Source organism: Argentina silus, assembly GCF_951799395.1.
Source record: "Argentina silus genome assembly, chromosome: 3".
Classification (NCBI taxonomy): Eukaryota; Metazoa; Chordata; class Actinopteri; order Argentiniformes; family Argentinidae; genus Argentina; species Argentina silus.
Genome location: NC_139657.1, coordinates 22,992,673 through 23,136,851, shown reverse-complemented (window position 1 = coordinate 23,136,851; position 144,179 = coordinate 22,992,673). Strand labels below are relative to the sequence as shown.

The following is a 144,179-nucleotide window of genomic DNA, read 5'->3' as shown; positions in this document are numbered from 1 at the left end:
AGATCCAACATTCTAATCATCACTTCAAAGGGTATTTTCACCTCAATTGTGAACAGAAGATCACTACCATTCACTTAGATGCTTTCCAGTCAATTGCTCTAAGAGGGCTAAATTGGATCTGCTGATGCCATATCATAAAAGAAAGCTATTAAAAGAGTCCCTTTTCATACTGAGAGGTTCAATGTTTAGCACTAGGGAATGAGTGAGAGAGGGGGGGACATCCTGAGGGTATTGGGTCAATGTCTAGCGAGCACTAGGGAGTGAGTGAGTGAGGCGGGACATCCTGAGGGTATTGGGTCAATGTCTAGCTAGCACTAGGGAGTGAGTGAGTGAGGGGGGGACATCCTGAGGGTATTGGGTCAATTGGACAGACTGAATGGAATGGGCTTGATAAGGAATAAGGGTATATAGTGATTTGGGGGAAATTAAGAAGTCTTTTAATATATATTTCTACCTGCAATCAACCTTGTACGTCAGATGCCTGCAAGCAAGTCATGGTCCTCTATTTCTCTGATTGTTTCTTCCCTAAGGCCACAGAATACAGTGCTGTACATTTCTGATGTACTGTAGCAATTCATATATAAGAGAAACCATGTGGAACTCATGAAGACTGATAACTGAAGTGAGGCATGACGATAGCAAAGGGATAACGAGAATTCTGACCAAGACATTCTTATATGAGGGAAGCAGAGAGAACCATGCATGACAAGTAAGTGAAGTTTGTGAATAAGTGAAGATAGCCAATCTTTACTAAAGTCTAAAAGCAGAGACATCTAACTAACAAGGGAAGAGAACATGAGTGTGTGTCACTCTGAAAATGAGGATGTGTAAGAACAGCAGTGTCACTAACACTGAGGAAAAAGTCCTCTCTAAAGAGTATGAGCATCACTCACAGTGTTCACTCACTTAAACAATAGTGGTTTCTCTGCCAATAGTGGTTTCTCAAGATCATTGTCTTTTTCAACAGCAAGGAACAGACACTATCTGAAATGTCACAAAACTAAACAAGCACACTCTCTCAGCAGCCTATTTTTGTGTTACGGATGTTTCTCTCAAATTTTCTGATACATTTTTCTGAACTGAATAACATTTTTTTCACAACACGTGTTCTATGCAAATGAAGCATACTTATTTGACACAGAAATAGCACAACATGAGTGTTCCATAAACCACTGAACCACATAGCCTATGTCAGAAGACTGAAGTGTGTGCGCAGCTCAGTCTTCTAAGACATGGCTCTTGAGGCAAATCAGTGGTCAGTTAGTCTACTTTGCCATGATTTATTAGAACAATGTATCGTATATTCAGTTTATTTATTATTATATAATGAAAATGATCTACCTTATATTAGTTTTGTATGTAGATTATGCATATACGAAGACATCAATGAACTCGATAAGTCAGGGTTCATAAAGGTGTTCAATACCAAATCGAAAGATAATGTAAAAGTTGGCTAGCCTAATGTAAAACTTTATAATGGACAATGTCGCGTGACGCAGTTTATCTCAATAAACTTGTGTACAGGTGATAGAATTTTAATAGGCTAATCCTGTAATATCAAAAACTGTTAGCTCACCACCATGGACACCTAAGGTGCCATCAAGAAAGAATATTGGCCCTACAGCGTTAATTCAATTATAAGTATAACTTTGACAAATAAACTACCGAGTAAGTAGGTGAGCTACTCGCATGAAACACCTGAGCAGCGGTTCGGTTCAAATATGTCTGGTTATACCGATAAAGGTTTTAGCTATTTTACCCAAGGAGTATCTCTTGTTATAACGCATGCATAATAACTCATAGAAGCCTAATATTGCAAATATAACGTACCGTGGAGTAAGCAGGCGATGGTGAATAAATACAGGGTAAAACTCCGAGCCTCCATCGCATAAGAGACTCAATATGCCTCGTATAATGCTGTATGTGACAGTCCCGAGACCACAGTTCACCGGTCATTCGAAAACGCAAAAAAGTCACCCGGCACACACACACCCCCCCCCCATCGGAAAAAAACTGACTTGTATTGGTGGGGGGGTTGTCGGGTGCTCCTCCCTGAAGCCCTCAAAATGAAAATGGGATTCGCGGCACTAAACTCACATAGCTGTGACAACTAGTCAAACTGTGCTTGCGGAGAGGTTGGTCATCGAATCCTCCTTATCAGTGGCACACAACGAGGTTTAAGAAGGGGGCAGGAATTTATGATCCCAGGTCATTGTCAATGGTTGAAGAATATAATCTGCCAGTATAGTTTAACCAAAATTGATATAATGCCATGAAAACACATTGCACAGAATAATTATATTTACCCCTTCTAATTAAAAAGTTTAAGAGAGAGAGAGAGAGAGAGAGAGAATTGATTCACCCATTTAATTTAAATCTATTTATCCTTCAGGACTTTGCTGCTGGGTTGTTAATTCAAATGGTCTCATGTTAAAGACAATGTGTTTCCATTAAGGAAAACATCTACTTTATAGTGTGAGACATCTGGGGTTTAGAGAACTAAGGCATTCTGCCATTCTAAGAGCTCTACCTAGATACAGTAGTAGTGAGTTGATAATCATCAACATACTATAACTGTGAGGCACTTTTAATAAGATGCAGATGCAGAACACAGAGTCTGGACACAGGTATAAAATAATAGTTATTTTAACATTTAATGAAGGAATTGGGGGGAAGGGGAAGGCAGGGTAGACCGAGCACGCAGGTAGGCAGGGCGGGGAGGATAACGGGTAGTCCAGGCAGGGGTCGATACACGGGTAGACAGTTCTAAGAAAGCCAGATAATCCGACAGGGAAATCCAGGCAGGGGTTAGGCAGAAGCACAGTCCAGAAAACACTTGTAGATCCGAAACCAGGAATCAACAGACTAGAAATGCTGGGACGTATAGGTAGGAAGTACTATGATGAACTGGCGGGGAATTAATGAAAAACCAGAGTATAAATCACAGAAGGGTGATGAGGAGATGAGCCGCAGGTGTGTAGATGATGACATTACTATTGGCAGCCACGCCCACACCAAACACCCAGACTGGGGAGAGGGAGAGAGACTGACACTGGCTAGGTTACGCAGGTTAGACCTCTCTACACGTAAAGTTGGATTGGTGTGAATAGCTTAAATGTAGGCACTATTGAGTAGTGCTGGGAAAACATTTAATAATAATAATTATCATTGCTGAAGCAAGCCTATTAATAATAATAAGTACAGTACCAGTCAAAAGTTTGGACACACCTTGCCTAGAGTGTGCAAAGCTGTCATCAAAGCAAAAGAACACAGCTGGTAAGATTATTGGTGCCCCACTCCCTTCCCTGCAAGACACTTACTCCACCCGCCTCACCCGAAAAGCTACCTCGATTGTGAGCAATGCAAGCCACCCCGCACACAGTCTGTTCAGCCTCCTGCCTTCTGGAAGAAGGTATAGGAGCCTCCATGCCCACACCACCAGACTCATGAAAAGCTTCATACCCCAAGCTGTCAGGAAGCTAAATTCTCTCCCCTCACTCCCCCCAGCCACATCCTCCAGGCTGTCAGGAAGCTGAAACCCCCGCCCCCCAACCCTTCAGCCCCCCCCCTAAAAACACTACGGACTCTGGACAATCTACTGATCTATTGCACTATTATTACTACCAGTATTTGGCTGCTATTTACTGTCTTTACTGACTGTTCTTTTTGCACTGTTTAAATTATTTTTATTGTCTATCATCCTAGCATTAGTAAATGTCTTATCTGTTGTGCAATTGAATGTTTTACTTTTAGTATGTCTTGTCTTATCTGTTTTGCCTGTGCACTTTATCTGTCTCACCGTGGGAGAGTGAGAAACGTCCTCTCGACTCCTTTGTATGTCTTGACGTGAAGAATTGACATTAAAGCCACTTTGACTTTGACTTGACTTTGAAAAGGTGGCTACTTTGAAGAATCTAAAATATAAAACATATTCTGGTTTGTTTAACACTTTTTTGTTTACTACATAATTCCATATGTGTTCCTTCATAGTTTTGATGTCTTCAATATTAATCTACAATGTATAAAATAATAAAAATGAAGAAAAACCATTGAATGAGAAGGTGTGTCCAAACTTTTGACTGGTACTGTATGTCAAAGAAAAATTGTAATAATAAGTATGTCAAAGATCAATAGTTGGAGCCTATTAATGACTCATTACCTCAACATCGTTAATGCTCAGTCAGTGTGCAAAAAAAAACCCAGAACAAAATGGCCCTTTTATCTCGTATCTAATCGCACTCTGACAGGCTGACTTCGCCTTTGATTCGTGCCAGCCAGTAATTGTCATGGGGATTTCAACCAAAAACATTCTGCCAACTCATTGCCCCACTGCAGCACACTGATTCACACAATAGTCCCTAATGCAAGATTAATGAGAAAAACCTCACTCTGGAACTGAAGTTTATTGAGCCACTTAACTCAGAGTGCAAGAAGTTCATAATTAAATATGTAACAAATATGAGTTATGTTAAAATATATTTCACATTTCAAAGTGCATTTCAATACACTTCACCAAGACTGATCAGATTAAGGCATTCTGGAGGCATTTGTAGTCAGTGTTGGCCATATATTTCAATCTCAATGGTAATACTGTAGTAACACAAGTGACATCTCGTGGCAGTGGGTAGTAGTGCAACAACATCTCATGTGAAAGCTGCAATTATTAATCAAACTGGACAAGGTCATTTCCCAACGTAACAGGATTTGTCATAGCGGCATATTGATTCAAGCAGTTAATCAAACCCTTGTTGTAGCCAAGAGTATCTGCAGAAGACACTATGTTTATTCATGAGGGTATTTGCATCAGGAATGGACCCCAAAGGCTGAAACTGTGGGGGAATGAATTTAACCCCAAATCACTGGTAGATTATACAAGGCTTTGTGGATGTGGCCGAACAGGTTGATGTCTAAACCTCCCACAGGCCCTGTTCTCACCTGGTGTGTACCCAGTTATGGCATACTGTATTCTAATGTTTTGTAAGGGCATGCAACAGTGTCAGACAGAATAATGTGCATAAACCACAACAACCCAGCTGATTGGCTAACAGCACAACAACATTAATCAGAGCACAGTCTGTGGGTAATCTCTCAGGATTATAACAAATTGCGATGACAGGAGATTGTAGTTTCAATCAATATACAACATTTATTCTGTTAGTGAATTTTTGTGGAGAAAATAAACATTATTTCAGGAAACTTTTAATCTCTATAGTATAATATACAAGATATTTTTTTAATTGTTTTTACGAATACTGTAGACATTTCAAGTGAAATTGGGGGCATTTGAGGGACACAGTGACTTTTGAATCAGCTACCTAGTCTGTCATTTAGGTAACTACTCGTTTTGGAGTCCTGCAGTAGCATATTAGCCACGTCGAAAAACTTGTGCTTGTATGCTAGCTTGTAGTAGGTGTAGACATCTTCACAGTGCTGCAGCAGTCTCTTCAGGTTCTGACCGGCGCTGCTTGGAGGCTTGTTGTGTGTCAATCTGAAGATGAGACGAGACAAATAAATAACTTCAAACAAGGAGAAGAAGAAAAAGTGGTCGGGTAACAACATACAATCGAAGTCAGAAGTTTACATACACCTTAGCCAAATACATTTAAACTCAGTTTCTCACAATTCCTGACATTTAATCCTAGTAACCATTCCCTGTCTTAGGTCAGTTAGGATCCCTATTATATTTTAAGAATGTGAAATGTCAGAATAATAGTATTGAGAATTATTTCTTTCAGCTTTTATTTCTTTCATCACATTCCCAGTGGGTCAGAAGTTTACATACACTTAGTTAGTATTTGGTAACATTGCCTTTAAATTGTTTAACTTGGGTCAAATGTTTTGGGTAGCCTTCCACAAGCTTCCCACAATAAGTTGGTGGAATTTTGGCCCATTCCTCCTGACAGAACTTGTGTAACTGAGTCAGATTTGTAGGCCTACTTGCTCGCACACGCTTTTTCAGTTCTGCCCACAAATTTGTGCCAAAACTATAGTTTATTAACATGAAATTTGTGGAGTGGTTAAAAAATGAGTTTTAATGACTTCAACCCAAGTGTATGTAAACTTCCAACTTCAACTGTATATCATAGAACATATTCAAAATATGAGCTAAAGTCCAGCTTTTAAGAAATATATCTGCTCTAGTTGGACATTATGTACTTTTTGGTTGATAGCAGCAATATAAATCAAAGAGTTGTGACTAACTTTTTTGATATGTCCTCAAACAGGCTGGCTGGGAGTGGTCTGTGAAGTCTGAACTCCTCCAGGTAGGCAAAGTCTCCATTGAGGATGACCTTCTGGTACAGCACCTCTGCCCAGTCTGGACTGTAGTCATAGGCCTCGGACAACACAAACGACTACAGAGGGAGGAAACAACAGACAATCAGACAGCGCTGTGGGGTACAAAATGATGCTGAATATCCAGGTATTACTCGCACAATTCTTTGATTTTGTTAACCTCTGTTAGTGCTGGTACCTGGTAACAGCGGGGCAGAGCCACTATAGCGTTAAGGATCTCTGATGTGCGCAGGTTGATGACACGCTGGTCTTGTCCATGGTTCAGAAAGTGGAGCTGAAGCGTGACTAGCTTGGCCATTTTCACACAGCGTGCAGCCTGGCGTACACACGAGTCCTGAGGAGACATCAGAGACAGACAGACAGACACAGACAGACAGACGCACACACAGACACACACACATTATATTTCCATTGCAAGGCTATTACTCGAGTTCAATTAAGTAACATTAAACAGAGGTAGGGGGGTAACAGTACCTTAGAATAGCTCTCTGAAGCATCCTTCAGGAGAGTAAGGACCTTTATCAAGGCACTCTTGAGTTCAGGGGTCACTGCTGTTTTGGGAAAACATGAACCAAGTAAAACCAAGGGATCACCTTCAACTTCTGTCAAAGTTAAAGCCACACAAAAAACTTCACAAAGAGCTATTTTAAGCATCAGTCTTCTATACAACACGAGGGATACTAAAATATTGAAGAGCATGTACTTTGACTCTGCAACCTGTTCTCCACTAAAGTCCTTAATTTGCAAACATCAACATCACATGAGTCTGCCTCATAGCTCACCCCATGGCTGGGACTCGATAAGTTTGAGCTGGATGCGAGCTGCTCCCTCGTGGTTCTCTCCTATCTCTCTGCACATGCTGAAGCACAGGGCCACCATGTTGTATTTCTCACTGTCACCGGGCAGACAGCGCTTGATGTAGTCCAGAAGGGCTGTCTTCAGCCGGGAGTTCTGACACACACACACACACAGACACAGACACTCAAAAATATGTATACACACAAGCACATAAACAAACACTTACTGTCCTCAGTCTGGTGGTCTGTGACACTTTCTGAACACACATCTACAGCTGCAGCATGCTCTTAAAAGACAAGGAGGTACACAAACCTCCTGTGATAGCTACCCCCCATCTGCACTGAAATACATCAATAGAAACACTTCTCTCCCTCTCTGGCAGGAATATTGTATCTCTGTTCTAGCCGTGTGTGTGTCCTATCTGAGCCTGTTTCAAGTGAGGATGCTCTGTGAATGCTTGTTGTCCGGTGAGATATCTTTGTGTGTCTCTTACCGACTCCACTTTTTTCCTGAGCAGCATCTCAAAGCGGTGGTTCTGGTTGAGCAGGTCAAAGATGTAGGTCATGTCATTGTATCTGCCAATGCCCGTTAGGAGTCGCACCTGAGGAGGACACAGGACACACACACACAAAATTGCATTGTTCTTGGTATACATGGCAGTGTCTTGTGGATTATGCAATGTACGGCAGATAAGTGAGACTACAGATATATTTGAACTAGTGTAACTGTAGCAAGTAAAGTGCCCTCCAAAGCCAGAAAAAAATAGTTATAAACAGTTATTGTATTAACACTTAAATCGTATTTAAAATGTTCTATTTAATTAGAGAATTAGTACCACAGTCCCAGACTCACCAGGAGGCCATAACGCTCACTGTGGGCCAGGTGTGTGTGGCTGAGGTGGCGGGCAGCCTGGAGCACCCTGACTATGCCCTCCATGTTACAGGTCAGACTGAAGCAGTCATGGGCCAGAATCAGCAGTTCCACCGCTACACAACAAGGGGGAAAGGAAAAAGAGCAAGTCAGTTGGCACAGGTACAGTAATAAACTGTAACACCTTGTTTGGCAGTAACATGACAGTGAGAGTTTAATTCTAGTATTGAGTGTGCATCTTACTGCAGCCCAGTTCTCCCAGTGGTACAGTGGGGATGTGGTCCAGTAGTTTGATGCCCACTAGATTGGGGTCACCACATAGCTTGGCCAGCTGCAGGAAGGCCTCCTTTCCATCTGCTACACTGAACATCTGCTTCTCTGCTGTGGATAATAACTTTTTATAACACTATAGAACTCATTTGTACACCTGTTTTTAAAATGTCTTTGACTGAAATATTGTTCTAAAATTGAACACTACATAAAAAATGTGTCATTTTATTGTGTTTAAAAAGATACTGTGACATGAATAGGTCTCAGTTGTGGTGTAATTTACCAATAATGTGAAGGGGGCAAATAGAAGATTCGTGGCAAGAGCAGCCATTTCAATCAATCATTCACTCAATCAAACAATCATCTTACCAGACTCTCGCTCCGGGGCTGAGGCCAGCAGGCCCTGGACCACTGCAGAGGAGACTAGCTGGGCTATGGTGTCTGGCTGCAGGCCCTGCACACTAATGAAAGCCTGGGCCTTCTTATAGCGCTCTGGCTGCTGAGATAGCAGCACCTTACACAGCACCGCCTGGGGTTCCTCAGCAGAGATCTCACTGTAGGAGCAATTCAGCTCCTATTGACCAGGGTCAAAAGGTCACCATTACCACCTCAGCATAATATAATAGTATGTGCAATGCAGTACAAATACAAAAAAGACATATATACATACAGAGCATTACATTACAGCAGCTCTGCTGTGCTACTGTTGTGTATCATTAAAACCCCACACAACAATGGCATACACATCCACACACATGAATAAGTTCACTTACATAAGAATATGCTCACTTTCTGTACAGTTTTGAGACCAGTTTTGTTATGGGGCAGTACCTTGGAGAGCTCGTGCAGGCTCAGGACCTGCTTGCAGTAGCTCTTCCCGTGGCGACACTCGTCAACCAGCATCTGGAGCTGTGTCACCACCTGGTCCTGCGGGGACGGTACCATCGACAGGCTCCTGAAACTGGACGCTGAAAAAGACAGATGGAGAGTTCAGAGAAAGGCAACGTCAATAATGCAGACAAACTGAAAGTGTTGAAGGAATTTAAGTTTAAGATTATTAGGGTTTATAGTGCATTTCACCAGGGTAACAAGACACTTTACATAATATAAAAACATACACATAAAATAAGGGTAAGTATGACAAAATAGAAATAGCTATGGAGAGATAATAACATTAAAAAAAATATATATAATAATAACAACATGGAAAAATAATAGTCTTTAATTGTGTTTTAAAAATGGACACAGAGGAGTGTCATTATGGGTGCAGTGGCCACTATGGATGTAATGAGGGCACTGTTTCTCCTTTTGCAACTGCTGTACATTACGTACATTAATTTTCCGAAGAGGCGCCCCTTTCAGGAACGCAAAACTAACCAATATAGACCTAATTGTAAAAGTGTGTAATAGCATGTAAAAGTGTGTAATATGGTATCAATGGATACATATGGATGCTGAATTTGAATAGGCCATAGGCTAAGTTACTGAGGTTAAGTTATTAACTACAGGTGTAGTTTGAGTGCAGCTAGGTGCTCTGAGGGTCAAAGGGGCCTTACAGCTGGGGAAGCTCCACTTGGGCAGACTTTCTGAGTTGAGCATGTCCTGTAGCCCATCCTGTACCTCCCCTGAGGCCAGGCCTCGGCAGTGCAGTACCACCCATACGTCCCGGTGGCAGAAGGAGAAGTAACGGCACACACGGCTGGCCACATGGATACATCCCTCGTCCAACAGCTGCCCCACTAGTGTGTCCAGGGCGTTCTTTTCCTCCACACCCAGGCCTGTCCCGGTCTTCTCCCCCTCCTCCTCGGGGGAGCTTGGCAGACCCTCCAGACTCAGGTACCTGGCCTCGTTGAGCACCATCATCTTGGAGAAGGAGAACTCCTTAACCAGAGCCTCGTAGGAGTTCTCCTCTGGGGCTGGGGTGGGCACCGGGAGGGCAAACATGCTCTCCTTCTCCATGGTGGTTAGCAGGACCTGCTGGTGTATACGGCTCATCCACAGCTGCTTCTCCAGGTCCTCCAGCCGGGCCAGGGGAGCCGGGGTGAGCTGGGACAGCCAGTGACCAGCCAGGCTGAGGAGGAGGCACCTCTCCTGGACACACAGCAGCTCGGTCTCAGCCACAGAGCCCTGGGGAGGCTCAGAGGCCACCGCCTGGGAGAGGAATAATTCTGAGGCAGCCTCAGCACCTGTGCTGTTAGTCCTGAATTGCTCATGGCATTTCCTCCAGAAGGCTACCCGAGTATCCCTTCTTCCCCACTGCCGCTTGGCCTTTAGGGCACTGAGGTCCTGAAGTAACTTTACCAAAAATAGAAAAGGAGGAAGTCAAGACACAATGTTCCCATCTTAAACACTCACCAGGAATGCAAACCAATCTACTTGACACAAATACAGCAGAACTACATATACAGACAAGGTGACAGTCCTGAGTTAGTGATAACAATGACCTATATGCTCACCTCATTGATGACCAGGCTGTCAATGGGCAGCCCTGCCAGCTCAGCCACTTGGCGAGCCTGGCTAAACAGACCACCGGACTGCAGCTGCTCCAGCATGTTCTGGCACTCCCCCTGCAGGACATCAGTCGAATAGCTCTCCAGCAGCTTAGGAGAGAGAGACACTGAGGTGTCCTGGAGAACCTCACTGAGAAGGCTGAGCTTCTTGAAGTCGGGGCCTACACACGCACAAACAAACACACATGCAAACACAAACACAAACACCACATGCCCACACACACACGCACCAAAAATACTGTTAATTGTATGTTTGACGCCTAAGACATGCAGAAGATAGTGATTTTAATGCATGGTGAAATAAACATTTGGCCTCCACACGTAAACATTACATGGCGGGTTCAGTGGTTATCATACTGTGAAATGTGTTTTTACAGCCGTCCTAACCGTTTCAGTCATATTACGCAACATTTTGTTCATAGTATCACAGACAGGAGAATAAATACAGCTTTGCTATGACAATCTAACCCTGTAAATGAAGCACTGTCAACAGGTGCTTCTGCCCAATATCTATCAGGTGGTTTTTACTGTGTCTCACCATTAGACTTGAGCAGACGCTCCATGTCTGCGAGCAGCAGCAGCAGTCTGCTCAGCTCGTACTGTGTGGAGCACTGCTGCATCATAGTCAACAGGAGGACTGAGGCGTGGCACTCCACCCACTGGAAAGGGATGCTTGCTGCTGCTGGGACACTGCTGTTTCTCAGCTGGGAGAGAAAGTGGAAGCAGCATAAAGAAAGTGGAGAGGAATGAATTATACTGTACATGTATAATGTCATAATTCATACACTTCTGGGAACTACACCTGTTTAACTTCTATGAAGTCCACAGAATACATCAAACTTTTATGTTTGAGGATTGTGCATGAAATATACCACCCTACTCAGTTAATTTCTTGAAAATAAATCATTACTCTAGTTAGGGTGGGTAGGGTGCTTCCCTTTTTTCCTGACAGAAAGAAGATCAAAGTGAACACTGTAAAAGAAACACATGTAGTTCAAAGTAAACTAGTAATTGAGAGGGTGGAAAGTGTGAGACTGTAATGGTCATCAAACAGTAAGAAAGGAAGACAGTCTGTATAACCATGTGAAACGGGCTGGAGACAATCTCAAAGCATACAAACCATTCAAGGCAACCTCAAGGCAAGAAGACAGACCCCCCAAAACACGGTTAAAGCGATGTCACTGCTCTGAAGTATGAGTGCTGGGCTCAGCAGAATGACACACTGGATAAATTGGCCTGGCCTTGTGCGAGTGACACCAGATTCATCCCTCATGACACCTCCAACCGGAGCAGCAAGGTCACACACACGGTGTCATAACTCCTCTCCACTGACAAGAATATATTTCCTTCCCATAACAAACCTGTCAGGCTTGACACACCCTACATATTTAATGGAAAGTCATCCACACAGACATAGATCATAAAAATCTCTTTAACAGCACAGAGCGTTACAGTACATGCACACGGGCCATTTCACTTTCATTAAATCCCTTGAATGGCTTTGAAGTCAAATTCCAAGTAGTCTAATCTCCAATGATTTGAATGTTTTCTAGGATGGGTATTGACTTTCAAAGCCCTTCAGACTCAGGCGATGCCTTTTTTCAGGCAGGTTAGACAAAGAGGAGAGCAATGGACCGGAGAGACTTAGGGACAAAAAGCTTACATTGATCAGGCATTTCTGGAACTCAAGGAGTTTCTTTTTGGCCTCCGGGTAGTTTTTGTAGTCGTAGCACAGCTCATACATGAGCAGCACATGGATCAGAGGAGAGTCCTGTCAAGGAGAGCGAGAGAGAGGAGAGAGAGAGAGTGAGTGAGAGTGAGTGAGTGAGAGAGAGAGAGAGAGAGAAAAGACTACCCAAAACTCATCCAGAGCTTGACATGATACATAATAAATGAGTCAGGCTGCTCTCCTATGATTTCTGTTGCACTCTGCAAAGCAGTTGAATTACGCCTTTTGAAGATGACTCATAGCATAAAATGGCCGGGAACATATCATTCAGGTTGCCTGTGGGGGAGATCTGATGCAGGTCAAACAATCATTCTAAAAGGCACATTGCAATAATGAGATGGCCTGGGGGAAGAAACGATACACCGAAATAATGAGTGTTGGAGAACTGAATAGGCCATGGTTTCCATGGATGAAATTAAATAATTCTCTGGGGAGCAAAGTTTCTACTGGTTTCATCAGTAAGTTCCATTATTTACAAGTTCCATTATTTACACTAGCATACTTCATAGGATTAATGTATGGGCCATGCATTCTATGTAGTATGCTAGTGTGGATATTGAAGCACATATGGATGTTCCATCTGTTGAGAGTCCCCTCTCACCCTATTGGCTTGAAGCCCTATTCACTGTACATTACCTTATTGAAATCATCACATACGGCTTTTATAATATTTTCCGGACACCTTTATCTCTTTCTGTTGTAATATTGGGCAATCAAGATGTATTGAATTACCCTCTGGAAGAGTTGGAAGCCTCGTATGAGAGGCCTAATCTTGCATTTCCTAAGCAGCGTCTTCCAAATGATTGACAGGTCGTGGAGGTTCCACTCGTGATGCCTGGGGCTCTCGTCCAGGTGGGTGGTGGCCTCCGTGGCGATGACCTTATCCACGGAGGTCAAGACCCAGACACAGAGGCACTGGAGCAAGTCCGCTTCCTGTCAATACAATTATGCACCACACCACACACCACACACACACGACAAAGCTGGCATCAAAATACTTTCAAAATATAGAAGCTAACCTATGAGTTCTAACAGGCCTTGTGCAAGTCTTCACAGACATAGCCCCATGTACACCTGTGCACCCACCTGGTGACAGGCAGCCAGGACAGTTAGAGTGGGGCAGTGCTGTCCCACGGCCTCCCCCAGCAAATGACTCCAGGGGCTTGGCTGCTCCTGGCTCTGCAGCAGCACCTGGAACAGCTCCCTGGGGGGCTCGGGGGCCTCCTCGCTGGGAGGACTCCCCATCCTACCCTGGGCCCCCGCCAGGTCCTCCTGGCCCCCCTCCTTCGTCCTCCACTGAGAGTACAGCTGTAGGCCCTGGAAGGCCAGGGTGAGGTGGGCCTGCAGAGCTGGGCCAAACTGGGCCGCCAGCACCCTCACCTGTCAATCACAAGGACAGAAAGACACAGGCAGATGAATATTTTAAAAATGCATTGGCTTTTGACAATTAATAGGCACTTTCATTGAATTCTATAAGTGGCTGTAGGCCTATATCTCTTGCAGAAATCACATTAACAAACCAAACCTATACTACTGCTCGCAGAACCAAGAGAGTAATTGAGAATCACTTAGTTTTGTCTCAGGAAATTCAATACTTACAGGGCGTTGATAAAGACAAAAGTGTGTCCAACTAACAATTGTGACTGAGTGGACAGAGCAGGGCAGAATGGAATCCTTCAGATACAGTATCTGGGGTGTGTGGGGTATAAATGTTTGTGATTTAGCGTCATTTGTGCTGGTGATGTACCTGCTGGGGTGGGTAGCTGTGCAGTTGGACAAAGAGCAGGAAGTGTAGCCACTGGCCGTCAGCAGCACAGACCCGTGGGTACACACTGCTCAGGGGAAGGGCGTGCAACTGGCAGAACTGCACTGGCAGTGCCCACTCCTGACCTGCCTCGTAAGATGACCTGTAGAGGGCATATCGATTTGAACACACTTTCTTCATACATAGACATTCACACAGAACATCTCAATGCATACACATAAACATTTGCATACAGTAGGAGTGTTTCCACTCGTTGTGGCTGACCTGCTGATGCCTTTCCTCTCTACGCTGTCCTTCACTGCAGCCTCTAAGTGAACCTGCAGATCATCCGCAGTCTCCCTCTCTGCCTCCACCAGCCTACTGCCTTTAGACGCTGAAAAAGAAAAATGATGTATATTGTACCAAATATAACATATACAATTTGTCTCTTTTCATTGGAGAATGTGAGTGCAAGTGTGTGTGATTGTACTGAAATGTATTTGTGTGTGTGTGTGTGTGTGTTCACGTTTGCATTTGCATGTGTGTGTACTGTATTGCTGTGTGTGTGTGTGTGTGTGTGTGTGTGTGTGTGTGTGTGTGTACACTGCATGCATGTGGCCAAGAGTGTCTGAAAGTTTTACCCAGTGAGTCTCTGTGGGAGGCTGTGACACTCTCTTCAGGGCTCTGACTCCAGTGTCTAAGGATCAGGCAGAGGGCTTTGAGGTCCACCCGCAGTTTGAGGCTACTCACACCCAGGAGCTCACAGAAACACACACACGCCGTTGCCACGGAGGGCACGCTGAAATGCCCCATAGCCAAGCTGTAGGCCTGCTCTGCTACATGGCTGAGCCTGAGACAGGGAGAAGTAATATCATAACCTATGTTATATTAGGACAATATGTACTATCTAGTACTATATATAATCATATTATACCCTAACCCTAACGCAAAATACATCCAACACACAAATAAGGCAAATATTCATCACTTTTAGCGCCATGAATTCAGAGTTACAGAGCAGTACAAAACTGCATAAAATTGTCAAATTAATTTGAACATTGATGCTCAGAACCTGCTCTATCCTGGTAAGTATGTTAAATTTCATTACTTCAACAAGTTTCTTGTATTTCCAATTCTTTGCAATGTCTCTCTTGCTATTTTCATGACCTCTGTTCCTTTGGTGTCAAAGCTTTCATTTCATGACAGAGCCTCATACTCACTGTGACTTCACTTCATTGGAGCTTGCCAACTGTTGGACAAGAAAGGTTCCGTAGGCGAACGAGGGTCGTCCGTGACGCAGGTAGTACAGGAAGTCCAGATTCTCGATGAGGGCGTACTTGTTGACAAGGTGAGGGCTGGAGAAATGTGGCAGCTCCGCTGAAGTTTCTATCGAGGACAAAACATGACGTATCGCATCACATTGCGACACACGGCAATAATGCCATCACAATCCAAAGACCTCACTTACACACACGTCTTTATTACTTCAACATTGTAATTGATGTCAGAGGGGGTCATTCATCAGACATCTTTTTTTTAAAGCGAGGACTTGTATTTTGTGATCAACAGAAAATGGGGACCTTGCCATGTTCTTTCAGTGATAGACCTACCGGTGGAGCTGAGGGTATTGGCAGACTGCCACCCAAACAGTCTAGATGGATCCAATGGATGCAAGGACTGAAACAGACCAAGAAAAGGTATCATCTCTCATATACCATATTCCATAACAAGCGGTGTTGCAATATTCAAACAAACAACAATTTTATGAAGAAGCGCATTGCTCAGCAACTTAGGTTAAAGTAGAGATTCTCAGCTTTTATTTGATGGTATTTGTGTACATATTGGTTTCACCATTTAAAAATATACCATTTTATACATAGTCCCCCTATTTCAGGCCACCATAAGTAATGGAATAGATTCATATAATGTCCAAATCAAGCAGATGAGATTAGTATTTGGTCGACAATCCTTTGCATGCAATAACTGCCTGAAGTCTGAGACCCACTGACCCCACCAGACTTTGGGTATATTCTCTGGTGATGCTCTGTCAGGTCTGTACTGCAGTCATCTTCAGTTGTTGTTTGTTTTGAGGTCTTTTTGCCTACAATCGTATCATCAGGAAATGTAATGCATGTTCGATTGCTGCAGCTTCATATTACTTGTCAGACAAAGAGAACTGATACTTCATACTGGCCGATAAAATATTCTAAAAGGAGGGGTTTGGAGAGTTCATGGGTGACATTTGAACATTGTTTTGGATTCCTCATGTCTTAATCATTGTCAGGTAGGACTTTGGTCCAAATCAGATTTGGGGGTTTGAATTCTATTAAATATTATAGGAATCTCACAAAATGAAAATGACCAATTTGGGTACAAATTTCTTAGGGATGAAACTATATTTCTACAAAATAATGATGCAGAAATACTATCTTATCAGTCTCTAACTACAGAACCCATTTCATAACAATTTGAGATGGTGGGTGTCATGGCTTGTTGGTTTGACATGGAATGACCCCATAGTAAGTTTTGACTCATTATTGAGTTGTAACAGTGGGAGTGGGAAGGAACTAAAAAGTTATAATTGGAAGTCTGGCTGCGGTCAACAGCTTGTATAGCCATGTTATCTGATATTTCTTCCAGGAAAGTAGAACATTCTGTTTTTCCACCTTGAAGATGACACTCTAACCAGGTAAGTCCATTACTCATTAGAGTGATTGCTCCCTGCTATCAGTAGCCTGAAGGGCAGCTTTCTAAGCACTAGCTGTTTAGCCTATAAGCAGTGGATAGCTAGCCCTCCTCTCTGTATGCTAATTTCCCTCTGCTGACTTTAGCATGCAGCTAGCATCCTCCCAAGTCCTTCCCTGAGGTTGATACACAGTCAGTGTGATTTACTTGTTCAACTCAACGATGAGATTGATCTTCCAAGTTCTTTAATTGGACTGGCCTAAGCAACATAATGGCAGTGACGGACAGCATAAAATAGTGTGTCGACATACTGTAGGCTAATCTGGAGCAGACACTGATGAGTTTCAAGGAGCTGCTAATACAAAAGTTGAACACCAAACTACTTGAGTGAGCCTATTCAGTGCGATGCTGTGAATGTTAAAAGACTATATGTGTGACTAAAGTATGTGTGTGATTCATTTGTAGCATCTATTTGTCTATCTATTCTTCTAGAAGCGCTACAACTAAAACCATGCGTTTACTGTTTTTAGATAGACAAGAATGATGCCAAGCATAGCACATCCCCACACAGAGCTTGTATACAGCTATTAAAAAAAGAGCCTTTTAATCAGATCCCTACCCAGTATCGGCCAATACTCAGTGTTCAGTACTCAGAATCGGTATCTGCATTGAAGAAGTGGTATCGGTGCGTCCTTAATCATTAGTGTGCTGTTGAGAGTCTGTGTGTTTCTCAGTATTCCGATCGTGAGAGCTTGTGGGCTTTGCATGCTCAGTGATGTGCCTCAAGAGTAGAATGATAATGTTTGTTCAGTACTGCTCTGTGAGTATCCTATATCGAGTCCCTGTTTGTTCAGTACAAATCCTGTATGTACATGTATGATGTTTATGACTGTAGCCTATATGCTGGTTTTACACATCAATTGAAGACACTCAACAAACATGGCTGAATGAGTACCATGGTATTCATGTAAACTCAGCGGTGTACCTGCATGAGGTGGTAGATGGATATGTCTGAGGTGGTGAGGGTGGTTCCACGGAGTCCGCTCAGAGGGAAGAGTGCGGCCCTGAGTTTGGGGTAGGGGCTCAGGGCCATCTTCAACAGCTGGGGATCCACCCTCCACACTGAGCTCCCAGCTCTCTCTCCCTGCCTCACCACCTACAAAACACCTCAAAAGGGTTAGGTATCTGCTAACATTTTAGCTGCATACAGTAGGTCAGTGTTTAATACAGCAGAGCATGGGTACCGCGACAGCAGTAGTGAGTCCATTTGCCTTTTTCTTGGGGGTATTACACCTTGGCAAAACAACCACCACGGGTCATCGGGACACACGCATTGAAGTTGTTAATACTGTGTTAGACGGAAGATCTCAGCATACTGATAACTATATTATTATATAACAAAATGATATGTACATAATGTGATTATAGATCTAATCCAAGTGAGTAATTTATCCTCACAGTAAACAGAGGTGTTTATTCTCACAGCAATCGTATTGCATTTGTCTCCTTTACCAATGTAGCCTAATTTGCAAGATTGGCTACTACATATCTCTAAATTAATTATGTATTGAAGAGGGGAGGGAGAGTGTCTGCAATTATAATCTTTGGTTTTTGGGAACCTTGCTGTTTTCGGGGTTGTATTGAGAAACGGTACCCTGCCATACTCAAGCGCCTGCCCATCTCGGCCAGAAAGCTAGATCCAACCCCTTGAGTCCTGCCGGATTCGGGTTAATCAAAGCTCTACTGCAAAATAAGACACCGCGCCCGTGGAGACAGTCAGGTGGCGAAATACACATGGAACAAAGTAATGTAAAATGCAGCCTATCGCATGAAATGTGTTTCTAATAGGCCACATTGTGTCCTGTTTAATTCATGGATTATAATAATAAACAATATAATTGTGCCACAAAGCCCAATGATTACGACCACATTTAATTTAATCTTGATTTTTAGAAACAGCAAAGAAAAGGCTACAAATCATTACCAAGACACTCATGAGTTCTAGACCAAGGAGAAAGGGACCGAGGGAAGGGGGTTCCATGCTACAGTAATGGAGAACAGCTAGGCTATATCACTAGTAAATCTAGACTTTTTGTGAAAACATGGAACCAATCAAAACACTTTGTGAGCTATAACGAAAACTGCCAAAGAATGTAAATCTCTTAATATTCTATGTAATTTCAAACCCCCCAAATTCCCTCTATGGAATGAGTCTGTAATATGCAGTGATCTCTCCTACAACGTGGGGCGGAAGGTGTGATTCAGTTTCTGAGCGAATATATCATCTTCTTTAGGCATCTCTTCTGAGATATTCAGAAGAGATGATGACAAGAGATTCAAGTTAGATTCAGTTTAAAAGTGCATTATCCACAACAGTGTGGTTGGCTAACAAATCCACATCCTGGGTTTCCTCTTGCTTCACCCCACCCAAATGGGCTAAGTAGTGAAAACCTGAAGCGAGTGGTTAGACTGTTCACACGCCATTGCTAACAAATGTGTGGGGTTAAGGTTAAGGTTAAGGTGAAGGGGGAATTCAAAGTTGCAAAACACATTTTGCGCACTTCATTGGCATCTCTGTCACAGCCATGAAGTAAAGGCAAGGGAGAGAAAAAAATATATATCTGTCCAGCCTGTTTACTATCTACTCTCAATCCCACTGAAACCCCAAATCTCGCATGACAATTCTTAACTTTATTCTGCAATACCATAGGTTGCATTATCAAAGCCAACTTGCGCTTATTCATGTCAAAGTTTCCTCTGCTTCTCCGCACTGTCGCATGTTGCGCATATGAGAGAATGCGTGATGACCACAACAAACAGTCTGAGAGGAGATAAGAAACTATTAAGAAACTATTGACTATTAAGGATTCCAACCTATTAAAAGGACAGAACCATAACCATTGAGAGAGACAAGAGAGAGGATGTGCAGACCTGGTCAATGCCACCAGGGGCAAACATGATGGTGGCGAGGGCCAAGAGGCTGTGCCCCTCCAGGAGCATGCTGCTGACTGAGGCCTGGCTGCCAGGGATCAGCACCTGGGCACTGGTCAGACTGGCCTGGAACACACGCTCTGGGTCTGTGGAACATGGAGGGACACTCAACATACGCAGAGGGTCAAGGAGAGGGATGGAGCATTTAGAGCACAGGAGAGCTATGTTTTGGCTACTGCATGTCTTCGTTAGGCTTGATCAACAATGGTTGAAATTTAGCTATAATTTAACTAAAAATAACAGTTTGCGAATATTCTGCTTTCTTTTAATGCTGCATGTTGTTTTACACACCGTGCACCTGGGAGTCCTATTAGATTTGCGTATTAAACGACATAAAAGCACACAGATAAACATTAATTATGATCATATCTACTGTGTGAATGGATAGAAAAACTGCCATACCTGTAAGGTCTCTGGTAATCTCCTGCATTTTCACCAGCATTTCAAACCACAGATAATTTTCATATAAACTCTTATCAGCCAGAGCAAGGCAATTCCTTGGGGTTAGCCTGATAAGGAGAGAGAAAACATCACAAATATAAACAATATGAGTTATTGATGTGAATTAACATCTTAGCTACACATTCAACCATTTAAATTCCAGTTGAGAAAGAGTTGTTTTGAAAAAATAAGTCAAACTCCTATTAGTCAAACTGGATTAGTCAAACTCCTAAAAGGCGAGAACCAGTCTTCACCTAAGTAGCCATGAAATGTTGATTTTCTAATTCCCCACCCTTAGTGTCTCTTCCTCACCTGTAGTGCTCAAGGTAGCTGTAGAGTAGGTAGCGCAGGCCGTTGTCCAGGCAGTGGTGGATGAAGCGGGTGTGGAAGTCATGGCCCTGGGGGGAGCGGTACTGGGGCACGGTGGGGCTTGCCTGCATCACCCCTCCGGCCTGGCCCAGCCTCCACAGCAGCTGCTCAAAGTCAGACATCTCTGCCTGGATGAACACCCCTCTCCTGGGGGGGGAGAAGTTGGGGGTAATGTTAGAGACTAGCTAGCTAGCACCATAGTGACTCAGCAAAATGTGAAGCCTGATGTGGAAAGTGGCAACTCTCCTCCAAGAACTTTAGGTGTGAGTTGCCCCTTAATAGCTAATCCAGGGTCACTTTGGCTTCTATTGTTAAATGTAGGGTTTGTATAGAAATAGCTGATTCCAGATCAACATTTAGAGATAGCAACTTTCTTCTTTGAGCCTTAGTGTACCTGGCGAGCATGTGCAAGATGTGGTCCCTCATGTAGGCGCTGCACTGGGTGTTGTCGTTAACGGCGTCTGCGGTGAGTGCCGGCCACTGGGGTGCGCTGGAGGGGTCTCCGTTTTGGGCGGCCAGGCTCTCGATCCACTGGGAGACTCTCCGCTTGTCGTGGAGGGAGGTGAGGTACGTCCACAGCACCGTAGAGTCACAGGAACTCACAGCTGACATTCAAACGCAAACAAGATCAAAATCTCTATCAACAAAAACACATTGCTCTGAAGGAGGAACAGAAACCCTTCAGCGATTTTGACCACTGAAGACTAGTTCATACACTTTATTTATGAACAATTACTATTCACTTACTTTTTCATTGAAACCTGTTGAAATGTCCGACAATAACACTACAATTGATGCAGTAGAGGAAAAAAATAAACACCGCTCATAGTGGTGCATCATCTCCTTTTTACCCATCAACATTTTGAGAACTGCTTGTGTGATCTTAGAGTGAGTCCTACCTGAGTCCTGCAGACGGGACAGTAGAATGGCTCTCTGGGTGTTGTGGTCCCAGTGCCTGACCCAGTCCAGACGCAGAGAGCTCCACAGAGTGTGTTCAGGCTGGGAACCTCTTTCACACACCAGCTCCTCCAACAGACTCTTAGATGCTGAGTCCGTCTGAGCCATCTGAACAACCCTGAGAGGAAGTAGACAGTATGTGTGGATGAGAAACAAACACAAAACAGGAAGTGCACTGAAATAGAGGGTGATAAAAGATAAATTATAGAACATAATTTTTTTTTACTACTACAACATGGTAAAATGAGCTGTTATGTGTATCATTGTGAAGCTACTGTATGAAGGAGAGAAAAAACAACTATACATGGGAGTTTCCCAAAAGATTCATAGCACTAACAGGAATGATGATCTTTGTGCTACAAAGCGAAATTGTGAGGAGTACTTAAATTAAAGAGCAACTGGTCAGTATAATCTCTCACCTTTGTCTGACCACAGGCTCAGTGCACTGTGTAGCAGGTACAGAAAACAAACGTTCAATCTGTTTGATGAACGCTACTCTCTGCACCTCTTCATCTGACAAATAGCTCTGCTTCGACAGCTCCTCTACCTGCACGGTAATTGGAAAAATCCAAAATCTTAATTAAACTGCGTAATTAAATTTTGCACTTTTATGTCAAAAAAAGTAATGAGTTCAGCGACAGAAGCACTGATAAAGGACAGGTTTCTTGGTAACAAAAACAAAGCCGATACTAGGTAGGGAGTGCGCAAACATAATTACATTTCGGTCCATACCAAATGTCAGTCTTACCACAAAGTCCCTGAGGTCCTGGTCGTCTGTGTAGAGACATATGCTGTGCAGTTGCTTCTTCACATTGAAACCCTGCAAACAAATACACTGGCATTTCAGTCTTTGAACACAGTAGGGGCCTTTATCATCTCTGTCCTTGGTCATGCAGTTTCTGTTTATTAACATAGCGAACAAAACTAACAAGAAGACTCCTGTCTATTTTGAGTACATACGGAATGCCTACTTAGCCATGGAGCAAACTGTAACATTCCTGGTTAGTCATGGGGTGTGAAGAGCTTCCAACACCCCTGTATTCCATTCCATGCATTACAATGAGCCCACCCTCCGACTTCTACCTCCACCAGCCTCTCCTGGCATACATTTATATGTTGTAGGTGGATTTGATGGAGACAGTCATTTAGTCATGTGCTTGTGTGTGTGGAAACCTAACCCTAACTTTTGACCACTATCTTACTATTTACATGTGTTTACTGTACATGTGGCTGATACAATGACAATGCTGTTTGATCTTCCAATGTGAATGGTGATCAATGCCTGCCTCTCTCAGCCCAGAGCACTTAATTACAGTTGGATGGGCATGCTTGGTTGACATCCTGAGGATATTGCGCGTCATCTGTTGATAATACTGTTTGTAAATTTCATACCATTGTAATGTATACAGTTGGCCAAAAGGCCTCCCCGGTTTGATGCTGGTCTCTGATGTTGATTATTGGGAAATGTATATAAGGAGAAAACAGAGATGCATTTGTGGACTTTTGGTTTAGGCCTGAGTGCACCAACTCCTGTGTGTCCCTATGAGTCGTATAGCCTAAGATTTATGTAAGTCTGTGAATAAGAGAATATTGCTAAACAAAAAATGCAACATAGGCCCAAGTTGTTGAACTGGGAAACTGAAGTCATTTTCATAGCTTATTTTTTAAATGTATACATTTTTTAAATTATTTTTAATACCCAGACACTAAGCCCACCAAGCGGCCCCGAGTGACAGGAGACATTCTCTGTTTTATTTACTGCATGTGCACAAGCTGATACTAGGGGTCTATTCAATTAAAATAAAATAAAATCAAGGTAGTATTCTGTCATATGCTTTGCAGACACTGTTGAATTACAGTGCCCTCTGTAAGTAGTGGAAAGAGGAAGCATTTTAAACACAATGATTCCCCTTTCCAATACTTATGGAGGGCACTGTATGATTTAAAAAGCTGTTTTTAGCTACATAAGACAAGTCTCTGCATTGCTAATGTTGCTAACAGTTGGTGCACAACGCACACACATACATTACACACACACACACACACACACACACACACACACACAGACACAGACACAGACACAGACACACATTTCTGAAAATGTATTGTGTTGCAGGGTAGAACAGCATCACAAATGTGTACTCTTCATAACATATAATTACATTTTTTCTATGCTTTTTCCATATTGCCTTAATAATTAATTACATTTTTATCATTTCAATGCAATTTCCATATTGCCTTATTCCGTTTTTATGTCTGAATTCCGTGATTCCCTCCGCATTGCAGAAATTATAGGGCCCTATGAATAGAATACTTGAGGCAGACAATTCTAATCAAGGACTTTTTGTAATCAAGTTATTCGAGGAATCGTTTCAACCCTAATGTAAGGAGAAATACTGTTGAATGTTGTCAAACCATGTCCTAAGGAAGTCTATCCCCATATTGTCTAACAGCAATAATGTAACGTCTCCCTGTGCCGCTGTGTTACTCTCACCATGTTCCTGAGTAGTGCTGTGGCTTGCCCCAGGTCTCTGTGTGTGAGGCAGGTGAAGGCCAGGCGGAGACCGGTGCTCCTTAGCTTCTCCAGCTGCTGCTCTGGCTTGCTCTGGCTCCGCAGGTAAGCCTGGGCCCGGGGAATCTGATTGGTCAGGACTGCCTGCTGCACCACCTCCTGAGACATACACATACAGAATGAGCATTCATTGATCAGAAAACAAATACATCTGGTTTGATCACAAAGTGGGTACTATAGAAGGGAATGGAATATATACTTCTGAAAATGTACAGTTTCAATACATACCATACTAGTCTCAGAACTGTAGTGCACTGTTCTTGTTACTGTAGGTAAATTATGTAGCTCAATGTTCAAGGCAATAATGGCTAATTTAATTTGATAAATCTGATAAATAAATTCCTTATTTGTCACCTTGCAATTTTTAGATGGTCAGAGATTTTCTAAACATTTCCACACAGGAAACCCAAAGTGTTACCAAAACAATGAGTGGGGGAGTAATAGGGCACTTTATAGAGAAGCACTAAGCATCGGTATCGGGCCGATATTGGCCTAAAATGCTGGATCAGGAATCTGAGATAAGGAATGTTATTTACCAATCCGATGCCATGACTTGACAAACACGCTTTCTAGCATCAGGGGCAAAATACATTAAGAGGCTGTATCTTCATACAAAAATATTGTCTATTTATTTGCTAGCCATATGCTAGCTTTAACTTCTTGTCCTTGTTCTGATACATATGAGTCAGATATTTGTTCCCTAAAATGTTTTGTCAACTAAAGCATTAGTATATTAATCTTATTGCTTAATTGATGGATCTGTACAACACTAATTATCATAATTATTGAGTTATCTGTATGATATTGCTGATGATGGTATGTCAACTAAGAAACCCTACGGTTGAGTTACCTCAGTCGTGAGGAAGCCCCAGTCCTCGTCCTTTTTCTCCACCTCAGATACAGGTGTGGGGGATGTGCCTGGGATGGAGGTGTCGCCCCCTGCTAGCCAGGGGAACCTCTTCATGAAGGTACGCAGGTCTGTGATGTACCTATCTAGGATCTCCACACACTGCTGCAGATTCTCATCAAGCACTGTGAAGAAATATTATATTAAAATTAGACAAAACCATTGAGTTATTGAAGCACCTGCTATCATAATCCAATGGACCATACAAACTAAGGTCTGGTCTACCTCTCCTCCTGACAGTGTCAGGCTTCACAATTTAATCATTCTAATACCAACTGGAAGGGATTTATAAGTTGGTACCAATAAAACCTTTGAAGGTTTATACATACTGTAACCAAAATATGCCACTAATCATACTACAGGCAAACTGTACCGAGTCAAGATGAGCTGTATAGTGCTGGAATTAAACGTGAAAAGAAAATATCAGAACCTCCATAGTACGGTTTGGGTCAGCCCTGTAGTGTGTAAAACCCCTATACAATACATTTCAACTGGGCCAGCCATATGATTGCTGGACTGGGGAGAGAGGTGTCTCACCCTCTGTGGAGGAGAGGATGACTCTGACTTGTGTGTTGAGGAAGGCCATGGTGATGCTGAGCAGCTGTTCTGAGAACTGTCTGCTCTGCGCCTCGGTGTGTGTGTCTCTGATGGCACAAAACAGCAGGTCCATAGCTGGGCTCAAGTCCTGGATATCTGAGAACAGAGATACACACTGACATTGGCATCAGTGGAGTAGGGTAATGAACGCGCGCACGCACGCGCGCACGCACGCACACACACACACACACACGGCCCTGATGGGACAAAGACATCATTCGAGGTAAGGTAATTTCCTTGGGGAGCTGTATCTATCTGACAACTCCTGAGAGGCACTGTACACTCTTTTCTTCCTGTTTGTCAGGCTCTCCCCAGAGGGCCAGATTAATGATGCCTAACGCCTACACTATCTACTGATCTCCCAAGCACGCTCCACGACTTTACCGAAACACCCAATACGGAGGCAAGATTAATATCACTTACACGTCAGTGCACTGCATGGTTATGGTATAGAATTTCTGATTAATTAGATCAGCATTAACTACTTTGAGCATACCCATACCATATTTATCATTACATTGTAAATACCTATTTAACTGCATCACTGCATGCTGTATCACTGTACTTTGCATTCAGTGGAAGTGCTGTAATTCGCTAATTTAATTCAAGCGAACTGAACTGGAACATGATACCACATGACGTTATTAGACATAGCTTAAAAATCTATATATATATATATATATATTTTAAAAGGTCCCTTTTGTGTGCCATGACATACAATTAAGGATGAATTGAATATGGAAATAAACTTTAATTGCACATTAAAAATTAAGCATGCAATGACGTGCATTTTTATTTCTGGACCCCTAAATCCTAGATAAGACTATAACAGAATACATGAAAAGAATGTTGCTCACTCTTCAGCTGGCTCTTGGTTGAGATAGCAGGTGACTGCTCAGCTAAACTGTACCCTGTCGGTGGACACAGAATATTCTCTTTGCTCTTCAGGAAGAAATCCACAGTGTCCAATTGATGGTTCTTCAATCCAGCCTAAAACACAAAGTCAAAAGGTATTAGAGGCCAACCAACTCCACCTAGTAACTCTGACATGCTTTACCCAGAGATGTCACACCAAAGCCTTGCAGAGGCTGCAGCAGGTAGTCCCAGACATACAAACATCTAAGGTAATATTGTCATGATGTCCTTTCATGGGTTGCGTAGTTATGGTTACGGTTGAGATAAGGGATTAGGATAGTGGAACACTATGGGCCATGTCTGAAGGCTCATGCTGCACACTACATACTATTCAAAGCCTACTGTTTAGTAAAAAGTATTCAGTAAGTGGTACATTTCAACATACTACTGTTATGGAAGATACATTGAAAGAACTGTTTGAAGAACATACACTTTCATATGACTGATACAACTTGTGTAAATACTGTGATTACATTTACTCCTTTATTACCACACCTCTAAAGTTCTATAGCCATTGTTCTGAGAAACACCGTATGATTACCATATGGATAGCTGTGGTTCCGGGGTGAGGGGTAGGAGAGAGAGAACAAAAGGACAGACACATCTTGCCGACAGGAAGGTGGATAAGTGTGAAATGTTGAACGCCGATTGATCAATAGGATATGGTAGGAAGTCTCCCCATTGTTCTTTCTCTCCCGCTACATCTCGTTCTTGAGAATCGCCTCTTTAGACTTGCACTAAACAGTCCCTCGGATTTACACTGGGCTGCTGTTAGGCTCTTGTCTCTTGTTTGCAAGCAATAATAAATACCGGACTCAGATATTGTGGCTACTCAGGACTTTATTTCTTGAATCTCATCTCTGAAGAGCTAAAGTACAGAGTGGTAAATCCTAGACTTCCACCACACTACACCTCATTCATACTGACAAACCATCATCTGGAGCTCAACCATGTTGTTCATGGTATTTGGTTAAATTTCGCTACTGCCTGCCTCCCTTACCTGCTCCATTGAATTCTGGGACTAAAATCAAAAGGACTTCCTGAATAGTGTGCAGTGAATTCATACTACATGGAAAGGAAAATCTAGTATGACATCCTGGTATTTTATACATACTCAATTTCGGTACATTTTGCATACTGCAAAACTTTCTAATCTTGCATACTGAAAATACCTACTAAATAGATTGCAGTGTGACCGTTCGGACATGGCCATGGACATCACTGTACATGGGACATGAGAGTACCTGCTACAGCCTGGGGTACTGTAGTTACAGGAGTGCTGCCCCCTACCTGCAGGGCGTGGATGGGGATGGAGCAGCGCCCCCATGCGTTGAGATGACACAGTGAGTCTACGGTGCCAGCACTGCCAAACACCATCAGTCTGTTGAGCAGCTCTTCCTGTGACAGAGCAAACAGCACCAGGGACAGGCCTGATGCTGAAACACAGATATGAGCTCTCAATGGCCATACAAAGCTATAACTGTTTGTATAACAAAAGCTTGAACACAAGGCAAACTCACAAAATCATATGCACATCCTATACAGCGCCAATCTCACTGTTGTTACTCACTGTTGAGACATTACTCAGTGACTAAACATGCAATTGCTATCAATGGCTGGCTGTCACACAGCCTCCGTAGGTATCTGTGTAGAACATGTCTTGTCACATCTCTCAGGCAAGTGTTCTACACACAGTCGTCAAGAATCTGTGCAAAGAAGAGCCTACAGCTACATGTTTTTGCAAAATCTGTTGCTGAGAAATCTATATTTAGTTTTTTAAGTATGTAGTACCAGTTATAGCTTTTACTTGTTGCTGTTAATTTAGTACACTTACCTCATAATTAGAAAAGTACATACCTAGACAAAAACCCTAGGCATGATCCCTAAGATTGAACACTAGGCATGAACCTTAGGCTTGGAGCCTAGCCATGCTTCTCAGGCAAGCACCCTCGGCAAGTATCCCAGGTATTAACATAGGAGCTAGCATATCCATTAGCTTAGGTTGGGTATTGAGGTTAGGCTTTGTGCTTAGATGCTAATTGGAATTTTGACCTTATCCACCCTCCATTGCTGCTAACACTGACATTTTGATTGGCTCTGAGTAGAAGTGATGTCTCCCCCTTTTTTGTTACTCGAGAAGAGGAAATTAGTTTTTCAACGACATTACTGAAGTGTTTTTATTTATTTTTTTAACTAGAATTCAGTTGTTCCACGTGGGGACCAGTAAAGATTGAGTTTTGAGCTGCTTATTAACTGGCTAGGAGTGTGGCAGTCACGTTACAGGTCTCTACCCCTCTTTGTCACACATTCTGCCTCGATCTTCTCAATACTTTCTGAACAAGGTGAAAAACTGAGTCAAGGCTATCATGCCCCCTATGGTGAATCCAATGTGTGCAACACTTCCATTAACAGAGAGTAAGACCATTCAAAGTAAAATGATTGACTCAAACTAAAATACAGGAGTGTTTTAACCACTCCAGAATAAGAGTTTCTTTCAGCGAGATTAATGAAAAAAAAGGTATGCCCTCCGGTGAATGTAATTAAAACAGGCTTATCTCCCATCTGTGTATGTGTTCAGTGGCTGACTCACTCTTCAGCAGCAGACTGAGCTGCTCCTCTGCTGAGCGCTGGACAGGCACAGTGGGTGAGGTGGGCTGGTGGTAGGACACACTCTGAGACTCCAAGTCCCAGAAGGCCACAGCCGTCTCACTGTTGCTGGGGGAGACAAAGGTCACCACAGCGGAGAACTCTGAGACAGAGAGCAGCACTGGGGTTGCTGTGTCCGGCACTGAGAACTGCATGACAGCCCCTCCTGAAGGCACTCTGCTCTGGGACAGCTTGGCAGCGGGTGTAGACCACTGGCACTCCATACAGGGGAAATCCTTGAACCAGAGGACCCCCACATGCTGATAGGGTGAGGGAGGGGGAGCCTTGGCCTTGTTGTACATGGCAGTCAACCGAGCTTCCCATGATCTGAAAATAAAGATGAAACATCAAGACAGGCTCACTGCTGTACTTATTGATAGTTGAATGAAGTTGTTATGGACAGCAATTTCACCCTGCCCTACTGTTGCAAATTCTTCATAAATCTAGCCCATGAATGAGAGATGTTGTACACTTGCTATCATAGCCTATTTTCTACTAAAGATAAAAGCCTGACTATCCAAGCAGCTGTTAGCGGTCAGTTCCACCTACCGGTCAGTGCTTAAGGAGGTGGCCAGCACCGTGTGGCTGTAGGCTGAGCTTGAGAGACTGTCCTGGTCACTAGGCTCCTGGGGCTTGAGAGGAGGAGGACTGGGGACCACACGACACAGCAAGCGCTCTGGGTGCTTCCTATTAGGGGGTATAGGAAAGAGGTACGCTTATCAGTCAGGGGGAATGGGGCTTACACTCATCATTGTGATTCGACCAGTTGCAGCAGGTATGTTGTCCAGACCTGGGCAAAATACACATTTGAAATATTTATAAATATTTAAGAGGAGTGCTCTTGAGGAGTGAGGAGTGCTCTTGCCTTATATCTGCACTTCTGAGATTATGCCGTTGCTTACCTTGTGCCTGACAAGTTAAATCTTGTTTCTAAAATATTTGAAACCATTTCAGATATTTACTTTGCCCAGTTCTGTTTTAGTCACTGTAACACTCTCAGGTAAAGTGATGGCTAGTTGTCACATGTCCCTCACTCCTTTGTTTTGAAGGTGGAAGTTTCAAGCTGTTTTAGGGATCAACCCTAACCTCTAAAGGTCTCACAGCTCAGGGAATCCCTGAATCACTGACTATAGACCCTATGACTTGGACATGCCTAAGATATGAATGTACCGGCTGCAGTGGAATATCATTAGAAATCACAAGATTTTGAGTAAAATTACTAAATGACAAGAACTCTCTCAGTAAGTTAGCAGACGTTCCTCCCTGAATTACCTGAAGTAGTGGTTGAGGTTAACCGCTAAGGCAGTGCTGGATTGAGTGACAGCCACGACAGTGCTGAAGTCAGGGGACACCTGGAAGAGACAGAAGGAGGACAGGCAGGGGGCCAGCTCGTCTTCCCCCAGTCCAGCAGTGTGATACACGGGAAGGTCTATGCTGGCCAGCTGCCTCCCCTCAGCACTGTCAAATACATCTGGAGCACTGAGTTAAAGACAGTCAACTATGCTGCTGAATGACAATCATGAATTGATAACATTATCATGAAGATACTGTGTTAGCATAATCATACAGTCACACTATTCATAAAAGATTTGAGAGCACTGGAGAAATATCAAATAGCTGGTGAAAATGATTTGTAGTACAGTACATGATTAAATGGCTAAGAGCACTCCTTAAAATTAGTCACTGTCTACCACCATAACAATGAATGTCCCCTGTGGAGCCAAACACTCGATCTATGTATAGTATTCCGTTTTTAATTCAGTATTAATGGATACATATGACTCCATTAGTGGTTAGTACAAATAGTGTGCCTCTGCACAGCTGGTAGTCAGCACATGTGGCCAGGGCCTCTGGGGGTAGAGTGATGCTGCAGCAGGACAGGGTCTCCAGTTCAGCCACCCCCTGATCCAACAACAGCTGAACCAGAGTGCTTGAGTTTAGCAGGAGGAAGCATCTGCCATCCACAAAGGATAGCAGCTTCAAGGACACGAGCTCGGACACACCTGCAGAATACAATCAGTGAACTTTGGTACATAGGTGTCTTGTCAGGTGGATACCATAACACAGGAATTGTTGTCAAAAGACAGCTTGATCAGCCACAAGGGTGACTTGAAATTATTCTGAATCAAACATTCTTGGCTGTACTTACTCAGATCCTTCTCTTTGGCCAGCTGCACTAGGGTGTTTGCTGTGCACTCAGAGGCACAGGTAAAAGAGCCAGAGGCAATGTCCTCTGCTTCCACCTCATAGAGCTTCAACCCACACTCTGAGCCCACAGCCAACAGTCTAGGACTGCTACAGGGGGCACCGTGAGCTGTCACCTCCTCCCAGACAAAGCTGCAGACAACAGAACCAGTTAAAAACTGCATTAGGAGTTAGGACATTGTTGTATTAGAATCATTCACACATGCCACAGACGTGTATGCAAAATGCAGTTTGTTATAGATTCCTTTTCGTTTAGTTTACTCACTCGGAATAGGTGCCCTCAAGAGTTATCCTTAGTGCCTCACTCTCTGAGATATCGCCGACTGCCAGCCCACCGGTGTCACTCAAGCAACAGAGCAAGGAGCAGCCTTGAGCCATTTTGGCCTTTTCTGTACCCACAACATTTCTACTGATGTTGCTCTCGAGGGTGAGAGCAACCTCCAATGCACAGTTTTCCCGAGGTTCAGATCTGTTCAACATGTTTAACATGTCAAATGTGATACTAATTCCAAAGTTAAAATACGGATTTCATCTCATTTTTCTAAGTGCAATATAGTAGAGAGTGAGGGCAATACAAAGAACATTAGACAGCTTCCTAATTTGTGTAAACACTCCTCCAAAGATGACAGTCACATGTCATGTTTTCTCTGTATCAGCTGGTTAAGTTTGTCCAATAGGAGAACGAGCAAAAAGACTAAAATAATCGCTCAACGATATTATTATTGTTAAAATGCGATATTTTAGCAATTCTAAACAAATGTGGGTACATTAAGCAGCATCTATCAATATTATTAAAATTATATTTTTACTCAATGACCACGCGCACAACAGATAAGGATGTAAAACGTGACAGGATCACACTTCGATTGCTTTTGTCTGAGTATAAAGCAGGAAGTGACCGTTTATTTGTTGCGGTGTTTCCAGTCTCGTCCTCAGAGCTGACATTGGTAAAAAGAGTCGGTTTTGTGGTCGTACATGTGTTAATCCTACCAAGTGACTTTCCAGTTGACATGCTTGTGACTCAAATGCCTGTGAAGGTCACACCGCTGCATGAGATTGGCGCTATTTGAAAGATGGAAATAGTGTCCAGTCGCTTACTGTCACGAAGGTTTTCCAGATTTCTCGACCATAAGAAAAGAAGAATGCACACAGGATCAAAATAATGGAGGAGAAAGCATTAGAAGTTTACGGTAAATTAGCTAGTGTATCTTCATAGCCAGGCCAGCCTATGCTGGCATCATTATGTTGCTGCAACAACTGAAAGTTAGTTCCTTTAAGTTCTACTATAAATAGGAAGTATTTTATTTTGTTCGCAAAACAGCTACACGTTCTCGGCATTCAGAGGGACACCTCATGATTCTAACCCTTGTTTATTTCCAGATGTCATTCGCACTATCCGAGACCCAGAGAAACCAAACACCTTGGAAGAGCTGGATGTGGTGACGGAGAAATGTGTTGAAGTTAAAGAACTTGGAGAGGACGAATACCTCATCATTATCAAGTTCACTCCGACAGTTCCCCACTGCTCCCTTGCTACACTAATCGGTGTGTCTCATGGACTGATAAGAAACAAGCCAACTGACATGAACAGCACAAATTAAACTTTTGTACAGAATTTGATGTCGAAATAGTTAGAAAAAGCTTGCAACATTTGCAGAGACTAGACTACTGGAGCGCACAGTTTTTTTTGTTGCAGAATTAGAATTTTGCAGAATTCATTGAAATGTTATGAGCTACTATGTATTCCTCATTACATGGCTTTAAATGGGAAGTTGTATTTGAAACCAGAGGCCTTTGAGCAATGAGCTGAGGAGCAGGCACCTCTCCAACCCAGCACATTGGTGCACTGAATGGAATGCCAATGTTTAATGCAACATACTTAAGGCAATGTTTCTGGAGTATGCTTTTGCCATGTGTGTGAGAGCCTATTCTGGAATTCCTACTATAGACCACTTTATTACATGTTCTTGTAGTTAGCACATAACTGTGAAGTTGCAAAGTCTGACCTAGAGTAGAATGGATGTATTTTAAGCTATGTCTACCCACATGCCCCTTACAATACTCTTAATGGTGATTATGTTAACTGACAGTTTAGTTAAAACATTTTTTTGTCTGCTCTTTCACAGATGGTATATAATCCCAGAGGACTATTTTTTCTCTGGGTGCTTTGATGCTGTATGAATACATTACAAATGGCTTATTTAAGCTTATTTATTGTCAATCCCTGACAATAAAATTTGTGTTTCAGGCCTCTGCTTACAAGTTAAACTGCAAAGATGCTTGCCGTTTAAACACAAGGTAAGCAGACAGGATTAAACACATCAGTATAAAGCGTTGTCAACCCCGAAGCTATGTTTACAGTATGCAGACAATGTTGTCTTGCATCTAATTATTTGTTGTACCCAATTTACCTGCTATACTTTTTGTTGGCATAGCATAGCAAGTTCTCTCCAAAGTCAACAATAAAAAACAAAATAGTTTTGTAATTCTCTCCCCTTTGTACTGCCTTGATTGTATAATGAGTTGCCCCAAGGAGAAATGCAGCTCTTTAGAAATGAATTGTGCGTTTATTTACTGGCTGGTCATATCTTCCTGGTTAGGCCTGTGAAGATACACACATTTACAGTACACAAACACCCCTGTTCTCCTGATGCAAGTTCATCACCTTTTCTACCTTTCTACTTTATCTGTTATTTTTTCACAGTTGGAAATTTACATCAGTGAGGGAACCCATTCTACCGAAGAAGATAGTAAGTATACCTTCCTTAGTAGAACAACTTCTCCAGAGAATATACTTTTAAGTGGGTTTTTGGAGAAATGTCAACAATTTGAACTACTAGAATTCGTTTTTATGGAGTTTGGCAATAGAGGGAAACTTTTTTGCTCTGTTTTTCTCTCAAGTTAACAAGCAGATAAATGACAAGGAGAGAGTGGCAGCTGCAATGGAGAACCCCAACCTGCGGGAGATTGTGGAACAGTGTGTTACTGAACCCGATGATTGAGCTAGGGGACAACCATCTCAGGGACTCAGGCTTCAAACCTGCCATCAATTTTATATCATAGCCATTGTGGATTGTGTGTAGTTATATAAGTATCTGAGGATATGTCTTGAGAATATGAATATGAATACTTTCACCTTATAATATGAATTGTTCACCTTATAATACTCTGTGAATAGTAGCAGTCATGGTTAAAAGAATAGACCAAATCAGTGACAGAATGATGAGCTGAAGTTGTGTATTTCACAATAACAAAGAAGGATGAGGGGGAGGAAATCTGGGTGGCTACAATGTAATACAACTGTGAGAAGTTGTCGACTTCCCCAAAGTACCTTAAGAGCAAACACTTCAAAATGGACAGCGGATGTGGTTTGACTTTTTGTTTTTCTTGATTATGGAGGTGGAGGCTCAGCTTGAAGACTTTTCAGAGAGCAGAGGAAACAGGAAACAGCTTCCCTTAACAGCTCTGCCAATAGGGAACATTGTGTAACATGACTGTTCTCTTTGGTCTGTCTACATGGGATCCCACTGTCAGTCATCTACTCAGAAAATAATGAAAAGAACAGAAATGTAACAGTGTCATTCCTGGCTCTTCACACTTTACCCTAATATAAAATGTGATTAATTTAGAAATGTGTTTTTCTATGACAATGTTTAATTCACAGAACACATTTTTTAAGTGTCCTGTAAAGAGCTAATTAGGACATTAGAGCCAATGTGCAAATAAAAATGTTTACTGAAATGCACAATTATGGCACTTGCATGTGGTGTATGTCTGTCATTATATCTGGGAGTATTGAAATGGCCAATGAAAGATAAATGGCATCAATTTATTTAGAGAAAGAAAAAGCTTGCACAGGGTATACCAGTAGCCACTTTTTGACAGCGGTGCCAGTGCGTTCTCAAAGGGTGAGGGTTAGTGCTTCAAGCCTATAAACAATCCCATTTGAATTTCCACAGCTGAGCTTTCTAATCTCGCCCCGGCCATCGTTATATTTTGTTTACATTCTGCAGTTGGTAAGGTGGCAAACTCAGAGACACCACTAGCAAACAAATCCTTCGGTTTCCCAACAGGATCTGGTAACTAAAGCAGTTCATGGCAATTGTATTTGTAAACATCGCTATTCAAAATAATTAGATTGTGTAGTAACAGCAAGATAACTTGGATTATGCACTTGGTTAACTAGAAAAATAAATTCCAGAAGAAACTTTGTGGGCTTGCAAAGTCTTATTTTGGTAGTTGAGAGAAAGTGAGATCATCTTATTATGGTTTAGTTGATAGATAGATAGATAGATAGATAGATAGATAGATAGATAGGATGAGCCTGGGGTAGTTCAGTGGAGTGGGTAGAGGGTTGAGTGGTTGAGAGTGTTAGATTTGGTTGGTTAAGTGGTTGAGAGTAGTAAAGACAGTGCATTGTTGTGTAATCATTCTAAGAATATGTTCTGCAGGTCTCCTGTTGTTTTTATTTAAGAGTCCTGAGAGGTCTTTGGCAGTTGCAGTAACAAAGGAGCTCACAGAATGTTGGTGTAAATCAACATTCCACCATGTTAATGTTTTTGACACATTTTACAGTTGTAATGGGATCCTTGTTATCCTCTCATATCTCATCTATAACACTACCTACTGCCTATAGAATAGGGGCTACAAATGTAATTGGAATTTATTGTTATCAGATGTAATGTCTAATGCATGTTCCAACTTTCAAAGCCAAGGAATGTCAGATGGTCCGGTTCATGGTATACCGCATGAAGGTTTCTTCAGAAGATGCACTGTCTTAACAATGGACCTATTCTTTGGAAGTGTGAAATTTGATTCATAAACACACAAATGATCTTACATTTCTTTATTAGGCATTTCAACATCCACAGTGTTACACGTCCAGCTGTTTGCAATCAGAGGTGGTGGCACCAGAGGTGGTGGCACAACACACAAAACTACACGCTACACCTTTACACCATTTACAGCAGCATGAGACCTCTACATTGTTAAATCACACAATTAAACATGCAGGCAAGCTCCACCAAAGCATTTTTGATTAGTCCCCTTTGTAATGACAGTTACATGACTTCAGGGGGCACTGTTGATCTAATCCCATTGCAGGCCCTCAAGGCTAATGTACTACAGGAGTGAAGAGGAAATAAAAAGATACCAGGTTTGCAACTTTACGTCTGAGACACTTACTGTATGCTACAAGGATAAATGTCACTTTTTCAGTCTAAACGAACATTGAGTTACAGCTGACAGAGCTCTGAGTACGGAGCATTGACATTCTCTACAGTGACACAATAGCATAACCTCCATTAGACCAGGAGTCTCAAGACAGCTTTTGTCTACCATAGTCAGCCTGTCTGAAATAAAAGAGTTGAAGGTGTTTCCAAAGTGGATAAAGCCTGAGATATTGTTACATTAAGTACAATAGAACTACTGCAGACTATTGTTCAATCCAAGCTAGAGCTCATCCTGGGTGATGACTGACAAACTAAACACTGATCCTACCACTTGAGAGCGGAACATATTGAATTTAAATGTCAAACTGAAATGCCAAGTATTTAAACGAACAAACAAATTATCAGTTTGTGCCAATGTCTTTGAGAGGCTTGAAGATTGAGTGCAATTTAATGCAAAGCAAATCAGTACAAAAGGAAAAGGGGGAATGGTGCTTGATTCTAACAGTTACACATGCAGTACTGAAACAGAATATACATGATTTCTGACATTGTATGAACAACAGTCAATTGTGAATTGAAAACCAAGTCATATGAAGGATGTTTTGAATCATGAACATTACCTCTTCATAGAGTTGTCTGGATAGTTCAACAATTCCACCCAGCTGAATACAAACCAATTATAATCAATATCCAGAAATTCCCAGCTTGTTGTCTGTGCTTAAAAAGTTGCTCAATTTGAGGGTAAATCTTTTTCGAGGCACACACAGCTGTGTAGGCTGTGCTTCCATTGATGATTGGGGGTTGCCAACATTTTTTACTTCTGTGATAAACCTACCACCTGTTTTTTGATACATATAATTGTGAATAAATCACATTTGTTTATTCTATTATTTTGGCATATTCCTGTAGCCAATGAAAATTTAGTGTCGTAGTCAATCAAAAAAATTTGGGGTAAACAAACAGGACCTCAGATAAGAACCCAATTTGCATTAATAATTTGGAAACAAGTTTTTGGGAACTATATGCACACACACACACACACACACACACACACACAACAACAACAACAGCTGGCCAAGTTGGTCGCCACCCCCTTGATTGTCTATTCAGAAGATATACCACAACATTGGCACAGGAGCCAGAGACGTGCAGGGTCTGCCTCAGTGCCAAACAGTGGTTCAGTAGGCATCGCCCATGATGGCATCGATTCAGTAGCCATCGCCCATTGTAAATAGCAGAACATGGCAGAGAGGGGACAAAATGAAATGTCCTATGCTACCTCTATCAGATTTGGATGCTTCAGACGGGTACAGACTTGCTGACAACTTGTTGCCACTTTTTACTTCCTTCATCCCCTAGAATGTCATTCGAGATTGTCTGGTTTACATCGATAAGCGGGTGAACGTGATGCCTTGTGGGCCATTGTTCACTTCCTATGCCATGTTTTGCCCTCTGATGCTAAACTTCGGCTTATCAGCCTAATGCCATATTATCATGAGCAAACACCCACATACACGCCACCCCGGGAGGTACAGACGGTACTGAGCTGTCAAAGTCACTGTGTTACGCTGCTAGTCACCACACACTCTCAACATTGGCTGCCTACATGGATGGGTCACAGCCCACACATAAATCAAATCCTCTTACAAAACTTTGCCCGCAACATTGCCTGACTTATACTTAAAAGACTCAGTCAGGAAATCTTGTGGGCAAAGTATTGTAACAACCACGCCCAAAAGATAGATGTATTTTTTATGAGAGGATCGGAAGAGCCTCTGGACACAAGGTTGTTGGTTCAATATGTACAGTTCAGACTGCAGAAATTGTGTTTTAATTTGTTTTGTTTTAATTGTGTTATGTTTTAATTTCCACAGTAAGGTAGCCGTAAACAGTAAATGTGTCAAACTATCCAACAGTCTCTTAGCAAAACGTGCATCCAGTAACGATAGTACAAGGCCTCACCACTCACAGAGGCGCCAAAAACAAAAAGGTAAGCAGAAACCTGTTGTTATAAACCAAATTCTGCATAGTTAATTTTGAATACTGTAGACTGTGAGTGTGGAGGAGGTAAGAGTAAACCAACTACCAAATTTATAAATCTATGTATACGTAATGAAACCGTTAATGAAAATTTAACAATCAAAGCCATATATGTCAAAATTCTATTGGGTTAGATTGCTAATAAAGTGGCCGGTGAGTGTATAGATTCATACCATATCAGTGTCACTCTTTCATGCAATGCAAAAATGACTGAGAGGGGCTTTAAAGAGGACCTTCAAATTACAAAATGAGACACTGCATATGTGTTGAAGTCTAGCTTTAGATTCCAGATGGGCTCTGGAAACAACCCCAGAGAGCTATAGTAGGATGATTGTACAGTAGGTTGATGACGATGTTGGAATATAGCACAAATATACCACAGCCTTACTCACTTGTTGTTTCAAGTTGTTTTTCACTGTGTCAAAGGACAAGTTGAGTAGGTACAGATTGTTACAATAGAGATGAACCACAGCCAAGTCTTCTACTGTCATACTTGAAGTGAAATGAAATTGCAACATGGCCACACTCCATTAAACCCCACTGACAAGCCCATTTATACAACTGTTTGGAATGAGTGGCAGCTGATGCATTTGAATACACAGCGTCTGGATAAGAACACACTCTCAGCTGCACCAGAACAATAATCAAACACAAGTACAGTGTTTTGCTTGAAATATCCATGAATTCAGATACATCTGTTTTGCTCTATTTGCATAATGGAGATGTAAGTAACCAACAGTGTGGGAGTTAATAATTTCTACTGTAGTATTCTAAATATAATTTCCTCTTCACGGACTATATTGAGCAATCCCAATAGGCCTAGACATATTGGATAGGCTATTGCACTCTAAAAGTCCCTGGGAAAGTTGTGTTACATAGTTCCCATGCTCTTCTGGGGAAATTGATTCTTCCTCATAAACACCTCCCCAGTGAAAACTGGCTCATGAGGTATATTGTTGTGTTGCCTCAAATACAGTAACATGAGGTTCAATCTATAATAGAAAGCTGTACCTCATGAAGATACACACAGCATACAATATGTATGTCAGTACACATACTATAACCTACACACATGTTAATTTTTCAATTCATATTTAATTGATTAACAAAGCAATGTCAATAGGCAAAAATAATATAACATTGATTTCCAGTCACATTCTTAAGTTACTTTCCATTTCAGATGGGTTGACTTCCATAGCTTTTCAGTGCCACAGATGCTAAAGATTCATCCAGTGCACCTTTTTCTGAATGCAAGCTCTTCCCTCCATTCCAGAGAGGAGGCACAAGCAGTATTGGGGGAGGTCTAATAAGAGGGCCAATGTGCTGTGTAAATGCCTCTTATTAGCACCATATGTTTCTTGAAATAGTTCACCATCCATCTAATTTCTACTTTCCCTGCTGGCTGCTCTCTCACTGCATGACACATAACTGCTCTCTCACTGCATGACACAATGTTTTTTAATTACGAGCTGTGTACTAACACGAGAGGCTGTCAGTTAGAAACAACATGTACCATATTGTCTGATTGGACCTACAACTGAAGATTTCTGCCAATATGTTAATTTGACACTTGTGTTTTCCTTTTCTTTCTTCCTTTTCTTATTCTCTCTCTGCCTCTCCTCTCTTGAGGTGTGTTCTAAGACTTTTCACTTCTCCTTTTCACTGTCACTTTCCACTACCAGTCACATAGAAATAGAATGATGATAAGTTAAAGTTGTCAACCTTGAAAAGCCAAATTGACTTTATTTACAACATTAATTTGTGCGTCCCATTACTATAAAAAAAAATCTCCTTTCCACCAGCACTACAAATTTCACCTTTTGACTCAGAAATACATTTTCATGTTTCCATTTTGAAGAAGTGTCGGAGAAGTTGAAGTCTGATATCTGATATCTGCTCTAGTCAATAATGTGTGATTGCAGCTGAGGAACCAGTCATGCATGCTTCAGCGGACTGTTTCATACTCAAAAAAAGGTATGAAACATTGTCCTCTAAAGATCGGTCGGGCTACCCTTCTATTTTCATTGGGACAATTAAATGTGCAGCGCAGCATACAGGTGCATAGATTGCATATGTATTAATGTTTTATATTGTATGTACATGTTAAACACAAATATTATTGCTAAAGGTCTAATACTGTAGCCTACCCTAAAATTGTTCATAGGTTGACTTTGTGATGCGTATAGTGACAACACTGCACAAACCTATCCAATTCTGATCAGGCCATTGCAGCAACCAAATACTTTATTAAAATCTTATATGGGTTATTTGGTGCAGGCTATGTTATATGAAGCATGAGCAGATGGACATTAAAAACACTTGCAAGCAGTCCACTCTGCGCTCCCATGCATGCTCTTGTCTGGAGTTGGTGATGCTTAAAGCCAGCCAAACAAAGAAATGATCATTGAGAATAGCCTTTATCTTGTGAAAAGAATCTTTGTTGGAGATTGTGTGAAAAGTGGTGTAGTAGTATTGGGACACACCTGTCTTTCTTCCTTACCCTCTGAACATCCAGAGTACAGCAGCAGGTGTGGCGTCTTGTTTCTTAATTGGTCAGTGTTTTTGATCAGTCTTGAGAATGACAGCACACTTCAATAATGGCAGACATTTCCCCTGTGTTCTGATGTGATGAGGATTTCTCCTGTGCCATTTTAATTATACTGAGAGTGAAATGTCAGAAACTTTGGCCAACAAACGTGGCGAAACAAACTGTACAAACGTGGGTTCTAGGCAGTGATACTGATCTCAGTCTCATCTCAGCAGCTTGTCTGTGTGCCAGACGTGGGGGGAGAGAAAAGGTCATCGATGCAGTTCTTAATTTCTGACCAGAGGGAGGGTCACCACCTCTCTCTTAAAGACTCAGCTGTTGAGCATTTCCCCCTCAAGTGTCTGTGAGGGCCCCTCAAACTCAAACTCAATCACAGCTTACAGCCTGCAATCATCACAAACAGAGGAGGCTCACTTGGTTATCACCCAATAGACTGTACAGAAGAAAAGAAAGCACACCCAAGGTCGGTGACAGTTATATGATGTAAATCTGTGCCGTTCCAATACTTCATGGATAAATATGTAGAATATGTATGTTTGTCTTTAAGCATCCACACTCTGAATGTCTTCAAACAGCCATGCTCATCCAATTTATTTATTTATTTTCTTAGTGGAACATTCTGTATATCAGAAGATCTCCTAGCGGTGAACATGGGGGGGGGGACTGGGATCAGAATCCATGGTAAAGGTGCATCCACGTGAAGCCTTTCATGAAAGCGATACATGCAGCTGAGAGTAGGGCCTAGATCTTTTCAGCAATTGGCACCCTGTCGAGCCTGTCCTCTTTCATTAGAAACTACAGGGTGCCAACTACAGATGTGAAGTCTTATGTCACATCAGAGGTGGTTTTGTGCTAGCTGAGACAGATTGAGATCTCTGACTGACAATCACATTCTCTCACATTCAAGGAAAAAAGAAAAGATAACTTCTTATTAATATATAATCTGGGATTGTTAGATATTTGTTTTACTTTTAAACTATTTATACAATATATAGCCATTGATTCTTGAAAAATACTATAAATGACTTAATACTATAAAAATGCCCCTTGAGTTTAGTTCAACTGTCTTAATATAAGCTTGTTTTACATTGTTTGTAAACAATGTAATTGTAAACAAACACTGTATAACTTCAAAACATGGTTTAAACTATAATTTTGATCTCATGGATGCTCAGTCCTTGCATCCATAACTCGTCCTATGAATTTGAGAGTGGTTACATTTCTCTAGCCCTATCCCTCAGCTTTTTACCCTAAAAGGTGGAGGGTAGACCACTTTTGTTGTTGTTTAAATCCCAGATTGCCCCTTTAATGCATAGTTTTCTGATCAGGCAGGCCAAACCATGGGCAAAGTAAGTGATCACATATTGACCCAAAATGAAATTATTTATTTTGTGTTATTTTCTACTTATTATTTTAGCCAGGTATGGGCCACAAATTCAGTTATCAAGAGCCGTTGGCGCGACTGCACAGTTGCTGAACTTTTAATGCCAGCAGGGAGCAAGGGAGAGAATTCAAAGTTAGTAATCTCAGTCTTAGATTTGTAAGAGAAGGCAAGACCTGATTAACAGAATGAAAAATGAAAAATTTAATATTTTGTAGCTCAACTAGCTCACAGCATTGTTTAGTGCTGTTCAACGCAAGATAGACACACTCACACTGGCTGAGGTCTGACTGAGGTCTTGTTTTAGTCATTTCCTCATTAGGCTACTATTACATTTGCTTTATACTGTAGGTTTCAGGTCAAACATGGCCGATGTTTAAATGGCAGCATTTTCATTAACATAAGCCCAGGCCCTTATTACTAATCAGAGTGAGGTCCGGAGACGTCCATTTGTTGACGTTAGTTTAAAAGTGTAATCATTGAATTAGATCAATATCATGCAAAACATAATTAACTGGTTGTGTTTAATCAGGATTTAAGAATAATCACAATACCACATTCTTATATTTCATATTGAATATACATAATTTGTGTAACTGTCTGTACCTTATATTGTCTTAAGGACTGTAAAACACACTTTTATGCGGAAGACACTGCATTTACTCTGTAGCCTCTTCTATGGATGGAGCTTTGTCTAACCTACAGACCACTTTTGAAGCCATTAAATGCTCACTTGTGGACCTCAAGTTAGTACTAAATGCAGCCAAAACTAGTATATGTATATGCTTTTCTCTAGAGCATGCAAGTCTGAGGCCATGGATTCAAATATCTGCATCTCAGATGGTTCCCAAATTGAGAGAGTCCCCTCATACAAATATATTGATATTTGGATTGATAATAAATTGTAGTTTAAAACACAATGGCATGGCCTAGTAACTACAGGAATGTATCAGGGCCACATCCCTCGCGGAGCTGGCCCATGAGCAAAGCAAAGTGCCAACTCTCACCCAAAACTGGTCCCCATTTAAATCACATTTAAATCAAATATGGTCCAGTAACAACAATAATGTATAACGCCTACATTCCTCATTCCAGCACTGGCCCATGAGCAAAGTTCATGTGGCTCCCCACATTCAGACCAGGTCTGGCCCATATACTGTAATACTTGCCGTTTCTGGGACCGTTTCTGGCCCACAATTGTCTGCTGACTGGGTATCTTAGACTGGTGTACAATATTGTTACTCAGGGCTCAAATTGAGGGGGGATGTGGGAGGAAGCCATTCCCAATGTTACTGATTTAGAGATCCTTGATGTCTTATCCACAAGTGGGGTGGCCTAGAGCGTCAACAACCATGGTTTGACAGGAGAGCAGAAATGCAAGCTATTGATAAGAACAGGCTACATCATATATCCTTTGGGCTCACACTCTAGTACATTAGGTATTTTGCTGTGCTGAATAATACAAAAGTTGAGTGTGAAATGCACTCAGCAAGTCAGCAAGTCAATTTTGTTGTTTGGCTCTCTGTTGAAAACGTTTTGATTTGTCTTTCCAACTGTCAAATTAAGCATTTAATGATATTGCAACAATGATGCCTACAGAACAGAGAGGCATTTTGAAACACAAATAAACACAAATAATACACTTTAGAAACTCAGTAAGGTGGGAGAGCATCAAGTGAATCTGAAAAAAAACATCTCAGCATCTCCAGAAGCATCTCTGAATCTTCTGAATAAAGGGTGAATAGGTTGAGTTGAATTATTGCAGCATATCAAAGCATTTGGTAGGAACATTGTTTAAAAATTCAAAACACAGCAAGATAGTTTTATTTGTACTAATACAAACATACCCCACAGGCTCCAAAACCAGAAATTAAAGGAATCCAAGTTTTCACCAAAACATTCTAACTGCTTAAATAATTCTCACCTCCAATTACCCATTTCATTAAGCCTGGACTCTATATCCTACTCACTGAGCTTTTCATCAATGGCAAAATCCCCCTGGTGTGAGAGGGTGCCCAAAACAACATGTACTAATAAATAGCAAACTTTTAACTGAAGATCAGTGGGTGGCTTGAGAGCTTTGATTTCAGACAGTGGGGCCAGAGTGAGACAGGCTTTGATTACTCATTGAAGGTCAGCCAAATAAGGATGGATAAAACCACTCACCACAGCAGTGACCCTCATACTGAATAAGAGGCAACACACGTTTTGAGCCCTACTACAACACATTACGGCTTGCATACTGCAAAATGGGCTGCGGACCTGTTACCGAATAACTGTAAAACAGACTTACTTGGGTTTGATACATATATTTGTAATCAAAATCAGATTAATTTCCTGTTAAAACTCTTAGTTATGATAATAATATATCCTTTCCAATTAGTTGCGTGAAGTAGAGTATTTCACCAGACAAATAGCCTAGCACATGACCTTGTGTGCTGTGAAAACTACAGTTGCCTGGTGTTAATTGACTATCAATACCGTCTTGAACAACCCTCTTTGTGCTGTCTTTTGCCATTCTTCTTGGCTCTGAGTGACACAGAATAAGACATTAGTCATGAATATCAAAATATTTCACATCAGCCTCGATTTGAAATACCCCCACCCACGCCATCGAATTGCTAGCTTTTCTGTGTCGTAGATGGTTTACATCAGGCGTATTGGTGGGCGGTTACATGATTGGCAATACAGAGGTTAGGTTTTAGAAGTGTGTGAACTTGTGTGTGAAGAAGCAATATAATACTGTTTGTAGCAGTGTGTGACGCCTTCGTCTGAATAAAGTAATCATGTAATGTTTACTGACCTAGAAACTAAACCTTTCAAGTCTCTCAAGGAATCCTTCAATGCCACCGAACTAGATACCCCTAACAAACCCTAACCTGCCTATTCTCCTCTTCAAGCACCTCCAGTTCAGCATTGGAGTGAAGGAAAATGTGTCATAGGAGCCATGTAGTTGGACGCTGAAGCTGTCATTATGGGGCGCTCAAAAAGCTCTGGGGACTTTTTGAGGGAAGCCAGGGTTATGGAGAGAGGTCTCTCCACACTTATGACATGTATTGTAGCATGGACGCTTGTGCATCCAACAAGTTGTTTATAATGCACCTTAGTATCCTCTTAAGTGGCAGGCATATCACCACCCGCCATACACTAAGGACACTTGCTGGTTGGACTGATATGAGCTGCTGAATTCAGGCATGGCTGTTTAGTTACAGTATGTTTGGGGCACAGGGGCAGGCTAGCTGCTCGGGTATATAGCGGGTATAAAAACCAACTGTGGGGCATAACTCTGTGTGTCTACACAATGGAGCTGAATAATTCCCTTGATATGTCTTCAGAAAACGTTCACTCATCCAATTCAGTCATCTTATTTTCCAAAATAAAAAAGCAGATCAATATTTTCTGTCTGTCTCTCCAAGGATAACAGACCACCAGTACTTTGGAGGGAATTGCACAGCCAGTGACAATCTAGCTGTCACTCAAAATGTTTGGGTGAAAAGGTTATGGTTACATTGAAACTTTAGAGGTGCTTTGTGGTGATTCACACATCACCCAGACAGACACAAAACATCACACACACGCACACACACACGCAACACACACCAGTTTCTTTTAGCATACTTATTATACATCACAATAAGTCAATCCTTTGTGTCATGATGAGGTTCATTTTCTTTTGCAGTGAAGCTGTATGCTTTTGAACAGCAATTGCAAGTCCTTGATTAGCTTTTAATTATAATGATTGGATGTAAACACAACACTAACCGACCCACTTACAGAACATTTCCCTCTGTGACTTCCAGTAGTCTTTGATTACTTGAAATGAACTTCTCCTCTGTGTGATGGGGATGGAAGACACAGTTTGAATGCTAAACTTGTTGCATGAGGACTTCATGTTCTTCATGGAAGATGCATAATCAGAGCAGCATGTGTTCAGGTAAATTGTTAGACTGGACTGTTGGACTGGTCAGACTCAATGGACTGCTGTGGTTTGTAGTTGTTGTTGTTTAAGGTGTCGCTTCAATCAGATCTGTGAAATCCCATATGGAAAAAGAATATATTGAGAATAAATTTAAATAATCATGCTAAATGTACAGAAATATTGAGGAAATGTATTCCAGAAATGTATTTGTATACATGGCTGTGACATTGAAATGTATGTCAGAAATTAAGGCTATGTATTGAGGAAATGTACTGTACATGTACTGTACATGAGTGCGTAAGCAGTTCAGCCTACAAGATTAGCCAAAATGAATATTGAACAAAAGACAAACACAAAAGACAAATTAAATCAATCACCTTTAGGTTTCTTTTTTTTTTATTATTAAAAGCAACAATATTATATAGTGGAATATATACATTTCTACTTTACAGTATTACATGAATACATACAATATATATACAATACATTAGATTTTTAAATGTTCAAATACACAAGCATATTACAGATACAAAACATACAAAACCTGTGAGTAAAAAAATTGACTGTCTTTTTTTAGCATCTAAGCTATAGCTTTGGGTAGGTACCTGAAAAGCTAGCTAGCTAAAATGTATTTTTCCTGAAGCCATTGATTGTGAATACTGTCTGTGTATCTTGTTTTCAGCATCCTACCGCTGACTGGTATCCCATACAGATCAGTTGTCGGGCCTACATTCCCACTACTCTTGTGTAGGCAAAAATACCACCCACTCAATAGAATCTTAAAAAAGTGGAAGGAGTTCCAATAGAAAACTACCTTTGCAAGGCTACTCCTTGTGTAGTAAGTTGATAGTCAAAAGTTTGTATAATGTGTATATCTTTTTCAGGCCCTTGTGGCAGAGGGAGATGGACAATCTCTGGTATGTTTAAAAGGGATATTTAACTATATGTTTTAAACAAACAATGTTCTTTGAGCATGTAGTGACTATCTAACCAATCAGTTCTTTCAAACTTGTTCAGTTAAAATAATCAGATTTTTGATTCATTTGATTCAGTGATGCTAAAAGCCCTCTTTCCAACCAGTGGTGAATGGAAAACGACTTTCTCATTCACTGTTAGTCAGGCGGAGGGCTTTTCAACACAGACCTTCAATTTCTCTAAAAGACTTCAACTGTTGAATGCTATGGAGGTGCGTTAACTTGGCTGCTTATAGGCATCTGTCCCTTGAACATGTGACTATGTTGTGCATACTTGTGAACCAGCTTTCTTGTCACCTGACAGACAGCTGTGCCGTTTGACTTCAAGTGCCCTGCCTGAACTAACACTCTGCACTGTATGAAATGATGGCATTTATGAGTTATTTCAGCATGATGGACAAAACACTTTTTCCACATATACTAACTTCTTTATGTATTTATGCAGCCTCCAGATTTGACAGCAAAGTAAATGTTACATTTTCACTATGTATTGTTGGAATTCATCACTATGACATCTTTAATTGTGCCATCCTTTGAGGAGAACCTTGCTATATTTTCCATTTAAGTATGCTATGATGTGATGTGGATACTGTAATGAGTACTGAACATAATTTGATAATATTTTTCAGATTGAACTTGGCAAAGGCACTGGCGTGTTCGTTGGGAAGAGTGCATGGAAGACCACTGTGTATGCGAATCTGTCAATTATTTTAATGTTTTTCTCTAGCGAAATTCTTTGTTACATGACCTTCAAACTCTCAAAGTTTCACCTTTCAGATTTTGTACTGTGGTCTGACCTGAAATGACAGATTTTTTTTACTTGCCTCTGACTGTCCAGAAAGTGGTTGCTTTTCTGTATAAAATGTACTTGTTTGCAGTGGTCAAGGAGAAAGCCACAGAGAATCCAGGGCAATCACTAAAAATCAATCAATGTCTTTTATCCTTGCAAAAGCACCCAAACACTTATTTTTCACTAGGGTAAGGTTTGAGGACATAATCTGGACTCCCCAAGGGTAAAATCGATGTTGTTTATGTCCCACAATAAGCAGTCCTGTCATGTAATTGGTGGGATCGATATGTGTGTGTGTTCATTACACAAAAGAGGTATGAAGGTCACATCAAATGCTGTGCTGATTTTATTTCTAATAACACTATCGGACACAGATAAGAGCATATCTGAATGAGAATAATCATGTGGTTATCATCATCCAACATCATCAACATGAATATCATCCTAATGTCAGACTTCTGTTTATGTGTAGCAGTCAGTGCCAGATTCTAATATGCAGAGACAGTGCACCACATCCATCTTGCTTCGGAAACATTGACAAGACTAAGTAGGTAGAGGCTCCTACATGAGATGGATGATGAATACTTGTCCTTCCCTCTGAGAGCTCTTTGTGTTCAGCAATGCATTACTCCTCACTCCTCAGTGCTATCTCCTGCATACAGGATTCTTCAATGGGTTTGCAGTACATCAGCTGATCTGTCCAAACAACATTCTGCAGCAGTGGGCAAGTTTTTTTGGTGGTTTGAGATGTGTGAGCTCGATGTGCGAGGAAGCAATACATTGTGACACCTGTTACACGTCCTCACAAATACTGTTGACTATCGTTGTGAGCCAAGTCTTTTCTAACCAAATCCACAGGTCTTTCAGAGGAAGTGGCAGATCAAACCAAACCAGAGCGAGGTGCTATATTTGAGAAACCCTTAAACCATAGCTACAGATTAGAGCTCTGAAAAGTGTTTCAAAGGCAGCTTCAATTCGGCTTTTGTTTCATGAAGAGTTAAAGGTGCAGGTAAGCACTCTGCCAGCCCTAGAGTTGAGCGAAATTGAATTGAAAGCGAATTGAATGCGAAATTCTATGAAAAGGTATAGATTTAACCCAAGCTCAGCAGCAGCAGTAAGCAGGGGAAAGCCCAGAGGGTACCAGCTTGCTTTGAGTTAGCTTCTGGGGATCCTTTTCCAGTGAAAAATTAATGACTTTTCTTAAATCCACTCTTCTCTTTAAAATCCATGTCTATTTATTTCTGGACTTCCTGAGAGGTTAAGACTAATGCCTTGTCTGGACTGAAAAGGGCAAACAGATAAGAGCAATTACATCCATTCAGAGAGCACTAAGTTAAGTAATCAAATGTGGCATTACTGGACCTGAGTGCCTTCGTCTGTGTTTGGTATTGATTAAAGGTCTCTGTCGATGTGTTAGAGCATGGAGTGTTTTCAATGATGTGCTTTTACTAGATAGCAATGGCTTTCCATTTATTGTGTACATGTTTGTATTTGGTATGGCTCTTTCAGTCAGGAACACTCACGTCTTAATTTAACCATTTATTTAATATAAAATGGTAATTCAATTTGGCTTGGCGTATTTGGATGGTTTTGCTCTTTTGAGAGCTCCCTGCTTGAGAGTTATAAATGACCACAACACATACATGTATATATAATGGCAGGGAGCCCATACATACAGACTGAACAGAACCAAAGCAGGTGGAGGATGGTGGTGGGAACAAAAACAATAGCAACACTCTCATACCTGTAGCACAGTAACATCCAACAATACCAGCAACAATATTGTAGGCTACAGAGAGGTGTGTAGACTCACCACTTAAATAGGTCAACGTGTAACATGTTTGATTGTGATTGTGTGGGTGCATACCCACAAGTGATTGTGTGGGTTTGTGTAGACAGTTGATCTGTCACCTGACAGACAGCTAGCATTGACTTAGAGTTTCCTGCCTGAACTAAGATCACTCCATTAGTTCCATTAGAATTAAAGAGCTCTCTTTCAGTCGACTCGGTTTGAAATCTCACTATGAGGTAGTCACCCTTGCATAACCTGTTCTCTGACACCCTATTCAATCACGCCTGGAACAGGCCAGGAGTGCTTTCAATGCTAACCCCACCCTTCGGGTGAGACACAAGTTTTGTTGCTAGCTGGTGGGTGAGCTTTCATTTTGTACACCACCATCCAAGTGCTCCCCTCTTTTTTTACTACACTAAGTGACAGACCAAGTAAAAGAAATAGCTCCCTCATGTTTTCCACACTAGTTAACACTTGGTTGCTGCATTGTTTGGCTAGCTAGCCTACAGTACATGAACATTAGCCTGCTCCCACTTCACTATTATTAGCCTGGCTTGCTAGCATTTGCTATGCTAGCTGGCTAACAACAGTGCATGGCTAGTAATAAACCCACACTAGGTAATTACTATGAACCACTACCTGACTACTTTCTCTCGTAGTTCCTTTGAGGTTCAACTTCAGTCAGAGCTAGCTAGCATACCAGTCACACTGGTGACCCAGCCATTTATAGGGGATTTCCACTAACGTGTTGATAAGCTTCAGTCTTCGCTACTACCCTGTGTGTGGTCCGATTTGGCTATGATGGTGAGGCTGGTGGTTGTTGACAGGGCTATCTCCATCCAGTTAGTTTCTCTTTATTCTCGTCCTCCGGGATGATAGAAATTACTGCCTGGTAATCCGAACAGCAGCAGGGAAACAGATTGAAGAAGACATATGCTCTCATAATAGCTCTGTGGGATTTTCATCTTGTGTGTCCCGTTTACCTCAAAGTTTTACACACGCAAGGACAGCTTCTATTTTAAAGAACACAGGCAAGTTAGGTTTATGAGGAGTCCATTTCTGAATTGCTTTCGTGAAAAGTGATCAGATGGGCTCCAGTGAAACTCTATGTCGAGCTTCCGACCATATCTCCTGATTGCCCTGCATTGGCCAGGGAGACCTTGGCGGGTGGAGATAGCACAGCTTTTTTATGTACAACCTTGGCGCCTCCCATTGCACAGGGACTTGCTATCCCAATCGGTGGGCAAAATATTCCATCCGCACCCCGAGTTGATGGATCTATGGGTTAGCCCGTGAGAGGTCCAACTCAAAGGGTTTGGCCCATATGTGATTAAGCCACGATTCAGAGTGCTTGAGCCCCCTCCACAGTGACTCTACACGACCTCAAATGGAAGTCGTTTGAGAAGTGGGGCATTTTGGGAGTCCGGGCACATTCCACTCGGAATTGCTATGTTTTGGGCTCTGTTGTGTATGTCATTGCAATACACCCTCATGAGAAAGTAGTCAATACATTCAGCTCTTTCAAGCTGCTTAGAGATACAACAGAGCTGAAACCAAGCCTCAGATGGATTTTCTTTTTCTTTTTCCTGTGAGACAAAAAGAAAGATGAGACATGTGATATTAGAGAGGTAGAGAAAAATGCCCCAACTGTATCCTCACGTATCATTCAAGTCTCCATATTTTTTATGAGCGATGCTTGAAAGTAAAATCCCACAGGGTCCACAAACATAATGGCTGTCCTCCAAGCACCTTGTCCCAGATCCCTTCTTGAACAGTAATACTTTCACACTGGCATCTATACTGTGTTGCAGAAATGTGTTTTCCTGTCTGTACATGTATATGTACCATGATAAATAGCAAACAAAATGGTTGCTTGAGGACATGGATAATGGTTGAGTTCAGAATCTGAGCAATGTGTAAAACATTAGCACCTATCTCAGTCATGCCTAATGAAAGAAAGAGGTGAAGAGAGCACCAGCTTGGACCATGAAATGCCAATGTCGCTGGCTGAAGTTTATAATCAAAGTCAGAGCACCTGTTTGTTCACCTTTTGAGATGATCGTGTGAGTATTAAATTGCAGCTCAAAATTAGAAAAAAAATCCACGAAGTGGCTTCAGTAATTAATTTACAGAGTAGCTTAGATTAAAAAGAGCCAAATTAAATTAGAAAGGAACAAACAACAATGCAAGAGGTTGGTACGCAAAGGGACTAAGTGACATTTTCAAAATATTACAGGAGAGCCAAAACAATTAATTACAGGAGAGCCAAACATTAATTTTGAAACAATTGTATTGTGATGAGTGTTTATGCAGTAATTTCAATGCAGTTAAAGATCTCAGTTAGCTCCTTTCACGACGTGATAGATCTGATCAAGAGCTTTCTATTGATATAGAACTTATTTTTGCCAAAATGTCATTAAGGCCCTTTACGCACCAAGCCCTTGAATGGCACATCGGGAAAGCACAATGGAACTCAAGTCAACCCCATTACAAATTTAATTAGTGATGTATAGGGACTCTCAGCTTCTGAACTACGGTGGCTGAAACACAGAGACAACAACAGTAGCATGTGTCAACAGACTGCGATAAGCAAAGTAATTTACATGGGGCCTTAAGGAAGCTGCCATGTCATTCATTTGAAGCTTGTGTTGGAATCAGAACATTGTCCAGTGTTTGAATCTCTACAGCACTACTCCTTGTCCTTCTTTATCTCCCTGGCTGCATTCACCCACATTTGCTGGGTTTATTAACAAACAAAGATAAGCGAAAGCCATTGACACCTGCTGTCAGAAAACAGTGCTATCAGTTTTGTGTTTGCATTCAGGGAGCTGGAGATAGCCCCCATGCCTAAGCTTGTGTAAGGGAGATAAGAGGAGAACCTAATCCATCTTTAATGGTAAATTCAGCCAGAGACCAAGAACAAATTATCCTTTATTTGAATGCACTGATGGACCAACCTGGTCCATTCACTGCTTCCACTTGCACATCGCACTCACAAAGTCAAGCATATTTGATGAGGCGCTGGACCTAGAAACTTGCTTGTGCACCACCTACTCTGAACACTGACTGAAGGCCACAGCATTTAAGTGATTCCATGACAAGGGCTATGTCTTATCCTATCCTCCTCATAGTCTCACATGATATCACTTACTCCAACCACTCAGTAAATGAAAGAGAAGCTAGTAAAAGGTGGCAGCTTAGACTTAGACAGTGAATATGTGGTTTTGAGCAAAACATCAGAGATTAATAACGCAAAGGTCCAAAGTACAGTAGGCCTTTCCCCATACAGTACATCGTTTTCAGATGTACTGAACTAGCAACATTATTTTTGTTTACCTTTTACTGAACCAAATAACCCACTTTTGTGGCCCACTTGCTATGGAGCTGCAAGTCAAGTTGGAAAAAGAGATACATAGCAAATCTGTACAAGCAGAGCTTCCTAGAGAGCACACACACATTCCCTGGAGCTACACACACAACACACACAGGATTAGAGCTGTGTGTAGAAACCATGTGGATGTTTCTCTCATCTCCCAAATGAATTACTGAATTAATCAAATACCCCTCAGCTATCCAAGAAACCAGGGAAGAGAATCTCACTGAGCAGACTATACATTGGAATGGTAAAATAAAGATGAGGAAATACAAAATAAATGTTTACAATAGATTCATCATGAAACAATATGGCAATTGGCAGAGGCCATACCTAGACTGCTGGTCAGTGGCTGAGTGGCTACTCAGGAGGAAGGGGAGGGCCATCCTACTCAATGATTTCAGAAAAATAAAAAATGGTGAAACATTTCAAAAGTTATCCTTTTTCAATAAAACTATACTAAATATATTCAAATGTCACCAAATACCTGATTAAAACACACCATGTTTTAGTGTTAACAGCACCCTCTACGGTAGCACCATGGTGTAGCTGGAGGATAGCTGTTTTCTGTCCTCCTCTGGCTACATTGACTTCTACACAAAAACTGGGCTTGACCCACAACAAGACCCACAACATGGTTCCAAAGATTGTTTTAAAACATTTGCAAATAATATCTCCTTACAGTACAGGATTTGCATACCAGACAGACTGAATTCAGGGGCACAGAGGTTGGTTTCCCAACCTAGATTAAGTGCCAAAAAGTCACCAAATTCTTCCATTTTAACTGCAATGTATCTAATAGACACGTTGAGATATAATCCAGTGGGAACTTTGAATACTGCAACTAGCAAAAAAAAGGTTAAAGACAAGGTACAATAAAAATTATGCATTAGAGTATTCTGAGTTCTGAGAGGTATTTGTTGCTCTGCTCAGCACTATTTGCACAAGCAAATTGGGGCCCTAAGCCTTGTCCTAGACTGAAAAGCAATGGAGAGCTCCCCTTTGGCATTGCATTTCAAAATGGTGAGTGACTGTTCAAATTAAGAAATTTAGATTAAATTGGCTGTTTTCTCCCACAATTGGGAGGATCATATTGCAGAGCAGAGTTTAATGGAAGCTTTTTAGGAATATAATGATATAAGATGTGTTATGTTTAAGCTGCATAAACTCACAAACTCTTAATTGTTTTTATCCCATCCAAATCATTGCATTAGCATATGCAAGCGTTTAGAAATGACACAGCTTTAGAAATGAGGCTTCCGTAGGGATTTTGGGGGGTTATGACTGATCAAAGATTAAAATAAATAAATGCATCACTTAATTAATTCCTTTTGGTACTGTAAGTAATTACCATGTCCTCTAGGTTCAGCAGGCCTATTTTAACTCTGACAGTGGCCTTTCCAAACAAACTCCTACATAGTATGTGTTGCTCAAAGAGACATGAAAGGGGAAAGCACCACAACAAGCCAAAAAATACTAAAAGGCTATGACTATTTCAGAGAAAAGATCAAAGCATTAATGCACTGTTTGGGTAAAAATGATAATTTGGGGCAGGAATTTTCATGGTTTCTGCCTTCCTATGTGGAGCTGAGGGATCAAAGAGTAAGAATTGAGCAAGAATTAGTTCATTAGTTTCATGATGATGGGGATTTTAGTACTAGTGATGATGTTGATAAGATCATGGTATTGTAATTCAACGACCAGGGGTGAGTGTCCCAAAGCGTCAAAGCTTTAGATACAGTAAATCAGGGGCAGATAAATTTGATAAATAGCTCAAAGTTGTTGTTTTCTGATTTGACAGTATCTGAGAAGGGAAAAAGAGAGTAATAAAGGGAAGGGAAGAGAAGCTTCCCCCAAATGGCACATTCACACCTACCTCCGAGAGCAGAGGTGGGCAAACTACGGCCCGCGGGCCACATCCGGCCCGCGCCATTGTTTAATCCGCCCCGTCAGGCATATTAAATTTGTAGTATTCATTTCACTGATTTTTTCCCTGCAATACTTAATTGATACCACCAGATGGCGGAGACTACACCAGGTGCCTTTCTTCTTCTTCCCTTTACCCGTCTTCACCTACAACAGAATCACCCTCCATAACAAAATGAGCGGACAAAAAAAGCGGAAGATTGACAGCGAGTGTCGGGGTTTCAACATGGAGTGGACTGCAAAATATTTTTTCATTGAAATACGATCAAAGGCCGTATGTCTCATTTGTCAAGAAAGCGTTGCCGTATACAAGGAATACAACATTCGCAGACACTTTGCCTCCAAGCATGCTAACTATGCTAGCAACTCGTCATCTGAAGAAAGGGCCGCTACTGCTGCAAGGTTAGCAGCCAACTTACAGGCTCAGCAAAACATTTTTGTTCATCAATCTACTATTCAAGACGTCAGCACAAAAGCCAGTTATCTACTGGCATACAAACTAGCAAAGGCAAGCAAGCCTTTCTCTGAAGGGGAGTTTTTGAAGGAATGTATGGTAGAGACAGCAAGTCTTTTATGTCCAGAAAACAAAAGTAAATTTGAAAACATAAGTTTATCACGCAGAACGGTTAGTTGCCGCGTAGTTAGCCCTGGACGAAAGTAGTGATATAAAAGACACTGCGCAACTATTGATTTTTGTCCGGGGGATTAATGACAACTTAGAAATCTCAGAGGAGTTTTTGGCCATGGAGTCCATGAGGAGCACAACGCGAGGAATTGACTTATATGACAGGGTGTCTGACGTCATTAAGAGGTTTAAACTACCTTGGAGTAAACTTCAAATGTCACCACAGACGGATCGCCAAATTTGACAGGAAAACACATCGGGTTGTTGAAAAGAATCCAGGACAAGGTAAAAGAGGAAAACCCTGAATATGATATGATTTTTCTACATTGTATTATCCACCAGGGGAGCTTTGTGCAAGTCTGTGCTGCAGCTGGATCACGTCGTGAAGAAAGTCATAACAATTGTCAATTTCATATGAGCGAAGGGCCTCAGTCATCGTCAATTCATTAAATTCCTGGAGGAATGTGATGCTGAGCACCACGACCTACTTTACCACTCTAGTGTCCGTTGGTTAAGTTTGGGGAAAGTGTGTCAGCGAGTGTGGGAGCTCAGAGGGTAGATTGGCTCATTTTTGGAGTCAATAGGGAAAGCAAATGATTTTCCCGAGCTGAAAGACGCACACTGGCTTTGTGATTTGGCGTTCACTGTGGACATATTGGCACACCTGAATGTGCTGAACGTGAAGCTACAAGGGAAAGATCAGTTTGTACACAACATGTTTTCAAACGTGAAAGCCTTCAAGGTCAGATTGACTTTGTTCTCTAAACAAATTACAAACAAATCATTTGCGCATTTCCCCACGCTAGCGACGCTGAAAGAAGCCCCTCAACATGCGAGGAAATACAGTAAATCGCTGGACGATCTGCACAGAGAATTCTGCTGTCGATTCTCTGATTTTGAAAAGTGTGAGAAGTCACTTCAGCTGGTGTCATGTCCCCTGACATTCGATTATGAAGCAGCACCACTGGAATTACAATTGGAGCTGATTGATCTCCAGTCTGAGTCTGTCCTGAAGGAGAATTTCAACTCTGTCAAACTGGATGAGTTTTATGCCTCACTAAATGAAATAAAGTTTTCAAACATCCGACAGCTGGCACAGAAGATGCTGGTGTTATTTTGCTCTACTTATGTGTGTGAACAAACATTCAGTGTGATGAAAATAAACAAAAGGATGGGAGGGAATCATTTCACTCTCATAACAAAACTTGGAGCTGAGGAAACTTGGAGCTGAGCTGCTCTTCCTCCCGGGGAAAGCCTACCCTCTCCAAGACTTCTCCATCACAGTAGAGAGGGTCAACAGCTTCAAGTTCCTTGGCGTCCATATCTCCGACGAGCACACCAATCAGGTGGTGAAAAAGGCACAGCAGCGCCTCTTCCACCTCAGGCGGCTGAGGAAGGTTGGCATGGGACCCAAGATCCTGCGGACCTTCGACAGGGGCACTACCAAGAGCATCCTGACGGGATGCATCACTGCCTGGCACGGCAACTGCCTGGCACGGCAACTGCACCGCTCTCAACCGCAAGGCGCTGCAGAAGGTGGTGTGGACAGCTGAGCGCATCAGGGAATGTGAGTTTGCCTCAATCCAAGACATATAACAAGCGATGTGTCAGCAAAGCCCGGAGGATCATCAGAGACCCCAGCCACAGCCTGTTTGAACTGTTGCCGTCCAAAAGACGGAGCCTCCTCCAGAGCCTCAGGGCCAAAACTCAGAGGCTCTCCAACAGCTACTTCCCCCAGGCCATCAGGCTCATGAACAAGCCTACCCCAAACCCATGACTTTACTCCCAGCACACCCAGCACACAGTCACTTTAACAACACCTCTTACACCAACGGCACAGTGCAATAATAATGACATTCCACTGAACCACTTTACTTTTTTACTCTGCTATTTATACTGCAATTGTGTCTATTGTCTTGTGTCCCCAACAATCATCACTGTCCAACCGTCTCACCTATATTGTACTATGTCACTTATTGTCTTGTCTCACTTATCTTGTACTATGTCACTTATTGTCTTGTCCTTACCTCATTGCACTACTGTGTATTTGTATTTTGTATGTTGCATTGTTAAGGAACCGAGCCCAAGAATTTTACTCCCTGCACTCATGTAACAAATAAACTTGAAACTTGTGGCGAAGATCACAGCGACAGCACGCTCCTGTAGATTCTTCCTCTACAGCATCAGAAGGATATGTCCATTCCTCACCAGAGAAGCAGCACAACTTTTGGCCCAAACACTTCTCTCGCCTTGACTACTGCAACGTACTCTTGGCCGGGCTCCCTGCCTCTGCCATCAGGCCTCTGCAGCTCATCCAGAATGCTGCTGCCTGTCTGATGTTCAATCTCCCCAAATTCTTCCATGTCACCCCCCTCCTTCGTACCCTTCACTGGCTCCCGGTAGCAGCTCACATCAGATTCAAGACCCTGGTGCTCGCCTACCGGGCGGCAAAGGGAACAGCCCCCAAACCCCTGCCCGATCACTCCGCTCTTCTACCTCGGCTGGCTGCCTGGCACCGCCGCCTCTACGTGGATACAGCAGCCACGCTACTCGGTCACGGCTTTTCACTGTCCTGGTGCCCCGCTGGTGGAATGAGCTTTCCACAGCTGTCATGACTGCAGAGTCACTACCTCCCATCTCTATCTTCCACCGTAGATTGAAGACCCATCTCTTCAGGCTACATCTTAACTCTCCCACCTAAAGACCTCTTCATCCCCACTACCCCCCTGTGCAAGTTTCTCTCCTGTAAACAACAAATTGTCTTTTCTTCGAGCATTGTGAATGCCAATAGCCCCTAGTCCTAGCATAGGTTAATTTTTCTTATGATGACTGATGGATAGATGATTCACTTACTTAGTCAAATGTATTTGTTGTAAGTCGCTTTGGATAAAGGCGTCTGCTAAATGCCATAAATGTAAATGTAAATGTAAATGTAGGAAACAGTGCCTGTCAAAACCTTTGGATGCAATTACATGCCAGCTCACAGGCTGAGCCAGAGCCAACTCAGGCAGCTACATCACCACCAAGACTCTGATAGTGGGAAAACCTGGCATCCTATGGGACTCTGGGGGCAGTGAGCAGGGCCGTGTGTCAGGCTAAACTTTGACAGTGCTTAAGCTTAACAATGCGGGAGAGAGAGGTGCCAAGCTGGAGGAAAGGGGGGGATGGGAGGGGAAGGAATGAGGGGCTAAGAGAGGAGAAGAGAGGGGATGATGAGGATAGAGAAGGGAAGGGACGGGAGGAGAGGGGACATGAGGGGAGACTACCAGCTGAGAGGAGTCAGATTCAATTGTCACACTGGAGATCAAGCTGATGGGCTTCTCTGGCAGAACTGTGACAGCAGCTGCACTAATTGAACTATCACTTTTAAGGGATGCCTGCTCTCAGATTCTTAGTGTTAGATGTTGTGGAAAGCCATGGGCATAGAATGGATTCTCAGCCAGGTTGCATAAGTCTCTCCAGCTTAATTTTTTTCTGTTTAGAGGATAGCTTTTGTTATTTTCTCATTTTGCCCGTGTCATATAATGAGGTTGTTTAGGATTAATGGATTTTATTTAACTGCTAGAGTATATACTACTAACCTCTATCAGACCTTATTATCATTCAATCAAGCAAATGACTGTACTACTATGCTACAAATCACTGCTACCCCTCAGATCTGACCTGTGCTTTTATCCACAATCTCAAGTATAAATTATCTCATAGGCAAGCTTTCACCAAAATCTGGTTTGCCCTCCATGTTATCTTTGTCACAAAGTCATGAGTGCTTCTGCTTGACAACCGCCTGGTCTTTACAGATGGTGTTATGGGATGTCTACCCTGACACATGATGGAGAAATCTCAGACAGAATCAATACCTGCTTTAGTCATGGAATCCTCGGATGGCCACTATCACAACAGAGGCTTTTAACTTGACAGTCTCTTTCATATAAACTGAGGGCTGTCATCATACCCCTCAAGCTGAATGATACAACAGGTTGATCAGAACAAGAATTGTGACTGGCAGAGAGGCGTTCATAGCCGCGCTTTATTCCCTGATAAAGTAACAGGTGTGACGCATTTTTCCTGTCTACCATGTTACAGTAACATCCCTGCGCAAACACTAAAATTACAAAGATTTGTTTATCACGTTACCTTGATAACAGCCGTGGTTTTGAGAACTCCTGTATATTTCTAACCGCGTGGCAGAAATCACCATAATCACACAATAAATACTTAAGGCATTGTTTTCTTGTCACAATTCTCTATTTTGTTTTGTAACCGTTGTATAAAAGCAATGCTTTTAGTCCATGCTTTATGATGAATAAAGTCACAGCTGAGGGGTCGCCGGCCCACTTGGAATGTCCATGGCTGTGCCGTTATGGTTCCCGCTGGGACCATATATACTGAAAAATGTACGCACTCACTGCAATGTAAGTCACTTTAGATAAAAGCGTCACCTAAATGGCATATTTAGCTCTGTCAATCAACTCCATTCTCCATTGTCATTTCCCTCCTTTATTAGTTGGTGTGACAGGGGGCGGGGGTCAAAATAGGACACTTTACTGGAGAGTTTCAACAGTATGGTACAAAGTAACACTTGAGAAAATAACAAAGACTTAGACTATGTATCTACTAAGTAGACAAGAGCACATGGCAAACAATCTTCAAGCTTCTACAAAGAGTCAACTGAAACACATCTCTCTTAAGGAGAGTTTTAATGACCCAAAAATGTTTCTGCATGCTTGCAAGATTCGAAGAGGCAGCCACCAGAGACAGAAAGGTGAAAATCGGTAAGTCCACTCCCCTAGAACACCACTGGCAGTATCAACATGTTTATATGCAAACTCAGTGTCAGGTAGGAACATTAGCCTCAGCAAAATATCTGTCTGGGATATGCTGCCATGGGTCAACAAGTAGCTTGACATAAGTGCAGCTGGAGGGAGAGGTATGTGGGTGAAGAAGACCTATCATGTGTGGGCAGAACTTGGTTGAGACACTGAGGCTGAATGAGCAAACTCACAGAGATGCATCTTCTGCTCCCACAAAAAGCAAGAACTGTGGCTGGGAGCTTATGTACAGTCCATTGTGCTTTGTGTGACTGAATAGAATTCTGTGTATATTGTTAATGCAGCATTCTAGGACAGTATCTACCTATCATTTGTTGTATTGTGTACCATATGTTATCTCTGACTGCATCCCATCCACTTTGATCAATATTTATGAAGATAAAAGAACATTTGTTATTTTTCATTGGGCAAGTAGAGGGAATTTTCTAAATTTGTTTAAAATGATTGTTCTGTTCAACACTTGGAGACACAATCTGAAGTGTTGATGCACTGTACAGTTTAACCTTGTATTGCCACACCTGTCAAAATTATTTTCAGGTTATTCTGATTCAAGACTGATGAATGCTCAGTGGAGATAAAGGTTGGTGGACATCATGACCATTTATGGAGAGCGATGACATTTGTGAGATGTGATTTATGTGTATAAATCAACACATAATTTCCCTGCCATGGTCGAGTGGAGGGGCTATGAAGGAAGAATGTGTAACTTATATGTATTGAGTAGTGAAACAACAGCATCCCTCAAAACGCACCTGAAAATGATAGAATGGAAGCACTGGCTCAGGGAAATGCATAGACATCATGTTTTGGGCAGGCTGTTACAGGACATAAGGACATTTAACAGCTCTGTTGTGAGATGAAAATGTTAACAGCCAATCTGGGTTCAAGTAGTATGTCATTCAAATACTTTACTGTGCTTGTTTGAGTTCACCTGGCACAGGGGAACCAATGGATAGTCATCACAAAAGTACAAACTCTGACCATCTGGCACTCCAGGCAGGTTCAAGCTAACAGAAAAGTATTAGAATTTATTACTCTTTGAGATAGGCCTGGTTCAAAGGCTCACTCTCATGGCTGACTGAGGAGACTCTAGAGTTTCTTTTTTGCAGACTATAGAGCCACTGTCTTCACTTTATGATGTTAACCTCACTTAGAGACTTTTCATAGTGTTATTTTGGGAATATATTCATGTGATTTGCAATTAATGCCTCTCATTTCTAAGCAGTACCACCTGCTCCCCTACACACATATAACGATCTCAGCAGTATGTGATGCTTCTGTTATACTGAGTAACTGTCTTTCTGTTAAATTGAAAAGTGGTATTTATTGACTCCTTTTTATACCCTTTTTACTATCCTGCCCCTGTAGTCTCACATCAGATTCCCCTCAGCTTTAGGAAGTATTCGTAGATTTAGAATTTTAAGTGACTTTACTATGCGGTATCAAAAAACCTCCATGGATATGGTATGAATAATTTATTGTAATGGCCCTTAGCCCATTTTCACTTACTTAACTTTCACTTACTGAAGAGGTCAATAACAATGAACTTCAAGGGTGATGGGTTTTCACAAAGTTTGAATATGAACTGGCCCTCTGTACATCACCTTTCAAATGGAAAGCTCCATCCAAAGCACATTTCAAGTTACCATTACTATTACTTCAGGTAATTGACACAATTCAGATAAAGGGGCAAAGGCTGGTCAATTACTAATTTGACGCCCAAGAGGCACACTTTAACTGAAAACTTTGCATTCCATTCTCAAATCAGAAAAATGCAGTATAAGATTACAAAAAAGTGCTACTTCTATAGTATTCCTAAATTGCTAGTTTTTTTACTGACTGTAGGCTACTCAGCAAGGGGCAGTATATACAAACAGTTTCATTTATGTCACATATATCAATTACGACTAGGATGGACCTGCTTTCTACTGTAGATTTTTTCAAAGCGGGGGTCCTGTTTTGAGATTGTCACTCTTCATTTTCAATGTTCAAACGCAATTTACATAGCTTTATACAATGTTTGGACTTTGCTGGACCATACCATTTTGTGTCAAGACAGATATACAGCGATACAACCAAAAAACAATGTTAATGCAATGTCCGTTTTTTATTTTAAAAAAATACCCTTGGGGAAGTAGGGAGGGCATTTGGTATTTTGTAGAAATAAAATTATCCAAACTGTGGGATAAATTCTTCAATAACGGAACAGATGGCTATATAGTGTAGGTGGGAAATGCAATAATTACTGTACAATTTAAAACAAATGATAATGGTAATCACTGTACCACCAACACCTACTTCCTCATACACATTTCATTACCAACAATTCACCCACAAGCTCCTTGGACCTTAAAGAAATTGTGTCTCTGGCGGGCGTGACAGAGTGGAGCCGGTGTAAGTGCATGGGCACTGATTCCTGATGCCTACGGTGTAAACTAACAGGTAACATTAAGGCTGAGTTGTGTCCTGCCACATCTAATTCCTGGTATCCTTCACAAATGCTTTCACAAATGAATATTAAAAAGAAATATATAACAAGGGGTCACAGGAATGCGTGAAAGTGTGAGGGTGTGAGAAGAACAAACGTATGATCCTAATCAGCAGAGGACAGTTGGGGGAGAGAGAGATTACAGCATCCAGAGTTTGTTTGTTCATAGCTGATTATGGTCTTTTAGTTTTGCAACTGGGAGAATTGTTCTGTTTATATCTCTTTGCACTAGCCATGTATTTAGTTTTCTTTGGGATAAAATAATCGTATTGTTATTATTATTATTATTATTATTATATATTATTATTATATGATGTTATTCTTGTCATTTAATCTTGTATTCTCTCTCTACTTTTATAACTGCCCCTTTGATGTTCACTCAGGGGACGGCACACACACATACAGAGAAATTAATTAGTAAACTTGGGGAATGGACCACAGGGTCGCCAATCCTCACACACATTTCTTCACACATCTTTGCGTTCTCACACCCTCAAGCCAGGAGCAAAGATAATACTGCTTCAACATGGGGTCACAGTCCATTGTGCAGAGTATGGAGACATAAAAACAAGTCGAGAGGAAGAATGATGGGCAAACAGGGCGCAGTGATGCATTAAGGAAGACTGCAGAGAGGGGGGAAGGGTAGGCCTGGTGTTGGAGATAAACTGTATGCAGGGGTTCTATAGCAATGGAGCAGTTCCTCAAATTGGACTCCTGTGGAGATTCTTCTGTACCATCCTACTGGTTCAATTTGCTGAGAGACAGAGACAAATGTCTATGCTTTTCATATGGCAGCTATCGCAAAGCTGGGGTTGGATGGCTGACAGTTTCTGTTTGTGCCAGAGAATTAAGCAGCTTAGTTTATAGCAACAAGAAAAGTGTTTTCCTTAATACAAGGGTTTTTTGTAACCCTGATGTATTGCAGCTGTAATCATAACCTGGCAAATGGTATACCACCAAAGTCTGGAATTATGGAAGCTCTACATTCGCAACTTTTCTCACTGCATAATGTCGGCATCCTGGCAAAACCTTTTTACTAAATTTGTTTACATAAATTGAACATAGTCATCCCACTCAATGTCCTGTGAAGGTTTTATTTACAACATCAAGTTTATTACAGCAGTTCATGAATTACAAAGATGAAGAGTGGAAATGGTTTAAATATCAGGTTATCACACCTACCTTGTTTGGTGTGGACTTAGCAAACTTTTTGCTCAGTTCGGATCATTTGGACAGGTCTGAACTTGGGTGCGCACCAAATAATTGGACCCCAAAAAAGGGTGTTCCATTCGAACCGTGGTGCAATTCTTTACTAGTGTGAAAACAATTTGGCAAAGGTCCGGACCAATCACAGGAAATAAAGTATTTATGGGTTAACGTTTGGCAGATTATGTTATCAAAAAGAGAATGCAGGTAGCAGACAGGTGTGAAACGAAAGCTAGCAAAAAGACAAAAAGCTGTTAAAAAAAAATTGCCGGGGGCTCACATGGAACAATGAAGAGGTCAAATTCCACTTGGAAATATGGGCGGAAGACTTCATAAAAGAACAGCTTGAGAAAATACAGAAATGCCGGTACATTCAACATGTTCAGTAACTCATCATCACAGACACTGATGATGACACACCTTTGAAACGATATTGAAGTGCATTGGGTCAAAGTGGCAATTCAGTGAGGGGAAGGCAAATGGTGCGAGAGTGGGCCCATCTCACTTGTTACATTTCCACATGCTCAATCAAAGAAACCTAGCCAAATATATCAAAACTGTCTGTCAGAAGCAGTTAAACATTTTATTTTGGAGCTGTGATTTTGTCTGCTCCCTGCCAAGACCCTGTTTCAATCTCAAAAATCAGTTCAGCACAAACCAGGCCTGCTTGTCCCGTAATGAGAAAGAACAACAAGCAGGAGTTTGAAGGGAGACACATTATCAAGTAAGTGAGGATGCATTTCAGGGAGAAGAAAATAAAACAAAGTGAAAGCCCATTTCATGCTGGTCATTTCTCTCTCTGCAGTGTTGACTAGGAAATGTGTATATGTGTCTGTATCCTTCTGAATAAGAGGTGGTATTTCTGAGCCTGCAGGGAGGAGATAAGCATTGAGAGGCCTGCACTCCTGTTTGGAAGGGGTCAGAGCACGGGTTAGCCACAGGACTCATCCACAGGCTTGGGAGGTTATGCAGTGAGTGGGCGCATGTGTGTGTGTGTGTACAGTATGTGTATGTGTGTGTGTGGTAGTGATAGTCTAACTTAACTTTAGCCAACCCAAGGATAGTTTGTAAAGTATCTTACTCTGAATTGATCAAGTTAGAGCAAGCGCAACAGACTACTGCAGGCAGCTTAAATAAGTATGCCGGTCTTCATGATCAAGACAAAGGAACTTCTCTTTAATGATGAAAAAATGTCGAATTTGACAACAGTAAAATTAGTTTTATTTGGTCTGTGGAACTGTGCCTCTGCTTTCAGGGAGGCTGCTGGAAAGCGGTGACTGAAAAGTCGACAAGGTCCTGACATATAGGAGCGATTAAAGTGTACACTAAGAAAATAAACAGGGTTTTCCCTCACCATACCTGTTGAGTCCGCCTCTGTGCCCCACGTTGGGCGCCAATGTAATAAAGTCCTTGGACACAGAGGCGGACTCAACAGCCTCTTATTATTACTCACTGCTTCTGGGCCGCTCAGGTGATTCAGCCGCTGCCCTGAGAATGGTGTGGGAAGCCAACCTGAGGGTATCATTCACGGAGGGAGAGTGGAGCCTGATTCTAAGGAATTTTAGGAAGATTACCAGAGAACTTAAAACTAGAATCATTCAATTTAACTAGACCCCAAACTAGACCCCAAACAAGTTAACCTAAGAGACAGCCCTAGGTGCTGGAAATGCCAGGGAAGGGAGGGGAAATTCACGATCATAGAATTGTGGCGAATTGTGGGACATGAAATCCCCTTCTCCCCTAGTTTGTGTGTTCTGGGTGACCCTTCTCTCCATGGCGATCTAATACCCCTCTGACGCAGAGTGGGTTCCTCATATTGGGGCACAAACTCATTATGTGTGAATAGAGGGCCCCAACTACTCCCTCCGTGAATGTAGGGTTCAGTCAGCTTGTCAGTGTGGCGGCACTAGGAAGTCTGTCTTTTAGACTTATGAATAAAGTAGACCACTACCTGCTGAAATGGGAGAGGTGGGAAGCCCATATCAGTGACCCTGATTAGGGTTTAGGCCTAGCTCTTTAACCTACATCTGACCTACACCTGTATTTACTTATGTGACACTGTGTAGCATCATTGACAATTCAACTTTCATGTTTGATTTTGATTTTTTCTTTTGGCATTTTCATCATCATTTTCATGTTTTATCTTTTTCTATGTGCACCCTTAGTTGTTATTCTTGTTTATGTGTTTCCTTAGGTGTTGTTTTTGGTGTTTGTATTGTATCTGTTGTGTGTTGCATCTCTAAAAATGCCAATAAAAAATATGAGTCATAACTTTTTTTCTTCTTTTTTTTAAAAGGATGCTATACTCTCTCAGTTGTGAGGCCAAACTGCCATACTCCCGTAAACTAAAAGGCTATAGTCCCTCAGGTGTGAGACCAAACTGCCATACTCCCTTAAACAAAACAGCTGAGATGAAAAGCCTGTACTCCGTAAGGCCATATACAAAAAGGCTATACTCCTTACAGCCCTAGGAGAAACAGCTACACTCCTTACGGTTTGAGACAAAAAGGCTTTACTCCTTACAGCCCTAGGAGAAACAGCTACACTCCTTACGGTTCGAGACAAAAAAGGCTATACTCCTTACAGCCCTAGGAGAAACAGCTACACTCCTTACGGTTCGCAACAAAAAGGCTATACTCCTTACAGCCATACGTGAAAAATTATGAAAGGTCAGTCTTCAGGGATAAGGCATGAATTAAATTATGTAGACCTATGGGCATATGTTTAATTTATAGATTAATTTATATATGCTCTTGGTATATTTCACTTGAGCAATAATACATGAGAGGCCACATTTTGATCATGGCTGTGACGTGGTCGTAGCCACAAGGCTTCCGGCGGTGGTTTCAAGACGAGAGATGATGACTCTTCTCTCTTTCCCTTCGGCCTGCTGGAGTCTCTTAGCAGCCCTCTGCACCTTGACTGCCGCTGCTGTCCTCAACTTCACTTCTCTTTTCTGATAGAATCTGTGATGGTCTTCCTTGGTGAGGATCCTGGCTTTGATGGGAAGACTGTGGGTGGTCTTCTGCGGGTAAGTCTGACAGGCCAGGATCTCTGCCAGTCGATGAGCCCTGCTGCCACCAGGGGATAAACCACAGGGGGAGGTGAAGGGGTGAGGATGGGGACCCCAGTGGAGCTGTGGTGGTGGTGGTTATCATCATCCCTATCTTCATTAGCAGAGGAGGTGGCAGTAGCGGAGGAGGTTTTCTTCCAGAAAAGCAGCAGTGGGACCCAGAGGTGACTTTCAAGGCAAGAGATGAGTCATGCCGATGGTTGCTGGATTTAAGGGGAAGATGCCGCACTTTCTGAATACCTGCACCACATGCCCTCTGTCTTGCAGACCTCGTACGGGCTGCGGAAAATATGCACAAAATGTGTTTTTGCCACTAAAATATTAATGCTGAAACTGACAACGGTTGCTGGCAGCCGTATCAAACCCTGGTTTTAATGGTGCAAAGAATCACACGTCGAGGGGCTGCAAAACATGGGAGCAACGTGGTGGAAGGCATAGGAGCACAACAGGAGGGACCTTGCTGTGCTGTGTCGAACCAGACCTTGTTCAATTGTTATTCAGTGAAAGCCTGCAACAAAAAGGTGGAGGGGGCGGGGGGGCTTGTGTTTGGAGGCTAATGATCATATGTTTTAAGTTTGAAACTAGACTTTCTTTTACAGCGTGTAGGCCTGCAGTCGTCCTCGCAACAGGTATATGCCAGTCATGAGAAGGAGAATCATTATTGATTGTTATTCTGAACCAGAATCATGCTTCTGGAAAACGTCTATTTTCGGGAAGACCCTTTCACCATCCCTTTGTATTCTCTTTAATTGGTAAATTTGCAGTGGTGCCAGCTCAATCACTACACCCTTCAAAATACACACATAAAATGTTTGATTATTCGTTGAATTATGTTCAAATAATTATAATAATTAGCTGACCAATACGCCCTTCCAAAGCTATAGTGTCCAGAAGTTAGAGCATAGCGAATGAATTTAGCTTTAATTTAAAGCACAGGAATACATAGGTGAAAGGAGTGTGTGTGAGTTTAGGACTGTGGTTTCGTGTTGGATTACATTCAACAGGTTTTGATTTATCCTTTGATTTAGTTTACATATTGCATCTGTAATATTGTATCATTCAAATCAAACATTTGTATTACTTTTGGTGTTAAATTGACAAATTGCGTAACATCAATTAATGTTCTGAATTAAATAATGAATTTTAAAATATTGTTAAAAATGCATGAAAACACTTGGAAAGCAATGTTGACATGTAAGTAAACAATCATCAATTACGTTGTGCCTTAGATACCTCTTAAAACCACAAGAACACATTGACACCTGTCTTCCATCTTACTGACTTGGTAAATCGGTCCTCTTACCTCAGTGACAAACAATATCTGTGTCAATCAGAAAACGTTACCCAATCATCTCCTCTGTGCATCGCCTTGGACCAGTGTAAAAGCTGGAGCGCGGTCGGAACGCACGGCGAGTCATCATCGCATGTGAATATATATGTTGCGGAGGTATGAGAAGCATTATGCTACCGGACCATGCGAGCAATTTTGCATATATAATCATTCTTGGATACTTTTTACGTCAGGAGCGCAATAGGTGATATGCACTCGGCACACAGCTTGGTGCTCGTGAAGGCACCTGGAATCGCCTTGTTAACAGAGAGGATGGGGGACACTTGGAACCTTAACAGCAGCTCTTACAATCAGTCATGTATGAACCAGGACCGCTTCGGCAGTCTGGAAGACATAGATGTGACTGCGGACGGCAGTCCAGCTCTCCGTATCATAATTTCTATCGTGTACTCTATTGTGTGCGCCGCGGGATTGGTTGGTAATTTATTGGTCTTTTTCTTGATGAAAGTAAGACGAGGGAGAAATAGGTCCACCATAAACTTTTTCATTCTTAATCTGGCAATGACGGACTTTCAGTTTGTCCTGACCCTGCCTTTCTGGGCGGTAGACACCGCTCAGGACTTCAGCTGGCCGTTTGGGAACGCAATGTGTAAGATAATTCTCTCTGTCACTGTAATGAACATGTACGCGAGTGTGTTCTTTCTCACTGCTATGAGTGTTACGCGCTACTGGTCTGTTGCTTCGGCTCTTAAGGACCGGACGAGACAAAGATATTGTTCAGTGAGATGGGTTAGCGCAGTGCTCTGGGTATCCGCCACTGTGGCCACCGCGCCGACAGCTATATTCTCCACTGTTACAAACGTCGCTGGTGAAAAACTCTGCCTTCTCAAGTTCCCCGAAGGCCATCACTGGTTAGCTTTATATCACTTACAGAAAATCCTTATTGCCTTTGTTTTCCCCATGCTCATAGTTACAGTCTGCTATTTGCTTCTGCTACGATTCGTTCGTTTGCGGAGTATGAACAATCATGTTAAGCGGAAGTCTAGAGTCACCAAATCTGTTACCATTGTGGTTCTTTCGTTCTTTTTGTGTTGGATGCCAAATCACGCCATTACTTTCTGGGGCGTCCTAGTCAAATTCAATGTGGTTAACTGGGACAAGCATTACTATATGGTTCACACATATGTTTTTCCTGTGACCGTTTGCCTTGCACATGCTAATAGTTGTTTAAACCCAGTTTTGTACTGCCTTATGCGAAGAGAGTTCAGGAAAATGCTGAAGGATTTATTTTGGCGGATTTCGTCACCAGCAATGTCTAGAACATGTCAAGTACGTCCATTTTCTGGATCTCTAAAAGGTGAACGCGATGACATACAAATTGTCATACCGTTGAATGTTATGGACGCCGACCATTGCGGACTATGCATTGTAAATGGACAATCTGACGCACTACCTTCCGTGGATAGCTAGGTAACTTGGGACACATGAACAGATGTGGTCTTTACTGGGGAAAGAAATCAAACTGGGCTAAATGCATCTGTCATCCTGTAATCCATTTCTTGGACTAAGATCAAAACAGACTTTTTATGTGGTTAAGTTTTAAATGTGAGCATAATGACAGATGTGCCAAATTACGCTTCTTTGTCGATGTACATTACATAAATGTAACTTACTTGATAAATTAATGCTGCATTGTCATGCCAGTGAGCTTTGGGCCAGTATTTGAAAACCTAAATCAGAATGTGGCCATGTAATTCAACGTCCGGAGCTAGTATAACTGGCAAAAGCTTTAGTATGGTTTATACGTGAATGTTCTTATGAATTGTTCTCATTAGTGTCAACATCATTTCCAACATTTCACAGTATTGTATTCTAATTATTTATGGATGGTTTGCGACACTGTTACTGTACTTAAATGAAAGCATAAGTTATAATGATAATGAAATGGTAGTTACGGCTATTTATTTAACAGCAGTGTACCCGTACAGGACGGGAATCTAAGGAACAATCCTCCTGTTGCAAACGCCGTGCTTCAACCATACTGCGCCATGGGGAGCCACTTTCAGGAGAAACATGTCATGTAATGTTATTAAAGTTTTTATTACACTGGTGCCTGTGAAATATGTATACACTTCAGTAAATTAATGTAAAGACTGCAATGTCAACCTTAAAAATAATGTGCAATGTGCATAATCAAATTGTCGCAATTACAAACGCTGTGAACAAGTTTTATGAAAATATGTCGTGTTCCTTTTGGTTTGACAAATCAAGATAAGCTGTGTGGTTATATTGTATAGGCTACAAACACAACAACATCTGCAACATCTGTTGAGCACATCGAAATAAAAGGTATAACGTTATAACTATTTTAACTATAGAATATTTCTCATCGAAATGAGTGGGCCAGATGATAAGGAACATGAAATAAGCATACACTTTTCACATATGTGTACTTTAGCGAACAGTTCACTGAACACTTTATTATGAACTCTTTTTAGTTCAGACATACAAAGCACGCGGAGTGTACTTCGCATCTAACCCAGTCTGTGCTCCGAGGGGGCCACAGTCGTTGAATCATGAATTTAAACTGCATGTGTTTGATAAGACAACCATGACTGAAAATTGCTGGGAGAAAACCAAGGGAATTATTGGGCCATGCAAATGCTGTAGCCTAATTAAAATCCAATTTTTAACCCATGCAGGTCAATTCCAATTGCAATTTTTCCTGTATTCTCTATCAAATGATAACATATTATTTTAAAAATAATTAAGATTATAGCCCTTTCATCATCAAAAGTAGAAGTTCATGCTCCTCCACACCATCAGTTTCACTAAATCTATCATTCACTCTATGGAATCACTGCAAGGGGCCAATGCTGGTGAAGGGCTTTTAAGACACTGTAATCCATATGGTATTTGTGTGGTGGACTTTTGACGACTTTGTGTGAGGTCAGGGCTGCCCAATTCTCAAGGCAGGCTTTAACAACACTATATATAGTCAGGACTGAAGACTTTAATTTATTGTACATTGTAAAATCCTGTATAGGTTGCTATGTCATATAGGCAACCTTCTGAGCATTTCCTATTCAAGAAAATCTAAAATGTGTGCAATAAGCGTAGTCCACAATGACTCTGAACATGGCCATCTTAGATTCAAAAATGTTGTCAGTTACTCTGGTAGACGTTTTTTCCACAGCAACAGTCATAGATCTGTTATAAAACTCGGGTCCAAATTATACATCGACGTGGGTGGTTTTCAGATCAAAATTTGGTGGAGGATTTCTTGCAGTACACATGATCAGTCACAAGATGGCGATACAAGAATACAAATCAACAATACAATACAAATCAAGTCTTCATTGGAAACTTAGATGACCTAAAGCAGATATACTGGATCTTCTCAATATCGACTAAACGTTTTTACTTTGATAGTTCTTAGTTTAAGGCAATCTCAGAAAATCATGCTGAAATAATTTCTGGGATAATAGTAGAAGAGTATATTTACATTTACATTTATGGCATTTAGCAGATGCCTTTATCCAAAGCGACTTACAACAAATACATTTGTTTAAGTAAGTGAATCATCTATCCATCAGTCATCATAAGATAAAGTAATCAATGCTCAGACCAGGGGACATAGGCAGTCACAGAGTAGAGTAATACTAAACATTTTAAGTTTCAACCAGGCACATCATTGTTTCCCTTAACAAACAAATCCCTAACTATAGGACTGGAAATATACTCCATGAAAAGCTTATTAATATCAAATCTCAACATCTATAGTAGTTAACCGCAGCAGCATATTTAGTCAGTCAGTTGAAGTTTGAAGGTATGCTTATGTCCTGCCTGCTGCTCAGTAGTTTGTAGAGGGGAGGGTGACTATTTTGGCAAACTCCTCATAGTGGACACGTCCGTCTGCTCCCACACCAGCCTCTTTCAGCAGCTCGTCCACTGCAGAGAAGACAAGGGGACAACACCCACACAACTTAATGATAACTCCTCTAACCTGTTCACATATGATCATGGAATGGTTTTAAACTGTTATACAACCAAATAATCTCTGTCATGGGGTATATGTCAAATGACACGTTTTTTCAAGTACACAAACAAATGAAAAACCTAAATATCTGTGTGAATAAGTAATTAAGTCATTCAATGAAATATTTTGGGTTAGGGTTAGGGTTAATTGTAGCTAGAACCTCTGATGTGTTTACAATGTTGTTGTTTTTGAGCGCTTCACTCTCTGGATGTTATTGGCCATGTTCTGAGTCCTACCCTCTTGATCCGAGAGCTTCTCTCCCAGCCCTGTGAGCTTGGCCCTGAGCTCTGATGCCAGGATATAGCCTTTTTTCTGCTTGTCTGTAATCCTCATGGCCTCCAAAATCTCTGCCCCGCCGTCCTCCTGCTGGATCTGCCTGTGCATCAGGGTCAGGAAGGTGGAGAAGTCCAGCTCCCCATCCTTATCTAGAAGAATGGAAGGAGTTTACAAATACACAGAAGTAAAGGTCTGCTCATTGTTTGTAGTTCTGAAATGTGACAAACCTTTCAATTACTACATTTACAATCATACAATTTACTATCAGTGATATAGATTTGGTTACTAGGTACACCATGCAGATCTATAAATAACAAGGAGGCAGGCAGACAAACAGATGGGTAGACTGACACAGACAGACAGGTGTACCGATCTTGTGGTTCTGCAAGTGTCTGTCCACCTCACTGATAGTTGGGCTGGACCCCAAACAACGCATGACTGTGATCAGGTCCTTGGCCTCGATCTTACCCTTGTGCTTCTTGTCATACAGAGAAAAGCATTCCTTGAATTCTGTGAGGGAGAAACAGCTGTAACACCTCCACGGAGATAGACTTGCTGTATCACTTCATTGTCACTAGAGAGAGTTTAACACACATTGTGTGAAGCATGGCACAACAGCTAACTAGGATGATACTCTCCGTTGAGCGATACAGTATAACTAATTTAAGTCCAGGTAGAGGATACATCTCAATTAGGCTTAAGAGAGGGGGGGGATCTGCAGTCACTGGTTGTTAATCACTAGAGGGATTATTGTAGAAAGGATCAAGCAGTGATCACACAGTATAGCACTTTGCGAGAAATCAGAAGACCCTTTGAAGCCAGTATGATCACTTGATACAGATCAATTGATTGGGACTGCTTCCTCGAGAAGTTGTCCTTGTGTAATAAGCCCTTTTCAAAATATATTTTGAGCCATTGTATTTTGAAGACATTTGATGGCATTAACAAATTGAGAAACTATATACAAAAAATGGGGCTATGACTAGGCATTGTTTGAATCTGCTCACCACAAGTAATGACGCTTTTGTATTACTGCAATCATACGGAAAATTAATAAACATCAGTTCAAATCAACATCGAGCAACAAAAAGTAGTTCTTTCTATGTGGGCTATACAGTAAAATTGAAGCAATTTCCATTTAATTCACATTAATTCACATTCCTTGACTGTCTTTAAAAGGCATTCCACAGCGGATCTTCAAGATTGAGAAAATGATGAATGAGTAAATGCCTTTAGGTTATTCTTGGATAAGATGAGACAAGCGGTAACAAAATCATGATTCAATTAGTTGTGCTTTGATTACACACAATGCATTCTTTGACATCGGTACCTCAGACTATTTGACATTCAATGTATTGGTACCAAACTCGCATGAAACGTTAACTTTATCTATTCAATGTAGTCCAAATGCGCAGAGCCGACAAGTGGCGACATACATTACCATTTATTTGATCTTGCGACAGGAACTTTGCCTGGAAGAAAATAAGAAAAGCACTTGGATGGAACGATATCTACTACACTTCTATAACGAATTTCGGAATAATTCACTTACCATCGTAGTCGTTTGTGCTCAGTGCTGCTTGAAACAAGTGTTGTCCCTGTGCGTACCTTTATTTTGAAGTTAATGCAATTGATAGTGTTTATCATTAGCCGATCTGTGTTCTGTGAACGATAATAGTAGAACTCCGCCCACATACCTCGGGTGTATGTAAATGAGGATTTCTTCAAAATAAAAGTGCCCACGTTAAACTTGTTGAAGCATTTAGAAATAGCAAATATGAATAAAGGAACCACAAATTATATTGAATTTATCTCTGGAAATAAACGTTTAATCCTCTCTATGTATTATTTGTGTTTTTAAGGGTTTGTAATTCTTCTAATATCCTAATTACTCTGAAGACTGCTGAACTGCATAGGGCACCTTACTGTACAGAAATATTTGTCGATCATTTCAACTAATCTCTGGTACTAGTCTACTCGGCAACACTTCTAGAATATGGATCAAATGAGTTTGAGTCTAAAGCGGTGTCTTACCAAATGTTGATGGCTTTTTACTGTGTCCATTCAGTTCAAAGTGCCCTATTTGGACTGCATTGGCCACCTATAAGGGAATGTACAGAAATATTTTTTGATAATTTCAACTAATATCTGGTACCAGTCTACTCTGCAACACTTGAAGAATGTAGATCAGGTGGTAGATTCAGTCTAAAGCGGGGAACATACCTGCAGAAAAAAAAATAAAGGGCTATATTCAAAAATACATGTTGCATAATGTATTTCTTTTCCCTCAGGAAAATTACAATAATTACAAGCTATTCAGTTGCTGATGATCTGCATACATACACATAAAGTAAAAGTATTGCATAAATGACATTCAATGAATAGCAGTTTGAGTGACACAAATTAGTGTTTGGCAATATACAGACACACACACACATATACAGACATACTGTACATAGTCAGACACACACAGTCACACATGCACAGAAAACATGTAAACAAACCAACAGTATGTCAATCCCAGTTCTCACTGAACTAGTTTTCCAGATTTAATGATTATTCTGTTTCATTTAAAAGCCTGAGCTTTTGGTAATAGAAAGAGCTGGCCAGTGAACTCCCTCTTGGAGACATATCCAGACAGGGAGGTCAGTGGGAGATTGTCAGACTCAGGAGCACCTCGGTTCCACTTAACAGTCTGACACAATCCCTATTTCAACCCACTGTCCGGTCCATCTCTTCAGAACACTTCATTTCAACACCATCTCACTGTCTGGCAGGCTCTTTAAGTTTCCCCTCAGCCAAACGTGTGAATGTGTTTCATCTCAGACAGGATAAGTGTTCAATTAAACAACTAAACGTCTGATCTTTCGTCAAAAGCCCTGACAGAGAGCAGCTGGCATCAGCTTTGGCAATTTTAAGATTTGCAGTTGTCTTCTGTCAAATGAAGAAGTGCCTGAGGAGAAGGCGGTGTTGGAGGGACACTGTGCTGTGCTCACTTGTAGCATTCAAACATTCTCAGTTTGCTGTGATAATTACCTCGAGAAGCAGGAAGGGGGTGATGATATTGTAAGCCATGTGGAAATAGTCTCCAGTACTGGGCCTGTTCAGAGGGAACCAATCTAGAGGGAGGACGATCTGAAAGAGCATGGTTCATAAATTATAAGGAAAGTCTATAGAACATAATGATATATCACAACCAGTTTTACACACAACCAGGCTTATTATTCCACAGTCTACTATTTAACTGGTAGCATGACATAGTAAAATGGTAATTACATGATCATTACTGTTTCTTTGAGATTCATAAAAAAAAATAATCCCCATGACATAACATTTCTTGAAGTACCATTAAATACTCATTAAGGCCACATACGTTCTTAGTAAATGCCAGCTGAAATCCAATTGTGCCTTTCACTTAGCTCTCTGTACTGTGCATTATCTATCTTAAAATATTGTCATTGTTAAAACATGTCCTTAAAAAACTCCTAAATCAGAGTAGGGACCTCACTGGGCAAAGTCAGGGTATTAGAGGGAAGAATTGTGTTCTTAATCTAAGTTCAACATTTCAAGTTCAAGAGGGAGAGTCCACAGGGAAGGGAGAGTGAGCAAGAACCCGGTTTGGTGGCATCTCCTCTCTACAGTATGATGCATCTATAGGCTTATCTGCTGTAGGATACAGGATTACACAATGTTATTTCCACCCAGGCCATCTGCTGGCTTTTTCAATCCCATCTGTTCCCCCTGGCCCAACATTTACATGGACAGCGTAGCAAAACAACAACTCTGCCATCTCAGTAGTTTGGCTCATCTATTTCGTCACTAAACAAGAAATAGCAGAGAAGAAAGTCCACGGCTGGCTGCTACACCTCCGTTAACATTGCTCTGCGAAGCACATTTTGCTGCTTTGGGTTTATAGCCTCCTCCACACACAGCTGCCCCCCTGAAAGAGCCTGATTAGGGGAGAGGGAGTGACCTGCCAGCCACAACACAAAGAGGTCCAATGCAGTGTCAGCAGTAGTTTGGGTGGCAGCTGAGTGGCTTGTCTGATGCTGTAGCAGAGGACCACATCGCTAACCCTGGCACAGGAGAATGTGCTCTAATCTCATCCGATTTGCCTCTCTCAAATCCCAACAGAACACGCTCTGCTGCGTGGTGGTTTGAGCAAGCAGGAAGGTCTGTCCTGAGTGGAGAGGAGAGGCAGCTGCAGCTGCGCACATGGCAGGGCATATCACTTTTCTGTGTGCTCTCTCTCAGGTGCAGCCAGGGTGCACTTGTTACGAATGTGACACATTCTCTCCTGGGCACTGACCCTGTCAATCCAACGCGGAAAATCATGTGACATTCAACATAGATGGGTTGGCTATTGACTATCTACTGTACTATCATTATAATGACCGATGATTACATAAGAATATGGAGAGGAGCACTAAAACATTTGACGACCAAGTCATACAGGGCAGGACAGTTCAGTTCAGTTGAATATTGAGTTGTTTCGGTATAACTATTCATATGACATTATTAAAAATCCAAAAGTTATATCTCAAATCTAGAGAGAAAAGTTGCCGCTGGCATAGGTTTCTGCCGTTTACGCATTGATACATGCATCTTCAAAGAATAAGAATGCTGAGCTCAATTGAAATCGAGGGGTCAATCTGAATTGACAAATCTGAATACAATGCCTATCCCGAAACCTCTTCTTAGCTATCAGACGGTGTTAACAAAGTAACACAACATATTGACAAGCGTACAAGATGTAACACAAAAGCCTTTGATAACACGAAGTCCCTCACACCCAGTTTCGATTCCCCGTATACGTATTAATCGTTCACCGTTTCCCCTTTAAAAAGTTTAGCCTTGACGCGAGTTTAACTTGAAAGACCACCGCAGTCCCTTCCATGAGAGAGATATGCGTTTCCTCGAAATTAATTTGTCTAACTCCCACCTTTTAAAAAATAATAATAGGCATAATCTGATTTTGGCAGAGTGATCTCCAATTTATACATAAAATAGGCCGACATTAAAATAAATCCAAGGTGCCCTCATGTCAAAACAAAGCTCTGTACATTGGATAGAGACTAAAGAGGGGAATAGAAATAGCACTCATGACTCAGGTTATGAATTGTGACACTTTTATATAGCATATGGTATATCAAGATGTAGCAGCACAGTAGGGTGCTGTTATCCTTTTCATCCTTTTTTTTCATTTGCACCACAATTTAATTACACCGTAGCTATATATGTATTTCTTGATAATTTGATCAAATTAAATCTATGTTTCAGTGTGGGGAAGCCAGGAAAATTTTCGACCAAAAACTATTGTAGTAGATGGAAGGACAAATGTCCTTGTTAATGTGTGGCATAATCAGATTGATTATTTCGCTTTATATCGTTTTCTAGTCGGAGGCATTTGAGAGTTGGACAAGCACTTCCGGCAAGTCATTTGGATGGTAAAGGTGAAAGGTAGCCAGCCTGGCTCTACATTGAAACATTAACATTTGTAGGATATCTGAACAAACTCTTCATAAACTTCACCTGCTTCAAAGTTCTCAAAGAGAAGGAATCTGTGAGAATCGGCGTTTTACAACTGGGAGTTCATGTTCTTCAAAGTGTGATACTCTACTTACATAGGACGGGTTTGAACGTTAGCTTGATAGCTAGCTAGCGAAGCGTTTCCTCGGACTGAAAAAGGACAACAAAGTTCATCAGCGATATTCAAAAGTTGACCCCGGTAAACAATACATTCGTTTGCTCGCGGCTTGTTGGGTGTTCTGGAAAGTATGGATTTTTGTCAAACCAATTATCAAACAAGCTCATTTGAGTTTTTCATGTGAGCGCTGGAGCTTGCTTCGGTATTTTAATGGGAGGCGGGTTGCGTTGTAGTGCATCTCGTGGGCGACACTTGCGAAGAAAGCGGAGGTGCCGGCGACCTGCTAGGCTTGAATGGAGTCGCTGTCTGGGTACGTTTACAAAGCGGCCAGCGAGGGTCGAGTCCTGACGCTGGCCGCTTTGCTGCTGAACCACTGCGAGGGAGAGACACGTTATTTGCTGAGTTACGTGACCCATATCGCCGGCCAACGTTCAACTCCTCTCATCATCGCAGCTCGAAATGGACATGAAAAAGTTGTGAGGCTGCTCCTCGACCACTACAGAGTGGACACTGAACAGACAGGCACAGTCAGATTCGACGGGTTAGTAGTCTTTTTTAATTTGCACAGAATAGTTTCTCTTGTCAGAATTAATAGGTGATATGCATGGAGTGCAAATTACCTTTTTAGTCTATGGTTGAAACATAATTTTGCCTCTTTCCCCTTCCTCCAGGTATGTCATTGATGGGGCCACCGCCCTGTGGTGTGCAGCTGGTGCGGGACACTTTGAAGTGGTCCGCATGCTGGTGTCCCACCATGCCAATGTGAACCACACCACAGTCACCAACTCCACCCCTCTGAGGGCAGCTTGCTTTGATGGCCGCCTAGACATTGTGCGTTACCTCGTGGAGCACCACGCCAACATTGGCATTGCCAACAAGTACGACAACACCTGCCTGATGATCGCGGCCTACAAGGGCCACACGGACGTGGTGGGCTTCCTGCTGGAGAGAGGGGCCAACCCCAATGCCAAGGCCCACTGCGGGGCCACTGCCCTGCACTTTGCTGCTGAGGCGGGCCACCTGGACATAGTGAAGGAGTTGGTGCGATGCCAAGCGGCCATGGTTGTTAACGGCCATGGCATGACCCCGCTGAAGGTGGCGGCAGAAAGCTGCAAGGCAGATGTGGTGGAGCTGCTGCTGGCCCACCCCGACTGTGACCTGCACAGCCGTATCGAGGCCCTGGAACTGCTGGGTGCCTCCTTCGCCAACGACCGGGAGAACTATGACATCCTTAAGACATACCACTACCTGTACCTGGCCATGCTGGAACGCCACCGTGACCCAGCTGCCATCATCACCAAGGAGCTGCTGCCACCCATTGAGGCATACGGGGGACGAGGTGAGTGCCGCAACCCCCAGGAGCTGGAGGCCATCCGGGCGGACCGTGACGCCCTGCACATGGAGGGGCTGATGGTGCGCGAGCGCATCCTGGGCTCGGACAACATCGATGTGTCGCACCCCATCATCTACCGGGGTGCCGTCTACGCTGACAACATGGAGTTTGACCAGTGCATCAAACTGTGGCTGCATGCACTGCGGCTCCGGCAGAAGGGCAACCGCAACACGCACAAGGACTTGCTGCGCTTCGCGCAGGTCTTCTCCCAGATGGTGCACCTGAAGGAGCCAGTGGGCGCCGGGGCGGTGGAGCAGGTGCTGTGCTGCAGCGTGCTGGAGATCCAGCGGAGTATGGTGCGCGTGGAGGCGGCACTGGAGGCCGAGCTCCACACGGCCATGGACAACTACGAGTCCAACGTCTTCACCTTCCTCTACCTGGTGTGCATCTCCACCAAGACGCAGTGCGGCGAGGAGGAGCGCGCCCGCATCAACAAGCAGATCTACAACCTGATCCAGCTAGACCCGCGCTCGCGGGAGGGCTCCTCCCTGCTGCACCTGGCCATCAGCTCCAGCACGCCTGTGGATGACTTCCACACCAACGACGTGTGCAGCTTCCCCAACGCGCAGGTCACCAAGCTGCTGCTGGACTGCGGCGCGCAGGTCAACGCCGTGGACCACGAGGGCAACAGCCCACTGCACATCATTGTGCAGTACAACCGGCCCATCAGCGACTTCCTCACACTGCACGCCATCATCATCAGCCTGGTGGAGGCCGGAGCTCACACTGACATGACCAACAAGCAGAAGAAGACGCCGCTGGACAAGAGTACCACGGGCGTATCGGAGATACTGCTCAAGACACAGATGAAGATGAGCCTCAAGTGCCTGGCGGCGCGCGCAGTGCGGCATCACCACATCACTTATCGCAACCAGATCCCCAAGACCCTGGAGGAGTTTGTGGAGTTCCATTGACCCCCATCGCCAGGACGACTTTGGCTTTTAACAAAAATTAGAAACTGTTATTATTGTTTTTTATTTTTATTATTATTATTATTATAATTTTTCTAACAAATCGAACTGTGATGGGGATAATTCCGACACTCAGATGCATTTGTTTTTTAAATGATGGTTCCTTTGTTTCTATTATAAGTATGAATTGCAAGTACCAGCACCCATAGCAGTCACAACTGTCTCTGTGGCCATCCCTCTCCAACTGGAGTGTATCACTGTCCTGTCTGTGGCTTTCTTTCTTACCAGTGGGTGTTAGTAGCAAAATGAGGAAACTGTCAGCCTCCATTCGCTTTCCCAAGAGTATTCCAAAGAAAGCCTAGTTACACTGAGACAGGCACAGGCAAGTGGCTACATTCACAACACACACAATGGTGACACCAGCAGGGCCATGTGTGTCTACTTGTACAGTGTCAATCCAATTGTCTCTGCTGACACGTTCAAAAACACGGGAAAGTAAAATTTACTGTCTATTGATTATTTTTGCCTTATCAACTTGCCTGTTGTAGTGATGTATGTCATATTGCAGTGCTTATACAGGCTGTTTTAGTGTGTGCGTGCGTGCGTACGTACGAAGACAGAAGGTGTGAGTCTTACTGACAGAATAAGCTAAAAAGGACCTCCTCTTAGAAAAGCAGTCAGTCACATGTGTGTTTGTGTAAGAGTTTGCCATGGAGAGGGAGCTGCCTTTTCTGTTCCCTTAGATGCATATTCATCCAGCCTTCTGGATCCTTATCAGATGCAGTTCCACTAATGTTTAGATGTCAAAATGTTTTGCCTTGTGATTCTTGTTTATAGTTTGACCAATTTTTTGTCTATTTGGTTCATGACTCAACTGCAGGACACTGGTAAAGAGTATTGTTATATAAACACTGATCTGATGTTCTGTTTGAAAAAGCAGCAAGCCAATTTACACTCAAGCAGGGGGAGAGAACTGCTGGGCAGCACTTTATACTTATAATAGTTTTTTTTCATAACCAATGTTTTTAAAAAAGGTTTATTTAAGAGGGTATGTTTAAGATATATTTTTAAAGGACTCATCTGCAGATATAGATGTAAAGTGATATTTCTTTTACATAAACACTGACTAGTAAAGATGTGCCTGTGAGACACAATGTAACATTGTTCTTCAGTTTTTCTTTGCGGTTTTGGAATAATTAGACTAGATGTCAACCTCTTTTAAACCCTTATGTCACAGCTGCATGTATGTTGTATACCATCCAAAATATTGCTTTGCTACAGTGTGAGGGAGAAAGCACAGTAATAGTTGAGACTCTGGATGAACAGGCTCTATTGCCACACATGGCCTTTAAAATGAATGGTGCTGCTGGTGTTGATGTCTGAGCATGTCTTCCATTCCCTGTCTGTTATGTATGTGTGATGAGGGCGAAGGACTGAGCTTTTCTTGCGGGATTGAATGTATAAGCTGTCTCCTCATGCTTGCAACATGTTGATTTGTCCTTATAACCAATGATTGTATTGTCTGTCCTTGTTTTGTGTTTCCTAATCAGATGGCCATATATTGAGGTGATTTCTGCCCTTTTGTTTCTGGTTTTTCATACAGGTTTACTGTGATAATGTGCCATTCAGTTTGTGGTATGGAACTGTGATTTCTAGTTAAGAGGAAGTCCTGGTCTTTCCTTAATTGATTAATCATATTTTGACATTATGATATGTTTTTATTTGTTGGCTTGAGTGGAACTGAGAATGTATGTATATCAAGTATTTCTATTTTAATATTTTCGTATTTGGGGGTCTGTAGTGATTGAAGCCAAATTAACCAAAATATGGTTTAACCCATAATGTTTTTTTCTTAATTGGTTTACAGTCTTTTGGAAAGTTGCATTACACTCCCCATTGTGAATACCCATGCATTGAAGACATAAAATATGTAATTATTGTACACTTGCTGCAGAGATGAGGTTGGTGTCATATTAAAGCCCTTTGTGTTTCCCATTAAATTATTGGCCTGAGATTTATTTCCCATCTAAGCTTATATAATGGAATTAACTTAATTTTTTAATGTTAACCAAAGAAAGCCAAAGTATTCAATGAAGTCACATGTAGGCCTAATGTTAAATAAAAAGCATCACTTATATATTGCTCGATATGTGAGCTAGTAAAAATTATAAATATAAATTATTGACTATTCAAAATGTCTTACTCTGCTCAAATCACTTCAGCTATGTGACCTTTATAATCAAATAATATTTTTACTTAAGGTGTGAGACTTTAATATGACACCAAACACATGACAACATATTGGCACCCTTTCGACAGGAGTTATGAATGTGCCAGCTTGGTCAGAAATCTGGGGAGAGTTTAGTGCCAAAATTGGTCTAGTGTCAAATGCAATGACCCACATACTGTACAACACAGACCAGGTGGCCTCTGGATTGAGTCAGAGCTGTACTGGGCTTGAATCTTCCCAAATACAGGTGATTCCACTGATATGCACTCACTGACTATACTATCATTGCATGTGGAAGCCAACCAATTTCCTGTAAATGGCTGTCCAGATATTTCCTGTAAATGGCTGTCCAGATATTGCTCTGTTGCACCATACCAATTCCAGGTGAAATGTAGCTGTCTTCCAGATTGACAGTAGAGTATAGCCTATTACATTTTTTTCAGATAGGTATCAATCATGAGTGTTAAACCACCATTTCCTCACATTTATTTTTTTAGGTCCACTATATTGACCAGGGAGAGTAGATATCAGAAAACACAAACTCTGACCTCATGGCATGCTTTAATGAATTCTACATGGCCATTATTACATCTTTGTAGATCTTCTGTGCTAAGATTGGCTTGGACCTCAGGTTGCCTGTAGACATCCACAGGCTGTATTGGCCTATACTAAGTTGCAAAGCAGTGTCATGTTTGTGCACATCTGACAACATAGTTCCACAATAGTCTTTTAAAGTGACCGTTTCATTTATATAGTTACATAATAATGCCACTCCTTTTTGTAACAGTCCTCAATGATTTGATTCAGTCACGAAGGCACAGTCAAATATTTACAAAATTCAAGTCTGTCTTTATACAACAAAAGTGCATCAGCTATAGAATGGAATTTGTAAATACAATATAATATAAGTTGCAACATTGCCTCTTACCAAATAAAGTGGGGTTAGAGTTGCATATTTGAGGAACAATACAAAGGCCACATAATCATCAGCTATTATAGGTAGTCCTGTATTCTGATCTGAGCCCAGTTTCACAAAAGCTTTGTACAGTAGTTACCATGGTATTTTGTTGCCCTCGCCAGCCAGCCGCATAGCCGTGATAGAGTAACCATTGTAAAATAGATTTTTGACAGTCAATCCTCTGCATGACAAAAACAACTTTTGTGAAGCATTGCTATTATATGAGTGTGTGGGACTTGGGGCGCGAGAGATAAAGTAGCATATTAGCTACAAAGCTTTCCGGAAACTAGGCCCATGTTGCCCATGAAAGTCAGGCATTGCATTATAGCTCACACACTTAGTCAAACCAATCACTCACACATATACACAAGCGTTATAAACCACACACGCACTTAATGTCAATATGCTCCACTGTCTTTGGTCTAGTGAAATAATGTAATTTGGCTGGATGATGATAATGTTAAATGCCCAAAGTCCTAAAGACTGACTGACCATCAGGTCCTCTTTGTTGCTCAGTCTTGTCCAGTTATTTTCAATCTGTTAAAGTTCCTCAAGTTCCAGTCCTCAGTCATGAGAGACATAAATGGGCAGGAGCCTGTCAGTTCTAAGCCAGAGAGTAGGACGGCTCAGCAGTGCAAGACAGGTGCAAGTTGGCGATGGAGGGTGCGTACAGGCACCAAGCTCATACCCCATGTCTGGGGTGTGTTTTGGGTCCCTGAGTGATGGAGGCTGTCACTGGCCCACACTATCGCCACAGTTACCGCTCCTCCGGTGTCTTCCCATTCCCGTTGGCTACCTGCTCCTCCTCTTCCTCACGCCGCTTCTGCCTGTTGAAGAACCCCAACTAGGGTGGCCGAAAGAGGGGAAAGGGTGTAACCACAACTTGAGTCATTTATTTTGTGTCAACACAAGTAACATACCATTATCTAAATGGCAAGTTTATGACATTGGTACAGTTTGCACCTAGGCATAAAACATATAGCAAGATCAGTAAGTATGAGTATCAGTGATTTTCAGTTTTAAAAAAGAGAGAATGTCAGAGAAGAATTCTCAACAGAGAGGACATTTCTATTGAATTATGTATGTTTATATAAATAGGGTTTAGTAGCTCCTGAGAGCATGTCATTGCCTTGAATGTATCAAACCATTTCAAAGAGGGAACAGGTAATCTGCTTCAAATATATGATTCACTGTAACCTTTGTAAAGGTTAAGGCATCAATGACTATGATGGAGCTTTGTGCAGGAGCCAGGAGGATGTGCATACCTTCCACAGAGCAAGGACAAGCAGGGCGAGCAGCAGCAGACCACCAAGCGTGCTCCCCACTATAATCCAGATGGGAATTCTGTATTCTTCCTCCTTTCTCATCTCCAGGATTATCTACGGGGGAAATATTACAGATTGGACTCAGGGATGCAGGGATGATCTGGGCTACCTTGGCTTTGATAGGGAGTGCACTTGACTTTGATGGGTGATGGGTCACCAAAAACATACATTTAATACTGTCTGTAAAGTATTGTTCATTATGTGTCACTGTCTAAGAGAGATTTCTGAAGCAGGAGTGATTGAAACTATTATATGATTGCACCTAAACATATGAACCAGAATCAACTGTTGGAGTTATCAATTTGTACCCATAGTTTAATAGTAGTGAAATCTAAAAACAAATGAATGAATCTCCAAACCTCATTACAGTCCACAACAGCAAAATAATACACCGGAAGTAGATGGGGAGAGCGTTCCTGAGAGTATTACTTTATATCAGCAGGTGGCAGCATAGTCACATCTAACTGAGCAGCTAACACCACATTATCCTGCTCCTCCTCGTGCTTGAGCCTCACCACTCTGACAAGCAAAACACACTCAACAGTAGGGGGTATAGAAATAGCACACTCAAGGTAGCCCATGCCAACAGTAGGGGGTATAGAAATAGCACACTCAAGGTAGCCCATGCCAACAGTAGGGGGTATAGAAACAGCACACTCAAGGTAGCCCATGCCAACAGGCTGTTCTTTATGAGTGTGAATAGGATTCAGAGGTCTTACGTGTCTCACTGGCCTGTCCTCATGCAAGAACATGTGACTGGAAGAACCCAGCTCTAAAGAGGCAGCTGTCACCAACGCCAGAGATTTAAACTTCACCTGAGAGGAAAAATATGATGTGATATCACTTTCACAGAGCACTATTTTTACCAGTCAACAAGTACAATTAAACAATTTGCAGTGATCATTTATATAGACACAGTTTATAGAACACAGTTATTGAGAGGCAGGGAGGAAGACGGGTGCAAACGTCAACAGACTGCAGAGTGTGTGGGTTTGAGTAAGATAACTTACTGCGAGTAGAGCTTGGAGGCACAGCCGCCCCCTGACTGTCACCTTGACCTCTTTGTACTCAGGTAGGGTGAGTCTGCACTGCGCTGTCAAGGTCATGCTGTTGGAGTGGTTCTGCAGAACACACACAGGGACAGGGATGCCCATGTTATGAATAAATAAATAACTGGTTACATACTTTGCATATACTGTAGAGTCCACATACTATAGACCTTCAGAATGCAAACACACACATACACACACACACACACATGCACGCACACGCAGACAGTTACCAGCTGTGGGATGTGTGAGAGATCTTCAGGAGAAACTTGGCTTGGAGTCATATGATGTGGGAGGACACAGTGAGAGCTAGCCATCTGGTGAGGAGAGAGAGAGAGAGAGAGAGAGAGAGAGAGAGAGAGAGAAAGAGAAATACTCAAAGAAAGCCCACGCCAAACAATAAGAAATAACCTCTTACCCAAGGCTGGATTATGGACCGGCTAGTGGGGCCAGTGCCCCAGTGCCTCGGACTGCCAGGGGGCCTCCAAGCCTCAGGCCACACGCGGTGTGTGGCCCAAAACTTCTGAAGGAAGTTAAACGCCAGGGCCCTGTTTTATACCCTTGCTAAGGTACCTCCCTACCTTGTGTATGTGTCTATGTTTTGCATAGTGTGTTTCTCTGTTTGTTGCACAGCAAGGCTGCAGTGCATTTTCTCCAGAGACTACAAAAACAAGAGGAAGGGGGGTTGCCATGATACCAGGTGTTGCAACTCCGTGGTTAGGCCATTTCCTTTCCCTCAACAAGTATGGCTTTTAGGCCCTATCACATCAACACATTCTCCAACCGTATAACTATATAGTAATCAAACATTTTAAAGGATCTAGAATAAGTACTTTTCAGTTGGGGACTTTCCACCACCTGACCTGCCCCTCCCGGCAGGCCTTACACAATATCCCCTTTCTTGCAGTGATTAATCTTTGTACCCATAACTACAACTTTCAGTAATATAGTACCTTACTTCAGTGATCATCCCTAAGTAAGATTACACAATCAAACATGGGTATTCTCATATTCTTAGCACTTTCTTTGATAGCGGGCCGTCATCATAATGAGGCCTAAGCAGATATAGTGACACAGGGTCATACACTCACATTCTAGTTATGTCTATGCAGTTTTAGGCTGTTACATATGTTTGAATCAACTTATCACTTCAGTCACATTATCTTTGATTTCTACTCATCATCTGTATGCAATTATGCAGTTACACAATGTGTGAATCATTTTATCATCTATAAGCAGTTATGCAGTTGCACCTATTTGAGGGATAAATCAAAGATAAAATGTGTTTCAGGAACATCCGCAGGCGCGGTGTCCCTCGTCAGGTTGGGCCCCCAGCTGCTAAGCTTTTTTCTCTTTCTCGCAGTGTCGTGGTGATTCACCAAGGTTGCTCTCAAACCTCGGGCCAATCCTCGGGCCAATCCTGCTGTGCTTAACTGGGTAACGTTGGGAATGGTGTTTAGGCCGGGGAAAGGCCATACTAGACTCGCCCTCGGCGACAGTGCGCACAGCGCAAGCTGACCACTAGGCCCCTGGGTCCCCTCACAGGACCATGATCCGACCCTCCTCTTACCTGGTCAATGTCGAAGTCTACAATCTGGAGGAGGTGATTCCCACTCATTGTGACTGCAGAGATTCCAACAGTGAACTGTAAGTCTGTCACTGGAAAAGAGCCCAGATTCTGGATCTAGATGTTGAAAATGGGAAAAGACCTCAAAGTAAATTGCTCGAAGTTACTCACAATCAATGAATGATAACAAATGGTATGTCATTTTGTCTCAACCATGGGTCCGGCGCCACTACTGTGTGACTAGCAGTAGGCAGCCTGGTCTTGGTAAAACAAGGACTAAGAACACTCACGATGTAGGTCAGATTAAACGCAGGACTGGTGCTGCCTTGTTTGTTCCGGGAGGGGTCTGATTTGATCTCAAAGCGAGAAGGATTGGAGTCCCTGAGTTTTAGAGAAAAAGTGTAGATTAGAATAAATAGTTCCCAGGTGTTTAAATACTCCCTTCAGTTTGCATAGATTATGTGTTTGTGTCATTTGGCACCATTGTGTGGAAACGTACCTTGTGAAAAGGAGGTCAGCCTCATACTTAAGAGGGTGGAAGATGTCATTGACATTGTTCTCTGGGTTCATCTCCTCTCCATCACTGTAGAGCACAACATAAATAGGACAGACTTAATCAGCTGTCTGATAGTGTTGGGCCACAATACTGTACATGTAGGAAATGTCAAGAAGGAGATGAGTGAACCCCCTTAAATTTTGGCCTCTAGCTCCTGCCCTTTCTTCAGTATCTAGGTCTACCTAGCATATTGCTGACATATATCAAGTCCCTGATGATCGATGAACACCAAAGGGGCAGAAGCTAGGGGGTAATAGCTAGGGACTGAAATTGAACTGAGCCACTGCCATTAACAAGTTCACTGGTGTGCTGTCAGACTTCACTGCACCCTTACCTGTTGGCTTCCAAGATGACCCTCACGTGGTTCAGGAAGACCGAGCGACTGAACTCAAACTCCAGCCGGAAAGACACCTGGGACGAGGGTGGAAAATGAGAAATCACATTAACCACTAACGTTATTCACTGAGTGCACTGTAGGCTTGTATAGGTTAAAGAGCTTTAAGAGCTTCAAGGTCTCCCTGGTAAGAAGCGTGTTTTTAGAGTGCTGTGATTCGCCTCCAGCAAAATACCACCTGATATAGTCCTGAGACTTATAAAGGAAAGCCGGCAATAACCTTCACCACGGTATTGTCAATTAAAGTTGACTTTCAGGCAGCCATCTCTGAAGTGGTGCTGCGGGGCTTTACACAGAGAGGGAGGGCCGCTGCAGGATTAGATGTACTTTTTATTATCCATATGCCACATGCCTTGTGTTGTGTCCTAAGACTCAGCCCAGCTATTAGCCTAATGAGGCTATTAGGTAAATTCGATTTAAATTACATTTTCAAGGCACATTCCTTTCCTAGAAAGCTGCTTAATAACCTAACCATCAAAATACTATATGAGTATAATATGTGGTATGTATTATAGATTGTCACCAAAAAACATTTATACTGATCAAAAACACTATTTTCCATTATGCTGACACAGAAATGCATATCCTCTCCTCCTCCATATAAATATTCTCGTTATGCTGTTACATTTTCTCACACCTCTTTGATTTAGTGTATGTTATTAGAATACCTCACAAGTCACGATTGACAACATGTTCCCTTTACCCTTGGGGCAATAGGAAATTCAGAAGTATTAAGCCAGGGAGCTGAGAGGCGTTTTAAGGGTTTCTAAAGGAGGAAAACACAGCAGGTCAAAGCGAGTCAGGTTTCTGCTCACAGCCAGAGCACAATAATGGATCTGTCACTCACTGTCTACAGGAGAGGATCATGAAACTGGGCACTAATAGAGGAATCCTTAAAATAGTGCTAAGCGATTTTCTATTCTTTCTAGGCACTGCAGGATGGCAGATCCCACACTACCAAACCATTTGCCACATTAGGTAGAGAATGCAGCTGGCAGTTCTCCTCTCCCCAGGTAGGAGGTGCATAATGTGCCTGTCGTTGATCATTCAAGATGTGTCCATTTAAGAGGCTCTGATGTTGGCAGGTGCTGAGCTGAGAAAGACAGGAGCAAAAGTCCATACAGTACCTGGGTCAGTGACCTCATAAAGGGGGCGCTGACGTTACAGGTCTTCACATTCCTGTCTCGGTCCTCAGAGCGACACTCTATCTTGATGTCTGAGTGGTCCTGCAGGGAGGGAGTGATTGGCTTAGTTGTGTGCTGAATAAACAGTCTGGCTAAAAATGTAATTTATAACAGTCATATATTGATGTAATTGTATTTGCTGTAATCGAAACAGTTTCCGTGATTTCTCCTGCTTCAATTCAATTCAGTGCACTGAAATGCACACATGCAGGCATGCACACACACACAGTGTCTCTCTGTGGCCTACCTTCACTATGAGGCTGGAGAAGAGCAGGTTGGGGGAGTGGGAGATGTTGAGCGTGGTGGTGTAGGCGTTCTCTCCCTGGTTCTCCAGACGAGAATATACCACCATCCTCTTGCGTGCTGCCTCCACCACACGTTCAGTACCCACAGATGCCCCCTGGTGGCGACACAGCACCCATCCAGCATGCTCCTTCGGTTCACAGAACTTCCTTTGGGCATAAGAGACACGTGAATTTAAAAAAAAAAATATTAACCTTTATTTATACAGGGGAAAACACACTGAGACCAAGGCCTCTTTTGCAGGTGCACCCTGTCCACAATATCAATACAATTACAAAACAACACATACAAAAATACAACATACTAAAATACAGAAATCAATATATAATATAAAACCAGAATATTATGTTATATCAAGAGAAACAATCACATCCAATCAACACCCTAAATTGCCTGTGTGGCACCAGAAAAAACAACTGTAATGTGATTGTTCCAGCGAGGTGCACCACAACTAAAAGCAGATTTACCCAATTCAGTGGAGACCCGAGGAACCTCAAGAGTTAACCAACTCTGAGAACGAGTCAGTAATTTATGTTCTAAAATTTCAATAATGAGGTTAGGTAAGCCGGGAGTTTATGCAGTAGGGCATTATACACAAAAAGGGAGTAATGAAGAGATCTACGGGACTTTAACAAGGTCCAGCCAACCTTTATGGGGGGCTCATGTGGGGACTACCTCAGAGTAGTGTGTGCCTGTGTGTGTGTGTGTGTGTGTGTGTGTGTGTGTGTATGTGTGTGTGTGTGCGTGCGTGCGTGCGTGCATGCGTGCATGTGTGTGGTTTTTCGGTGTGTGTGCATGTACGTATGTTTGTGTTTGCATGTGTGCGCATGAATACAAACTCACCTGCTGTCCAGAAGGTCTGTGCGACTTTGGAGGATAAGGTCAGGGACACAGTTGTCATCTCTCTCACAACCATTCCAGAAAGGGAGCTACAGACAGAGGGATGATTAAAAAATGAGGCAAAATTACAGTACATTAATGCATCTGTCCCGAGTTGAGGAAGGGAAAGGGAGGCTCTTGGTACTGTATCTGGATACACAGGTGGGGGTGCAGGGCTCTGCTCACCTCAGTCCTGAATGTAGTGGGCCAGCCAAGGTCCAGCACTGGGCCTTCATCTGGGCTCTGCAGCCCTACCTCCACCACAAACATTATGGGTCGCCCGTAGTCTGTAGTCTCCTGTTAGGACGAAGGGGACAGTTTACTTCCTGACCCACCTGTTTACAATATAGATATATACAATATTATTGATACAGAAGTAATAATAGTGTATGCAATGTTACATAAACTTTTAAACTGAAAAAATAACCCTTCGGAAACTATTCAGACCCCTTCACTTTTTCCACATTTTGTTGTGTTATAGACTCAATTTAAAATGGATTAAATTAAAAGAATTTGGCACACAATACCCCAGAATGACAAAGCAAAAACATGTTTTTTTTTAATTTCAGTACATATATTCCAATTTAAATACATAAGTATAGAAGTATAAGACTCTTTGCTATGACACTCTTAAAATTAGCTAAAATGCAAAAACCTCTTCAACAAATCACTCAATAAGTTGAATTGAGTCCATCTTAATGCAAGGATAATAGTTCATGTAATTTTGGAATTAATATCTTTGTTTTTATAGGGTCTCTGATTTGCATAGGAATCAATTACACACTGTGTAGATTAGGATGTCACTACCAACTCAGCAATCCCCAGTCCCTGCCGGTGATAAACATACCCATAACTTGATACAGCTACCACTATTCTTCACACGAGAGATGGTGCAGAACTGCATTACATGTGCTGGATTTGCACCAAACTTAATGTTTTGTAGTAAAAACCAAATAAACACATTTCCAGCCACTTTCTTTGCTGTATCACTTGAATTCATTGTTGCAAACACAATTATGGATATGAGATAGATTATTTTCCATTAAGGGATTCTTTTCGGCCACATGGTTATAGACCAATTTTGTAGAGTGACTGAGATGATGTTGTCCCATTGACTGTGCTTTTTCCTCTCCACCATTCAACTTTGTAGAATTTTGTAAATCTCCCCAGGCATCAGGGTCACATTCCTGAGCAGTTTTGTTCCTCTCCAGTTGCTCAGTTTGTAATGACAACCTGATCCACACAGTGTGTAATTGATTCCTATGCAAATCAGAGACCCTATAAAAACAAAGATATTAATTTCAAAATGACATGAACTATTACCCTTGCATTAAGATGGACTCAATTATTGAGTGATTTGTTGATGACATTTTTACATTTTAGCTAATTTTTAGATTGCCATAGCAAAGGGTCTGAATACTTATGTACATGAGGTATTTCTGTATTTCAATTTGAAAAAATTTACTGACATTTCTAAAAAACTGTTTTCGCTTTGTCTTTCTGGGGTATTGTGTGTGGATTGATGGCAGTTAATCCATTTTAAATAGTCTGTCTATAACAGAGCAAAATGTGGAAAAGGTGAAGGGGTCTGAATACTTTCCGAAGGCACTGTAAATATATATATATATATATATATATATATATATATATATATATATATATATATATATATATAAACTGAGTGATTCATAACCTGTTTTAACCTAAAAGTCCTCTGGCTGTGCTCTCTCACCTGTACGTAGAAGTTGATTCGTTCACAGGACTCCTCCCCGTGCTGTAGAAACATGTTCCTGGGCTGCTGTCTGTCACTGTCGTCCAGCGTGGCTCTGGCATACCTCCGCTCGTCTATCAGGACCGTGTACCACACACCTGAGGGAGGGAGAGAGAGGGAGAGAGAAAGTAGAGGACAGGGTCATACACTGTAGTATATAGCTACTGAGAGAGGAGAGGCATTTTTTCTCTTTTCTTTTCATATGGTTTGAGTGAGGATACACCAGTCAAAATATGTTAATATTCACCACACACTGCTGCTGACAGGCAATCATGTTGACACGCTTCGCTTTTATATACACTTTGAATTGAACGATATCCTGAAGGATGTCTCAGTGTGGGGTTAGCTGTATGTGTCAGGCAGTATCACTTCTCGATCAGTCCAAATGTGGACATAAAGGATATAAGGGTGCCTGGCGGCCCCTTTTTATCTCTTTCATTCCAGCCTCTCCTCTCAATGGGCGGTCACAGTAGCAGGGGAATGCAGAGAGGGGAGAGAAGTGGAAGCACGAGATGTTGTGTCTGTCAGGTTTTCCTTTCATCTAACAGCGGGTTAGAAAGCATGCAACTCTAGCCCTGAGGTAAATCAGCCAGCCACAGTGTGTGTGTGTGTGTGTGTGTGTGTGTGTGTGTGTGTGTGTGTGTGTGTGTGTGTGTGTGTGTGTGTGTGTGTGTGTGTGTGTGTGTGTTCTGTCTGATAGGAACCAGATGAGGGGAAGGATGGAGATGGCGGGAGGAGAGGAGGAAGAGGGGAGTCAGACTGACACACTTTAAGCCTCTCTCCGTGGCTTGCTTCGCTGAGTGAAACACTTTAAAGAGTTCCCCCGAGCCCCTGGGCTTAGCACATTAGGAAAAAGGTTTCCATGATCAAATGTGACTGACCCGAGCCGAACATCTGATAGGAATTACACACGAACACGACAACGACACTGCCTCTGTGTATCTGCCTCTATTATTTCATTATGACCTTCTCTATTTAAGTTGTATGTTTTGTATCTCCCAGTGTGGTAGCTTGACACTTGTTAGAGGTTTGTCTTTCATGAGCGTCTTTGTCACGTCATAGAATCTAGTCGCTATGCTCGAGTTTATTTAGTTAACTTCTTTGGTTTGTTATTTTGTCTGTTCCTGTTCTACTCCTTCCTACAAGTAATATGGCTTTGCCTTTTAACTGTATTCATTCCTCTGGTCTCCTCTCTGCCCCAGGGCCCTACCACACACACCTTACAGCAGGTGACCTGCAGCACTTTATTATGGGGCACTTCAATATGAGGCTTTTGGTTGGTGGACCAAGAGCAAAACCTAAATACCTAGTGTACTACTGGTGTACTGTATTTGCCTCAAGCTATATAATCAAGCAAAATTGGCTAAGAATACTGGCATTTATCACAAAACAGGGGTGTAGCCCCAGTGTTCTAACTAAATTCACAACCCAGCACTGTCTACTGTATAATGGCAATTTAATCATTTAAATCTTCAAATTGGCTTAAAATGGCATTCTATCTTACACTATAATCCCTACTTGTGATTCAAGATGGGTTGAAACTCATGGACTCAAGAGTTTCACTACCCCTACTTCCCTCACTAAGTCCCATCACATACATAAATGTCTATCCTGTGAACTTGGCCTGTCAGAGCACGCTGCAGGGGTATTAACTGTGGGAGAGAAAGAGAGAGAGAGAAGGAGTGAACGAGAGTGGAATGGAGTGAGAACAAGGAGAGCTTTATAATGTTCTGTGGTTCTTGAGGTTTGTTGGTCTCATTGTGCACCCAAATCTTTACTGCTTTCACCACTAACGTCACAAAGCACAATGAGCAATCTGAGCTTGAGCCCTGACCAAGATCTCCACCACCACAAACACACACATGCACGTGCGTCTGCACACACACTTGGTGGAAGACTGCACTCATTCTAATTCCTTTGCTTCAGTAAACCAAACCCTGATTCACATAACATACCCACTCCGTTCCTCTGCATGGGTGTCCTGGCATCGAGACTCAGACACACAATAGCAGACATGCAGGTGACATCTTTGCCTCCCCTGTGACAGTCCTTGTTGAAGATGTTGATCTTTGCGGGCTCAAAGTTGACTTTGGCTTGGATGCGCACAACACCGCGAGACCTGAGGGTAGAGAAACAGCAACATGCCATCATACTACATTTTAGAACATATTAGGAGGTGTTGTGTCAACAATTAGTTAATTAATTCATTAGTATTAGTTGCCCTTGGGAATGTGTTGGTGTAAATCATGGTCAGAACTGTGAGTCACGATCTGATGACGATTGGGTAGTGTGAGTGGGGACTGTGAGGATAGCACAGTGGTTGTGTGTGTGTGTGTGTGTGTGTGTGTGTGTGTGTGTGTGTGTGTGTGTGTGTGTGTGAGCGCAAGACGGGAGAGTGTGTGTTTGAGGTGGGTGAGTGTCACTAACCAGATAAGCACTACAGCACCCAGTGCCCCCACAGCCAAGTCCACCAACCCGTCATCATTTACATCCATCACCCCATGAACACTACGGCCAAAATACTGCAGACTAGAGGATAGGCCTGCCGCAGCAATTCTCTGTGTGTGCATATGTGGGTGAGAGAGAGAGAGAGAAAGGAAAGAGAGAGGAATAGGGAAAGAGAGAGAAAGAGAGAGAGCGCGAAAGGGAGGGGGGGGGGGGCAGAAAGAGACAGTTAGTAAGACTGAATAGTCTAATCAAAAACACTTACTAGTTGGATGTGTGTGAGTGATTAAAGATCAGTGCATGATCAGTGCATGATCCACTACATAACATGGGAATTGTATCTTACCTGTTTGTATTTGTGTTTTATGCCATTGTGCTGGCCATAAAAGAGGTAAATGGCCCCCTGGTGGTCATCCTCCAGTGGTGCTCCAACCACCACCTCCTTGTAAGTGTCACCGTTCATATCTGGGATAGAGGCCATCGCTGAGCCGAAGCGAGAGTTCTGGGACTGGTCTGATACTTCAAGGGCCCCTTCATGGATAAAATGGCTCTAGAGAGAGAAGAATAATGAGAGAGTGTGTGAGAGAGTGTTAAGAGAGAGAGAAATATCTCCTTCACAGACTACAGACAGATATACACACACACACACACACACACACACACACACACGCACACACACACACACACACACACACACACACACACACACACACACACACACACACACACACACACACACACACACAGGGCCGAAAGACACACGCTCCCAGCCACCTCTCCTGGTCCTCACCTGAAGAGTCACCCTGTAGATGTAGATCTTGCCCCTCTCCCAGCCCTTACTGAAGAACATGGGCGCCGCCACAAGGAGGAAGTCTGTCACCCCATCCCCATCCAGGTCCAGTGGAGCAATCTCACTCCCGTAGTATGAACCAATCTATAGAACACAACAATCAGTCCATGTCCTCCACAGAAGAGCAGTGCAGCGATTCACTTAAAGCAGTGATACTCAATCCAGGTCCAGGACAGTAACAGTGGGTGCAGGTTTTTGTCCTAGCCTAGTGCCATCACAGCTGATTGAAATAATCAACTGATCTCCAAAACCTCAATTAGCTGAATCAGATGTGTCACTGGGAGCTGGGACAAAAGCTTATAGTGCTGCGGCTGTCCAGGACCAACATTGAGAATCAATGACTTCATGACAGCGTCATATTCATATTCAACCTGAACCATACCAGGGGGATTCAAATCTAAACCTTGGGGTCTGCAGCCCTCCTGGTTTTCATCCTTCCCCTCTACTCAGGGACTGCTTCAGACTGGGGCTAGTTGAGTGGACGCTAATCGACATTACAGTAATCGATCAATTAACTGGCAGGCCTTGTCAATTCTGTCCAGTAAGGCTGGAGAGAACCCCTTCATATCAACTCCGTTCCCCTAACCGTATTTTTAGCCCACAGACCCCACCAGACAGGAAGTGTAGGACGGGGGGTCCAATCTGAGACAGGATGCACAACCTAACACATCCCAGCCGGACCGGCTTACTGTAAATCTGGCCCAGTAGCTACAGGCTACACCAGGCGACCACAGAGAACAGCAGCACTAAATCCTGATTCCTGAGGGGACGCTACATCGCCCCTGATCCTCAGGAATGCACAGCACGGACTCTCTCTCTGCCCCCCCCCCTTCTCTCTTTCTCTCTCTCTCTCTCTCTCTCTCTCTCTCTCTCTCTTTCTCTCTCTCTCTTTCTTTTTTTCTCCCAGAGCAGTCTGGTCTGACACAGTGGTTAGCCCTTGTTTACTGGGAGCCTGTTGCCTGGGGTGATGCGTCTGTGTGCCTGTAACCCTGTTTTGATTGGATGAATGCAGATGAGAAGCACATGGGCCAGTGAGACGAAGGCCATCTGGACTGGGCAGTGGAGTCTAGGCCGCAATGGAGACTCCCATGTGTCACGCATGTGTGGACATACACATATACAAGCTCTAGTCGACACAAAGAGGAGTGCATGTGTGTGTGTGTGTGTGTGTGTGTGTGTGTGTGTGTGTGTGTGTGTGTGTGTGTGTGTGTGTGTGTGTGTGTGTGTGTGTGTGTGCGTGCGTGAGTGTCTTACCTGTTGGCCCTTGAGTGAGTATAGGATGGTGAGGTTGCCGTTGTTTCTCAGGGTGAAGATGATGACCTTGCCTGTGTGGTTAAAGCGGGGTGCTCCAGCCACATAGAGTTGCACGTTTTTGGCCGACATCACTGAATTCACTGAGTAACCTGGGAGAATACACAGTACAGCTGTGGCTGCATGACATGACAGACAGATATCAATAAACCCACCTACCCATCCATCCAGCCATTCATCTGTCTATATTTCACCTCCCCATCCCTTTGCTCACCCAAGTAGGCACCATGGTTCTTCAGCTCTTCTGGGAACTCTTCTAGATAGGAGGACTTGGGCGGTACTACCTTTCCATGGCGTGTCTCTTTTAGAACTGCTCCGTTCCAGTCATAGGCCCCCACTGCCCCTACTAATATGCCATCCTATTGGGACAAGCACAGAAACTTCACTCAACTCATACACTCTCAAACCCCAGAAAATCTTGCATTGGCATCTGTACAAATGTATTCATACAATTAAAACGAGGTGCAGAGATGACACATTGAAAACAGTAGACAAATACTGTACATATATATATATATATATTTTTATTTTTTATTTTTATTTTTTTTTTACAAATAATGGGTTGAAATAATGTTACATAATTTCAGAGAGTTCATTTATTCTATTATAATTTTCCATTCGTTATCCTGTTTTTACAGATTTTACAGCCGTAAGACCAGAGCACTCAGCAATAAAGAACGGCTTTAGTACAATTTTCCAACATGCATCACCATTGAACAAATGACAACACAAACATGTGCACATACAAAACAAACACACCCAAACGCACACACACAGTTGAGACTGCATATACACACACAAATGTGTGTACACAGTCACACGCATACGTCCAGAGGTGAAAGTCGTTAAAGGGTAAGTTACGCATCTCTATGGACAAGTAAAGTATGGATCATGGTCAATAATAAAATCCTTGGCAGCGTCAGTTTCATTAGGCTGCATGCATGGGAATGTTCACTGAGCACTGCCAAATGCTGTGGTCCACATATGCGGATCTAATCCACTGTGTGCAGGGCTGTTGTAGAGTTCCACTGCAGTACTGCGTCAGAGACCAGCGATGCTTTCTGAAAGTGGAGCATTCTCTGTGCTATTGGAATTGACTCTGACCACAAAATTAACCAGACTGCAGATAGAGATGTTCTGACCACTGACACTGCACTATTCAGATTAACTGATGATTAGATTGCAGGTAGTTTTTTAAGATGAAGAACCACAAGAACCAAAGTACACTGTATACTCATCACTGACCCAGAGCTGACCTCAGATGCTGATGTCATCCAACAGTCATCTTGAAAACTACATGTGAAAGATTCCAACAGCTACCAGGACAAAACCAGGGGTTTGAAGACGTAAACACAGTGTTAGCTGGTAACTACATACATCTCATTGGAGAGAGAATCACAATAAAAAGTTATAGTCTTGGTGATCAACTTCAGTTCTTCCTTCATGAGCTTCCAGGAGAGCTAACCAACTCCAGAAACTCCAGAAACACTTCTTTATCACAGTAATCATAAGTCAAGACTACCAAAGTCACAAAAAATAAAATAATTGATGTTGATTTTCCAAGGGACAAAGTGCACAGCTTATTCTTTTCCTGAGAGAGAGAAAGAGAGATTTCAACAGGCTGAATTTACTGGTACATTAAAGTTCAGATACTGACACCAAGTCCATGGGCTGATCAGAGCCAACACTACAATCTTAGCTCAATCAAGACAACTGTGCTGTGAAGATAGAATACACAACGGCCAAGTATTAGCTCACTCATAGGCCGTTGACGTGGACAGTTTGACTAGCTGCCATGGCAAATTTGCACAATAAAGTCTTCCATTGCGATGGATACAGCATGCATGCCTATTAATGCTTATGGGGATTAAAGATACAGTTTCTTTATTTGCTATTTTGTGTTTGTAGACACAGAGTAAGTGCCAATGCCCCTGGAGTGCTATCATTGAAGACTGCTTGATTCAAATAGGTGATGTTATGCTAACTTGTACTGAGAAGGGAACAGCATTCAAATGACCGACAGAGGGACAGGAAAGTAGTAGAGGAGAGGTGAGAGAATTAACACAAAATTGATGATATATAACTGTACCATGTTTTTTACATGTACCATGTTACTATTATTCTGCTAATATTCCTGATAAAAGAAGATATCAAACTACCAGGAAATAAAGACAAGCAAAGTCACAATGGCATTCCTAGGACAATGGCGGAATGTTTTATATTTTCTGTGTGTGTGTTTTTAGCTGGCAAGTTCTGTATTCAACAAAACCATCTGCACACTCTGGTCCATTTTTCCTCTATAAGACTACCGCCCAAAATAACTTTCCACAACACTATCTTCCCCATTCTCAAATTGCCCCTGGAATCCAACAATGTGAAGTATGAATATGTTATTTTTCCGAGGGAGAGTTGTGCTTTCTTTAGTATCCACAAAGCCCTGCTCCATGCTATTTGAAACAATAATATTTCTACAACACTTTCCGTAAGAGCTCCTTACATTGAGCAGAGGTATCTCACATAAATCATCAATCATCATTCACCAATGTATAGGTCCCACCTGGGAGATGGAGTTTTCCCAAGAGTGCAACTTCATCCTTCATAATTATCTCTTCACTTGGCCATGCTCACCATGAGAAAAAGTTAAAAACCACTTGCCTATTCCAACAAAGCATGGAAAGAGGCTTCAATCTTAGGGCTGAGTGTAAAACCATATGCCAGGTAAGGTTGATGACCAGTAGTGACTCACATCCACTATGTGCGAGGAGAACCCAGCCTGAGACATCTGCAAGCCAAATGCTGTCCCGTTTGTGTTTGTTCCTTAGGAGAACAGCAGAGTGACAATCAGTCTACACACACAGTCACAATACAGTCCTCCAGAACAACCCTCTACAATAATATTACCATTGCAAGGCTAAACTTTACAATCCCAATGAAAGGTAATATACCCTCTAGACTGAAGATCCTCTCTCCCAGTGCATCCACTATGTCCTTCAGCGCTGACTCATCAGTCACATTGAAGAAGTGTTCGTCGTCAGGGTCACTGGCAATGAATTTGATCTCCTTCAAGAAGGCCTCCGGGTTTATCCCACGCCGATTGTAGTAGCCCAGAACCTAGGGACATGACATTAAATATACACATCAAACAGGGGATCTGGAAAAACAATAGAGTATTAATACTAGGAAAATCTGGTAATATCATAGAATATCAATAGAAGCACAGGATATGGAAACCGCATAACGTGTATAACCAAGGTTGTGGGTGGAATAGAGCATGGGAACACAGGTACCTGGAAGAACAGGGGGTTGGAGAGAGGGATGGACTCACTGCAATGGCATATGTGGTGATGTTGTCCCTCTCACCGTCCTCCATAGCTTTCTGCAGGTCTGGGCTGTCATGGGACTCTCCGTCGGTGATCACAATCATTACCTTCTTGGCCCCTTTCCGACCTCCACGTTTAAATGCCTCGGTTCTGAGATGAAACATGAAAACATTTCTCAGTAACTTTCTCAAACAACTAAATGATAACACTTTTACACTATGAGACACAACGTGTGCCACATAGCTCTGTGTACCGTGCCCTGTTGATGCCCAGCGCTGTGCGTGTCTCCTCCCCTCCTCGCTGGTCAATGTTCTTGGCTGCCTCTACCACCTCCTCCACTGTGCGATAGTCATTCAGTTGGAACTCATGGACCACCCTTGAGCCATACTGCACCACTCCAACCTGTAGAGATACATGCTCTCAGAGAGATACATCCAGCTGACACAGCAGAGTAATGCTCACTTTATTACTATTACACTATTCATCATTAGAATCAGATCAGCACTTCAGCTTTAACGCACCTGGATCTGACCTGGCCCAATGTAGAACTTCTGAAGAATGTTGATGAGAAAGTCCTGCACTTCATACCAGGGGTATATGGAATTAGATCCATCCAGAACAATCACTATGTCCATATAGGTCTCACATCCTGTAAGAAACAAATGCAAACCGTCAGTAACTCCACCAAACACATCATCTGTGTGAGGTATAGAGTATGTTTCTTTACTCTGGAAGGCTGGAGCGATGGTACGGGAGAACTTGAAGCTGGCATTGACCCTTGAACAGATCCCTGTGCTGTAGTAAGAGCTCCCACACTCGTACGACCACAGAGGACCACAGGCCTGAAATACAAAGCCATCACAAACCACATTGAACTCAGTGGATACAAATAAGACTACAGTAAATTCATTTATTGTGGAATACTGATGTTTTGAAATTAGATACAGTATTTATAACAAAGCACATTGAGGACCGGTAACTCTTTGTTTCCAATTTATATAATTTCACTTCTCCTGTCCCTCACCACAAAGCTGTTGTCCTTGGGGTTGGAAGCCAGAGTCATTCCCAGCCTCATTTTGTCCTTACGCTCTGACACATTGTTCAGGGATACCTTTCCTTGAAGGAATTAACAAAAGCAGACAAAAAAAAAAAAAAAGACAGTTATGACAACAAATGTTTAATTGATGAGCTCCAATTAAGTCACACATTCAATCAAATTCATCGGGATTAGATATCATATGTATTGCATCACAGACATATGGTTGGTTGTACTATATACATCATATAAAGCTCCCACTGGGACATATCAGGGTGTAGACTCTGCATGAATTGGACTTGTCAACAATGTGAAATCTCAATCCACATCGCATGGTACAGGTGTTTTTCATCTGACTGAACACCTGTTCTCCTCTGAGAGCCAGATTTTGTACTGAACGATATCCTGCGTGTAGGTATGATTTGATTTGTGGGGGAGATTACAATGTGTAATCTATCACTCAGTCATACCTAAGTTGAGTCTAGAGCAGTTGGTACTGGCACTGGTGTCCATTGGGCACTTGTACACATCGCCTGTCTGGTGCAGGCCACTGGTTTCAAAGGGGGCTCCAACTAATAGCCTGGAATGACAAAAACAGCATATGGATTTCAATAAAGAGAGAAAAGACAAAAAGAAAGACTGTTGGGGTGTCTAAGTGCGAGAAACCTGGAGGCCATCTTATAGACATCCTTCTGACCTTTTATCAATATGGCAGTTATTACAACCACAAGATGGTCCCCTGGCGTCCACAATGCAGTGGGAGATAAACCTGTGACAGCCAGAGACAGGGCCTTATCATCCTGCAATGATTGTCAGTTCAGCATTCCAGCCAATTTCCAATGACGCTGCTGAAACTATCAGCAGTGAGCCTGTTAAAGTCAGAACCTAGCCGTGAGAGTGTCAGGGAGAGAGGGTAATAGCGCTAAGTGGGGTAACATCATGGGGCCTGGGCACAGTGCTGGGAAAGGCCTGAGTCACGTTGGAGGAGATGCCATAACGAAGCCCTAACCCTTAATCTGCTAATGTATTTAACATTCAGATCAAAAGGAGCTGGGCAGCGATGACAAACCACATCCCAAACCTCAGCCTGCAGAAAAGGTCTGAGTGTGAAGCTACATTGCTCCTGTATGTTCACGCAACAAGAGGAGTTGACAGCAGTCCCTGTTGCGTCAGGCCTTGGTAAACCAAAATCCTATGTGTTTGGCTCCCACAGTGGCATTTCTCTGACATGTCTGAGATTGTTTTGGTTTCAATTGATTATATTTTACTAGACCTCAAGTTTGATTCTGTCACATACTGTATGGTAAATATCCTCTTGATTCAAATCGAATGCTGGGCTTGATGGTAGTCTGTCTGTAGCACTCTACCACACATTGAACTGAAGAGATGTTTTTCATTCCTTTATAAGTTTAACCAATAGTAAAGCTTACAATTTAATGGGTAACAATCCCAGACAACAGTTTGGCTAACCAGAGGTATACTGTATGTGTTAACTTTGTTGGCAGGCTGGCTGGCTTTGGCACTGACAGTGGCCTCACAGTGGCAGCACTGCAAAAATGAGACCAAACGAAAACACACTAACAGAAAAAACATAATCAATCACCATGAGCACACACACAGATCAGAAGAACAAACATCTGCCACCTCTTAGTGTGACCTTCCCTTTGACTAGGATCAAACAGGTCATAGGGTCTGACCCCTTTACACAGACCAATATCTCTGTCTGCTGTCTTTGGCATCTTGCCTTCTCTGAGGTATCAGAATACTCCGGTACTTTTTCCGGTACTTAGCCACATGTGCCACCATAAGACCAGATCTGGCCCATAATTGTCTGCTGACCGGTAGAAACATATCATGGCCACATTCCTTATACCAGAGCTGACCCACAGCAAATTGCTAACTCTCACCCAGAGCTGGCCCCGTCACATTTGGACTAGGTCTGGCCCATATAATACTTGCCATTTCAGGCACTCAGCCATATGTGCCACCACAAGACCAGATCTGGCCCACAATTATCTGCTGACTGGGTAACAGGCTGTTGAATGCACTGATGTCAATTAATTATCTTGAGTCTATCAAATCAAATCAAATCAAACTTTATTTATAGAGCACATTTCATACGCAGATGCAACACAATGCGCTTTACAGGAATATGAATAAAAAACATTAAAAGCAAACAAGACATAACATGAGAGATAACACGTATAACAGTCAAACAGTAAAAGCAGGGAACAAGTGAGGACTGTAGAGACTAATGAATGGTAAATAAATGCTCAAATGTAATTTTAAAAAAAAGGATGCGCTACAATTACTGAATGGCCAAAAGACTAGTCAATTTGTTTTCCTCAAGTCCATTAATCAAGGGCCAGATACAATTCATAGCATTAAATGTAAATGTCATACCTTCCTATAAGAGAAATATGTACTTATTGACTCAACATATTTCTTAAACTCACAAAGTGCATAGACAATCTCTCCAGACTCCAATGAAAAACAAAGCTCTAGTTGTGGGGTAACAACCATTCCTGTAGCACTGTAAGGTTTGTTTTCCTCTCCTTCTTAATCGGCCAGTGATGAGATGCACAGAAGGGGGCTTGGGAATAAGAGACCACAACACATATTTTCCAAAGCCATCAGCTGCCTCAGGATGCTAGCGAACAGGTTGCTAGACAAATATTTTCCACTTATTTACCTATGACTTCAAAGGCCAACATATTTCGCAATCCTGGAAGACCGCAAGATATTCATCATGGCTGAAAGACTTCCAGTTTGAAAACAGGAAGAGGACCAGGAAGTTGCAATCTCACCTAGTTAAATGATGAAAACCTCTCCTCAAATACTCAAAACTTAGCTACCATATTTCAAACTAATGGGATAGTTGATTATATCATAATAACACAATAATAAGAACCAGCTGGACCTGCTCCTTTTAACAATGTCACTTATCTTGAGTTTCCAGGGGACTCACAATGTGCATTCACCATGGAAAACGGTTGCAGATGAGAGACATTAAGAAGAAAGATGGGATATTCTGTGAAGCTAGACTCATATATACTCCTGACAGTAGACACTAAAAGGTGCCAAGGACCAATACGAATAACATCCAGTGCTATAGAGACGTGTGTGTGTGTGTGTGTGTGTGTGTGTGTGTGTGTGTGTGTGTGTATGTGTGTGTGTGTGTGTGTGTCTGTGTGTGTGTGTGTGTCTTCTGTGTGTGTGTGTGTGTGTGTGTGTGTGTGTGTGTGTGTGTGTGTGTGTGTGTGTGTGTGTGTGTGTGTGTGTGTGTGTGTGTGTGTGTGCGCGCATGTGTCCAACTGCGCAGGATGGAGGGATGAAGCACTGAAAAGCTATAGGGATATGGATCGCAATGTTTCACTTATGGAATGTGGTAATGGTAAACATCTCAGCTCCAGGCAACAGTTCCTATATGAGTTTGGGAAGAAAGCAAGACTGACTGTATTGAGTCTGTTTCGGGGAATCAAAACCTGTTGGACCTCTTACGTGAAAATATATGATTTTTTCCAACAAACCTTCCAACAGTGTCCTTAGGACAAGATCTAATGAGAGAAAGAACTGCTCTTTCTATGAGTAAACAGTTAGTGGAGAGGAAGTTATAACGTGATGAGTGTAAGGTGGGAAGACATTTGGATAGAAGAGGTTGGATTGTTTGAGAAAGAAGAGATTGTCTTACCACTTCTGTCCTCCTGCCTCATGCTGCTGCACTGTGTACCCAAACTGGGCCTCCCTGGAGCCCTCGATGATTTTGTGCTTCCTTGTGTCGAAATTAAAGCAGTGCTGAAGACCTAAAACACAAACGGTGCATTGGATAAGCATAGCATGTATTTATTACACAGAATTTGTGTAATAACACATTTACTACACATAGTCTCACTTTAGTCTCAACAGACTACCACCACTGGCAGAGTGACAAGAGCCAGCAAAAAACACACTGTGAGGAGGCCCAGGCATTGAAGTTACAGGCCCTCTCACTTACAGAGCCAAAGGTGGCCCCCCCAGATATACAGTAGTAGCATGTATTACACTTTCACTACAGTACTCTTATGAGACACTTCAGATTTGTGTATTTGTGACATGATTAGCCCTGACCGTCAGTAATCAGTGTGAAGAAATCCTGATTAACCTGATGTGGTAAAGATTAACCCAGGCACGGAAATTGATATGCAACCTAAACTTATTACAGATGATATAGGACAAATTCACCACTGACAGCTGGTCAAAGACCAGACCCTTCAGAGTGAAAGAGACTGCCTCTCCTTGCCTCTCTTCCCTCCTTTTTTTCCCTTTCTTCTGCTCCCTCTCTCTCTCTCTCAGCTCTGGAAAGGCATGCACCATACACTCAAACAGCAGCTCCCCCTGGTTTCAATTGAAATGTTTATCAGGAAAGGTCACATGAAAGGGAGTGGGGGAATGCTTTTCTGATGTTCCCAGAGCCCATTAAAAAAGGAATATTACAATAATGATGTCACATCTCTTTTCAAGTTTAATTTCCACCACAGGAAACGGTGAATAGCAGAAATATATGGAACAGATGAGAAGATCACCCTCTTGGCAAACATAAGAGGGTCAAGCCAATCTGACTCTCTGTCTGACTTCCTCTTAATCCCTCTCTCTCTCCCTGTATTTAGTCCTTCTGTTGTTCTGTCGATTGCACTTGACTCCAAGTCCTCTTTGGCTATTGACCTGAGTAACTGGGTGTTGTCCTAGCAACATTTAGGAGTAGGCTTAATTTAATGGGATTTTTAAAGAGTCATGTGACTCTGAACTGGGCAGTGTTGTCCTTTTGCTGTCTGTATCTGAATTTATAGAAAGGAACAAATTGTACCATCTCTCAGTGGAGTGACAGAAAATGAGCACTCTTGGCTCCTCAAAAAGGAGAGAGAGAGAGAGAGAGAGAGAGAGAGAGAGAGAGAGAGAAAGAAAGAAAGGAAAAACAGCTTTAAAAGTAATCATACTTAATCAGACATAGAGCTCCTTTTCCTCATCTGTCAGGAACAACACAATTATTATTATTATTCAAGAATCTTAAGTAAAATGCCCCTTTCACAGTCAGAACTCAGGGTGTTATCTAACTTGAATAGTGTATTATGTGACCTGGTACACACCTTTTGGCCACAATAGCCTCACAATGTTAATCCATGGTTTCTCAACACTGAATATTTGGAAAGTGATGGGAAGGTTTGCTATCATGATATTAAGGGTTGGCAGAAGAGGTGCTGTGGCCTACTGGTGAAGGAAATGAACTTGTGAACACTAGGTCCCAGACGTCTGCCCCCTGATATATACACTTCACAGGAGATTCCTCAAGCTGTATTCAGCTGTGCAAATGACAACTATGTCTAAAAATACAATGAGCCGTGACACTGTCTTGCATGTCTGTGCCAACAAAGGAAGTTCTGATTATTTTGGCTGCTGAGGGAAAGAAAACATTGAAAAAAGAAGATTTTTGTGTACACTCTGCCCTGAAGTTGTGTTTGGTGTATATGGTTGAGTGAAATCTGCTTCTGTTTGTGGAAGGCTGAGAAACAACTAGATTTTTCTGAGCTGTCTGAGGGACTTGGCACAGTGAAGACACCTCAGTAAGATCCAGACCAGACATTGGACCTGAGAAAGTCTGTAAAAGTCATGGCCTGACTCCCAAACCTTTCAATGTGCAGCAGTTTGTCTAATTATTTCAACAGTTAGACATTTGGATGATCTCTGGCTCTGAAAATGTTTATAGATTTTTCAGATTTTTCATAACCCATTTTTGTGTTTTCCATCGTTTTCGTTTTCATAATTACGTAATTATCTAGAGATGCTGCTTGGATATTAGATTTTGAAGCAGATCTGATTTGAGGACATTTGAAGGGTAGGCTGTTTACAGCAGTGTTCATATAATATGTTATGCTTAGAGTTTGGCCTTTGATTCATCATAGAGAGAGGAGAGAGAGAGAGAGAGAGAGAGAGAGAGAGAGAGAGAGAGAGAGAGAGAGAAAAGAAAGAAAGAAAGAAAGAAAGAAAGAAAGAAAGAAAGAAAGAGAGAGAAAGATAGCCCTGAGATAAGACATCTTCTTAATTCCTCTCAGTAATATCAGCAGACAGTGATCCAAGACTGCTGCCCACATAAATAAACCCAGCCTCAGTCACTTCCTTACACACTGAGGCCAGGACACAGAGAACTGGCACAGCATCACTCACTGGAGTCTAGCTATGACCACACTGACTTATAATAACCTTTGAAAAAAGGAAGACATATACAGTATATATATATACTGTATATGTATATATATAGCTGACCTGACTTTGGGTCAGTGTCCCAAAAGCTTTGTAGCATAAAGGTGCAATATGTAGCTTTTTCCCCGTGAAGAGTTAACTAAATAATCATACTGAATCATTACTTATGATGCATTAACCGACTGTGACATTGTGTGCACCTGCCTAGACCCTGCACTTCTGCCTGAATTCGATTTTCCAAAATGTTCGGAACGTTTGAGGGCATGTAACCTGCGACTTGCGTGTGCTGTGACTCATTGGCTACCTACTGTCTGGGAGCTGCAAGCATTTCTCAGTGCAGGAAGCAGACCTAAGCCAGGGAAGCCGTCATGTGCAAATACATTTGTAACATGTATTCTGATGATTTTTCCTAGTAAACGTCTTTGTTTGAAACTTTGGGTTTAGCGAATGTGAGTGTCTCCACTGGCTGGCTCATTTCCATGTTCATGTTTCTGTGAACACTTCCAAACTAAATAATGCACTTTCAACCACACAGGTCCTTTGCTAATTCGAAGGTCATGTAACTAAGACATTCACTGGATAAAAACGTGTAAATGATTGACAGATTAATTGTTTCAGTAGTTTGCATTAGCAAGGGGAGGGAGGAAGGAGGGGACACTGTTCTGAATTGTCATTGCAATTCCCATTACAGTCAAAAGAGGGCCTGTCAAACAGTATCCTGTCTTTAAGTGGCACTTAATTTATCCTGACAACCCAGCCACAAAGCGTGAGATAGTAACAATTGTGAAATCCATGTTTGCAGGTAAAATTCGGTTCTACTCTCTTTTCCTGAGTCGTAGTCAACACAGCTTTACAACCACTGAGCCAACCACTCTCCTGTCTTTCTCTGAAATCCATCTGCATTCTCAGAGTCAGTCCCCTCTCCCCCCGCTGTAAACGTAGTGCAACAGTTGTGCAACAGTCAAAAACTAACCAAACTGATGTACGTTATGTTGCTTATTTACGTAAATACAATGTTAAAAGTAATATTTATGTATGTGAACTTCCTAACCAAATGGATACTTAGGTTTGATCTGTTGTAGTTTTTCCCTCTGTATTTCACTTACGTGAGGAATGGTGTCATTGATATGATCAGATGTTCATCATGTTTAAATTTAGCATTTTATTTAACTGTACTCACTTTTGATGTGTCCTCACTTGGGATTCAAACTCATAACCTCTTGTAAGATAATGCAGTGCCTTACTTGCTGCGCCACCTGGTCAGTGCAGATTTTGAACACTCATGGCTACATATTGGGAAGGCCACACATCTGCACTTTGTAAATGTTGGCCTAGGCACTGTTATCTAGTGTTTCAGTTAATCTACACCCTAACCATTGATTTCAGTGTGTCAGTGTTTTCTGCATAGTTGTCTAATGTTGGTGCGGTATATTTTGTTCTATAACACATTTTTGACTTGTCTTAACTGATGATGACATTTTTGACTTGTCTTAATTGATATGTTTCATATTGCAAGTATTTTAGTAGTATATAATATTCTTCATGAAGCATTTCGAAAAGTGGATTCTTGCTAATTACCATCATTGAGCAGCAATGTGGCACAATTTACTCCTGGAGTGAAATATTCCTTTAAGTCACATTTCCCAGTCTTTATAGATGTGTTCTGACACAAGTTGTTTTATTGAGTTGCATTTAAAAGATTTAAGAGTGTCCACACATTTTTTTAATTAAATATATACTTTTAAGGGAAAAATCTCACTGCTTTTAGTTTTTTCCTTTGGTGTGACATGGTGTCATTTGGGGTGATGCTTATAAAATAAGGGGGAAAAAGAGTGCAAAAAATAATAATAAAAGTGGAGTATGTGGCAGGTACTGTCATCATACTGTAGCACAAGTACTGTAGCAAGTCAATTCATTGATTTTTCATTGAACAATGTGCCTTAAAATCACAGCAAATCTAACTGGAAAGGTAATGGGGAGTCACTCAAGTCTTACCATTAGAAGAGCAAATTCTGTATTATTTCACTTGATAATAAATGATAGCTAATTGGGATAGTCAAACAGGAGTAGTCAAGGATGAATATAAACAAGTTTGTTTGTCAAAATGTGATTATTTGAAATGTTATATATTCATCTGTTATGGTGTCACACCGCAGGACAAATTCAAGGCATTGATGCATTAAAAGGTTAATAAAATTGTAATGAAACCTCAAATCCAAGATTACAACATATTTGATTGAGAACTTAAAGGGAAAAACTAATTAATTCAGTCATAGAACTCATAGAAAGCACAGTTTGAAAAAATAACCACCGTTTTCACATATGTAGATTTTAATCTTCAATATGATGAATACATTTGTTTCTGTTTCTATTTTTTTGTCAATTACCCAGTTGCCAATAAATGCAAATGCTCACTGAAGATCAGCCATGCCTGAGTGTAGCCCCAGTTGAGCTGCATTACTGCTCACAATAACATCATTGAAGATGTGTGATTCATTATACTGACCCCAAATCAGGCCAAGGGCCAGCCCACCCCCCTCTACACTCAATGGAAACTGACTCAGAACAGATTATCATGGAGCACCATCCTGCTCCAATATTCCAGAGAAAGGTTTAAAGAGGAGGTTGACAGACAGATAAGTACCTCAGATGAGCAACAGCTTTCCTAAAGCATGAGCAGCAAGGCCAGGTCAGTGCATCAAGCTGTCAACTCATCTCACACACTCCATGCTCTGGCCTGAGAGGTAGAGCAGGCTAACACACACACTCCTCCTCACACACTCCTCCTCAATCTTTCTCCTTTATCTGTATACACACAGAATAATCTATCATTAGAACATAGAAACCATCATTCATTTTTCACCTAAGGTCACTATTAGTCCTCCCACCTTTTCAACTTTGCAAATGGATGCATACCTAGCCAGCAAGAGCTCACTGAAACACAAACACATGAACACTTCTTTGCCACATGCTCTCGTCTCTCTTTCTGACTCACTCAGATGTCATGTGGATTTATACTCTCTTGCAATCATTTACTCACAAATAACCCCGATGCAATTACACACAAACATGTCAACAACTCTTACTCTTTCACAAATGTTCACTCTCCAACACACACACACAGTACAATGTCTTCATCCTTCTATGATTCTCTCTTTGTCACTCTCACTCACTCACTCACTTACCTGGCAGTAGGCTGCAGGTCCACAGCAGTAGTGTGTAGTAGTATTCCATGTGTGTGTGTAAGAGTGTGTATGTTTTTGAGGGGCTGATCCTGTGCTCTCCTTTTAAAGCTCTCACTTTTATTGACTCCACTGCTTCTCCACAGCCTCCCTGTATCTGAGGGAAGTAGGAGGGACTGACTGAGCTCAGCTGCATAGTAAACACAGCCAGGAGGCAATGCTCCCTCACTCATCAGCCTGGACATCCTGACTCACTCATACAACACACACGCTCTCAGACATACTCACTCATACAACACACACGCTCTCAGACATACTCACTCATACAACACACACGCTCTCAGACATACTCACTCATACAACACACACGCTCTCAGATATTCACACTCTCATTGATAGATATTATAAGTCTAAACAATTACAGACGGTAACAGTGGGACACATGCCACTCACACTGAGACACACACACCACATGTTTGCAATGTGCACATCAACGGTGTTTCCTGTCTCTGGGATTTGAGGAGGCAGATATTGAGAACAAAACATCACTAGGGGGGTTTGGGATGTTTATCCTCTCCTGCACGTTGCCCATTGACTCCACATGAGATTCAACCTGTGCATAAACTCGTTAAGACTCCTAGTTCGGAAAGCCTGGGGAAATCCTTTACAGAAAGTAGCTACAAAGGGGTGGAGACCCATTTGAAATGAGTGACGCCTCGAAATGAGTGACAACAAGCAACCATTCTACGGGAATGTGTGGGGAGGGTTCTTGGAATGTAACATCCAATGAAACTGTGAGCACATTCTCCCAACACTCCGTCCAGTTCAATCCAAGACAGATCGGCTAATCTAAAATACTCCAGACCAAAGGTGTCATACCGTCATTTGCTGCTAGTGACTCCTTAAAATCAAACCGTGTCATCTCAGCTGTCACCACATTACACAGATTGAGTATCCCATTCTCTCCAAACATTCTGAAAGCTGATAAATCTCTCCTGAATGCCAACATTTCCTCCTCACATTGAACTGTTATTGACAGCTGGACATGACTACTTTCATCACAGAATTTAAAGTAGGAGGGTCTATCCATTCTTGACAGAGTAGTTGTTCAATCACAGGAAAGTAAAGGCACTGCCTCATATACCGTCACATTTAATATGAATTTGGGAATTACCGCTTCATAATCAAGCGTGGCTGTACATCTCCCATCTGAGGGAAGAGCTCTCAAGGAGGCAGAAACAATACTGTCTCCGTCCACTACGCTACTGGCTAGCTGTTGTAAACTTTGAATCAACATTTTGAGGAGGCACTGCCTCCCATGCCTCCTTACACCACACACCCCTGCTGCACATTCACACCATCCTGTAAAAATAGCTGTCAGTAGGTGCCAAATGAAGACAGAGGTCTGTAGTCTTAAAAGGAATTCGATGGAGTTGTAGCAACTTTTCTTTTACTACCTTTAATGCCTTCATAGGATTGGTCCTAGTGGTGTGAATTCTTCCCTCTCTTTCCGTGACCTCACATACTGGGCTGAATGAGATGATGGGAAATCCAGTCCAGATGTGGAGGGAAGAAGCACTCTACTGTCCAAGTTCAGGTATTTACGATACAACACGATCCAGGAAAGAAGTACTGAACCTAGCGGTGCTATATCTACCAAAGGGACAACAGCATTGATAAATGCAGGATTTGGTTACTGTTACCTAAAATAAATTAACTGTTCATCAAACCTTTTTTTTTCTTTCCCTTATACACATAATGCAGAATGAAAATCTGAAGAGCTATAGCATAATATTCACATTATTTAGAATAGCTTTCTCCAAAAGACAACCTGTGGACACTTACTGACTCCCTTTAGAAGCAGTAAAGAAAACCAATTAGAATTACATAGGCTGACTATTGTCAAAATCAAGGATGGTTTGTAGCTGTAAACAACCATCTGATATCAGATATGTCTGGTCATACATAACTAGTCCAGTTTACCTAAATATGTGCTGACTTCACTCATCATAAAGAAACCTATTACCGTGAATGCAGTGTGTCTCTCTGACGTTAAACTCCTCGGAAAACAAAGGATCCCTAATTCTCCTGGAGGCAAGGAGGTGGTTTGGTGACTGCTTACCACAATACACACAGTGGTTTCAGCCAATATTTCAGGGCCTTAACTCAGAGCCTGGAGCTGGTTCAAGACAAGAAAACATTAATGGCCCACTAAAGTGACTTGCATTTCCATATCAAATCATTTCTTCATATACATAAACTCTTAAATCTCACCCATTGAAAACTGAGCGTTTGAGGGAGGGCTAGATTTATTAAATACTGGAAAGGTACTGGAAAACAACAGAAAACTACTTTTTCATATTTGGGTGATGCTAATTTGATCTAGTGAAGCCAAAATTCAAACCAAAACACTGGTTTTCATTTAGTGGGTCTTTAAGAGACAAACAGTAAATCAAAGAAAGGCTGATTATTAACCTAGGGCTTTGTTCCTCTGTGTGATGGCAGAGGGCCATGGTGATGTAGGAGGGGAGACTATCTCAGCCTTGTAGAGCATATAATGTAGACTGAGATGTTCTTCTCGCAGATACAGTCCAGCTCATTCAGACATCTGGTTGTCACTGGATAGGTCGAGGGAATTTATTAGTTCGGGGAACATAGTCTCTTTTTATAGTCACAGCAATGACTTTCAGGTTGTTTATGTGATCCTCCATATTTATACGGTGGATCACATTATCTTATTATGACAAAAAATATATTAATACAAGAAAACTGAAGAATACTGTACACCAAAAGCCAGGAGTTCTGGTCTAATGGACAAACATTATTACACCGATTTTATTCATATTCAAGATGAGTGACAGCCAGAGAGCTACTGTATTGTGCTAACCTCAATGTTGAGGGAGAGCCAACAGAAATTGTTTAACAGATACCAGGGCTAGCTCATCCCTGAGTCATGATGATTTCATTTGAGTGCGATCTACAACCTGACAACATATTCTGGCTTTAAATCATCATACCAAAAATGGTCAGTTTAACAACCCGTCTGATTTAAAAAATAAATGGAAAACAGTGGAAATTGTGTCATTCTCTTGGAAATACCACAAAGCATTGAACTGAAACATTTGGGCTATAATGGACAATCACATAGCCTTTAACTCATCAGCACAGGCACACTCATCCAAATAAGCTCATCTTGAATTGATCTGAAAATCCTGTGCCTCAAAAGTCACCTTTGTTTCATAACAACGTCATCTACATTTCTCTCAGCAAGATTCATCATCTACTGTGTCAGTCTGTCCATTTGTCCAGCTGTGTTTCCTAAGTAACTGCCTGAAGTCTGCGGCCCATTGACCTAACTAAACGCTGGGTATCTTCTCTTGTGATGCTCTGTTTGCCTAAAAACTTATGATGAGAAAATGAAATACATGTTCAACAGGATTTAAATCTGGAGATTGATTTGGCCAGTCAACAACTTTCCACTTTTTTGGCCCTGAAAAACTCTCTAGTTGCTATGGCAGTATGTTTTGGGTCATTGTCCTGCTGTATGATGAATTACCATCCAATGAGTTTGGAGGCATTTGCTTGTACTTGGTTATTGTACACTTCAGAATTCATCCTGCTGCTGCCATCAGCAGTTACACCATCAATGATGACAAGTGAGCTAGTTCCAGTGGAAGCCATACATGCCCAAGCCATAACACCCCCTCCACCATATTTCACAGATGAGGTGGTATGCTGTGGATATTGGGCAGTTCCTTTTTTTCTCTTGCCATCACTCTGGTACATGTTAATCTATGTCTCATCTGTCCACAATACCTTTTTTCCAGAACTCTACAGGCTCTTTTAGGTACTTTTTAGCAAACCGTAACCTGGCTATCCTGTTTTTGATCTACTGGTGAAGTCTTCTGTGAATGGTAGTCTCTGACACATTCATGCCTACCTCCCAGAGAGTGTTCCTGATCTGTGGGACAGTTGTTTTTGGGGTTTTCTTAATCATGGTGAGCATTCTTCGGTCATTCACTGTAGAAGTCTTCCTTGGCCTACCAAGCGATTTCTGAGCTCACCAGTGCTTTCTTTCCTTTGATGTTCCAAACTGTTGATTTTGGCTATGTTTCTGGTTGATTCTTTCTGATATTTCAGCCTCATAATGGCTTCCCTGACTTTCATTGACGTATCTTTGGTCCTCATGTTGACAGACACCAATAGCAGACTCCAAAGGCAAACACAAAGTCTAGAATCAATACTAGACATTGAGAGCTCTCCTATGACTGCACAAATGATGTGACAGAACCAGAAACACCTGTCAAGCCATTGTCCCATCACCTTTGGGTACCCTGAAATAGGAGGACTATGCATAAAAAGTGTTTGTAATTTCTGAATGGTGAAACCAAAATGTACACAAATACCATCGAATAAAAGATGAGAATCTCCACTTTAACCTCATACTAATTGTATGATTTCAAATCAAATGTATGTGGCTGAAAATGTATGTGGCTATTTGCCACATTGTTCACATTATTGTGTTTGATATACATACTTATTTATTTTTGTAATTCATATTCAAACCATTTTATACATATTGTAAGAACATTTGTATGAAGAAAAGTATTATTGTCCATTACTTTTCATTAATAGTACTATGTCTATGAAATACTTTTATTACAGTATGTCAATTGAATTTAAGTCAGTCTACCTATATGTCTACTGAGGAGAGGTGTGCAGCAGCCATTCATTTCATTGCATTCTTATGCATTTATTTAATTGATTTAATCTGATCCAGAAATAACATACCTGAAACCAGCAGCAGTGGGTCCAGTGTCAATCATCCATGCACCAGAATACAACACACAACCGTAGCCAGGGAGCACGTAGTAGCCAGCACACACACTTACCGAGCCAAACTGGCTACACACATACACATACACAAACACACACACACACACACACACACACACACACACACACACACACACACACACACACACACACATGTGTTTTGTCTTCCTTTGCAGACACCTGGCTCAGGAGCCAGAGAGAATGAGATAAAGCAATCCATACAGATGAGGCTGGATCTTGAGCTGTTGCCACCTAATGAGAAAAACATATTTTATATCACAAATCACATATGCATAGAATACAAATCACAGAAAAACAATCCCATTAAAAGTAAAATAGGGTCCCTTACACAAACCCATTGGATTTCACATCACACTTACACTGATGCATATGCATATGCACGTCACTGTATTCAGATATACTGTAAATATACAGTTGTAACCAAAAAACAGAGGAAAAACAGACATCACAAAGTCTGTGAAAACATAACAGTCAAGGGAAATTACAAAAACAAAAAACAAAGCATTGGGCAGTAACATCTTACTAATTGGGCTGAGGTCATATTAACCACGACATGACAAATATTCCAAGTATTAGCTAAAAATACTTTTAATGAATGTCACAGAGGTCCAATTTAGGCATTATTCATTTTCTCACTGAAAAACAGTAGAGTAACCTGAACCAAAGGCTCTGAAATATGAGATGTTTTGTCATGCTAGCTAGCTTGTGTCCTGCCCTGCCAAACAGCTGGCGTACCGACATGGGTGCGTTTAGCCAAGAAAGTCGATCCAGGCGCTGACACTGAAGGGCTGGATTGCTCCTGATGGTCCATGATTTAAGAGTTGGGGAAGGGTTGGGGCCAGGCATGGGCCTATAGGGATTGGATATATTTGTAGGTGAACCCTTACCAGCCACGATGGTGCCATTTCAAGTTCTTACTAACCCCAAATGAAGAGGTACCGAAGTTGATCAAAATACACAATACAGGTCTTACGATTGGCTGGAGCATAATCTGCATGATTTGAAAATAGGTTTCATAGGTACAGGTGGTCTGAGTATTGGTGGTGTGGCTGGATTTGATCACACAATCACATCAACTATTTTGCTGAATATCAAGAGAACTAGAGTGCAGAACCAGGTTGCACCTCTTATGACTGAAGGTGGGTGGAGATGAAGCACACCTGCACACTTGGTGGGTTTCTTCCTGGTCTTTCCAGCCCACTACAGTATACAATAGCAAAAGCTAATTTTCTCACAGGACACCACACAATATCACATTTACAACACTGTGTCCAAAATGGAAGGGACTCAATTACAATACCTGGTTGGATTTATTCTATTTCAATGGGAAATACAAACTTAGATTCTGAGCCGGTATTGTGATGAGTCTTTTTTCATACCCTCTATTCAGGAGGTGAATGGAAACAATGTATGTGTAATGATATGTATAACACTGAGATAAAATATGAGTCCAGACACTTGATAAATCATCCACTGAGGACTTGGACTCGGTCTGTGTGAGTAACCTCAATCCAAAATCTTTCCATCACAGCTGTTTCTGATAAGAGCCTCCTCAAGGAGAATTGTGATTACCTCTGGCCCCAGACTTTATGTGAATGAGCCATAGGCCTGCATTCCACATTCTGGTCTGAGCTTGGCTGGGCGAGGCTCAGGTGGAACATCTCTAATAGTGGGGGGAACTCTCGGCTTGGCTTTGCAGTCCTTGTTCAACTATATGACGAAGATGACTATCATAGTGTTTCTGTCTGGGAAGGGTCCTTAATTATGTTATGATCACCTTCTCAATAGGAAGGATCTGTTGGATTACATAATGTTTATCATGTTATGTGCTTATGGTTGTGTAGCCAAAACCTGCCAGCTCTGGTGTAGCAAAACCTGTCAGCTCTGATGTAACAACAAGCCTGTTTGGACCACACCTATTGTAGCTCTAATGGTTCAGAGGAGCTCCAGGGCTTCTCAGAATTAGGCCTCTGCCTGCCACCAAAGACGCAAGCATCAGAGCCTGAAGAGGGATTCTGAATGAGGTAAGGAAAGAGATATCAGGCCCAAGACGGAATAGATTTGGATAGATGTTGGCTCAACTGATGTTAGGCTAAATAAACAGTGGAAAATGGCATATGCTGGAAATAGTTCCATCTGAGAAAACAAATTGAATACCTGGAGGGTTTTTTAAATAAGAAACACAATAATACAGAGGTATTCTGTGTTTGAATTTGAATGAATATCTGTAGGACAATGTCTGGTTATAATTATATATGGTTTGACGATTAACATGTCAGTATCTGGTGCCTAGAACAGAAAGAAGCTCTTGAATAATTATTCCTAATATAATATTTTTGTGGTAATGCCAGAAGGTATGCAAAATCCAGGACTATTTCAATTTCTTCTTTGCTTTCACATGAACAAAAGATGATCCATAACTGCTACCACATCTGCTTTGGTGCTGGACTTTATCAAAGAGTCTGGGTCTATTTCCAGGTTAGCACAGTTAAAGTGACAGAGGGAGAGAGTAGAAGGGGGGAGAAAGAAAGTAAAAGAGCCAGAACGATACTGGTGCCTCCATGTGGGTTACAGTATGGTTGCAGCACAAACCTTTCATTGGTAGTTTGTTACTTAAACACTTACTTAAACAAATGTATTTGTTGTAAGTCGCTTTGGATAAAGGCATCTGCTAAATGCCATAAATGTAAATGTAAATGTTACAACCACTCAGTATTTCAAACTTTCTGACATTATATAATCCTACAGCTAGATGTGAAACTGTGTGACAGGCTGACAGCATTCTGATATACAATGCCCTGCGTAAATAATGAGACAGTGAAGCATTTTTTCTTCTTTTGGCTCTATACTCTATATTGGATTTGAAATCAAACAATATATTGGCAGCTTTTATTTAAGGATATTTTTGTACATAGTTTCTCCATCCACATATTGTACAAGCACCACATCATTTGGAAATACTGGGATGATTTTGTTCAATACATGTTGCAGCATGCAACTTGTTATTCAGAGGACATTAAAGATAATATTTCACATCACCTTTGCGTTGATAATTTTTGTGTGGTCTGCATTTAATTCCAGTAACTGAAACAAAATAATTGGCTGAAAACAAGATTCTGAGTGTACATTACTGGTATGTCATTATGGACACCCCCTTTTTAAAAAATACCTAGATCCGCCCCTGCCAGGTATACCACGTGACACACAACCATTTTCACCCTTCTGGAGGGGGTCTTTAAGGATCTCTGTCAACTCATTTTAGCACTTGATAGATTTCATCAAGAGCTTTCTGTTGATGTATGATACTCATTTTGGCCCATATTTTTACTTATGCCCATGTGCACCAAACCCATGTTTATCTGAGTAATACATCATAGGGGATTTTATACTTCATCAGACACAATATCAGTCAAAGAAGGCAGATTGAGGTTGTTCGTGGGACTTCATAGAAAAGGGGTCTTTGCTGTAATTTTTAAAACAACCACAGGGTAGCAGTATAGGATCAATTAATGCCAGTGCAACACACAAGTTCTCAATAACATTTAAGCTACAACTCTAAGTATGCAGACATACTCAGACATACTTACATTGACCATCAAATACTCAATAATGCATGCAAAGTGGAACACTTTAAGATTACATAATGGTATTCATGTTCATGTCCAGTAAGATAATACCTACACTAATAAAACAATTAAATTGCAAAGGGATACAATGTAGCAAATTAAATTGCAAAGGGATACAATGTAATGTTGGAAGAAGAATTAAAGTGAGGATGAGAACACACGTAAATTGAGGGACAGAACGAACTGTGTTTGCGTTTGTCTGCTGCCTTAGTCATCCATCTAGATTCAGGAACACGAGCACTGGGGTGAATTAGTGCTCCTTATGCCAATAAAAACCTGAACATGGGCCCACCACGGGGCCCCAACTTCACTCACAAACACAAACAAACACTTCACAACAAACACATCCCTCCAACTTCTAACTTCTCTTCTCAGTTCTTTCTGATTCCATGTCTCTTATCCTTCTTCTCTACTCTCCAATTCCCTCTCTCATCTTCTGTTATATTGTTTTTCTTACCTATTCTCTGTATCTCTGATATTGCCTCTCCATGTGCCTGTGAATCAGTGAGCTCTAGAGAGGCCGTTAGAGAGAGGAGATTAGGATGGAGGGATGAGCGAGGGGAGGAGGAGCTCTTCCTGTTGTAGCAACCACGTGTGCTTCTGCCTTACTGCAGCCCTCCAGACCAGCAGCAGCATCAACAGCGGCAGCGATTGGTTCCCTCAACACAGTGTGAGAGAGAGCAACTTCACTTGCTCCCTCTCTCTCCTCATCTCTCTCTGTCTCATTGTGTGGCTTAAGAATCCGTCAGAGTTAAAGGAGTCCCTGTGCTGTAGGAGCACGGTGGTGGAACACACCCACACGCCGCCACTGCATGACTCTCACAAAGGTAAGCAGTCCAAAGGGAGAGATGCTGGGTGGGTCTGGATGCTATTTTGGGAAGTGGGGAAGTTCAAGATGGGAGGTTCGGCACTGGGGCTGCCTTAACAGACCAAGATACTGTTTTGACACAGTAGGAGTTACAGAAGGAGCTGCTATTGGGGTAATGCTTTAGTGAGTGATGGGTTAGGCAGACTGATATGAAACAGGATGCTGTCTTAGAGTTGTTGTGAAAGGAAGTGCTGTTGGTGTGTGAAGACGTCTTTGTGGTTCAGCACTGACAGGTGGGGGAACAGCAGGATAAAGTTTCAGGGATGCCATCAATGCCAGGTTCAAGCATGGTTGCAAGAGGCTGTGGCTTTTAAGTGAAGTTTTACTTCCTAAATGTTCCAGACATAAGTAGCCACAGCTGTCCTCATTTTGCTCATTTGTAACTGTTTTTGTGTATCATAGTTGGTATGAACCAGCGATTGAAGAAGTTGATAAAACTGCAAGAGAGTTTCTATTCAAACTCTTCTCTAGATTAACTCATCATGTTTTAATCTCGTTTAAATTAGTTCATCTAGATTTTTGGGAGTAATTGTAGAGCTGAGGGGAGTGTGAATGTGTTTTGTTTGTCCATATCATGCATACTGCCAGTATGAGTCTGTAGCCAGCATCCAACAATAGGCTGAATCTTCTTGATGAACTAACGAGAGGACAGAGGATTATCACTTTGCAAATTAGCATCATGTTCATCTGCTGTGTACGATGACAGATAACACTACAATCCCATTCCATCACATAGAGACACTCATACACACACGTGCGTATGGAGGGCAAAACTGCATTTCGTTGTCTCTGTACTTGTACTCTGCACAATGACAATAAAGTTGAATCTAATCTAATCTAATCTAATCTAAAACAGTGACGAGTAAGCACACACACACACATTACAGACACGTAAACGCTATGTTCATGAAAACTAATATAATAAGACACAGTGCGATGCTTCAGAAGTATCATTTAAGTTCTGAGATCTACTGATAAAGCAGGCCAAGTAAAGAACCCGAATATTTCACTATTGTTCAGCATTACACTACAAACCTGAGAGCAGCAGCAGCAGCAGCCCACCAAACCAGTGTGGAGTGGGGCGGGGTGCAAACATGATGAGTGAGACAGAAATAGACATAGAGAGAGGAAAAAGGAGAGAAAGAAAGAGAAAAAGGAAATGTGAGATGGGATGGGGAGCCGGTGAGGTGGGAGCAGGTGCTTAGCTGTATAGCCACAGCTGCCTGTCCTGTGTAATGCTAACCAGTGCCCTCCTCACCCATATCAGTCAGACACAGAGAGATCTGTCTCAGTGAAATGCGAGGCCAACCTCTGGAGAGAGACATGCTGACTCCCATGATAAAGATACAGAAGAACAGACAGTCCTCAACATAGCGTGACCTTGCTGTGGAGGACCTTGGGACTGGATGTCAGGATTGTGGTATCACAGCAAAGAGACACATGGTGATACAGATAAAAAGAGAGTTCACACTCATGATCTGTTTGAGAGGATAGGGCTAAATTACTGACCAAAAATGATTATCATGTTTTGATGGACTAAAACCCTAATACTGAATCGTATCAGAGCTTTTTGAGATATTCATCCCTCGATTGAGATTCTGGGGGCAAAGGAAGTAAAAAGTAAGGACGGAAGTTGTCAGCAAGTCTCCACCCCTCTAAACTTTTCACAGTAGCGTTACAACCTGATTTGCACACATTGCACAAAATTAGTTAGCTGAAGAAGTTTTCAATTAAGTTTTCCATTTAATTATCTATTTGAGAAAAATATCCGGTTGAAATCCTCTCTATTATTCGATAGAATCTGTGGTGCTCGTAGAATTCACTAAGCAATGGGTGCACCATCAGACACCATTTAAATAGAGGGTCTGACTTAGTAAGACTAGTATAATACAGGTGTGTCCAAAACAAGCATACCATACAACCCGGAGAACGGCAAGCGAAGGATCGAACCAAGATTGAACCCTTACCTTCTTGGCTCAGTCTATAGCCACTAGGCTATCACAAGAGACTGGGATGGAAGTTGTTTGGCCATTGTGTGTCGAACTCCCTCAGTGGTGAGCAGGAGGGTGAGAGGTATGGAGCAGCTGGGGGAAGAGGAGGAAACACATGTGGTTATTCTATTGTCCCCATGAATAATATCAACAAAAATGGCCAGACATCAATCAGGAAAAACTAAAAACCTACATGACTTGTCCTGGGGAACAAACCTCAGCCAACAGTCAGGGGTTACTGACTGTAGAGTTAACCTCAGGTCATGGCTACACTACTGACAGATATGTTGCCTCTTATACTATACATTTGACTGCTCATATACAGAATGTGAGTGTGGGCATTTCAAATTGTTAGCCTAATTCCCACTCACTGCCATTTACAATCTTTAAAAAAGTTATAGTTAGTACCTAATTTGTCCCTCTATCGGCTCACTTTGGAGAACTCTTTTTGGTTCCTTGTTGAACCCGTTCAACAGAGGGTTCTAATTGGGACCCAAAAGGGTTCTTCAAAGGTTGCCCCTACAGGGACAAGTGAAGACCATGTCTTCATTTGGGTAGAAGTCCATCTACCAGCACAGAGCACATCAAAACAGCCCAGTCAAACCAGTGACCAAAAAAACAGCAAGTCTTTTATTCTGGATCACTGCATGTGCCATCTCACTTCACCCAGACGCACGCTGTCAAAGGGTTGACAGGTAGAGGAAGAGAGGGAAGTGACCCATTAAAGCTACATTAGAAGAACCACAAGGGGGGAGAGGGAGGATGGAGTTTGGGCAGAGAGAGCACTCCTCAGAGGCTATGAGAGGGAAGAGATCTTCTTCAGCCCTCTGTAAAAATGTTCTCTACATAATGGTATTATGGTATCCAGTAGGCCTCTAGGGTGTGCTGTTCAAAGGAAATATCCAAAAAATTATATGGCTAATAATGTTAAAGAGTTGATACCTTTGGTATGCAGGCATTGTGTTGAAAATATGACTGTATACCGTTGTTTCTTTATGATCCATGATGGCCTTGATTACCACCACATTAAAACTGGTATGTCTGTTTTAGGCAATGTTCAAACAAGCCGGTCTTTCACCATATGTGCCTCACAGTTTTTTCCAATGAAACACAGTGTTATTTTATAAATGTACACATTATTTATTGTTCCAGTTCATGGCACTGACACACACACACACACACACACTGCATGTCTGGCAGCACACTTAGATTGTGTGTGAGGTCCATCCATGCTCTAGGAGGGTATGTGTGTGGACAATGTAAACTAGTGTGTTCAGTCACTGGTCATCAGTCATGGTCCTACAAACCCAAAACATTTCTCTCTCTGCAAAATCATCCTTTTTCCCCATCAACTTCAAACAGTCGGCCTCTATGCCGTGATATGTTTGTGTGCATAGATAAGGCTGGACAATCTCATAAAGATCAGAATAATCTCTCAGCTATAAATATATAAGCTCCTTATGAGTGCTGCTACTGTAGTAGGTCCCGGCATTAGGCAGGTTGCTGACGTGAATTGGTTTTCTGCACCTTTCAGCACTTCAACACAGGGGATGGCAATGTAACACAACGAGGAGACATTATTGCTTTGCAAGTTGTGTTTCTGACAGCTGTGCTCTGCAGAAACTTCATGGTGCTTCAGCATCACTGTTAACTGTTTCATACCAGTACCAAATAGTAGACTACCTGTAGTTTACAAATGTTGTCGTTAGACAACCTATCGATGGAATTGGAATCAGACTCCTGTTTAGATCGGCTGTACAGTATAACGTAACTGCCCTTGAGGATGTGTCAATGTTTACATGCATCAGACCTATTTTACACTAATCTGCAGAATTCACTTGGCTAAACAAACACTACGAGAAATTAAAGACAAATCCTGCTGTTGAAGGGACTCTCTCTAATTGTCTGAATGTGATTTCCTCTTAGGAAATCCTCACTACAGTATCTATGGCAACACCCATTAGTGTCGCCTGTGTCAACATCATCGTCAAACAATGAAAATAAGATTTCACTGAGAACAATAGACAACCAGTAAAACACATGGTGCCATTCAAGTGTGAATAAGCTTTGACTCGGTCTAGGCCTAATTGCTACCCAGGGACATGTGCTCTAAGTAGGCATATAACACAATATAGAGACTTAAGGTTGCAAGTTAAGCCAATAAATAAAGAATTTGAACATAGAGATATAGAGAATAAGGTAGTCTAAAAGTTAAGGTTTAAAAAACATCAACATTATTGAAAAGTGGCCTGAGCACAATATTTCCCAGTGTGGTTTTCAAATTTGTGTCCCCTGAGTAAATCGAACTAACCTCTATCATTTGATAAATAAGACATCCATTTGTATTTTGTATGAAGACAAATAATGTCTGTGTATTGCACCTGTAGCCTATACTGCAGGTTGGGGCATATTTTAGGTGATTAGAACACACTTCATTGTTGTGTTAGCACACCCAGCAATCAAGTTGTTGGGGTCACAGGACATTATTGATGTCAATTTGGGGTCGTGAGACAGAAACGTTTGGGAACCCCTCCTTAGCAGGTGTTTCCTGTATAGAGGGCTACCTTGTGTCAAAGCATTGTTCCCACTTATGGCAGCTACCAGAGGTCTTCGAACTAAAGGATCAGAGCAGGTCTTAACACTTTGAGGCAGGTGGAGAAAGGAAGGGTTGTCAGTGGACGTAGGTGGTGCATGCCTTTAATGGGAGCTATTTCTGGAGTGGACAGAGAGAGAAAAAAATCTTTATCATCAGGAAGGGGAAATTATGTTTGTTTAGGATTGAAAGAACGACAGGAAATGTATGCACTCCTAGCAGGTAGCCTAGTCCATGAGGCTGCTGTCTATAGTTGATTGTATAGGCTAGAATGTATACAAAAACATCTCAATGAAAGTCCAGCTTCAAATCCAGCTGTCATGTCACTTTTTCATGCATTTTTTCACATTCTATTTTTATGGTGTTATATACAATAAAAATACCAATCTTCCTCACAGTAGGAAAAACTGACGCCCTCACTCCCTACATTTTATCCTTGGAATCCCCTTAGTGGAAAAAACAGCTAGTGGACTGGATATGAAAAATAGGTCAACGTCCTGATGCCATGACTATTTGAAATGCATCAACATCATGTGGGCGTCAATGCAGTGCACTGACAGCTGTTCTTCTCCCTGTCCCATTTCTCAGCTTAGAACATGATAGCACATGAAGCATGTTGTCTTTAAGAGCCAAAACCCCCAATCCTTGGTCAGTAAGCTTGGCAGGTCAGTAGGAGAAACGCAGATAAACAAACATATAGGCTTCTACCCATATGAACTTGGGCCCAACACAGAATAATGGCTTACCAGCCTGCCAAGCCGACCAGTGGCTGTGAGTTTTCCAGCCCAATCTAAAAATAATCTGAAAGTAGAAATGAAATGAGATAAGCCCTTGATGACTAGGTGTGTCTGTGGCCTGACTGCTGGAGCAGGATAAGGGGTCAGGGTGGAGAGCATGGCCAGTGTCGTCAGCCATTGTCTCCTCTGTCTGCTCTTCCCTCCGCTTCATCAGCCCCCAGCTCACCCACCTTGCTGTCCTCATGTATCATATCCTCAGGTTTGAATAGCAAACCATGAAAACAAACTCAGTTGCAATGGGGGCTAATTGGTGGTGATAGGGCAAGCGCTGCCTCCCAGTGTGGTGCTGCCAGCCTTGAATAAGCTGCAACCCCTCTCTTTTCACTAGACGGCCCCCTCTCTCTGCAGGCATTCATGCTTCTGCTCTGTCTGCTCATTACATCACAGCTGTAATGGCATCAACTAGCATGCCATGTCACGGCACAAAGACCAGTGGCACTCTCAGGTCACCTCCCATTCAATCACAGCAACACTGACAGCCTGGGAGGACAGCCAAAGACTATTACCAGCCCTTTCAAAACGCATCATCGCTAATACTGCTCAATTTAGAAAAACACCGATTATTTGAGACTCATCAGATTGCAGTCAAGAGTGTGTGTCTCTTGTTTAGGTTCAGATGGGGCTGTAGGGGTCAAGTGCTCACTGTTTCACTGATATTCTGCGCTTACTCTGTTTTGTCCCCAGATGTCATGGTGCCCGACATACAGAAGCTCAAAGTTTCGGAATGTGTACGGCAAAGCAGGCAACCGAGAGCAATGCTTTGATGGCATCACCATTACCAGGAACGTCCATGACAACCACTTCTGTGCCGTCAATGCCAAGTTCCTGGCCATTGTCACTGAGACTGCAGGCGGCGGGTCCTTTCTTGTCATCCCTGTCAACAAGGTAGCCACAAGCTTCACTCTGCAGGGTATATGAGAAAATAAACCACTGGCAAGTTAGAGGTAGCCTATTGTAACATGGTCCTCTTCGGTCAATTATAGAAGAAATTGGGTCTAAATGGACCTGGGCATTATCTGACCCAACTCCTATATCTGAAGGAAAGTTTACAAAAGACTAACCCTAACCCTAACATTAACCCAAATTGTGGAAATACATTTTAGATTTGATAAAATTGTGGAATAACAAGGCTATATTAGACTACAGCTAAAAAGTTATAATTGACAATTTGCTCTCATCTAAGCTATCATCACAGGCAGCCAAATTAATATAATTCTAGCCTACATAGAATTATCAGCAACCTAAATGCCTGGAAGATGAGCCACTTTCATTCACATCAATGTCCTACTGGCAGGAGCCTGCTAGCTACCTTTCTAGATAGCTAGCTAAAGTTGGCTATTAACTTAGCTTACCTTTTCACTACCTGTCCTGGGCATTTGCAGTGGCCAGACCAACCTCAAAACAGCGTTGCCTGTGACGTTCAAAAATAACCCTTACTTACTATTATACATTCTTTTTTACACAGGAAATTCTGGAAAAGAATCACCAATTTGTTGGTGATTTATGATAATTTATTGATGATTTATATTGATGCTGATGGACACACATTACAGTATGTTCTAGGTCTGGGTGACAGTGTTGATGTATTAGCTCCTGTCAATTGTATAGGCCTACGGATTATAGAATAAGTTTACCATCCTTTTTGTATCATTTTAGGTTGAACACCTCTGAACAGCATTGTAAGAGATCTGTGTGACTGGTACAGTTAGAGTTAGCTAGCCTCTCGCCATGTGACCCTGTATCACAATTCTCTCTTTCATTCCTAGCTCTGGCATCAGACACAAACAGACTACAACTGATGTCACTGATACAATGGGCCCTTTTTAAGCAGTGATAGCACTGTGGCCTATAATGCCGGCATTGAATTCATGCTTTTTGGTTAGCACTATGGATTTTCTCCTCCCATCCACCATGTTGGAAATCATAATATGGCCTGTATCAAAAGTAGCTAACTTTCCCTGTACTGATAGGCATAGGCATCCAGCAGCACTTGCTGTGATTGAGTCAGCCATGGAGCCAGCGGTGAGATCCAATATCTCAAAGGTGTTGAGGAGGGCAGGATTACGTGTAAGGCGTCAGAGGCTGTGTCCAATCTATGACACAGTACAGTAGCACCACTCAGTGGGCAAAGGGGAACATGCAAACCAGTAGTCAATAATGGCCACACACTTAAAATGTGTCATCTCGATCATTCAATTGAATAAATATGAACATTTTGGGGCAGTTTATGATTGTGTTATGATCTGCAAGAACTCTCCAAAAAGACTCTACCTAACACCAAAAAGGGTTATTTGGCTCGTCCCTGTGTAGGGGAATACTTTGAAGAACCCTCTCTGTGGAAAGGGTTCTACATGGAACCAAAAAGGCTTCTTCAAAGGACAAGCTGAATAATATGTTTTTTCTAACAGTGTATGTTTTAGATCAAATGTGATGCTCATACTTTGGGCTGTTCACAATGTTTTTTTTTTGTGCCATCTCTGTATTTCTTGTCTAGGCAGGGCGAATTGACCCTCACCATCCCAAAATATGTGGTCACCAGGGTAGTGTACTGGACATCAAATGGAATCCCTTTATCGACAACATCATAGCCTCCTGCTCAGAGGACTGCTCTGTGAGTAACATACTGTAGACTCAAACATGTGAGAGAGAGAGAGAGAGTGTGTATTGTGCGTGCGTGCGTGCGCGCGTGCGTGCGCGCGTGCGTGCATGTTAATGCAAAAATCATCTGTGTGTGTGGGTCAGGTGCGGATATGGGAGATTCCAGAGGGAGGGCTGCGGCGGAACATGTCAGAAGCGGTGTTGGAGCTGTATGGACACAGCCGCCGTGTTGGCCTTATCGAGTGGCACCCCACCTGCAGTGGCATCCTCTTCAGCGCTGGCTACGACTTCAAGGTACCAGTGTTTTTCTCTTGAACTCCGTCCCTCTCTCTCTCTCTCTCTCTCTCTCTCTCTCTCTCTCTCTCTCTCTCTCTCTCACTTTCACCCCCCCCCCTCTCCTCCATCACCCCACCACTCATGCTGTCTCTCCTTATGCTAACTTTCACTCTATCTATATTTGTACCTCTCAGATCCTAATCTGGAACTTGGAGATAGGTGGTGCAGTGAAGATGATAGACTGTCACTCAGACGTGGTCCTCTGTATGTCCTTCAACACGGACGGCAGCCTGTTAGCCACCAGCTGTAAGGACAAACACCTGCGTGTCATTGAGCCTCGCTCTGGCAAGGTCCTGCAGGTCGGTCACTCACCCCATATAGACACACACCAGCTACTTACCTCCACAGTAATCTGCTCGTATCTGCTTTTATCAGTAATCTTCTTGTCAGTTATCTCAAACCCTTTTGAGGGATACTGGCACACAAACACAGATAATTATATAGGACTAATTTCTTAAGTACTGAACACAGTGTTATGGTATGCTGTAGCATGATACTCCACCCAAGAGGGGTTCGTGTTACTGTAACTGTAAGAGTTGCTGCCATGTGTGAACAGGAGGCAGACTGTAAGAGCCACAGGGTGAACAGAGTGGTGTTTCTGGGCAACATGAAGCGTCTGGTGACCACAGGCGTCTCACGATGGAACACTAGACAGGTGGCACTGTGGGATCAGGTATGCTCATTGTTGGGTTAGTGCATGCCTGTGTGTGTGTGTGTGTGTGTGTGTGTGTGTGTGTGTGTGTGTGTGTGTGTGTGTGTGTGTGTGTGTGTGTGTGTGTGTGTGTGCGTGTGTCCATATATGTACGTAACGTCAGTGAAGCATAGCAGTGGGTCAGTGCTCCTATCTCTCTACAGGAGGACTTGTCCATGCCCATCATTGAGGAAGAGATAGATGGCCTCTCTGGGCTGCTCTTCCCTTTCTATGATGCAGACACACATATGTTCTATCTGGCAGGCAAGGTAAAACATGACATGCTACATCCCTTCAATCTACTAAATCTATCAAATGATATTATTTGTGTCTATATGTATGGTATTTATGTATGGAGTTGCTTATAATTGGGTAAATTGATATGTGTTATTTTGAACTCCAAAAGTATGCGAGTGTGTGTGTGTGTGTGTGTGTGTGTGTGTGTGTGTGTGTGTGTGTGTGTGTGAAAGAAAAGAGCTTTGGTTACCATGGGAACATGCACATTAGCGATGCCTATGCTATGATCTCAGGTGTCAATGTCACTGTGCTTGGTTCACAGGGAGACGGTAACATCAGATACTATGAGGTAGGGACTGAGAAGCCCTACCTGCAGTACCTGATGGAGTTCAGGTCCCCGGCTCCACAGAAAGGCCTTGGTAAGTGAGTCACAAAAAATCGTCCTATTACATCCCCATTTATGATAGGCTATAAGATTGTTGAACTAAAATGTCAGAAATCTTATCTCAGGTGTTTGGTATGGTTTGTAAAAACAAGCTGATAAGCCCATCCCTCCCCTGCTTGCTCTCCCTCCTCTCACTCCCCAGGGGTGATGCCAAAGCATGGGCTGGACGTGGGGGCCTGCGAGGTGTTCCGCTTCTACAAGCTGGTGACCCTGAGGGGCCTCATCGAGCCCATCTCTATGATTGTCCCACGAAGGGTAAGTGGACTGAGGAGTTTGTTAAAGTGGGGGAGAGCGGTGGAGATAGAGGGGATAGAGGAGAGTAAGGGTTATGAGAGAAGAGGGCAGGAGGATGGGTGAGAGGAGAGGAAGAGAGGGGAGGGGAAGAGAGGGGAGGGGAGAGGAGAGGAAAGGAGAGTAGGGGAGAGGAGAGGAGAGGAGAGGAGAGGAGAGGAGAGGAGAGGAGAGGAGAGGAGAGGAGAGGAGGGGAGGGAGAGGGATCCTATAGGTCTCGTCATCACTAAAGTGCGTCATCGATCAGGGAGACTAGTGTCTTACCACTGGGACCTGGATTCAAATCCAAAAGAGCAATATTCCAGAAGCTGCGCTAGGGCACTTACTAATACTGATTGCTTCAGCTTGGTAAATCCAGAGGTATCAAATGTGATAACATAGACTATCATAGAAAGAAGGGAATGTTCTGAGCTGCTGAGTGATCATACTGGCTACTAATGCTACATTAGCGTAGCAAAAAAAAGCAGGAACTGGAGCGTAATCCTCTCACCATATGGGTAGTAGTGCTTGGCTTGTCTCCCTTAGCATAGCGCTTGAGGCCTCTCTAGTGCACTCTTGTAGCATAGCTAGCATTGACTGCAGTTATGACTGTTGCCTTATGGGTTTTGCAGTCAGAAACATATCAGGAGGACATTTATCCCATGACACCGGGGACAGAACCGGCACTCACTGCAGACGAGTGGCTGAGTGGAATTGACAGAGGTGAGCACAATTTGCTTATCAAATTATGAATTTCAATTCAGTCAAAGTGATTTGAATTTAGAATTAAAAATTATTGAGAATTTATTCATTTTAAATGGAATATTTGTAATAATCTTATTTGAATTAAATACATTTACTGACCCCAACACTGCGTTGTAACACAACTGTTGTAATGTTGTGTGATCGCCACATTTATTGCTCCATCCTTACACATCATCCATCCCTGTGTGTGTGTGTGTGCGTGCGTGCGTGCATGCGTGCGTGTGTATGTGTGTGTGTGCGTGCATGCGTGCGTGTGTGTGTGCATGCATGCATGCATGTGTGTATTGGGTGCACAGAGCCAGTATTGATGTCCCTGAAGGCAGGTTACAAGCGGCCCAGCCAGATGGCCTTCAAGGCCCCAGTCAAGGAGAAGCGGAACATGGTGGTGAATGGCATTGACCTCCTGGATAGTGTTCCACCTAAGACAGAGAACGATGTGAGTGCACTGGACCTTGTGTATTATGGCAGTTTGTTGTGTCTACACTATTTATTATTACACATAATCTCGAACCCCAAATAAATGTGTAAATGATGTCTGCAGCTCTCCTCTCACCTACACTACATGATAACACATCATTGAGCAACGTGTGTGTGTGTGTGTGTGTGTGTGTGTGTGTGTGTGTGTGTGTATGCATGTGTCTTTGTATGTGAGCGCAAAAGAACTATCTATCTTTACGCATAATCTCAAACATCACAAATGTGTAAATGATGGCCATCATGTCTGTCTGTCTGTCTGTCTGTCTGTCTGTGTGCATGCATGCATATGTACATGCGTGCATGTGTGTGTGTAGTCCAGCTCTGACTTGCCCTCTCCCCTGCTATATTCTAGCTTCTGCGGATGTTCTTCAGGCAACAGGACGAGATAAAGAGACTAAGGGAGGAGCTGGCCCAAAAGGACGGGACAGTCCAACAGCTGGAGCTGGAGCTCAACAACTTAAGAAACAACACCAGCAACCTGTGACCCTTGACCTGAGCCCTGACCTCCCCACTCTGACCTCCTGCACACACAGGGAGAGAGACTCTGTCACACTGTGCCCCTCACCCTGAGAGTGGGTCACCGAGCCCTGAACACTGCCAAAAATATACCCCTCGCCACTCCACCAACACACCCCCTTATCCATGTCCATACTTCACATGTCCCAAAGAACTCTCCCCGCTTCAGCAGAACGTGAATTAGCCACGATTTAGCCAAAGCGAGCTCTATTAGACTTAAGTTAGTTCTATGGAGTAAAGGCATTGTTTCCCTTTAGTGTCAAGCAGTCTCTGCCCTCTGGCCAGTGCAGCCTGCTGTTCCTCTGCTAAAACGTCATCTCTTGCGATTTAGGCCAATGAATTTGAGGACTAAGTTGTGAGGACTTTAGGAATTGAATGAGGACTTTAAGACTGCAGGTGTATCACAGGGAAGAGTGTGTGTAGTCTGTGGAATCCTGTCTCTGTAGGGTAGAGAAAGGAGGTAACCAAGCCTACTCAATCAGATGGTTCATCTGGTACTATTCATCCAATACATTACTGTAGCAATATGTATGGTATGTCTTCCAAAGATTTTTACATTGTTACTTTACAGTTGCACATTGTCAGTGTAATATTATGAGCCCTATGTCAGATGACAGGCACAAACTTAAAAGCCATAAAAAGACTGACAACCCCTTGCTGACTTAATATAATATGCTGACTTGACAATAGCAGGTCAATATGAACATGATTCTAGTATTCCCAAGGTTGAAGGGACCACTAAGATGTCTATATGAAGTCTGCAAGAGATGCTAATGATTCATGTAGCTTCCCATAGCCATGGCAATTCTGTTGTATGCGACTACGACAGATATTAATTAACTAGTCCCTACCCACAGAAAGGCGTATTGCTTGATTGTATGAAATCCTCTGCTGGGGCTACTGTAGGTATTTGCCTGTAAACAAAAGTATATGTAAGACAAAGAAAGTGTGGCAATGAAGGTAGAATGTTAGGGATGAGAAAGAGAAAGTATTCTCTGTAAGTTAAAAATGATTATATGGTGTTGAGAGTATCTTGGCAGGGGGTTAGGTAAGTGTAGGGAATGGATGGTATTTTTCAAGTAGGTCTTAGTAAGGTACCACTAGATGTGTATGTATGACTGTTCAAGAACGTTATGTGTTAATGGCTGCATTATCAAACTATTTATTGGAGCATGTATCTGTGTCTCCCTGAAGTTGCCCCATTCCTGCAATAAATTAATTGAATCCATAGAAAAACGGGTTTTTTTGTTGCAAAACTGACAAATATAGCGATGGACTGAACTAGTGTTTGGACTTGTGCTGTATACAAGTAGAACGATAGAGGGAGTGCTTCTGTTCCATAATTAGTTTCTCTAATTTCACCAGTCGTGGACACATTTTATGACCTACAATCAATATGTATACTAAATCTATGCCCACATTATACATAGTCTTACGCCAGATATCGTCATTCTAGCATATCTGTCGTAAGACAATGTACAATATATGAATTTTACTTCTGCAAATGTTCAGTGTTTGCAAATAGATAATGGAGATAAGAAAAGGCATCATGTATGTTTACTAAGCATGTAAAATAATTGCATGGATGGAGGCTAATATTAATGTAGACCGTGGTCAGTACTAGATGAGTCCGTAACAGATACTGAATGATGTATTGCAGCAGGAGCGTCCATATCTACTTTGCTCGAGCCTTGAGAGGAACCCTTGATAGATGCCATGAAAACCAGATCAAATGAACCACACCTCTTTCAAAATATTAGCCACTAGATGGTGCCCTATCGCAAATCCTGTAGACCAACTCCATTTTTGGTTCATCACCCCATCACTCATTAGCCTTTTCTCAATTGTTAGGAACAGGACTCCTCGCGTCCAACTGAAAACGCATTTGGAAGAGCAGACATATTTCCCCTACCATATTCTCCTTCAAGGTTTTTTGCGGACGAAGCGAGTGGAGAACGGAGAGGAAGGAGTTGTGTTCCTTTTGAGAAAAGGCTCTTGTAATGAAATGATCTTAAAAAATTGGGTGATGGTATATAAATAACTGATTGCAGCTGTTCAAGTTCCTCAACTTAGTTTAAAGCATATATCTGAGGTAGTTGTCTATGGCATCACCAACTAAAACATCCTATTTTTCTGACAGGAAAATAACAGATCAATATGGCCTAGATAACAATGAACAAGATAAGCTACACAACAGTTAAAATATATATATATATTAAAAAAAAATCTAAAAAAAAAATAAGTTTTATTGTGGGATTACAGGGGCAATGAGACAGCCTCAACTGAGAAAAAGTAACAAATACTTAGCTTTGGGTAGATAACAGAGCAGACAGAAATAATATCAGGATAGAAAAGGGATGTGAAAAATAAAATAAAAAATACACACACACTACAAGTCAGGAATTACAATTTTGCATGGATGCTAACAGGGCCTAACCACAAGATGTGCTTATATGGGTACTTCTGTGCATCTTTCATTTGCAAGTAAAAGAATTAAGAGAAACATCAAAGAGAAAAAAGCCCTGCATCCCAATTCTCCATCCATCTCCCTGAAGTGTACACTTGTCTAACCTGAATGATCACAACTACAGGCCAAGGATTCACACACCATCTCCTTCCCACATTTCATAATATTTCATTTATTGGTTAAAACTGAAAGAGAGAGAAATGTCCACCATTATCAAAATAGTATATAAAAGTTTTGGTCACTATTTACAAAAACCCACACAGACTATTCAAGCAAAGGTAAGAATTTGGTTTCTGATGATGGCAGACATTCGTCACAGAACTAAATATGGGGATTCAGCACATTTAGACTTCTGGAATCTCTTCATGCCTGAAATGCATATACATGGTACTGATTACACCATTGCCATAGGATAAATTGCAGGGCAGGCAGGTATGTACTGTGTGGTATTCATTCCAAGGCTGTAGGTAGTCCTTTCTTCTGAAGTAAACATCACCAGCTATTTGTACAAACATATAGGCATTGCTATCACAGTGAGACAGATCTTGAATGAGGGTATTGTTTCAGTTCTGGAAAAACAAAATTACCGGTGCAGTCTCTCAAAATGGCTAGACAACAAGGGAGGAAACAAAATCTAACTGCAACAGAATAACTAAAAAAAACATATCTCCTATCCACACCTAAACCCATGGTTAAATGTCCCACTCCCACCCCACACATCAGCTTACAAAACATAGAAACAAAGGCTTAAAACAACCCAAGGGAAACGGGGCAAGGAAAAAGCTGTTCTAGTCATCATCATCGTCATCGTCGTCGTCACCATCATCATCAGGCTCTCTTTTCCTTTTCTGTCCCTTGTCTTCCTCTGTACAGACAAATATTCAGTCAGTGCATGAAAGATACAGACATAAAATGCTGAAGGACTATTGACTGCTGCATGATGATAATCCAAAAGATAATGTTTCTACTTGCCATCATCATCTTCATCATCCAACTCATCCTCTTCCTCCTGGACACAACAAATGGATTATTTTAAATACCATATGGAAAAGTCACTGGGCACAGTGCCAATAGAAGCATATGATATAATTTTGATGTTACTAATCATCTCATGAAATGCAAATATTTGCTCAACCTTGTAAACCTCAAGGGCTTATATGTAATACACATGGGAAAAGCCAGGATGGCATTCACATGCTGAGGTCTCACCTCTCCACTCAAGTCATCCGATTCCTTTCCTCCCTCATCATCATCATCATCTTCATCCTCCTCTCCAGGGGCAGCTTCCTCATCATAGTCCTCTTCATCTACCCCTACAACAGAGAGAGAATAAATAAGCAATAGTAAAATTTAAAATGTTACTTTAATCTCATTCTGTCTTTTTTTTTTTTTTTTTTTAAGAAAATGGTCCATCTATAGACCTGATCAATATTGGTGATGTTAAGACAGAGCCCAAGGCATACCATCCTCATCCTCGTCATCGTCATCATCCAGCCCCTCCACGTATCCCTCTGCATCAGAGTCAGGGGCCTCCTTGTCGTCTTTGTCGTAGCCATCCAGGAACGTCAACTGGGGCAGCAGCTTGAACACATTCTCCCGGTACTCGTTCAGGGTCGTCACCTCACAGTTGAACAAGTCTAAGCTCTTTAGGTTTTCAAATTTTTTCTACAGAGAAGAACAAACAATAAGACACAGTTAGTCATCAAATCAGCACAACTTTCTTTATCTGGTCACTTGACACCTGACTGTACCTCCACTCTTTCTCCTTCAGGTCTTAACTCACCAGAGGTTCTATGGTGCTGAGGTCTTTAATTTTGTTTCCGCTGAGGTTGAAGTGTGTGAGGTTCGGACATTTCTCGGCCAATACTTCCAGACCCCCTGAGATTCTGTTATCACTGAGCTCGAGCTGAAATGAGTAAAGAGAATAATTGCGTAAAATACATTGTATTGGGTTGCAAAGTAACTATAGAATATGTTTCCTGAAATAAAACCTACCTTTTTTAGCTTGTTCAACTTGGGCAGGTTTGCAACTGATGTTAAGCCCACATTAATTGTGCTTAAAAATTCAAGTCCTTCGAACTCATCTGTGAGGCCCTCGATTTTCCCTTCATTTGACCGACAGTTATCAAGAACAAGTTCTTTCACCTGGAAATACAAAGAGATTAAATACATTAATGAAACTAACCTACTGTACATGGCATACTAACTGCATGTTGAACTCAAAATATACATGTATTATTCTGCCTGACAGCATACCTCAATGAGAAGAATATGCTGAAATAAAGGCAGGCTGAATTACTATAGCAAGCGTAAAATTGTGTCAAATCAATTTCAAAGCTTTGACACAGTGTGTTGCTACAGAGTGTTGCTTGCAAGTACTGCTGATCATGTCCATTCCAACATTATTTATGACATGCATAAAGCACAATTTTACATTGCCCAGTAAAATAACTAAAATGTTCTTAGAAATAGCCATCCAATTATAGTGTCAAGTTAACATTACAAATTGTCAGTGTTGGGGAGGCTACTCTGAAAATGTATTTAACTAGATTACCAATTACTTTACAAGGGAAGAAGTTAAACTACACTAAAGATACCTGAGAGAAATACAGCTTGTCAAACTAAAGCTACTTTGAAAAAGTAGTTCACTACATCGAAGTTACTGAAATATGACCAGTCTGTGTGATAGAAAGCACTGAGAAAGAAAGAGAGAAAAAGATGTGGAGCAAAATAGGGAGACCAGACAGAGGCAGTGAGGGGAAAAAATAGTAGGGACATTTGAAGCTCAAGGGCTGGAATAAGTGTGAAATTCCAATGTTTTTTTTAATATATATGTAGTGAGTAGTGACCGAAGCTTACTACAGTGCTGCATGGCAAAAAGGTAGTTCACTAATGGAAACAATACTAGGATTTGAGTTTAACTACAACACACTATTGCAAAATGTAGTTAAACTACATGTAGTGGAACTACTCCCCAACAATGCAAATTGCAGTACTAGCATATGTTTTTGTCTGTTGGATGCAAGATACAGCAGGCTTCTTTGTGAATGTCTACCATGCACACCACTACAAATATCTATGATAAATGCGTTTCAAAACCATGTGTAGCTATCGTGCCGAATAGGAATACAATCTATCTGCCCTCACGGCATTTGGAATTTGCACAGGCTTTGCGCATAAACTATATTGCAACAATGTATCAATCGGTGACTGAACAACGTTAGGTCTGATCATCATGACAAACCAGTGAACAAAATGGCCGTAGTTTTGTGTGGAATTCACATCATAAGTCGGTATCATGAGCATGACGCTACATTGAACAATTGAATTTATGTGGGGAAATAATTGCTATCCTCCATTCTATACAATATGTGTGCGAGAGCGTTGCTAGTAGAGGAGGGGGCGTAACGGTGTGTTAATCCCGATTAGCAACAGACACCGACATTCTCGATGTTTGTGTCGTCGCCTGACCTATGCGCGTTGAACACTCGTCCACTACACACAAGGTCGACGGCAAGTTATCAATGAAAACTCAATTACAGTTTTCAAATGATTAATTGGAGGGGGCAGACATTTGATAGTATTCTATACTGGATACAATTTCCTGCGCATCTCACAAACGTGATGCAGCCTTTGTTGTTAGGTAGCTAGGCGATAGCCATGTTGCTAACTGGTAAAATGGCGGCTAGTAGGCTAGCTAGCTACGAAACTATACATAATGAAATTGGTGAATACAAGAAAATATTTGGAGTTATTGGGTGGAGTGCTTCATACTACATCCGATGACGTGTAGGCTAGTCAAAAGCTGAAGGTTGTAAATTATAGCATTCTAGCCGGGCGAAGCGCAGAGCAGACTGATAAACAAGCTCGAGCCGTATGAGGACATTAAGAACTGGGTTCCTCGACCTCGCGCGTCGATTCTGTTGATCAAGCCTGAGACAAGAGGCGCAATGTTGAGCCAGATCAACAACCAACTATTTAAAGCACAATTACAATATCCCATATGTGTTTAATTACGATTAAAGCTTCATTAAACACACCGAAGTTTGATCTTAACATTAACTTTCCAAACTATGTAGCGCTAGCAATATCTTTATTATTTTTTTACACCCGATCGCATCTGAAATAATGTGCTCGATTGTAAAGCTGTTTTACACGTATACATTCGTGGCCTTTGGATGCAACAAGATCATTTGATTGTTTTTTTTTTAAAACAAAACTAAATACAACATTTAAAACGTGCCATTAGTAACATTTGACCATGACCGAATTAAGTTGGTTATATTAGAGGAATGAGAAATATTGAGTAGACTATGGAACAACAACGGTAGCACATTTCATGAGCACGTTACAAGTCAGATAAAGCACCCTGTTGTTCTTGACAAAATAAGTACTATCGTTTTTTCTATTGCAAGAAATGCAATATAATCATTTCTCTCAAAAGGGCGCGTTCAAAACTCTAACAAAATATGGCCCCAAGTACATCTTTGTTTTCGGGCAAGTTAAACTCCGGTATTACAGTCGCTTGGCACAGTGAGATGATGTCTGCATGCTTTTAACACAAAGTTGTTTAACCTATGATATGCACAAGTCTCACATTTTTACTAGAGAATGACAATTGCCTTTTGATATATTAAATCTACTCATGTCCATTTCAGTCTAAAGACAGTATCAATTCTAGTCAAATTACGCACAACTGCGCCTTCAACCTAAATCAAGGGCAGTACTTGAACCATAGCCTACTATCAGTATTAAAACAACAAAACATTATAGGGTATGGGAGGATGATCTTACGTCAGAAGGAGTTCGATTCCGTAGCTCTAGATGAATTCTTTTTTTCATGTCCATTTTTTTTTTTTTTAAGTCTAACTAGCTATTTCAATTTATGAACCTAGAACAGTTCAACATGCAAAGCTCTACCCACAGCTACCGCCTTGGACACTATTCACTCAAACATGATAACTAAGGGGGCGGGATAGGACATTCAGATTGTCGTCACTGCAAGCCAATCAATAAGTTAATATAACACATAAATACATTTTTTAAACGCCCATCCTCCATTCTTAGCCAATAAGTGAACAAGGCGGGGTCTAGTGATTTTTTGGGGGGTCGAGGCAGTAGCAGAGTATTTCAGTGCCATCTCTGCTGCTCTGACATCTCATTATTTTCGTAAGATAAAAATAAATCGTAGAAACACGAGGGATGTTTACTGATAGCCCAACCTGACATGATTAAATACGAGTGTATTTTCATGGAAAGACAGCCCTCGTAGGCTAATCGATTATAACCAGGGATAAGGGACGAGCTAAACGTTTAAACACTTTGCATTAAATCTACCAGAGGAATTGTGGACCACTAATGAAGATGCAGACGGGACTTATTGCTGAAATGTTGGCACAATATGTGGATGTAAGGCTAGATATAATTAAGGTGGCATAACAAAGTGGTTGACAAAGTGTTTAACATTTCTAGGCCATTTGACCCGCCATTTCATGTAGGATAAAGAAGGTGCAGAAGTCTACTCTTTGCACCTAGACTCTTTGCAACTGGTTTGCACCTACTACCTGCTAAATAAATTAGAAGTCGCACCACGTGGCAGCCTAGCTAGGTAATAATACAAAAAACCATTAACCTATTAAATAATTTCCCAAAATAAAGTAAAACTCGTTTCATGTACATATTGCCATACAACAAGGCCTTGGCTAAACTATCTACAAAAGCTATACACTTCATGTCAACACAATATATTTAATTTCAGAATCAGACAGGTTCAGTAGCCTAGGTCTGTTGTTTACTTTGACTATTTTTGAAGTATTATTATTATTAATATAATTGACTAATATCAGACAAGGTTTATACTACTAAGGTTGTTAATCATTTACTTTAGTTTTCGAGATATGAAAATGTTATGGTCCAAAAATTGGACAGAATAAACGATTGATGCCACATAAAATCAAGCATTTGGGCAGTGATTGCATGTCATCCGTGCATCATGTTATGGGAACCGGCGAGGACAGTAACATGTTATTCTTTGCTTTTTAAAAAGTACATGGTAACACACCACCCCGGTTTCAGACAGTCTCTGAGCGAACTACGTCATTTTAAAGATATCGGGCTACAACATATTTGGGCATTGCGACAATTTCTCCTCCCCTGAAACGTGATTGACACGACTATACCAGAGAGGGATATGCGGCCATACGCAAACAACTAACACGATCTTCCATATCCTTTCCCTTTCAGCTTTCAAACCTACCAATGAAAGTACTCCAACAACTCTCCACTTCCTTTCCCCACTGAACCCGCAGTCCAGCGAGGACGAGAGAAAAAAATGTCACCTGATCTTCCAATCGCCATTTTATCTGTAACATACAATGCCTTGGAAAAAGCAAAACAAGTTATTATAGCTCACTAAATTAAATAAATGAATCCACATTACCCATTATTCTGGTCATTGATGTGTTGCGCTGCGCTGCCACTTTTAATGGCACGGATATTGAACAGCAACTGCGTGGCTTTTAGATGTTCATATCTACACCGACTTGGCTTGAAAACCCACCGCATTGCAATGCACCAGTCGTCTGGATGTCATACAATTTTGTAATAATGTCGATACATATTAGCAGTAGCAGCGAAATACCGTCTTCGTCTGCCGTTGTGTACTTTTTCCAGCCCGCGCCAGTAGGTTTATTGAGAGCCATTGCACGGTCTCCTTGCGTTGATGGGGCCATTTTCCGCTGGGTGTGTTTCAATGCTGTCTTTCCAGCGAGTTTGCAACGCTGCACTGTTGCAGCTGCCACGAGGCGAACAGGAGAATGCGTCCACTTGAGTGCGCAATTTCAATGCACACTAGGCATGGCCCGTAGCGCGCCCACACGGTGTCTCACATTATTTAGTATCTCATGTCTTTGCATCAGTCATCATGTTTTGCAGCAAACCCCTTTATTGTCACCAGCTCACTAGTGTAGTTGTATGATGCCCTACCGTATGTATTACACAATAATTGGGAAACGTTACAGAACCTATTGCACCATTAGCTACAGTGTGAAGTTTGCTGAAGTATATGCAAGACAGTCACACTGTTTTGAGATTAAACAATCCTGGAATGGACGCTTCTGCCCACTTGTTGTGCTTTTTCAACCACTTTAGAACTTGTTTGATGACCAGTCTATGGCTGTGTTCCATTCCATGAAGTTGTTCCCTCCAATCTGCCCTCGTTCACCCCCCTTCACAGGTCTGATTGGACTGGATAGCTGCACAGTGAGAACTAGATTGCTTACACATATGCTACCGTGTTCTATTAGATCTGTTAAGGGGAGTGAACGAGGGGAGATTGGAGGGAACAACCTTCTGGAATGGAACAGCCATTGGTTCTGAATCTCTACCCTTTATCCAGAAGTGTGTACTCCTTCAGTTCCCTCATGCATATCAAAGCTTCGAACCACCATACTGCTTATATCAGTGCATTCATCAGTGCAAGTCCATGAGGGGAAGTGTACAAGTGCACACTTCGGGAGAAGGTGAGATAATCAGACTGCTGCCTGCAGTTATCAGCCTTCTTTCAAAGTTTAGTGGGTCTCATTCGGCTCCAGGTAGCCTGGAGGTTAGAGAGGCCGGCCAGCAATCAGAAGGTTGCTGGTTTGATCCCCGCTCCAGAAGGGAGCCAGAGGTGAGCTGGTGACTGGAGGGTTACTGGAATCATATCCACTGCTGTTGTGCCCTTGAGCAAGGCGCTTAACCCCTAACTGCTCCAGGGGTGCTGGAATATGGCTGACCCTGTGCCCAGCGCTCTGTTCTCTCTGGGGGTGTGCACGTGTGTTGCCTTGGAGGGGGGGTGTGCAGTGTGTGTGTGGTCTGGGGGGGTGTGCAAAAAATTACATTCCAACAATTGATGAGAATTGATTGCATGGCCAATAAACAGTCTTTGTCTTTTGTCTCTTTATCATGCTGGATGTGGTTGCTGTAAACTGGACGTTTTAACACTGTACCAAGAGTAGTAGTATATCGCCACCTAGCGGCCAATTAAATTATAATTTATCACATTCTCCATACCTGGTAAATACAAATGTGCTTGCATGAGTAAAAGAAAAATGATTAAGTCGTTTCTTTAAATTATATTGCTGAAGCCTAACCCTAACCCTAACCCTATCTGAGTATTGTGACAATATTCTATATAGACATAATATATATATATAAACAATTACATGGCTCAGTAAAAACATTCTGGAATCGTTCCTATGTATTGTTATATATACAAAAAAGCCTATGTATTCTTCAGGGGTAAACACTTATTTATAAAATTAGGCCTATTGGGCGTGAGCATTGAGGCCTGTGCTTAAAGCGGCTCAGTGGGGAGTGGGATGTCAGACACAGCTGCTGGGTGTCAGGGCTCACTGCTGCCTGTCCCCACCTCCACCACACTCAACCAGGCTGTCAACCTGGGGAGTTGGGTTTAGCTGACTGAAGAAAAGATCAATGTTGGAAAAAGGTGCAACTTGAAAGGATTGACCAATTCAGGAAAGGCACAGAGTATCTGATTACGCTGTTGAAAGTAAGGGCACCTTTTGTATCCTAAAATGTAATGGTTTTGATTGATGACTAAATGTATGGTAGGCCTACATCTCAGTCATTACATGGAAATGGATATTGTATCTTGTTTTGAAAAACAAAATAATTACTTCTCAGTACCTAAGGAAGCAATATGTGAAAATTGTTGGGTTTTTTCTATATCAACTTCAGCCAAGGTAAGGGTAAAGAAAAATACATGTTTAAAAAGTGAAACATCGCTTTAATGTCATGAATAATTTATCATGAAGTGTCAATCTACAGTATTTTGTCATTGAGAAAGTTCAGAGCCTA

General features: G+C 42.0%; 9 protein-coding genes across 10 annotated transcripts in view; 4 read left to right on the top strand and 5 right to left on the bottom strand.

Annotated features, from left to right (window-relative positions):
• LOC310802816 (neuronal acetylcholine receptor subunit alpha-7) overlaps positions 1-1,885 on the bottom strand; it is a gene marked incomplete at both ends in the record, with an annotated part of 18,784 nt that extends 16,899 nt beyond the window's left edge. The window contains one exon of the mRNA XM_083667384.1: positions 1,831-1,885. Coding sequence (XP_083523510.1) covers positions 1,831-1,885 — 55 coding nt within the window. The remainder of the gene's footprint in view (positions 1-1,830) is intronic.
• A 2,652-nt stretch (positions 1,886-4,537) lies between these two features.
• spg11 (SPG11 vesicle trafficking associated, spatacsin) lies at positions 4,538-32,081 on the bottom strand. Of its 2 annotated transcripts, none has more exons than XM_083666084.1 (40): positions 31,766-32,081; positions 31,445-31,632; positions 31,071-31,298; positions 30,568-30,766; positions 29,845-29,982; positions 29,240-29,622; positions 27,940-28,085; positions 26,592-26,724; positions 25,675-25,830; positions 25,081-25,262; positions 24,153-24,329; positions 22,407-22,478; positions 22,078-22,205; positions 21,601-21,776; positions 21,096-21,306; positions 20,645-20,848; positions 20,294-20,400; positions 19,832-19,977; positions 17,886-18,056; positions 15,826-15,892; positions 15,436-15,601; positions 14,857-15,065; positions 14,501-14,609; positions 14,219-14,378; positions 13,558-13,851; positions 13,204-13,404; positions 12,406-12,513; positions 11,281-11,446; positions 10,689-10,903; positions 9,789-10,527; positions 9,064-9,200; positions 8,602-8,806; positions 8,206-8,343; positions 7,945-8,078; positions 7,586-7,693; positions 7,077-7,245; positions 6,769-6,845; positions 6,473-6,628; positions 6,202-6,353; positions 4,538-5,488 (listed from the first exon to the last, which is right to left on the bottom strand). In XM_083666084.1, the coding sequence occupies exons 1-40, from the start codon at positions 31,987-31,989 to the stop codon at positions 5,308-5,310; spliced, it is 7,260 nt and encodes a 2,419-aa protein (XP_083522210.1). In that variant the 5' UTR covers positions 31,990-32,081; the 3' UTR covers positions 4,538-5,307. The 2 variants fall into 2 exon arrangements, with proteins under 2 accessions (XP_083522210.1, XP_083522211.1); XM_083666085.1 differs by having other exon boundaries at positions 8,206-8,340.
• A 329-nt stretch (positions 32,082-32,410) lies between these two features.
• Positions 32,411-35,620, top strand: ciao2a (cytosolic iron-sulfur assembly component 2A). Its single transcript, XM_083667393.1, has 5 exons — positions 32,411-32,690; positions 32,881-33,045; positions 33,749-33,798; positions 34,205-34,250; positions 34,402-35,620. Exons 1-5 carry the CDS (start codon positions 32,663-32,665, stop codon positions 34,500-34,502), a joined length of 390 nt encoding a protein of 129 aa, XP_083523519.1. The 5' UTR covers positions 32,411-32,662; the 3' UTR covers positions 34,503-35,620.
• Positions 35,621-69,175: 33,555 nt separating this feature from the next.
• rxfp3.3b (relaxin family peptide receptor 3.3b) lies at positions 69,176-70,396 on the top strand (the record flags this gene model as incomplete). The annotated part of the gene is made up of 1 exon (XM_083666530.1): positions 69,176-70,396. The coding sequence occupies one exon, from the start codon at positions 69,176-69,178 to the stop codon at positions 70,394-70,396; it is 1,221 nt and encodes a 406-aa protein (XP_083522656.1).
• Positions 70,397-72,779: 2,383 nt separating this feature from the next.
• On the bottom strand, positions 72,780-74,936 carry calml4b (calmodulin-like 4b; the record flags this gene model as incomplete). The annotated part of the gene is made up of 5 exons (XM_083666529.1): positions 72,780-72,877; positions 73,202-73,390; positions 73,611-73,751; positions 74,683-74,735; positions 74,893-74,936. The coding sequence occupies 5 exons, from the start codon at positions 74,934-74,936 to the stop codon at positions 72,780-72,782; spliced, it is 525 nt and encodes a 174-aa protein (XP_083522655.1).
• Positions 74,937-78,701: 3,765 nt separating this feature from the next.
• On the top strand, positions 78,702-81,207 carry fem1b (fem-1 homolog b). The gene is made up of 2 exons (XM_083667157.1): positions 78,702-79,429; positions 79,560-81,207. The coding sequence occupies exons 1-2, from the start codon at positions 79,182-79,184 to the stop codon at positions 81,193-81,195; spliced, it is 1,884 nt and encodes a 627-aa protein (XP_083523283.1). The 5' UTR covers positions 78,702-79,181; the 3' UTR covers positions 81,196-81,207.
• A 3,881-nt stretch (positions 81,208-85,088) lies between these two features.
• itga11b (integrin, alpha 11b) lies at positions 85,089-111,838 on the bottom strand (the record flags this gene model as incomplete). The annotated part of the gene is made up of 30 exons (XM_083667156.1): positions 85,089-85,224; positions 85,646-85,759; positions 86,425-86,520; positions 86,716-86,826; positions 86,988-87,071; positions 88,325-88,438; positions 88,612-88,702; positions 88,821-88,904; positions 89,212-89,288; positions 90,399-90,497; positions 90,703-90,907; positions 91,602-91,687; positions 91,824-91,934; positions 93,370-93,506; positions 95,364-95,527; positions 95,836-95,966; positions 96,200-96,403; positions 96,644-96,787; positions 97,958-98,106; positions 98,229-98,373; positions 100,761-100,831; positions 100,960-101,125; positions 101,340-101,484; positions 101,588-101,736; positions 101,856-101,983; positions 102,062-102,176; positions 102,359-102,450; positions 102,841-102,950; positions 106,062-106,173; positions 111,790-111,838. The coding sequence occupies 30 exons, from the start codon at positions 111,836-111,838 to the stop codon at positions 85,138-85,140; spliced, it is 3,570 nt and encodes a 1,189-aa protein (XP_083523282.1). The 3' UTR covers positions 85,089-85,137.
• A 9,107-nt stretch (positions 111,839-120,945) lies between these two features.
• coro2bb (coronin, actin binding protein, 2Bb) lies at positions 120,946-134,071 on the top strand. The gene is made up of 12 exons (XM_083665961.1): positions 120,946-121,096; positions 127,203-127,403; positions 129,013-129,129; positions 129,261-129,410; positions 129,587-129,751; positions 130,009-130,125; positions 130,308-130,412; positions 130,703-130,799; positions 130,968-131,080; positions 131,728-131,818; positions 132,157-132,296; positions 132,690-134,071. The coding sequence occupies exons 1-12, from the start codon at positions 121,082-121,084 to the stop codon at positions 132,819-132,821; spliced, it is 1,443 nt and encodes a 480-aa protein (XP_083522087.1). The 5' UTR covers positions 120,946-121,081; the 3' UTR covers positions 132,822-134,071.
• A 1,004-nt stretch (positions 134,072-135,075) lies between these two features.
• Positions 135,076-140,823, bottom strand: LOC310802321 (acidic leucine-rich nuclear phosphoprotein 32 family member D-like). Its single transcript, XM_083666606.1, has 7 exons — positions 140,115-140,823; positions 137,316-137,465; positions 137,104-137,226; positions 136,784-136,985; positions 136,530-136,633; positions 136,293-136,329; positions 135,076-136,185 (listed from the first exon to the last, which is right to left on the bottom strand). Exons 1-7 carry the CDS (start codon positions 140,166-140,168, stop codon positions 136,109-136,111), a joined length of 747 nt encoding a protein of 248 aa, XP_083522732.1. The 5' UTR covers positions 140,169-140,823; the 3' UTR covers positions 135,076-136,108.
• Between the last annotated feature and the right edge of the window lie 3,356 nt (positions 140,824-144,179).

Coding starts and splice junctions, on each gene's coding strand:
- spg11 (XM_083666084.1), bottom strand. CDS start 31,989: ATGTTAAACATGTTGAACAGATCTGAACCTCGGGAAAACTGTGCATTG. Junction 31,299..31,444: donor GGCCAAAGAGAAGGATCTGA/GTAAGTACAGCC, acceptor TGTATTCTGCAG/GTGTGTCCGAGCTCGTGTCC. Junction 21,307..21,600: donor GTCCCGTCTGCAGGACTCAG/GTAGGACTCACT, acceptor TTTGAATGTCAG/CTGTGAGTTCCTGTGACTCT.
- ciao2a (XM_083667393.1), top strand. CDS start 32,663: ATGGAGGAGAAAGCATTAGAAGTTTACG. Junction 32,691..32,880: donor GAAAGCATTAGAAGTTTACG/GTAAATTAGCTA, acceptor GTTTATTTCCAG/ATGTCATTCGCACTATCCGA. Junction 34,251..34,401: donor CCATTCTACCGAAGAAGATA/GTAAGTATACCT, acceptor TTTTCTCTCAAG/TTAACAAGCAGATAAATGAC.
- fem1b (XM_083667157.1), top strand. CDS start 79,182: ATGGAGTCGCTGTCTGGGTACGTTTACAAAGCGGCCAGCGAGGGTCGA. Junction 79,430..79,559: donor GGCACAGTCAGATTCGACGG/GTTAGTAGTCTT, acceptor CCCTTCCTCCAG/GTATGTCATTGATGGGGCCA.
- coro2bb (XM_083665961.1), top strand. Junction 130,413..130,702: donor TGTTCTATCTGGCAGGCAAG/GTAAAACATGAC, acceptor CTTGGTTCACAG/GGAGACGGTAACATCAGATA. Junction 131,081..131,727: donor CTATGATTGTCCCACGAAGG/GTAAGTGGACTG, acceptor TGGGTTTTGCAG/TCAGAAACATATCAGGAGGA.
- LOC310802321 (XM_083666606.1), bottom strand. CDS start 140,168: ATGGACATGAAAAAAAGAATTCATCTAGAGCTACGGAATCGAACTCCT. Junction 137,466..140,114: donor GGAATCGAACTCCTTCTGAC/GTAAGATCATCC, acceptor TTGTATTTCCAG/GTGAAAGAACTTGTTCTTGA. Junction 136,186..136,292: donor GGATGATGAAGATGATGATG/GCAAGTAGAAAC, acceptor TTGTCTGTACAG/AGGAAGACAAGGGACAGAAA.